This window comes from Benincasa hispida, chromosome 1 (assembly GCF_027475165.1).
Source record: "Benincasa hispida cultivar pf3 chromosome 1, pf3_genome.v1.1, whole genome shotgun sequence".
NCBI lineage: Eukaryota > Viridiplantae > Streptophyta > Magnoliopsida > Cucurbitales > Cucurbitaceae > Benincasa > Benincasa hispida.
Window position 1 is genome coordinate 1,640,150 of NC_143478.1, and position 144,179 is coordinate 1,784,328.

General features: G+C 35.6%; 3 protein-coding genes and 2 long non-coding RNA genes across 10 annotated transcripts; 4 read left to right on the top strand and 1 right to left on the bottom strand.

Moving 5' to 3' along the window:
* Positions 1-17,151: 17,151 nt before the first annotated feature.
* LOC150038162 (uncharacterized) lies at positions 17,152-39,199 on the bottom strand. The gene is made up of 3 exons (XR_016527954.1): positions 38,996-39,199; positions 37,981-38,017; positions 17,152-17,278 (listed from the first exon to the last, which is right to left on the bottom strand). It is a non-coding gene; the product is annotated as an uncharacterized LOC150038162 (long non-coding RNA).
* Positions 39,200-54,123: 14,924 nt separating this feature from the next.
* Positions 54,124-58,860, top strand: LOC120070232 (Homeodomain-like superfamily protein). Of its 2 annotated transcripts, none has more exons than XM_039022115.2 (6): positions 54,124-55,102; positions 57,167-57,243; positions 57,451-57,505; positions 57,799-57,877; positions 57,963-58,032; positions 58,140-58,860. In XM_039022115.2, the coding sequence occupies exons 1-6, from the start codon at positions 54,880-54,882 to the stop codon at positions 58,581-58,583; spliced, it is 948 nt and encodes a 315-aa protein (XP_038878043.1). In that variant the 5' UTR covers positions 54,124-54,879; the 3' UTR covers positions 58,584-58,860. The 2 variants fall into 2 exon arrangements, with proteins under 2 accessions (XP_038878043.1, XP_038878044.1); XM_039022116.2 differs by having other exon boundaries at positions 57,814-57,877.
* Positions 58,861-62,920: 4,060 nt separating this feature from the next.
* LOC120081409 (Calcium-binding EF-hand family protein) lies at positions 62,921-71,414 on the top strand. Of its 4 annotated transcripts, none has more exons than XM_039036277.2 (5): positions 62,921-63,158; positions 69,884-70,053; positions 70,138-70,334; positions 70,436-70,610; positions 71,068-71,414. In XM_039036277.2, exons 2-5 carry the CDS (start codon positions 69,930-69,932, stop codon positions 71,172-71,174), a joined length of 603 nt encoding a protein of 200 aa, XP_038892205.2. In that variant the 5' UTR covers positions 62,921-63,158; positions 69,884-69,929; the 3' UTR covers positions 71,175-71,414. The 4 variants fall into 4 exon arrangements, with proteins under 4 accessions (XP_038892205.2, XP_038892189.2, XP_038892198.2 ...); XM_039036261.2 differs by having other exon boundaries at positions 62,946-63,158; positions 69,793-70,053; XM_039036270.2 differs by having other exon boundaries at positions 62,946-63,158; positions 69,828-70,053.
* Positions 65,635-66,094, top strand: LOC150038163 (uncharacterized). The gene is made up of 2 exons (XR_016530508.1): positions 65,635-65,768; positions 65,931-66,094. It is a non-coding gene; the product is annotated as an uncharacterized LOC150038163 (long non-coding RNA).
* Positions 71,415-72,247: 833 nt separating the features above from the next.
* LOC120082482 (zein-binding protein (Protein of unknown function, DUF593)) lies at positions 72,248-76,365 on the top strand. 2 transcript variants are annotated; one of them, XM_039037672.2, is made up of 3 exons: positions 72,248-73,648; positions 74,178-75,742; positions 76,009-76,365. In XM_039037672.2, the coding sequence occupies exons 1-3, from the start codon at positions 73,045-73,047 to the stop codon at positions 76,066-76,068; spliced, it is 2,229 nt and encodes a 742-aa protein (XP_038893600.2). In that variant the 5' UTR covers positions 72,248-73,044; the 3' UTR covers positions 76,069-76,365. The 2 variants fall into 2 exon arrangements, with proteins under 2 accessions (XP_038893600.2, XP_038893608.2); XM_039037680.2 differs by having other exon boundaries at positions 74,271-75,742.
* Positions 76,366-144,179: the final 67,814 nt, after the last annotated feature.

The window sequence follows — 144,179 nt, forward strand, 5'->3', positions numbered from 1 at the left end:
TCTTCAACAATCAAGGAAGAGTAACTCTGAAATGGTTAAAATAATTTTCATTAGGCTCAAAATCACTCCAAAATATATATTTAATACAAAATCAATTTAATTTGCATATCATCAATTTTAATCTTATATTATAAACCTTTTCTTTTTCCAGTGACACTTTTATTAATTTTTTAAACAAAAAAAAAGATATTTAAAAACAGGTAGGAAAATGGGAAGAGAAGTAAAGTGCAGGACAAATGAAAAATTAGCATTTTGTAGTTTGACCAAAAAGCTAGTAATACTTATTTTCACTATTTTCTTGCAAACAATCAAATTTGTTGAAATGATTTGCATAAGAGATAGAGAGAAGTGAAAGCTAAATGGTTGTTGTCAAAGACTAAACGATCATTGAGAAGTGAAGGCTAAATGATCGTTGTCAAGGGACTAAACGATCGTTGTCAAATATCTAAACGATCGTTGACAAATATTTAAACGACAAGGCAAGCATCTACACGATAGAGGTGAGAGTGTAGACGATAAGGTAGGAGACCGCACGATTGGGTTGAGCATGTAGGTGATGGAGAGTACACGATAGGATGTAGATGATTGGGTTGAGAGTATACACGATGGAGAGTACACGATAGGATGTAGACGACAGAGACAATTAACTATACGATAGGTAGAGAGAATAAACGATAGAAGAAATATATTAAGACGATCGGCCTTCCACGATAGATATGGCTCGTCATGTAGCACTATTTATTAATATATAAAATACCACATGGCGTAACATCAATGGTCCAACATAACAACCATGAAAGAGAAAACACAAATTTAACAACCAAATAGTGGAAACTGAAAGCTGAAGAAAAAAGGCAGAAAACGAATGGAAAATTTGTTAAATTCTTCAGCAGATGTGACACTCTTTTATCATCCTCCCGCAAGCGAATGAGGAGCTGCTGCGATTATAAGCTTGGTCTTCAATCTGAGAAAGCGAGGACTTGGTAAGGCTTTTGTCATGATGATGGCCAGCTAATCCTTAGAGGGTAGGAATCTAACTGAAAGTTGTTTTGAAGCAACCTTTTCTCTGAGGAAGCGAAAATCAATCTCAAGATGTTTTGTCCGATTTTGAAGCACAGGATTGCAGCCATGTATGTGGCACTGAGGTTGTCACAGAGCAGCAGAGGGGTGCAGATGTGATTGACACCAATTTCAGTGAGAACTGATTGGATCCATAGTACCTCAGCGGCAGCATTGGACAGACCACGATATTCTGATTCGACACTGGATCCAGAGACGACCTTTTGCTTAGATGAGCTTTATGAAATAAGGTTGGAACCAAGAAAGACACAGAATTCACTTGTGCTTCATCTATCATCCGGGCAGCTGGCCCAATCGGTATCTGTGTAGCAAGTTAAGGCCAAAACATGGGACTTGGTTAGAAGAATATCATGATTGGCCGTGCCTTTGAGGGACTGAATGAGGCGTTTGGCTGCTTGAAGGTGTGAAGTTGTTGGGACATGCATGAACTGACAGAGCTTATTGATACTGAAGCTGATTTTGGTCTGGTCAGTATATAATATTGGATAGCACCAACTAGGCTTCTATATTCAGAGGAGTTATCTAATGATTGTCCATTAGTGAGGGACAGCGATGCGCCAACAATCATTGGAGAGTGAATTGGCTTGCAGTCAATGAGTTGTGCACGTTGAAGTAGACTATGAATGTACTTGGACTGAGACAAATGTAAGTGATCTGATGAGCGAGCCACCTGAATGCCAAGGAAAAAGGATAGATCACCGAGATCTTTGAGTGCAAACTGAGTGTTTAGACAAGTAATGAAGTGTTGAATGGTTGTAGGGCTATTGCCAGTTGCAATAATGTATGTGAGTTACGGAAAATAAACATAGATGTATCAGATTTTGCATTGGAGAAACCCCATTGTATCAGACAGGTACTGAGCTTTGAGAACCATGCGCGAAGACTTTGCTTGAGGCCATACAGTGCCTTGTGTAGAAATAACACATGATTAGGGTGTTGATCACTTATGAAACCAGGTGGTTGCTTGATGTATACTTCCTCAGATAGGTCGCCATTGAGGAAGGAATTGTGTACGTCAAGTTGCCGAATAATCTAGTTATGAGATAGAGCAATTGAAAGAACAAGCCGAATGGTAGTAGGCTTGACAACTAGACTGAGGTCTCAAAGTAATCGATGCCATAGTCTTGGTTGAAACCTTGAGCAACCAAACGAGCCTTGTAACGAGCAATCTCATCGGATGGAGTTTGTTTGAGTCTGAACACCCATTTGCTGCCAATTACCTTGTGATCATGGGGCAAAGGTGTGAGAGACCATGTATTATTTCTTATAAGGGTTTCATATTCCTCAAGCATTGCTTGCTTCCAGCTTGGATGAAGGAGGGCTTCCTTGTAGGATTGTGGTTCTATTTTATCCAAGTCAGTAACCTCGGACAGCCAAGCCTTTGGTTTAAAAATGCCCATCTTTGGCCGTGTAATCATGGGGTGATTATTGGTTGTGAGGGGTATGGATGGTGGTGGTTCTGAAATGATAGGGAAGTTAGGGTGTGGAGAAGCAGGGGGAGTTGGGAGTGTTGGGATTGATGCCCTAAGTCTCGTGTCCTATAGTTTGTAAACAGCATATATGAACATCTATGATTGTTAATATATGATATTTACTTCACATCTTGTTGTTTTGCTCGGTTATTTGTTTTATTTTCTTTACCACAAATCAATAAACATAAAATCCCTGGTTATCTGTATGTGACTCAAGCATGTATGTGGTGACATACAAGTGGATCATGTCTTGAGTGATAACCAAAATGGTATGTGGTATATGGATATAGGAGGGAAACCTTCTCCTAGTAATGCTACCGACACGACCCGCTTTATGGAATGGTCACAAGTGTTGTGACTTGTCACAGATGATATGATCCTGATCATTCGTGTTGGGGACATGCGAGCGGGGGCATCCTATACAAAGAGTTTATATAAAATCTGACCACAAAGTGTTAATGTCTCGTTATATAATACCATTCATGACAGAGACTTCACTTCACTAGGATGACCATAGGTAACATGACCTCAATTCTGAGTGAGTTGGGAACTCCTGCCATTGAGGGCGGTCCTTTGATTTGTATGGGTGCGAGTGGCCAAGTCGCCGATTCAAACCTACCATTTTGGGGATTCGTCTGATTTGGGAGTTGGGAACTCAACTACATAAAATGGAATTCACTCCTTCCCCGAAGCAGGGGTAAGTAGATAGATGGCTCTCTTAAGAGTTGACTCCAGAGCTTGAACAATGTGGCACTGCATACCTTCTCACATATAGTTTTGACTTATCTCATAGGGTGGAATCAATTCAAAACCATCTATTTTGATGGACTATATATATCTATAATATATATTAATACGAATGTAGAAAGAAATTTTTTTGGACCATTTTATCCTGATCTACTTTTATAATGCCTAAATTGACCTTAAAAAAAGTAAAACACATATAATTGCCCTTTCTTTCCAATACCTTTCCCCCTCTCTATCAGGAAAACACATAATAATTGCCTTACTTTTTAACCAAATGGTCAAAAGATTCATCGTATTTTTTTTAATTGTTATTAGTTTATTTTTTTTTCATATAATTTTATTTATAATTTTAATTAAAATATATTTTATATCTTTATATATTTTTATATGATATGTATCCTTATATTTGTTGTTTAAAAAATTAATAATTACAAAAATATAATATAAATGTCATAACTAAGGAAGATGAATATATAATGTTAGGTTAAGAAGTTGAATATAATTTTAATCAACTTTTAATATGTGAACAACTATAATGTTTAATACACACTCAATTTTTTAAAGGATTTTTCTAAGTAATTCTACAATTTGCTCTCTCCCAACCCATCTCTACAATTTTACCTCTCAATCTTCCATTCTTCTACCCATCTATATATTCTTCGACTCACATACTAATTTTTTATTTTCTCACTCTTAAATAAAGTCTTAAGATTAAATAAGCTTGGATATGAAAGTTACTTAATTATTTATAACTTATATTATGAAATGTTAACCATTTTAAAATTTCAAAAGTTTTTGTAATCATCTCAACTCATAAAACTATATAATAAAAAGCTTATCTCTTAATTGTTTTTTTAACAAAAAGAAAATATTTGTATTTATCCATATATCTCATTTGGTTCTCTTTTCTAAAAATATTTTTTAAATTTAGTATATCATTGCTTATTAAGTTGTTTACTTGTCTTCTACTTGGGTGTTTTTTTTTTTTTTTTTTTTTTTTTTATTCTTATTTCTTTCTTTTGTTTAAATAAATACAAGATCAGAAATGCTTGAGTTCTTTGCCAATCATATTAACATTAAGTTTATGATTGAAATACATACAAAAAACTTATACCTCGATCCTTATTGAATTATAGAAGTCAAATATTATTAAATAATATAAAATGAAAATATTATTGACTTGATAAAATAAAATGAAACGTCAGGTGCAATGCATGTGTTCAAATATAGTATATATACAAGATGGTAACCAAATACAAAATATATGTTTTTTTTATCAAACTTTCTTTTAATTTTGGTAGGTCTATTCGGAATTTACTTAGCTTTCTTCTGAAAGCATAGAAAATTTAAAACAAGTCATGGGTTATCGCCATGAACACATCGGCTTGGGTGATGAAGAATAACATCTTCTTTTGAAAATTTATAATTTCTCTAGTAACGATTTGATGTATGTCTTCGACGACAGCTATAGCTGCATAAATCCAACAAGCACCTAAAATATATATATTTCAATTAGACATATAGTAAATGTAAAATATTTAATTAAGAGTCTAGGTGTCTGACTCGAGTGACCCTTCTTTGGCATTCAATTCACACTTTGCTGCCAGATTTTCATAATCATTTCACCAACTTTGGACTAATGGTGAGAAAAGCCCAAAAAAAAACCTAGGAAGTTTAAGAAATTAAGAGATACTCCTTACACCCAAACCTTTTAAGCCTTAAAAGCCAATGAAATTAAACAAAACCATATTGATTTTGCCACAATAAAATATAAATTTCTCAATTACAACTTTTTTCCACTTCATATTCAACCCCAGGGATCTTAATTCCTAAAATATAAATCCACACCATAGTTAATCACATAAATACATTTAGAAATGTTATGATCTAATGTTTGAGGAAAAAATAATTAGGTTTAGTTTATAGAAAAATATTGGTTGTAGGAACATGTATTTTGGCTAGTAAATCATACATGGAACTTAAAATAAATTCATCAAAATATATTGAAATCATTCTAATATTGTACATAAATGTCTAAATTAAGAAATAAAAATTCATTCCCTGAATAAATATGGATAGTAAAGGTAAATTTAATTTTGAAAAAATTTAGTGTTGGCTGGCGTAGCCAACTATTACCTAATTTTAAATTGTCACTTGACAAAAGAAAATTTGATTTTTTTTAAAAGAAAATTAATGAGGTAGGAGGAATTATCCAAAGGGACCATAATACAGTAAGTAAAGTTTTTAATTAACTAATTTTGTGTTAGAGCACAAATAAAAATAATAAATAACTATAAATTTAATTATAATTTGAACACATTGTTGGGCTTATTTCATAAGGTGGAATCAATTTAAAAATCAATTTTGATGGACTATATATATATATATATATATATCTATAATATATATTAAAGTGCGAATGTAGAAAGAAATTTTTTTGGACCATTTTATCCTGGTCTACTTTTATAATACCTAAATTGACACATAGAAATTGCCCTTTCTTTCTAATACCTTTTCCGTTCTCTCTCCCTCCCTCTATCGCTAAAACACATAGAAATTACGTTACTTTTTAACTACAACAATAACAAATGTTCAAGAGATTCATTATATATTTTTTAATTGTCATTGGTTTATATTTTTCTTCATGTAATTTATTTTACAATATTAATTAAAATATACTTTGTATATTTTGGTATAATATGTATCCTTCTATTTATTGTTTAAAAAATTAATAATTGCAAAAATGTAATATAATTGTCATAACTAAAGAAAAATAATATATATAATGTTGGATTAAGAAGTTGAATATAATTTTAATTAACTTTTAATATATGAACAACTATAATGTTTAATACACACTCAATTTTTTAAAGGATTTTTTCTATTTAATTATTTATCTCTATTAATCAGATATTTTTTCGTCTTCATCATTCCAAGTAATTCCACAATTTTCTCTCTCTCAATCTATCTCTACAATTTTACCCTCTCACGTTTTTCTTTCCCACTCTTCCATTCTTTTACCCATCCATATATTCTTCATCTCACATATTAACTTTTTATTTTCTAACTCTCAAATGAAGTCTTAATATTAAATAAGCTTGAATATGAAAATTACTTAATTATTCCTAACTTATATTATGAAACGTTAACCATTTTAAAATTTCAAAAAGTTTTTTAACCATCTCAACTCATAAAATTATATGATAAAAAGTTTTTTTTTAACAAAAATAAAATATTTGTATTTGTCGATATATCTCATTTAGTTCTCTTTTCTAAAATTGTTTTAAAATTTAATATATCATTGCTTATTAAGTTTAATTTAATATATCATTGCTTATTAAGTTTTTTTACTTGTCTTCTACTTGGGTGTGTTCTTTTGTTTTTGTTTTTCTTTTTTCTTTGTGTAGATAAATGTAAGATCAGAAATTCTTGGGTACTTTGCCAACCATATTAACATTAAGTTTATGATTGAAATGCATATAAAAAATTTGCATCTTGATGCTTATTAAATTATAAAAGTCAAATATTATTTAATAATATAAAATAAAAATATTATTGACTTGATAAAATAAAATGAAACAATCACTTGCAATGCACGTGTTCAAATCTAGTAATATAAAAGATGTAACTAAATACAAAATATATATTTTTTTTATCAAAAGTGAAATATTTAGCTTTCTTTTAATTTTGGTAGTTCCGTTCGGAATTTACTTAGCTTTCTTCTGAAAGCATAGAAAATTTAAAACAAGTTATGAGTTACCTCCATGAACATATCGGCGTTGATGAAGAATATTATTTTTTTCATAAAATTTAATAATTTTTCTAGTAGTAGTTTGATGTATGCCTTCGACGGCAGCTACAGTTGCATAAATCCAGCAAGTACCTAAAATATATGTTTCAATTAGACGTGGTAAATGTAAAATATTTAATTAAGAGCCTAAACTTTAGAAAGAATAGATACTCTTCCATTGGTGTTGGAGTGACCCTTCTTTGGCCTTCAATTCACACTTGCAACAGATTTTCATAATTATTTCACCAACTTTGTTGCAGTTACCAAAAAACATTGGATGTTTAAGAAATTAAGAGATATTTCTGCAAACCAAGCCCTAAAAGCTAATAAAATTAAACAAAACCATATTTATTTTGCAACAATAAAATATAAATTTCTCAATTAAACTTTTTCAACCCTCCCAAAATATAAGTCCACACCATACATAACCACATAAATACATTTAGAAACGTTATGATCTAATGTTTTGAGGAAAAAAATGAGTGGATTTAGTTTATAGTAAAATATTGGTTTCAGGAACATATATTTTGGCTTAGGAAATCATACACGTAACCTAAAACAAATTCATAATATCATTCAAAATATATTGAAATCATTTTAATATTGTACATAAATGTCCAAATTAAGAAATAAAAACTCACACCCTAAACAAATCTTGATAATGAAGATAAATTTAATTTTGAAAAAACTTAGTGTTGGCTAGGCAGCCAACTATTACCCAATTTTAAATGATAATGTGACAAAGAAAATTGATTTTTTTAAAAAAGAATTAATGAGGTAGGAGGAATTATCCAAAGGAACCATAATACGGCTGGTAAGGTTTTTAATTAACTAATTTGTGTTAGAATCAACAACCAAAAAAAAATTATTAATTAAATTATAATTTGAATTTATCTTATCTCTTATAATTATAGAATACATTGTGGTAACTTTTAATAGCCCCACACAAGGGTTGTTTGGCTTATCTCATGAGGTGGAATCAATTCAAAACCATCTATTTTGATGGGCTATATATATCTATAATATATATTAAAGTACAAATGTAAAAAAGAAAAAAAAAAAAAAAAAACTTTTTTGGACCATTTTATCTGGGTATACTTTTATAATGCCTAAATTGACCTTAAAAAGTAAAACACATAGTAATTGCCCTTTCTTTCCAATAGCTTTCCATCTCTCCCTCTCTCTATTAGTAAAACACATAATAATTACTTTACTTTTTAATCATTTAACCACGACAATAATAAATGTTCAAGAGATTCATCGTATTTTTTAAAAATTATCATTGGTTTATATTCTTTTTCATATAACACTACAAGAATTTTCACTTTTTTTCTGTGTAAAAAAATGACTAAAAACGTTGGGATAGATTATGCCAATACATGTTTTTACATCGGCATAATCGTCGTCGTATCCATGTCGGGAGAAGTGCCTCCCGATGAAAATTATTTTGTCAGCATAAATACCATTTTTGGCAATATAATTGTTTCTGTCGGCATATGTGTTTTTCCAACAAAATACAATTTGCGTCCACAAAAACATTTTTTTAGACAACAAAATTTTTCAGTTCAATAGACAGATTTCTTATTTGCATTTGCATAAGTTGTTTATAATTTTATATATTTTTTGTAACAAACAAATTACCAGATTTTTATTTCCTAGATACCTAATTATGCACAAACAAAAATTAATCTTCAAACAAATCAATTGAAGACATATATAACAAAAGTAAGCTTATATATATAAAAAAAAAAGACTAATATTCAATACACAAGCTATAAAATTCTAAAAAAACAAAAAAACAAAAAAAAAAAACAAAAACAACTGTGTATGCAATTAAATTTGAACTTTTCTAGTTTCTTACAAATCTCCTACACAAAAAAAAGTTTAATCTTCCCTAAGCTAAAATACCGTAAATCTAAATAAATGAGATACTAAATCAAACTAAGTAATCATTTCAAAATCTTCTTGCAATCTCCAAAAATGTTCTTTAAGAATTTACACGAACGACCTGAAATAGGAAAAACAAATATTATGAAAGATTTCTTAAAATCAAAAAAAAAAAAAAAAACATAAAAAGATCTTAACAATTACACAAAGACTTAAACAAAATGTTTAAAATGGCTAAGAGGAGTGATCCCCTCTCAAGCTACAAATATGTCGTGAACGTTCATAATTAAAACATGGACACCACAAACAACCATTTTACTATAAAAAGTGATTAAAATGGTTATAATTAAGACATGAACCCTTCCCTGCGCCACAAGCATGTCATAAATCCACTTAAACAAATACATAAACACCCTTTAAACCTCCATAACATCGGATCCCTACAAATAAGCCAATAACAAAGTTCCTTTAAAGTGTACAATTAGGCTTCAAAATAATCTAAAACACAATTATAAAATATACATCCCCTTCCCAAGCCATGAACGTGTCCTAGTTCCACCTAAACGCTATTTAAACCTATAAAGTAGCAACAAATGCATAGAAAGCGTTGAAGTGAATCTCTCACCCCTAAATCCACCCAAATTTCTTTCAAGGCTAAGCTTATCATTCAATAGTCCTAAAAGCATATAACTCAACTCTCGGATCTCTACAAATAAGCCAAGAACAAAGTTCTTTTAAAGTGCACAATCAAGCTTCAAAATAATCTAAAACACAATTACAACAGATACATCCCCTTCTCCCCCAAGCTACGAACGTATCCTAATTCCTAAAAATATATAGCCCATCTCTCAAAAGTAATATACAACTTTTGAGACTAAATAATTAATTAAATAGTCCTAAAAATATATAGCCCATCTTTCAAAAGCTATAAGTACGCCAAAAGAAAGTTCCTAAAAAGTGTCGGAACCCCTCCTCACATTGTGAACCCCTCCCTCCTAAATCCACCTAAATTTCTTTCAAGTCTAAAATCGTTATTCAAAATGTCCTAGAAGCCTAAACTATGCAACAAACGTGTCGTAAACACTACAAACAACCATTTTACTATGCTATGAACATGTCGTAAATCCACTTATACAACTTTTGAGACTAAATAGGTAATTCAATAGTCTTAAAAATATATAGCCCATCTCCCGAAAGCTATAAATAAGCCAAAAGAAAGTTCCTAAAAGTGTCGAAACCCCTTCCCACATTGTGAACCCCCTCTTGTTGGGGTTGATGCCCTAAAGTCTTGTGTTCTGTAGTTTGTAAATAGTATTTACTAACGCTTGTGTTGTTAATATATGATATTTACTTCACATCTTGTCTTTTTGCTTGGTTACTTGTTTTATTTGCTTTACCACAAACCAATAAACATAAAATTTCTGGTTATCTGTATGTGACTCAAGCATGTATGTGGTGACATACAAGTGGATCATGTCTTGAGTGATAACCAAAATGGTCTGTAATATATGGATATAGGAGAGAAACCTTCTCCTGATAACGCTACGGATACGGCCTGCTTTGTAGAATGGTCACAAGTGTTGTGACTTGTCACAGATGATCTGATCTTGATCATTCGTGTTGGGGACATGCGAGCGGGGGCGTCCTATACAAAGAGTTTGTATAAGACCTGACTACGAAGTGTTAACGTCTCGTTATATAACACCGCTCATGACAGAGACTTTACTTCACTAGGATGACCATAGGTAACATGACCTCAATCCTGAGTGAGTTGGGAACTTCTGCCATTGAGAGCGGTCCTTTGATTTGTATGGGGTGCGAGTGGCCAGGTCGCCGATTCAAACCTACCATTTTGGAGATTCGTCTGATTTGGGAGCTGGGAACTCAGCTACACAAGATGGAATTTACTCATTCCCCGAAGCAAGGGTAAGTAGATAGATAGCTTCCTTAAGGGCTGATTCCGAGGCTTGAACGATGTGGCGCCACACACCTTCTCTTGGCCCGAGAGGTGTTCACACATAGTTGGACTATGTTGTATTGTTCATTAGAGGAATCAGTGATACTTAAGGAGTGAGATGTAACTACAGGAGCATAATGGTAATTTGGCCCAGCTGTACTTACGAGCATCTGTGAAGGGTCATCGTACTCATGATTGGTTATATCCGATGGACACAAAAATATATCTGTGGTAAGAAGAGTTCAGCTGTTGGTCTTTAGTGGAATGTCTGACAGTTAACGGATGGTGGATCTCATAGCTAAAGAGTTTAGTCAGCTATTAACGGACCGTTGAAGCTTCTAGCCACAGGTCCATTAGGTCCCCTAGGTAGCTTGGATAAAGTCGAGAACCAGTGTTTGGGTTAATTTGAAATATTCAGATTGACAAGAGGAAGTTCAATTATATATGATATAATTGGATTTGTTAATTATATATGATATAATTGGCTAAATGTATGAGATACATTATTTTGGAGGAAATTAGATATAAATATGATTTATATCAAGTAGAGGAGAAAATACTATAGTAAATATGTGATATCAAACTATAGAATATAAATATAATATGATTATATTAATTAATTAATTAATTATATGATAATTAATCCTAATATCACGTTTGGACGTGGATTAGTGGGCAACGTCGGTTATGGTAACCGATGGGTTAAAATGTAAAATGTTTTCATTTTTGAATCGTTCAATCGATAGTTCGTCATTCGCCCAAGAGATTTCAAAAGCGCGCTGGTGTTTTGTAAAACGATCGCTTGAGAGACTATACGATAACTCTTCTCTACCTAAACGATCGTCTACCTCGCGATAAATGATCGCACACTCTCGCTTACACGATCGGATAGCTTCTCTAAATGATCGTATAGTGTGCCGATTTAACTAAACGATCGTACACCTTTTTCTAAATGATCGTTCAGTAAATCCTACACGATCGTATAGCTTCTCTAGACGATAAGCACTTCTGCTATGCGATAGCATCATTTTCCCTCCCACTTGCTTATCGCCTACACGATTCGTGTTCCTCATTCCTCTACCAAATTCACCAAAGCCCACCCTTTGAGTTTTCACTCCGAGAATACCTGGGGCTCTTTAGTGGTGGTGTCGTCCCCGTTGCGGTCGTGAGTTCGCATTGTTCGTGTTGCTGCAATCGATGTTTTCGCTGGGCGTTGGTAGATCACTTAGAGGCTTTTCGCTACGTTGGAGTTCTGAAGTGTGAAGACTGTCTTCAACTGGTATGGAACTCTCTCCCTTGTTGAATGTATAAGTTATCTCTTTGTCTTAGCAGGTCATTAATTAAGTTTTGTTTGCATAACTGTTTGTGTTGAATGTAAATATTTGTATTTCAGTCACTGTGAGATCAGTGTGATCCGAACGCGCTCATGGAACTCATTGATATGACATCCTTCACCTCTCTCCTAAATCCACCTAAATTTCTTTCAAGACTAAAACCATCATTCAAAATGTCCTAGAAGCCTATACTATGCTACAAACTCATCGTAAACTCTATAAACAACCATTTTATTATGCTACAAACATGTTGTAAATCTACTTATACAATTTTTGAGACTAAATAAGTAATTCAATAGTCCTAAAAATATATAGTCCATCTCTCGAAAGCTATAAATAAGCTAAAAGAAAGTTCCTAAAAAGTCTCAGAACCCCATTGAACCCCGTCTCCCTCCTAGATAAGCTAAAAGAATTTTTCTCATGAAACCTACAAAGTAGCAAAAGAAAAAAAAAAATCTACAAAATTACAAACTTGCCTTAAACACACCTAAAACGTAAAGAATGTTGAAATAAAAGTATCTATATTGGCTACCATAGCTGTAGGATTGCCACATAACAATGTAACAAGTTCCTAAATCCACTAAAATACACATATTTAACATAAATTTACACATGTATAATATAATACAGCGTACATATACATCTTTGTCGGCTTCGCTTACCCACTCATCCTTCTCTGAGAAGTGACTTTCGTAAAACAATTTCACTAAGCCGACATCTTCACCATTTTTTGTTATCTATAGTTCAATAAAAAAAAATTACTAGTCAAACATAATGAGATAATGAATAAAACAACGAATTTGCATCATATTAATTCATTTTGCACTTGTAGAAAGGATTTTGACCGACAATAATGGTTGAAGTTTAGATATTTTCTACTATTCTTATTCGTCTCCTTTTTTTGCTACACAAATTTAATATTTATTATTACCGAAGTGAAACTTTAACTCTAAAAAAAACCTAAAAAGTTTCTAAAAGTCACTTTAACTCTCAAAACCAACTAAAAAAACTTCTATGGAATGTCTAACAAGCACTTTCACTCTTAAAATAATCTAAAAATGGCTAAGTTCCACTTTGATTCTCAAACACAAATTAAAAAGTTTCAAGTGTCACTTTCACTCTCCAACTAAAACTAAAAAGCTCCTAAAATTTGTCTAAGTGACACTTTGACTCTAAAAAAACTTCAAAAGTTCCTTTAAGTCACTTTGACTCTCAAAACTAACTTAAAAGCTCCTAAATAGTATCTAAGAGACACTTTCACTACCAAAGCTAAATTAATAAACTCTTAAAAAAATAGTCAAATGACACTTTGACTCTTAAAGCAACTTAAAAAGTTCCTAAAAAGTATGAATAACAAACATATTACCCAAAGAATCTAGATAACAATTAAAATTCATTTTGTAACTCTATGACCACAAGAATAGTTTTTGACATGCTTTTTATGTACGATATTTTTTTTACAAGCTTTTTGAACTCGCAAATGCTCGTGGAGTCCTTCTAGCCACAATCTATAAACAAATTAAGTTTCAAAACACACCATTTTACATTTAGTTAAATAAGTAATTGAGTTTTTCTCTCTAACTTTATACATTTACTTTCTATTTTTTCCATCGACATAAATCACATAATAATGGAATGTCAAAATTCTAATCATCATCCATGTAGTTCAAATCTTTTCACCCCATTTTTTTCAAATATTTGTAGAAAAACAACAATTACAAGATGAGTGTTTAAAATTGATGCTACAAATACAAGTAAGATAAAGAAAAAAGAGTATATTCAACTATAAGTTGTAACCTATAGTTAAAACTCACTAATGTAATGTAAAGAAGTGTGTTCTTTTTTTTTTTTTTTCATTTCTTTTCTAATGCATTCATTTTAATAATTTGAAAATAACATTTGAAAAAGAGGAGAAAAAAGTTGTTGGAAATGAGCTAATATACCATTTAGAAGTTTCAATTAGATTTTCATTTTAGTCAATGACACTCTAATACCCACCATTTTACTTGTTTTTTCAAGAAAAATCAATGTTAATCAACAAAAAAAAAAAAAAAAAATTGTATTAGCACAATAGGTAAACTTACAACGTGCAACTGTCGAACTTGGAGTAGTGTGCGGCGCCGGCGTCGGAGGATTGTGCGGCTGCCGGTGTCGGAAGAGCAGCCACCAGACTTCCAAGCTTGCAAAGAAAAAAGTGAATAGGGGGAGGTGGAAGAAAAAAAAAACCGTGGGGGGAGGGGAGGAGTGAGAAGAAAATGGTGAAAAAGTGGAGTGAGAAAGAAAATGGGGGAAAAGAAAGTGGGAATTAGGAAAAAAAAATGGGAAGGAAAAAACGGGGGAAAGGAAAATGGGGAAAAGGAAAAATATTTTTTTTTAAAACTTTGGCCGATGTGTTGTGCGTCGGCATAAATAAGTAAAAAAAACATAGGTCTTGTTTCATTTTGACCGACAAATTAAAATTACGTAAGGAGAAACCAGTCTATGTCGACGAAAATTGATGCGTTGGGAAAAAAACGTCAAAACAAGTAAAAATTCTTGTAGTGTAATTTATTTTATAATTATAATTAAAATATACTTTGTATCCTTATATATTTTTGTATGATATGTATCTTTATATTTGTTATTTAAAAAATCAATAATTGTGAAAATGTAATATAATTGCCATAACTAAAGAAGATGAATATATATAATGATGAATATATATAATGTTGGATTAAGAAGTTGAATATAATTTTAATCAACTTTTAATATATGAACAACTACAATGTTAAATACACACTTAATTTTTTAAAGGATTTTTTTCCTTTAATTATTTATTTCTATTAATAGGATATTTTTTCATCTTTATCCATTCTAAGTAATTCCACCATTTTCTCTTTCTCAACCTATCTCTACAATTTTACCCTCTCACCACATTTTTCTCTCCATTCTTCCACTCTTCCACCCATCCATATATTCCTCATCTCACATATTAACTTTTTATTTTATAACACTCAAATAAAGTCTTAATATTAAATAAGCTTAAATATGAAAGTTATTTAATTATTCATAACTTATATTATGAAAGGTTAACAATTTTAAATTTTCAAGAGTTTTTTAATCAACTCAAGTCACGAAACTATATAATAAAAAGCTCATCTCTTAATTGTTTTTAACAATATATATATATATATATATTTATATTTGTCAATATATCTCATTTGATTCTCTTTTCTAAAAATGTTTTTAAATTTAGTGTATCATTCCCTATTAAGTTTTTTACTTGGGTGTTTTTTTTATTATTCTTATTCCTTTCTTTTCTTTCTTTAGATAAATGCAAAATAGAAATGTTTGAGTACTTTGCGAACCATACTAACATTAAGTTTATGATTGAAATGCATACAAAAAAACTTGAATTTTGATGCTTATTGAATTATAGATGTCAAATATTATTTAATAATATAAAATGAAAATATTATTGACTTGATAAAATAGAATAAAACGTCATGTGCAATGCACATGTTCAAATCTAGTATATATAAAAGATGGCAACTAAATACAAAATATATTTTTTTTTAACAAAAGTGAAATATTTAGCTTTCTTTTAATTTCGGTAGGTCCGTGTGGTAGATGATGAAGAATAATATCTTCTTTAGAAAATTTAATAATTTTTCTAGTAGCGGTTTGATGTATGCCTTCGACTGCAGTTACAGTCGTATAAATCCAACAAACATCTAATATATATATATATATATATATATTTCAATTACACATGTGGTAAATGTAAAATATTTAATTAATAGACCAAACTTTAGAAAGAATAGATACTCTTCTATTGGTGTCTTACTCAATTGAGAGCTTCTTTGGCATTTAATTTACATTTGCAGGCAAATTTTCATAATTATTTCACCAACTTCGCTGCAGTTACAAAAAAAAAAAAAAAAAAACAAAGAAATTAGTAGTTTTACAACAAAAAAATTTATTTAAGTTGATAGTTAATGAAGAACATTTATGAAAACTAATCTATAAAAGAAACCACGGTAGAAAAAAGATTAAAAAAAATAGAATACTTACAAGATGAAAATTGACAACCTAATTTAGGTCAATTTATAGTATAGGATTTAGATTCAAATCTTTGAATCAAAATCATGTCTAAAATATATAAATGAATAATAAATTTAATGAAATTACTTCATATATCCTAAATAAAAGGGACAAAAGGTAGAAAGGTGAAAAATGAAAATTGACAATGTAATTTAGGCCAATCTATAGAGATGGTTTTTTTAGACATAGAGTAGATGGGGTTTAGATTCAAATCTTTGAATCAAAATCATATATAAAATATATAAAAGAATAACAAATATAATTTAATTACCTCACATATCCCTATAATCATTCAATAGAAAGGGTCGAAAGATAAATAAAAAGTGTTTCCTATTAAGCCACTTTTAAATAGAATAGATAGATAAATTGTCACGATAGTTTATTTGGGAAATTTATTATTTTCTTTCACGTGACAAGTATTGTTTAAGAAGTTAGTCATCTTCATCAAAGACAATCATATTTATATAAACTACAAAAATATAGAAAAGAGTTTTAAAATTATGTGGGAGTTGACTGAATTAAAATTAACGTTAAAATACAATAGTGAACCAAATTTGTAAACGAACCTAAATTAATTTATTTGATAGGTTATTAACCATACCTTTCTTTCCTAACTTCTCAATCTTATTTTTATTTTGGTTCACATCAATTCATTTGGCAAATTTGTAGTTTTTCCAACATGTGCAAGGTATTTTCCCTTTGAAAGAGGAGAAAAGGGAGTTTCAAAATGAGAAAGCTTCATTTACTTATACATATCTTCTACTTTGATAGTACTATTTGCCAACACAAAGAACATTTCCATGTGAAATAAATGGGCTTTTAAAAGCAATTTAAATATTTAAAATAACAATTTTCAATCATCATTATTATACAAATGTTACACCACTTCCTCTTCCCTTCACCTCCATGGAAGCAAAAGCCACTTTTTCTGCCATAGAACATGGAAGCAAACCTTAAAAATAAAATAATAAAAAGAAAAATCCAATAGGACTATAGTACACAAAATATATTATATATTTGCAAAATTAACTTTATTTAGTTTAAAGTTTTTTTTTTTAAAAAAAATATCATTTCATCATGTACTCACTTTTAATAAATCTTAAAATTAGTTAACACGGATAGTTTTTTGTTAATTTTATTTTTTACAAAATATATTGTCTCTATCAATCTTTTCTGTGTAAATTTTAAAAGTTGTACACATTGTCTCTTCTAAAATTAGTATTATTATTGTTTATCAAAATCGATAAAAGTTAACATCATGCTAACAATAAGTACACGTTTTAATATTCATTAAAAGTAAGTTTCAAATATTGATGAACTCGTAAACTAAGATGGAATGACATATCAAGTATAGAAACCAAATTGGTATAGCATTCAACATCCACATTATTAACCATACAAAGGAAATGATACATCTATCAAACAAATGAAATGATATATATCACTACAACAAAAATAGGTTTCCATGACTTTAAAAATTGTCATAAACACATTTCATGACTCTTTTTTCAGTCCTTGAATCCACCATCAAGGAAATTAAGTCAATGACACATCTAAAATTAGTCATTATTGGATGTTTCATGACTTTCCAATGTAGTCAATAATAAGCATTTGTTGATATTTATTACGTGTCATTGTAACATTTTTTATGACAATTTATCAATGTCAATAAATAATCCAAAAGTTGACTTTTTCTGTCAATTAAACCGTTATGTTGACATTAAAAAATTGTCACCAAAACTATTATAATGTCATATTTATAGTATCAATAATATGCTCTAATCGTGATACTTTTTGGACGTTGTTGAATTACATGCATTGACACGTATTTATAGTCATTGAATTTCAATTGATAAAAATGTTCTAATCAAATATAGACATCTTATGACATTTATGAATTGTTAAAAATATTTATAATTATGAATAATTATTTGTTTATACCTATTGTCAATTTACACCTGTGTTTCCTCTAATTTTGACCTAAAATATGTACAAACATAAATATGAACTTTCATATATAACAATAAAGTTGGTAGTGTTTATACAAAGAAATTAGTAACCAAACTTTATTTAAATTATTCACAAAGAAACAAACACTGCAACAAAAATAACTTTCCATCGCACAAGGTAAATCTAAAATCAGTGAAAATAGAGGAAAAAAAAGTGACATAAATAGAAAAACACGCATTTTTTGGTGGGAATAAGCGGAAATTTGTATATTCTTAATCATTTATGACATCGTCAATTTGTGACAGTTAATAACGGTTAATAATTATACAAAATAATTTTTTAAATAAACAAAAATGAAAAAGAAAGTAAAATGGGGAAGAAAAAAAAACCCTAAATTTATCTTTCCTCTCTCTTCCTTCACATTTTCAGTGTGAGAAACCCCCACCGCAGTCCCCATCATGAAGCTTCAGCCCCCTCTCTCAAAATCATTCACTATGCAAATTGGCAACCCAACAACTCTCTATCTTCATCAACTGTGACTGGGTAGCAACTCACAGGCGTTTCATCTTCTTTCGCTGACGTTTGTGATCCAAAACCCACGCGATTTCTGGTAATTTTATTCTTCTAACAACTTTGATATTCTAAAATCTATGATTTCTGTTGCATAATTAACGTCAAGCAGCACGTTTTGAGGCTTCACATTGCTATGGATGATCTTTATCTCGCACTCTTTGTGTAAGTATGCTCTCCCTTTTGTGATTTCTACCATTAGGGTTTTCACCATGATCGAAGAGGATTCTCGATAATGCCCCATTGGGCATTAGCCCATATACTAGAAGAAGTTGCTTCTCATTTTAGACGAAGTAACCTAACAATCTGACCAAAATTTTAGTCATTTTTTTCATAAACCACCGAAGGAGAAATAAGGGTAATTTGAGAAATGAGGAAGTCAGACAGTTAGGGGAGATGGGGACCACAACTAGTGAAGACTTTGATTAGGTTAGAAGAATGTTTTTGTTTAAAAGTAGGGGGAAACGGGAAGAGAAAAGGAATTTTTGTAATCAAAGTTTTGAGGGTAGGGGAGCTTAACTCTTGTGTGTGAGAGGAAGCTGGAGTCAGTGTCGTTTCCTAGAGAGATTTTGTAATCGCGTTGCTTATCGTTTAGTTCGTCGTGTAAACGGTCGTGTAGTGAATTGTTTAGCATATTGAATCATGTAGTTAATCGTATACTGGATTGCGGAGCCGATTGTGTAGTCCATCGTGTTCTCAATAGAATTTTTCTGAACGATTTGGTTTCTATCAAATTGGTATCATAGCATATACCTGGGCAGGAATGGCTCAAAAACGATTCGAGGAAAAATTGGAGTTGTTAGATCAAGAGATTTCTGGTCTTAGGGTAGAGATGCAGAAACTATCGACGATTGAGGAGAACTTAGCATTGTTGGCTAAGAATATCAATCGATGGGGAATGCAAGTGGAGAAGCACCAGAAAATGCCCATTTCGTATGTAGCTGAAATGGCGAAGGGGAAAGCGAAATCAACATAGAAGAAAGACGGATCGAGAAGTGAGATAACGGAAGAATAGAACAGCAATAATACGAGTGGGACGAATAACTCGGTTAAATCAGAAGTACAAGAAACGTTAAGCGATCAGAGCAAATTCAAAAAGGTTAAGATGCCAGTGTTTAGTGGAAGTGGTCCGAATTCTTGGCTTTTCAGAGCAGACCGATACTTCCAGATTCATAAGTTGACGAAGTTTGAGAAGATGACAGTTGCAGGATTAGCTTCGATGGTGCCACGTTGGACTAGTACTGGTCCAAAGAAGGGAGGGAACCATTCAAAGATTGGTAGGATTTAAGACAAAGAATGTTAGCTCGATTCCGGTCGTTAAGAGAGGGATCAATTTATGGAAGATTCTTTGCCATCAGACAGAAATCAACGGTAGAGGCGTATCGGAATCTGTTTGACAAGTTGGTGGTGTCGTTACCTCACCTTCCGAATGAGGTGTTGGAGGAGACATTTATAAATGGCCTTGCTCCATGGATTAAGGCTGAGGTAGAGTGCTAGGAACCAACAGGATTGGCTCAGATGATGTCGTTAGCCCAGTGGGTTGAAGATCGAAAGAATGTGGGGGTTGAAGCGGGTCGGGCAAGGGTATTCGGAGGTAAGATCCAAACCTTGAATACTACTAAACTTAATATCGATAATATGAATAAGGCAGGAAATAACGGAGATACGAAAGGAGGAAAATTAGGTGAAACGTTTCTGATGAGGACGATCACTCTATGAGGGTATCATCTAACAACAATCGGAGGGAAGTTATGTCCCGAAGACTGTCGGACGCCGAATTTCAAGTGAAGAGGGAGAAGAGGCTTTGCTTTCGATGTGATGAGAAGTATACCGTGGGGCATTGGTGCAAAGAGTGCGAACTCAGAGAATTGAGATTGTTGGTTGTGCATGCGTCCGGTGAGGAAATGGAATTAGACAAAGAAGATGGGTTGAGGGATGAGGTATTGGATGAACATGATGACAGTGAAGGATAAGTTTCGGAAATAGCAGAACTCTCTGTGAATTCTGTAGTAGGCTTGACCAACCCACATATAATGAAGGTTAATGAGGGATCAAAGGAGAGCCTGTAGTGATATTGATTGACTGTGGAGCAACAAACAATTTTATATCAGAAGGAATGGTTAAACGATTACTATTGGAAGTCACAGAAACGACAAAATATGGAGTAGTTTTGGGATCAGGCTCAACAATTAAGGGGAAGGGGATGTGTAAGAATGTAGAGATAGTGATCGGCGAATGGAAGGTGACTAATAGCTTCTTACCATTGGAGCTTGGCAGTGTGGATGTCGTTTTGGGCATGCAATGGCTCCCTTCCTGAGGGAAAACAAAAGTTGATTGGCGAAATTTGACGATGACTTTCGATCACGAGAACCATAGAGTAACCTTGCAAAGTGATCCGAGTTTGGCAAAGGCAAGGGTCAGTCTGAAAAGCATGGTGAAATCTTGGGCAGAAGAGGATCAAGGATTTTTAATGGAATGTTGAATGATGGAAAGAGGGGTGTCTATAGCCGAGTGGTATAGTATAGAGGAAGTATATATTATTTCAGAATCCATACCTATGCTGTTGACTAAGTTTGACGATGTGTTTGAATGGCCGGAGGAACTTCTTCCATGCCAAAGCATTGAACATCATATACATTTGAAGGAGGGAACAAATCCTATAAATGTCCGACCATACCGTTATACATATCAACAGAAAGCTGAGATGGAGAAGTTGGTAGAGGAGATGTTGGACTCAGGAATCATCAGGCCAAGTACTAGCCCGTATTTGAGTCCTGTTTTGTTGGTCAGGAAGAAGGATGGAGCCTAGAGGTTCTGTGTAGACTACCAGGCCCTCAATAATGCTACCATCCCAAACAAGTTTCCAATTCCGATAGTTTAAGAGTTGTTTGATGAATTGAATGGAGCTTAACTGTTTTCTCAGCTGGACCTAAAATCGGGCTACCACCAGATCAGGTTGAACCTGAGAGATGTGGAGAAGACTGCTTTTCAAACGCACGAGGGACATTACGAAATCTTGGTAATGCCTTTTGGATTGACCAACGCTCCATCCACGTTTCAGACTTTGATGAATGCTATATTCAAACTGTATTTACGACATTTTGTGTTAGTATTTTTCGATAACATCTTGGTGTATAGTAGAAGTTTAAAAGAATATTTGTAGCATTTGGAAGTTGTGTTATTAGTGTTGAGGGAGAATGAACTATATGCTAATCGTAAGAAATGCCAATTTGCTAAGGAACGGGTGGAGTATCTGGGTTACATAATTTCGGGGAAAATGAGTGGAGGTAGACCTAGAGAAAGTATGAACTATTGGAATGGCGAGCACCTAGAACAATCAATGAAGTGAAGGGATTCTTGGGATTGTCCGGGTATTATCGGCAATTTGTGCAAAGTTGTGGAAGTATGGCAGCCATGTTAACTTAAAATTTAAAGCGATGAGCTTTTCAGTGGACTGGTGAAGCTCAGTAGGCATTTGAGATGCTTAAAACAGCTATGATGACGTTACCAGTACTGGCATTACCAGACTTTAGTCTGCCTTTTAAGGTGGAAACAGATGCTTCAGGGTATGGCATTGGGGTTGTGTTGGTGCAACAGACGCGACCGATTGCTTTCTACAGTCATACCTTGCCGATGAGGGACCGAGCGAAACCGGTGTATGAAAGGGAGTTGTTGGTTGTAGTAATGGCTATGTAAAGGTAGAGGCCATATCTGTTGGAAAGATTATTTGTGATTAAAACATATTAGAAGGCTTTGAAAGTTTTGCTTGAATAGAGGACCATACAACTACAACATTAGAAGTGGGTTGCTAAATTGCTCGGAAATAATTTTGAAGTAATCTACTGTCCAGGTTTGGAGAATAGGCTACTAATGCGTTTTCCAGGGTAGAAACTAAGGCTCAACTGGCTCATTTGACAGTCCCTACACTGAAAGATATGACAAACATTCAGAGGGAGGTGGAGCAAGATGACCAGTTGCAGCGTATCAAAAATAGAGTTCTGCGAAAAGAGGAAGGAGTACAAGATTTTTATATACATCAGGGAGTGTTAAAGTTCAAAGGGAGTTAGTGATCTCAAGCACTTCTACTCTTATACTTACTATATTGCATACTTACCATGACTCTGTCTTTGGTGGGCACTCTGGATTTTTGAGAACATATAAAAGAGTATCTGGAGAATTATAGTGAGAGGGGATGAAAAGGGATGTTAAGAAATATGTGGAGTAATACATAGTTTGCCAAAAGAACAAGACCCTAGTGTCTCCTGCAGGGTTGCTGATGCTACTTACCATTCCTGATGTGATATGGGCTGATATATCAATGGATTTTATTGAGGGATTACCTAAAGCCAGGGGTCTTGATGTGATTTTGGTGGTAGTGGATAGGTTAATCAAATATTGCTCACATTTTGGCATTAAAGCATCCTTTGAATGTCGAGGTTGTGGCTGATATATTTTGTAGAGAAGTGGTGAAGTTACATGGTATTCCAAAGTCTATTGTTTTAGATCGAGACAAAGTGTTTGTGAGTAACTTTTGGCAGGAACTATTCAGACTTTCGAGTACCAAGCTTTATAGAAGTACAACCTATCATCCCAAATTGGATGGCCAAACAGAAATAGTGAATCGTAGTGTGGAAATGTACTTGCGATGTTCTTGTAGGGAATGACCAAAATAGTGGATCAACTAGTTGCATTGGGCTGAGTATTGGTATAATACCATATATAATGCTTCAACTGGTTTGACTCCTTTTCTAGTTGCATATGGACGTTTTCCTCCAACTTTGGTTTATTATGAGGATAACTGTACTTGAATGCTACTTTAGACCAACAATCACGAGATAGGGATGAAGAATTGCGTGTCCTCAAGAAGCACCTGCACGTGGCTCAAGATAAGATGAAAAAGTATGCAGACAAGAAGTGGAGGGATGTGGAGTTTTAGGTGGGGGATTGGGTCTGGTTGAAATTGTGTCCTTATCGCCAAATTTCAGTACGACAAAAGAAGTATATCAAGCTATCCCCTAAGTACTATGGGCCGTATCAGATTATTGACAGGATTATATTGGTCGCTTATAAATTGGAGTTCTCACCTATGGTGTCAATCCATCCTGTCTTTCATGTATCTCAGCTTAAAAAGTTATTGGGGCAACAAGGAGGGAGTCAATCAGTGGATCCTTTGGTGAATGAGAACCATAAGTGGTTGATTGAACCGGAGGAGGTATTTTGCTATCGTCCTCACTCTTCTCGACAAGGGCGTGAGATTTTGGTGAAATGGAAGGGATTGCCAAAGCACGAGGCAACTTGGGAAATGTTGGATGACTTCTAGAGGCAATTTCTAGATTTTTACCTTGAGGACAAGGTAAATGTGGAGGAGGGAGGTAATGATAGACCACCGGTTATATTTCAATATCAAAGAAGGAGAAATAAGGGTAATTTAGGAAATGAGGACGTCACGACAGTTAGGGGAGATGAGGACCACAACCAGTGAAGACTTCGATTCGGTTAGAAGAATGTTTCTATTTAAAATTAGGGGAAGCGAGAAGAGAAAGGGAATTTTTGTAATCAGAGTTTTGAGGGTAGGGAAGCTTAACTCTCGTGTGTGAGAGGAAGCTGGAGATAGTGTTTGTTTCTTAGAGAGATTTTGTAATCGTGTTTCTTCTCGTTTAGTTCGTCGTGTAAACAATCGTGTAGTGAAATTCTTAGCATATTGAATCGTGTAGTTAATCGTATACTAGATCGCGGAGCCAATCGTGTAGTTCATCGTGTTCTCAATAGAATTCTTCTAAACGATTTGGTTTCTATCATTTTTCAAGCATAGATTAACAATCACATTTATGATGAGACTAGATTGAAATGACTTAGACAGGGTTCTAACACTTGGAAACTCTTGATTGAAGATTCAGCTTAGTTCGGACTATGTTCTGACTCATTCTAGCGAAGATCCAATTTGTTTTGGGTAAGATTTATGTAATAGTCTCGTTTAGACTCTTTTGGACTAAAATGTTGTAAGCTTGTTTCTATTCCCTAAGTTTATTTTCTTTGTAGTTTGAATTCGTTTTTGGAATATTCTAGCAGGTTTTGAAGATGTCCAAGGCTATTTTGTAGGTAAGAATGATCAATAGAGTTCTCATTTTGCAAGGGTAATGAGAAATTTAAACACGAGTCAGGTTATATGTCTATATATTAAGGTTTTAAATTGATATTGAATATTGAGTGTGTTCAGGATGGAGGGAATTTAGAGTTGGATCGCATATGACACTTGAATGTTGTGTTTGTTTGTCATGTTGGTTAGTAAACTATTTGGTTGGCTTACATGTGTTAGCTTATATGTTACATTGTGAATGATAGAACATTGAGTTTATTCATTTGGTCATTGTGTTTAGCTTGATGAGGTACATCTACCTCTGAATTTTTGGTGTTTAGGATGCTTATGGAATTTTGTTTTCTTATCGCTTATTTGCATACCGTTTATACTTAAAAATTTCTCCTTTGTATTTTATTAAGGAACTTGCTATTTCTTTCTGTTGCCATAGGTATTAACACTTGCTAACAAACAATTAGATAGAGTATGTCATTTAGGGGCTGTTTGGGGTACTGAGTTGAGATAGGATGTTTGAAGTTCATATGTCTGTAGAGTTCATATATCTGTGGAGTACATATGTCTGTGTTTTAGATGCAGAGTTATTTGATCTGAGTTTACGTGTCTCTGTTTGGGTTGTAGAATTGAGTTCATATGTATGGGTATCTGATGCAGTTTTTTGAACTCTAAATAATCTACTTTTATGGTTGCTATTTTTGTTTGAAACTTTTTTACTCGATAATTCTACCTATCTTTGTTTGAATTAAATATGGATTGCAATTTTTTTCTTTTAATTTTTCAAGATTTTTTTCCTTTCTTTTTTGTGCAATGAACAACAATTAACCAATTTCTTGCAGAAATATGGTTAAATAAAATGAGAAACCAAAGAGAAATCAAAACTTTTGATTCCAAATTTTCTCCATAAATTTCATTATCATCTTCTTCTTTTTCTTCCTGTTATTGCTCTATATTTTTACTCTATCATGAATTTTCTTTTAATTAAATTTTCCCCATCATCTTAGCAACCAATGAAATGTCACCGCATTTCTTCAACAATTTTACTTTTAATTCCTCTAAATTTGGAGGATCATCATAGAAGAAAACTCCATTTTTTATTAATTCTTGCTAAAAAAATGTTCCATAAGTTTTATTATAATTTTTTTTTGTTATATGTTACATACTTTTAACTATAGACATACTTTTCTTCTAAATATTCTTAACGTTCATTTGATATTTGAACTCAATTAAATAAAAATATCTTTTACAAATTTTTACGTATAAATATTGTAAGTAATGTAGACAAAATACTATTATTTATAAAATGAACAATCCTACAACATACTTTAACAGTCACCAGTCTTATAATAATCGGAAGTGGTTGTCGAAGTTGATTATTGAAAATGATTTTGTTGGAGTTTTAAGTCAGAGGTGATTGTTGGTTGCATGAAGTTGTCGTTGAAGTTTGTCATCGGAGGTGGTTTTCGGAGCTCGAAGTTGATCACGTGAAGGTGGTCGTTGAAATTGTTCATCAAAGATGATTTTTGCCGGAGTTTGTAGTTAGAGATAGTTTTCGGAGTCCGAAGTTAGTCATATGAAGTTGGTATTAGAGTTGGTTGTCAGAGTTTGTCGTCCGAGGTGGTTTTCAAAGTCCCGAGTTGGTCGTCTGAGTTGCTCGCTCAAAGGTGATCATCGAAGGTGATTTTTTTGTCATAATTTGTCGTCGAAGGTGGTTATTAGAGCCTACGAAGATGGTTGTCGAAGTTGACTATTGGAGTTTGTTATCGAAGCCTGAAATTAATTGTCGAAGTTGGGTCATTAAAGGTGGTTTCTAGAGCCCAAAATTGGTTGTTAGAGTTGGTCGCGTGAAGGTTTTCGGAGCTCGGAGTTGGTCGCCAGAGCTGACATCGAAGGTGGTTGTCGAAGTTGGATTTCATCACCAGAGTTTTCATTGGAGGTGGTTATCCGAGCCCGGAGTTGGTTGTTAGAGTTTTCATCGGAGGAGGTTGTCGGAACTCGAAGTTAGTTCACAGAGTGTGATAGTGGTAGCTGGGTGGGCCATTGAAAACATTAGAGTTAGGGTGAGTTTGGTTGAGTTGGGGTAAGTTGGTAAAACCAACTCAACGCCACCAACATTTAAAGTTTGTGGGCCAAACGGTGAGTTGGTGAGACAAACTAATTAGAATTAAGGTATTCTGCACTTTTCGATTGAACCAATTACAAGATCCAAGGAACAAGGATTCAACAATCATTTATTCTTCATGTACAAGATTTGATAGGATCAATTCATCCTCTATTTTATGTGGAAAATGTGATCCAATAGATGACGAACCATTTAGTAGAAGGTCAATGTTTGCTCGGTTGAAGTGGAACATGGTGTAGACATTAAGTTTCCATGAATTCAAGCACTTTGAAGAATTTTTGTATTAAGTTCATAAACATTTTATTGTAATTTTAGTTTTAATTTTATTTTTATAACTAGTCAAAGATAGAAACTGTCGTTAATGATGTTACATTAAAGATGGTGGTTGGAAGATGGTGGACGGAAGATAGTGGCCGGAAGATGGAGAACTCTTTTAATGTTTTATTTTGACTTTTTCTACTTTACATTAAATAGGTTTAAAATCTCTATAAGGCTATATAAAGTCTTCTTCCCATCCATTTGTAATCAAAATTCGATGAATGAAATTTGAGATCTCATATTTGAGACTTTTCCCTTAGAATTTTGTAATTCTTGTGATAGAATGTATGTGAGCCATTCAATTTAATATTAATCAAGTTGATTGCGGAGTGACTCAATTTAGAACAAGATTTCCCAATCTTACTTCTAGATCTTCGATCAAGAGGTAATCTAATTCTAGTCTTTTCTCGGGGTTGAACTAAATCATATAGGGAGGTGTTAATTTCTTAGATTCAAAGGTTCTTGCTACATAATACCTTGGGTCTTTGGGCTGAAGGTTAGGGACCGTAGGTTGCATCTTTGTGGCTTACTCTAAAATTGATTCTATCTTTCTTAGTCGTTTTTGCATTTTTATTCACATTTCCATTTCTATCCATTTGGTTCTTTGTTGTCTTCATCCATAGTTCTTCATCCTTTTATCTTATTTCAATCTTCTGGATCAAATTTAGATCTTTGAAAAAAAAAATTTAAAAAGCAAAAAAAAAGTGAAAAAGGTGAAAAAAGTTGGAAAAGATCCAGAAATTTGTTTTTGCAATTGTTCATGCAAATTGTATGTTTAATCTTGAATATTTGAATCAATTTGGCATAATTGAGTTATAACATTAATTCTTTCAATTTTTTGTCATTTCCTAGGTCAATTGCATGTTCATTTGAGTGTCTTTATAACTTCCTATCATTAATTGTTGAAGACTATTCAAATCTGAAACTTTTAAAATTCCTTCTTATCTTTCATTCTTTTTCTCAATGCAAACGGCTAAATTTGATTTTATGGCCTTCAACAAAGTTTTAGATCAGCCTTGTATCTTAAAGTTTCGTCAAATTCATTGAGTAATTATCCCTTTTTATTTGCAATTCCATTGATGTTTTCAGTTTTATCTGAAAACTGCATTGTGCTTTCCTTTATATGTTTGTTCTTTTCACTGTTTTCTTATTCTTTTTATGGTTATTTCTATATTATTATTGAAAATAAATATTTACCTAGGGTCTTTTTTGTAATTTATCATGCACCTAGGGTTTCCTACTTCTCTATTTATTTGAGAAGTCTTCTTGTAATCCGTGTATATGAAAATAATAAAAAATCAGTTCTTATCGTGGTTTTTTCTCCCTGGTTAAACTTTTGCGTTCTTTTCTTCTCCCTTTTATATCATGGTATCAGAGCATGACGACGAAACCTTAGTCATCTTTAACGAAAATTAACCAATCTTCGTCAGCTCCGAACGTCGATATTGCGGCCACAATACAGACAGTCGTTGAGCGATACCTTCAGACCGCGCTGCTTCATCTTCTTTAGCTGACTACGACCGATAGAGCTGTCCCGCCGATCAGCTTCAGTTGCCCAACTGAAACCTACCTGACACTTTAGAACAACGTCGATCCCACCCGCATCGCTCACCAGATCGAAGGCCATCCAATCGCGGCTCTTCCGTCGATCGGTGTAGATCCGTCCGCACATTCCCGCCGTTTGCATCTGTTCGTCTTCGCCCAGCTATAGCCGCTAGCTCTTAGCCAGCAAACCGACTTCCCTTTGGCCACTGCCGTAACCGATTCCTTCAGTTAACTGCAAACTTCTCCAGCAGCTGTCCTCCTCAACTCGAACAGCTCGATTAGTGGCAGCTCTCTTCAGCCGAGCCATGATACCTCCTTCGATCAACAAGGTCCTCTAGCCGCGCCAAGCAGCAACAATGCAACTCATGGTTTTATCCCGATGGCTTCAAGTGGCTTTGAGCTTGGAGAGTCTTCGTCTCATTCTCTTGGACAGCAGCCGGTTCCAAGGAATCAAGGCAATATAGAACCTATCAGTGTTTGTCCAAATGAGGTCCAACGTCAGTTTGCCCACCTCCAGCAGTAGATTGCAGCTCTCGGAGCCATTCTTGGTACAAACTCACAATCTGTCCAACCAGATCTCTCCGCCAACGTACCGATGTAATCTAAGAATCTGGTAAATTCTTTCCCTGCTTTACCCATAACGAATTTTCTGTCTAGATCAATGGGAAACTCTACAGAGTTTACTGTTGGAGAGAAGCTGAATGGCCAGAACTATTTTTTCTGGTCTCAATCAATCAAGATGTCCTTGGAAGGGTGTCATCAATTCGGATACTCAACGAGGAGATACCAAAACCGAGGCCGGGATATCCCCAAGAACGTATTTGGAAAGGAGATGATTCTTTGTTATGATCGGTTCTAGTTAATAGCATGGAATCCCAAATTTACAAGTCATTACTCTATGCTGTAACCATTCGGGACATTTGGGATGCCGTACAGAAATTATATTCCAAAGGACAAAATGCTTCTCGGTTATACACATTACACAAATGGGTCCATGAAATGTGAAAAGGGATCAATGATGTGACATCATACTTTAATAAATTGTCTCTACTATGGCAGGAAATGGATTTGTGTCGAGATATGGTCTGGGATTGTCCTTGCGGGGGAGTCCAACACTTCAAAATTTAGGAAACTGGTCGAGTTTATGACTTTCTAGCTGGGTTGAATTCAAAGTTCGTTGTTGTTCGTAGTTGGATATTAGGCCAGCACCTCATACCCTCTCTCATGGAGGTTTGTTCGGAGGTACGTTTGGAAAAAGACAGATCGAGTGCCATGAATAACCCGATAATCTCATCAATAGATGTCGCTGCTTTTGCTACGAAATCTTCTGGGTCTGACAATGATAAAAAGAATAGACCCTCTCCTGTTTGTGAACACTGTAAGAAGCCATGACATTGAAGGAAATCGGATATGAGGATTTCCATGAGCAGCGAAATGATCGTTCCAAATTCCATTCGTATTTGAACATACACAATTACAATCAAGAAACGGAAACATACAGATCATGCACAATAAGAAATTACAGCATGCTTTACGAAGATCAAGGGAAGAATTATACATACATTTGAAGACTCATCTTCAAAATCCCTCGATCACGAATGCTTGTTCCGACTCCAAGCCAGCAACACACGAACGCTCGAAAATAGTACGATCAACAGCGAACTCGAACATAGTGATCTTCCACAACGAACGACCTCCAAAAACCTCGACTTAGTCGAGTTGAGTACGATACCACCACAATGGCTACCTTTGTATTCTCGGTGTGAGAATCCAGAAGTGTGAGCTCTTTGTGGACTTGGTTAGAGGAAGAGACCAGAGGGATAACAATCTTGAAAACGGTTGAGCAAGTGGAAGATGACAAAGATCTATCGTATAGACGATGCCCAATCATTTAACAAATGCTCTGCAATCGTTTAGCAAAAGCTCTACGGTCCTTTAGATAATGACCAGCTGAGTGAACTATCGTGTAGTGTCACTCCACGATTGTTTAGTCTCTCTTCAACTATCGTTTAGTGAATTCTATTCACTTAACAGCCATTGTGAGTCTTTCCGAGAATCGGAAAATCTCAATACAACAACTACTAAATTTAGGAAAATATTTTTCGTTTTAACTCACGGTTACCATGAAAACCACCAATAACCTCTCACTCAATTGGTTATCAGAGAAAAAGAGATAATTATCCAATAATTAATATTATTATAAATATATATGATAACCAATTTACCATACTATATTTATAGCCTATAGTTTTAATATTTCATCTCATGAAATATATAAACCATAGTTTTTTTTTTTATTTCAGGGTACTTAATGTAAATCTCATTCACATTAAACATTCACTTGATGTATCTCATACATCATACCAATCATATCATATATAATCGAATTACCTCTTGTCAATTTGAATATTTCAAGTCAACACCAAGAACTGATTCTCAACTTGAATCCATTGAGCTACCAAGGGGACCTTATGGACCTGTAGCTCGAAGCTTCAATGATACGTGAATAACTGACTAAACTTTTTAGTCACGGGATCCACCATCCGTTAACTGTCAGGTACTTCACTAAAGACTAATCAATAGTGCAATAACCCTTCACAGATTTCTCGTACGTACAACTGGCCAATAGTCGTTTTGTCCCTGTAGTTACATCTAACTCCTTAAGTACCACTGATCCCTCTAATGAATATAAGTCATGTTTCTACTATGATTGAGTCCTCTCTTCCAAAGAGAAGTTGTGGCCACTATGTTCAAGACTCGGAATCAGTTCTTAAGGAAGCAATCTATCTACTTACCCCTGCTTCAGGGAAGAAGTGAATTCCATCTTGTGTAATTGAGTTCCCAGCTCCTAAATCAGACAAAACCTAAAAAAGGTAGGCATGTTGAGTTGGCAATCTGGCCACTCTCACCTATACTAATCAAAGGACCACCCTCAAAGGCAAGAGTTCCCAAAACACTCAGGATTGAGGTCATGTCACCTATGGTCATTTAGGTGAGATGTAAGTCTCAAGTATCAACGACGTTATATAAAGAGACGAATCATCTCGTGGTCCAGTCTTATATAAACTCTTTATATAGGATACCCCACTCGCATGTCTCCACAGGAATGGTTAGGATCTACCCTCTGTAGTAGTTCACAATAGTTGCAAACCTCTATAAAGCGGGTCATATCCGTAGTATCACCAGGATTAGGTATCCCTCCTTAATCCTTATACTATAGACCTATTTAGGTTATCACTTAAGGCATGATCCACTTGTATATCTCATATACATGTTTAAGTTTTCATACAATAACTATGTAGCTTTGTTTATTGGATATGAGTAAATGGAAGATAAAATAACTCTTATTTTATTCATAACAATGTGTACAGTTTACAAACTACGAGACTCCGAGAGAATTAGGACACCAATCCCAACAGACATACGAAAGATCAGTGTTGGAAGTTGCATGGGAGACCTCCAAACAGCAAACGGTGGCAGTCCCATGACAAATCAAAATTCGGGCGTGCTCTTGTGGGTGACTTGACGAATGGAAAACCTCAGGTTCACCTCCAGCAAATGGTCAGAATAGCTCAGGTGTTGTTGGTGTCAGTGCCATTGTGTAGTCAGGTACGGTTCAGTCTTTTGGCTTTCTTAGTGTTAATGGTAAAAAAAATCATGGATTGTTGATTCAGAAGCTACAGACCATTTAACCGGCTCATCTGATCAATTTATTTCATACTGTCCGAGTACTGGTAATGAACGGATTAGAATTGCATATGGTTCGTTTGCTCCGGTTGCCGGAAAAGACCATCTTTACCTGTTTGAGGGTTTAATGTTGCGTGGTGTATTACATGTTCCAAATATTTCGTATAACTTATTGTCTGTTAGTAAAATTACAAGAGATATGAGTTGTCAAGCCATTTTCTCACCGGACTCTATTTTACTTCAGGATCTAAGCTCGAGGATGACGATTGACACTGCCCGGCACGATAGGGGGCTCTATTTCCTGAGTAATGATACTTCCTCTAGGGATTGTTATAGGACTAGTCTCGTTTCTTCGTGTTATTCTACTTCTGAGAGTGATTTTATGTTATGGCATTTTCACTTTGGGCATCCCGGTTTTCAATACATGAAATATTTATTTCCACATCTATTTCGCAATGTTAATGTTTCGTCCTTAAAATGTGATGTGTGTATTCAGGCCAAATAGAGTCGCGTCTATTTTTATTCTTAGCCTTACAAACCATCCAGACCCTTTACCCTTATTCACAGTGATGTTTGAGATCCCTCACCCATCAATACTACTAACGGTAAACACTGGTTCGTCACCTTTATAGATGACCACAATCGACTTACTTGGGTCTTCCTTCTTACAAATAAGTCTAAGGTGTCATCGGTCTTCCAACAGTTTTATACCACTTTGGAAACACAGTTTAACACAAAAATCGCAATTCTGCGAAGTGACAATGGTCATGAATTCTTTAACAACTCCTTCCAAGATTTCATCGCATCTAAGGGAATTGTCCACCAAAGTACTGGTGTCTACACTCCTCAGCAGAATGGAGTGGTCGAACGAAAGAATCGTTATTTGGTGGAAGTTGCTCGTTCTCTTAGAAAGTCAATGTTTAGGTATTGCACCTTTATCTGGGGGAATCTGGTTACTTGGAGGAGTAAAAAACAAGGGGTTGTAGCCACAAGCAGCACTGAAGCTGAATATAGGGGCATGAGACTAGGGATATGTGAAGAGATCTGGTTGAAGAAAGTTTTGACAGATCTCCATCAAGACAGTAAACTCTCAATGAAACATTTTTGTGACAATAAAGCAGCAATAAGTATTGCAAATAAACCTATTCAGCATGACAGGACAAAACATGTGGAAATTGATAGACATTTCATTAAGGAGAGACTGGACAATGAAAGCATATGCATTCCCTATATTCCTTCAAATTAGCAAGTCGCGGATGTCCTCACAAAAAGGTTGCTCAGAAACAGCTTTGATTATTGTGTTAGGGAGTTGGGTCTTATTGATATCCACTCCTCTACTGAAAATAAATATTTACCCTAGGGGTTTTTTTGTAATTTATCATGCACCTAAGGCTTTCTACTTGTCTATTTATTTGAGCAGTCTTCTTATAATCAGTGTATCAGAAAATAATAAAAAAATCAGTTCCTATCGTGGTTTGTTCTCCCTATTCTAGGGTTTTCCACGTTAAACTTTTGCGTTCTTTTCTTCTCCCCTTTTCATCAATTATCTTATCTTTCTTATATTGAATAGCTCTCTATTTCAAGAATTGTTTGTATATAAGCCTACTCAATATAATAATTTAGCCACCTTCCCAAATAGCCTACCTTTTTGTGTGCAAACACGAGTGTTCCTAAGTAAAAAATTAGTGAGTTGAGTGTGTGAGGTCCTTTTAAAATATTACTATCAGTTAAAGAGAGGGATATCATATGGAGATTAGTAAAACTCGGTATAGAGAAGCACAAGCTGATGTTATAACTCGATTGACCCAAGTAGTTGAATCTTTGATGGATCGGGTAGCTAGGATGGAAGGAGCTTTGAGGAATCCTCAACAAGGGGAAATGGGTTGTAATGAAGGAGTTGAAAATGAAGAAGACGATGATAATGAAACTCTTTTAGTTAGGAAAAACCTAAGGGGAATAAGAGTGTTGGCCAAGGTAGATGAAGAGGAAAATGAAGGGAAATGAACATTTTACAACTAAGAAGGGTAGAAAGGGAGTACCAAAATGAGAGAGGAGAGGAAAGAGGAATTGGAGGAGTGAAGCATACAATTCCTACCTTTCATGGGACAACGGATCCAGGGGAGTATATGCAATATGAGAGTAAAATCGAGCATGTTTTTTATTGCTACAATTTTTGCGAGGAAAGGAAAATGAAGCTTGATGTAGTTGAGTTTGTTGATTATGCAAGTGTATGGTGGACATCCTTGAAACTCGAATGGAGAAGGAATTACAAAGAGCCAATTGAAACTTGGGAGGAGTTAAAGGCCCTAATGAGAAAAAGGTACATTTCTAAGCACTACATTCAAGAACTCAAGCAAAAGCTTCATTCTTTGCAGCAAGGATCCAAATGTGTGGATGATTATTATAAGGAAATGCAATCCCTTATGAATAAAGCAAATATTGATGAAGATGGGGAGGATACAATGGCTAGATTTCTTAGAGGAATGAACCGAGAGTTGGCCAATCAAGTGGATAGGCAAACTTACTTTGACGTGAGATAATTGTTACCCTTTGCTGTTACAATTGAAGAGCAATTAGCTTGGGAGAAGTTGCACAACCATAGGTGTGCTTCTTCTAAATATACTTCTATTTCTACTAACACTTGGCAAAAGAATGCAAATATTGGGAAAGTTGATTTCAAGCCTAGGAGAAAATTTGAGTTTGACAAGAATGATTAGGCTGAGAGCACCAAGGGCAAGGAAAAATTGGAAGGGTCCAAGGAGGAATGATAAGGCAACCCTAACCCTCAACCCAAAGACTCAAGCTATTATATAGCAAGAACCTTTGAATCTAAGAAATTAATACTTCCCTATATGATTTAGTTCAACCTTTAGAAAAGGCTAGAACTAGATTACCTCTTGATCGAAGATTTAGAAGCAAGATTGGAAAATCTTGTTCTAGATTGAGTCACTTCACAATCAACTTGATTGAGGTTAGATTGAATGGCTCACATGCATTCTATCACAAGAATTGCAAAATTCTAAAGGAAAAGTATCAAATATGAGATCTCAAATATCATTAATAAAATCTGATTACAAATGGATGGGGAGAAGGCTTTATAGTAGTCTTGTAGATACTCTAAACCTATTTAATATAAAGTAGAAAAAGTCAAAATAAAACATTAAAAGAGTTCTCCATCTTCCCACCACTACCTTTCATCTACCATCTTCCAACCACCATCTTTAATGTAACATCATTAATGCAGCCTCTATCTTTGACTAGTCATAGAAATAAAATTAAAGCTAAAATTACAATAAAATGTTTGTGAACTTAATACAAAATTTTTTCAAAGTGTTTGAACTCATGGAAACTTAATATCTACTCCATGTTCCACTTAAACAAAGCAAACATTAACCTTCAATACTCCAAATAGTCCGTCGTCAATTGGATCAACATTTTCCACATAAAATAAAGGATGAATCGATCCTATCCAATCTTGTACATGAAGAATAAATAATTATCGAATCTTTGTTGCCTTGGATATTGTAATTGGTCCAACCGGAATGTGCAGAATACCTTGATTCTTATCATCTTCCTCCTCCTCAAAAGGATTCGTCCTCGAATCAGGAAATTCATCACCAATATAAAATACTCAAGTCAGCAACATTGAATGTAGAACTTACCAAAAATTCTCCTAGAAGATCAATCTTGTATGCATTGTTGTTAATTCTTTCAAGAACTTGAAAACGACCATCCCCCCTTGGATGTAACTTTGTCTTCCTTTGAGATGGAAATCGCTCCTTGCGAAAATGTACCCAAACCCAATCACCCGGTTGTCGGAGCTTGGAGTTGGTCATCAGAGTTGTCATCGAAGATGGTTGTTGAAGTCGGGTTTTGTCACCGAAGTTGTCATCAAAGGTGGTTGTCAGAGCCTGGAGTTGGTCGCTGGAGTTTTCGTCGGAGGTGGTTGTCAGAGCTTGAAGTTAGTTCCCAGAGTGTGACAGTGGTCAATGGATGGGCCATTGAAAATATTGGAAGAAAGAAAAGTTAGAGTGAATTGGTAAAATATGCCAACTCAACTCCCCCAACATTTAAAATTGGTAGGCCAAACAATGAGTTGGTAGATTTTACCAACTTAACTCAACTCATATTAGTGAGACAAACACCCCCTAGTGATTTCTTAACTCAACCCAAAACTTCATATTTTACAAGTTATTTATATAAGTATCTCATCTCTTTGACAGGTTAACGGAAACAAATGAAAGGAAATGATTAGAAAATTGATCCTTCTTGTTAACCATGCATTAAAGGCAAGTTGTTGATAATTAGTAGTTTTGTGTCATTTATACTGGAATATTGCTTGTTGTGTTTGGGAATAAGTTGTGAAAAATATGCACACTATGTTTGTTCCTTTTTCTGATGTGTCCATTGGCTCTAATAGATAATTTACATTATTGTGGTATTGCTTGTTTCTTTGAAGATAGAAAGGAGATATCTTTTTGTCATTTCATCAATAGATATGATGCAACAATTTTATGCAAGGACGGAAGTGTTGATGAAGTATGCACTATTTTATTGTTTTAGTTTCTTTGTAAAAAACTTTCCAAGTTTGGTTATTAATTCGTTAGTACTTGTCCTTTGAGGATATTCAATAGATTCCTTGTATTTTGTTTCTTTGTATAAACTTTATGAACTTTATTTTTATATATAAAAGTTCTTATTTATATTTGTACCAATTTTGTATTAAGATCAAATAGTTGATGATGGAAATTACGTGTGTCGATCGAAATTACGTGTGTAATGACAAGATTCATTGATTAAACAATCTATGAAGACGTGTATTTTATTGACAATACGAAAGTGTCATAAATATGAAATTATGTAACAATAAAAATGTGTCATGATATAATATTTGTCATTTGTCATGGTTTGAATGTTCTTGACAATAAAGTGACATGGTTAAGATATTCATGACAAGGAAAAAAATGTCACTATGCATTGTTTTTTAATACATTTTATAACTATTGTCAATACCTATAATGCTATAGCATTAAGTAACTTTGAATCAATTAATGGCAATGATAACATGTCATAATAAACTTAACAATGATAATTTATCATTGTCAGTTATTGTTCATTGTTGACAATTATTTATTATCATAAAAATTTTAATTATAACATTTTTCAAAAACTGTCATTGATGTTCATACCTTTACCGGCGATACAAAGACACAAAATAAGTGTCACAAATTTTAATTGTGACCATTTTTAAATGTCATGGAATCCCAATTTTGTAGTAGTATAAATACAATAAGTGTTGCAAAAACGTGTTACACTATCCAAAAAAAACATACATAAATACACTTACTTGATGGTTGTCTCACTCTAATCGATTTGTGCAAGACCTAGTTAAAAAAACATTCATATTAGAATTCAACCCAATACATCAATGTCAACGTAACAATAATAATAATATTCATATAGGCTATGTATACATTTTTAATGTTCACAATCTCTCTTAACATATACCCATTACCTTTACGCTTAAAACAATCAAAACTATACTTGAATCCTATAAATAAGGTTCAACTGAAACTTTGAACACATAAAAGACTCATAATATCACAATATAATCACATAAGTAAGCTTCAAATCACATTATAAGCTTCAAATCAAACTTTAATCATATAAATAACCTCCAAATTTAATTCACTCTTCAAAACTAAAAATCTAACACACTTTTAACATAGAAACTTGATATAAAAAAAAAAAACAAAAAGAATATTGTAACTTGTCTAAATTTTTAAAGATATAACAACTAAAATATCATAAACATAACCAATCAAATTATAACAAACAATAAAACTTAACAAGCTCACATGAAAATAATGCTAAACTTGATATGAAATCTAAAATAAATAACGATAGTAAACAAATAAATTTGAAGTATAATCACAAAATATAACATATCACATATTCAATAATTAGGGTATAAAAAACAATCAAATCACTTGAACCTCTAATGAAATTAGGAAGCGGTAAGAAGAAAATCGATTGGTTCTTAAAAACTAGCAAAAAGCTAATAGCATATGAACAAGAAAACTAATTTTAAGAAAGAAAATAATAGTAGAAACTAAAAAGAAGGAAAAGAGAAGGAACCAAAACACAAAGTTAACTGCTAAATACCAACAGACCATTTATGCCATATCAGTTGCAAATCAAAACGTTTCCAATGAGAAGATTCTTAAAAACATACAATGACAAATATTTGGGATTTGCAATAAAACATGCTAACAAGAATAACATTTTTGTACCGATGACCCAAACACATCAATAGAAGAATTCCGACCAATTTGATATGGCAAAAGGGTAACGATACTCACCGAATCTTACCAAAAAGAACTCTAAACCTTGCTGGCTACTATTCGAATGCATCCAAACTCGCAAAGTCTGAACCTTATACGCCATGAGTAATCTGATTTGAACGGAATCGGAGAGTGAGTAGAAGTTGAAAGCCAACCCCAAGGTCAAAAATGTCGATGAAGAGCTCATCGAAAAGAAAGGACACTATTGTGAAGCTAAATGAAGCGTTTTTTAAAAAGCTTAGTTCATTTGAACTTCACTTTAGTATGTATTCCAAATAGATCAAAGTAGGGAATAAATATTCATATAATTAAATTATACAAATTTAGTATTAAAATTAAAATTTATTAAGCGCTATTAATATTTTTCTAATTTGTAATTAAGGTTAAAAAATAACTTTTAGTCCATAAATTTTCATTGAAATAACGATTTAATCCCTAGACTTTTGTTTATAATGATTTAGTCCCTGTATTTTGAATTTTTTAACCATTTAATCTATGAACTTTATTAGGTAATAATTTAGTCATTGTACTTTAAAATTTGTAACGATTTAGTCTCTATTATAGAAATTAGTGTTGAGATAGGCAAATCGGTAAACTAATTAAAGACTCGGTATTTTTATAAAATACAAAGTCTACATCATAAAATATAAAAAATCCATCTAATTTCGCTTATTTTTTTTACATTAGGAACAAATTGTATAAATTTTAAAGTACACTACAAGAAATCGCACTTCTCCCGACGCCTCAAATCCCCGGGAAACGATGGAAAATGTGTCGGGAGATCCTCTCTCGAAAATAAACGGATCGTCGGGAGTTTGGTTGGGAAAAATTCGTCAGGAGAGGAACTTCTCGATGCATAGAAGAGTGCATCAGGAGTTGTTCCTAGAACTCCCGACGAATAGAAGAACACGTCGGCTAGTAATGCAAGAACTCCCGGACGCGCTCTTCTATGCGTCGGGAGTTTTAGAACTCCCAATGGCCTGTTTTATTCGTCAAGAGTTAGGGGAACTCCCGACGCGCTAAAATATGCATGGGGAGTTCCTTCATTGGTTGAATATTGACTTTTAAATTTTTTTAATTTGTAATTTGTAATTTTTTTAAAATTTGATCTGAATAACCTGTAAAGCATCATTAACCAACTCCAACAAATTCACATACTAAATAAAAACAAACAAAACGAAGTCCATACTATAACAAATAAATGAAAAGTTACAAGATCCTACAATAAAATAAAGTCGTTACTAAATAAAAGAAAATTGTTTTCAGAAATACATTGAAGAAATAAAATGAAAACAACATCAATAAATACAGAAAAGAAAACAACGTCTGGAACATAACATCTTGAACAATCGTTCAACCTCATCTCCGAACAACATCTTACAATAAAACAAATTCAAATGTCATAATCTTTTATAAAAAAAAACGATTATGACGGAACGAACACCCCCCCCCCCCATAATACGTTCAAACTTCACAAACATCCATAAACACACAAACACTCCTAGTTGAATGCCAAAACGAGCAAAACGAGTATAATCAAACTCTTCCCACCCCCACGACATTCCCGACGCTCATAAACATAAAAAAAAAAAACACACACACAAAAACCAATAAGTTCAACTCCAAAACAATTATAACCAAACTCTACCCACCCTCACAACATATTCAAACTTCATAAACAAGAATGAACACACATAAAACTCAAACTTTCTCCCAAAAACAATCTAAACCAAACTCGACCCACCCCCAAAACACATTCAAACTTCATAAACATCCATAAACACACAAACAATCCAAGTTCGACCCACCCTCCACACACAATAACGACAAAAAACACATCAAAATCCAATTGTTTGGCTACCATAACTGCAGGATAGCCAACAATTCTTTATCATAAAGCTACTAAGACATAACTACTTTGCTACCATAACTGCAGGATAGCAACATATTAGACAACTAAATAATGAAGTAATTATACCTAATTCGATGACCCTCCTCTCTGTGATCGTATCATGTCTTTAATCATTTTTTTCATTTCTTCCATTTGTCTTACATGATCCTCTCTCATTTGTTTTTTAACGTCTTTAAATTCCTTAATCCTCGACTGGGACTGTTTGAAATTAGCTCTCAATTCCCTCACCTCCCTCTCCATTCCTTGAGTAGATGACGAACTCGATGAGCTACTACCCCTTTTTTTTACTTAGGTCTAGGGCCTCAACCTAGGCCTTTTGAATATTCAAGTAGTCTACCCAAAACCGTCTCATAGATTTCATCCCCTATTAGTGGTTGAGAACCTATCTATAGTGGGGTTGGGTTACAATTCTAACATTTGATTCTGGACATATTAATTAAATGTGTAAGTGCGAGCGACTGAAGTTAGAAATGAAAAATAACACGAAAGTAAATACAAAAAAAGGTTACATGTGCATTTTAAGCTGCCTAGTTCACGAACTTGCCACCTTTAGAGTGTGTTTCTCTAAAGAGGTCAACACGTCCTATTTTTCGACATTCCTTTGCCTGCAACTCTGATTGAATTTGCAAGAACGACTTTGATCTGCCTACGTGGTCGAACGGTAATTTCTCTTTATTCTTCTTGTTTGTTTCCGACATTTCCTGCATTCAAACAAAAAAAAAAACAAATATTCTATAATAGTAAATAAAATGAAAACAACGTCAATAAATACAGAAAAGAAAACAACGTCTGGAACACAGCATCTTGAATAATTGTTCAACCTCATCTCCGAACAGCATCGTACAATAAAACAAAAATATTCAAATGTCATAATCTTTTATAGAAAAACGATTATGACCGAACGAACACACCCCCCACAATACGTTCAAACTTCATAAACATCCATAAACATACAAAAACTCCTAGTTGAATGGCAAAATGAGCAAAATGAATATCATCAAACTCTACCACTTCCCCCCTCCCCCACCACCACGACATTCCCGACGCTCATAAACATCAAAAAAACACATAAAAACCTATAAGTTCAACTCTAAAACGAGTATAACCACCCCCACAACATATTCAAACTTCATAAACAAGTACGAACACACATAAAACTCAAACTTTCTCCCCAAAAACAATCTAAACCAAACTCGATCTACCTCCCACAATACGTTCAAACTTCATAAACATCCATAAATACACAAACACTCCAAGTTCGACCCACCCCCCACACACAATAACGACAAAAAACACATCAAAATCCAATTGTTTGGCTACCATAACTACAGGATAGCCAATAATTCTTTATCATAAAGCTACTAAGACATAACTACTTTTCCATAATTGCAGGATAGCAACATATTAGAAAACTAAATAATGAAGTAATCATACCTAATTCGATGGCTCTCCTCTCCGTGATTGTATCATGCCTTTAATCATTATTTTCATTTCTTCTATTTGTCTTGCATGATCCTTTCTCATTTGTTTTTTAACGTCTTTAAATTCCTTAATCTTCGATTGGGACTATTCGAAATTGGTTCTCAATTCCCTCACATCCCTCTCCATTCCTTGAGTAGATGACGAACTCGGTGAGCTACTACCCCTTTTTTACTTAGGTTTAGGGCCCTAACCAAGGCCTTTTGAATATCCAGGTCGTCTACCCAAAACCGTCTCATAGATTTCATCCCCTGTTAGTGGTTGAAAACCTTCTAGAGTGGGGTTGGATTGTAATTTTAATATTTGATTCTGGACATATGAATTAAATGTGTAAGTGCGAGCGATTGAAGTTAGAAATGAAAAATAACACGAAAGTAAAACAAAAAAAAGTTACATGTGCATTTTCAGCTGTCTGGTTCACGAACTTGCCACCTTTAGAGTGTGTTTCCTTAAGTAGATCAACACGTCCTATTTATCGACTTTCCTTTGATTGCAACTCTGATTGAATTTGCAGGAACGGCTTTGATCTGCCTACGTGGTTGAACGCTAATTTCTCTTTATTCTTCCTGGTTTTTTCAACATTTCCTACATTCAAATAAAAAATAAAATAAAAAAACAAATATTCTATAATAGTAAATGATACATGCTAATAATTCTAACATGAAATGTTTCACTCTCAAAGCGGTCACACAAAAAATACCAATCTTCTGGTCTATTTTTAAGCCAGCTAGGCAAGTTGGCACGTGCTTGTTGAGGATTGCCACATTTCCTATAATGTCTGTTCAAATCTGCTCTAAATTCTTTGAAGGAGATTTGCATTTGATGTTCTATAAAATGGTTAAATCGTTGACTGGATAGATCAAGCACGAAATGAGGCTACAAAAGAATAAAAGGAGAATTAGCATATATGATGTTCATGACTCTTAGCCTACAATTGACTCTAAAAGAATAAACTTATAACTTACCAACAATTGACTCTTAGCCAATTCTATAAACTCTTTGGAACCTCAACAAAAGTACGACATTGTACTGGAAATGTAGATCTGACAGCGACACCAATCGCATTACTAAATCGTAATTACAATTGTTATTAGACGGGACTTAAACTTTTCAATTTTGAATTTTTGTAATGTACTAGTTGTAAAGGACTAAAGACTAAACTAAGTCCAAAATTAAGTAATAGATAAAAGGGGTCCCTTTTTTTGCCCCTAATGTTATTGATTTGGTTTGAAAACCAAAGTGTTTTTAGGGGCATAGAGTTGAATTTTCCTTCATTAAGTTAGTTGAATTAACAGAGGTGAACAATATGTGATGTATCGTTTTACTCATACATGTGTCGAACATCTCACAAACTAAATAATATACGTCAGTTACTCCTCTCGTTTTCAGTTTGAATACCCACCTCTTCATGTTTATCTTTTAAGAAGAATCCCTTTAAACTCTTCTAACAAATGAACACACTATTGCCATATCCTATAAGAGAGATCAGACAAGTCTTTCACAAGTTTGCCTTGAATAGTTGATTCAAGTTAGCCAGGCTGAACTGTTTTATACAATTATTAGAACTCAAGAAAATTTTAGACTTTAGAAAGAAAACTCAAATCATCAACTTCTAAAACCAGTTTCCTATCCATGCTCATCATTAGAGACCATGAGATAACTTTTAAGAAGAGTGATGATTAAATGTTCATAGAATTTTCAAAAGAAGTTTTAGTCATATACACAAACATCATGGTAAATTTGAAATATTTTTTAATTAGTTTTAGTCAAGCAAGTCACTAAATCTCTAACCTTAAGAATTAAAAGAAAAAAAATACTCAATCCACCAAACTGCAGAAATTGTAACATCCACAATCCACAATTCATAATAACATCCACAATCCACCAAATTGCATAAACTGTAACGTAATGAAATAGGCCAATCTCAATTAGGGCAACAAAGAAGGAAAAAAAACCTTATGCTAGAAACATTTGATTTAATTTAAAGAACAACAAGAGAGACAGATGCTAAATGACAATAAATCAAAGCAAAAGTAATTGGATTTCACAATGAGGGCATTGGTTCTTCGGGAATTCGAACTACAAATGCTAATATAAAAGTGATGGGAAATGAAACATTGGCTTGAATTCGTAAAATAAGAGAAAGAAAATGAAAGTAGGGGCGTTCAAAAAAACCGATAACCCAAAAAAATCGAACAATCCAACCCAACCCGTGCGGTTTTGGTTGGGATATCAACTCATTTGGGTTGGGTTGGGTTCAAATAAATGAAAATTTTATGGGTTGGGTTGGTTCATGGGTTCACCTAATATAACCCAAACCAACCCGAATTTATTATTAACTTTAAAATATATACTTTTTATTACTTATAACACAATTATATATATATATATATATATATATATATATATTGATTTTAATTTTATTTAATTTCAATATTTTTGAATAATTTATTTTTCAACCACTCTTAAAAGTAATTTCTTTACACTATAGAAAGAAAATTTTCACTATATAAATTGAAATTGGGTTGTTAATCTTATTCAATATATAAAAATAATTAAATTAGATGTTTACATATTTATGTTTTGCTTCCTTTTAGAACAAAATTTTAAATACATGACCCAATTAATCTGAACCAACCCAACACAAATATTTCATAGTTAGATTGGGTTGGGTTCATTTTTTAATAAGGGTTATTTGGGTTGAAAAAATTTACAACTCGAACAATTGGGTTGGGTGTAAAAAGTCTTTCAATCCAACCTAACCCAATCCATGAATATCTCTAAATGAAAGAGATGTGGACGAACCTGTTGAAAGCTTACGAAGGACACCGGAGCAGCGAAGGAAATGGGAGCGACGAACAGCTGATGATATTTGAACCGAACGGCGAACGATGAAGGAAATGGGAGCTTGCGAAGGCACGCAAACGACGAATGGCACGCGAACGACAGGCAAGCGACAACGACAGGCGAGTGGCGACGACAGGTGAGCGGCGAACGGATCGAGATAAGGGAACATTAGCTAGAGTTTTTTAGATTGGGGTTATTGGGGAAGAAGAAAGGTTGCCCGATCTGGGTGTTATACCAAATATGATCTCCTGACGATTATCGACGGCCGTCAGAAGATCCGTCGGGAGTTTTTAAGGAACTCCCAACGAATAAATTACCACGTCAAGAGTTACTATAACTCTCAACGGGTAATGTCCGATCATCGGGAGATAGGACTCTTACGGCGTCGGGAGTTCCTAAGGTACTCCAGATGGTCCCTTATGTCGTTAGGAAAGACCCTATCTCCCGATGACCGATCTCCCAACGACAGATTTAGGCATCGGGGGAGTTGTTTTTTTTTTTTTGTAGAGGTACAAGAACTAAATTGTTAGACTAAAATTCAATGACTAAATTGTTGCAAATATATAAGTGTAGGGACTAAATCATTACAAACCAAAGTTTAGGAACTGAAACTGTTACTTTCATGAAATAGAGACCAAAAATGTTTTTAACCTAAAATTAACTAACCTAACACCGTAATTAGTTTTTTTTATCCATTGCTCTTTATGATAATCCATTCAAGTGATATATTGATGACACTAAAAAAATAGTCATAAAAGTCTAAAAATCCAAAGTTCTTATTTTCTCCCGTCAATTTTTTCTTTTTTTCCAATTTAAATGACTCCAAAACACTTTCACTCTTTAATGACTCTTAATTTTAGTCACAAAATGGTGATAGGAAAAAACTATCGTTATAGTAAAAAGAAAAAAAAAAAAAAAAAAATCAAAATCAAAATCTTCAATTGTTTCCCACCAAAATCACGCCTTTTTTATTATCTTACTTTTATTTAGTGACTATAATTTACCGTTAGACATAAAAAAAAAAAAAAGTTGTCATGAATTTCAAAAAATCCGAGAAAGTCTATTTTTTTCTCGCAAAAAACGCCTGAATTTAGCATTTATGGTTGTTTGATCTCTCTCATCTTTAAATTTATTAGTGTACATGTGTCATAAACGTCTAGATTTTTTTCATTCAATTGCCTTCTTTTTAATTCCCTTTCTTCCTCTAAAATTATTTATAAGCAATGCTACGTTGTCACCAACATTGCTTAGGTGAAGTTTAAATTTACGAAACACTCATTTGCTTTTTTCTAAAACCATAATACTAATAGTTAATTTAAAAATCACAATGCTCCCCAACTAAATCTAAGTATATTTCGATTCATATAACTAAATTACACAAATTTAGGATTAACTTATCGAAGATCATAACTAGTTTTTTCCTAATTTAAAATGAAAATTTATTAAGCGCTATTAATATTTTTCTAATTTAAAATTAATTTATCGAACACCGTAACTAGTTTTCTCTAATTTAAAATTAAAGTTTACTAAATACTATTATTTTTTAGTTTAAAATTAATTTATCAAATACTATAACTAGTTTTTCCGTCAATTGTTTTCTAATAATAATTATTACAAGTCATAAATGTTAAAAAAAATCTCATTTTTCCCGCTGAAAGTGCTTTTTTCTTTTTTTTTTTTCTTTTTTTTTAATTTTCAATTTAATGACTTTAAGGAATAGTCACTTTTCAATGACTATTAATTTAAGTCATGAATTGGTGATATAAAAAAATTGTATATCATAGTTGAAAAATCTGAAATTTTTTCGTCTTTTCCTGCCAAAATCATACTTTTTTCATTTTTGTACATTTAATTATTGTTATTTACAGTCATAAATTTGTGACACAAAAAATCTGTCATAAATATGAAAAAATTCGAAAAACTTCATTTTTTTTCCCACAAAAATCGCACCTCTTTCTCTCTTCTATCCAGATTTGCTAACATTCATGTGTCATAAATGTCTATTTTATTGTAGTGTCTAATAAAGTAGATGACTCAACTGGCATAGTGTGCAGTTAAATTGACATAATGTTTATATTATCGACTTTGAGGTTTGAGGTTTGATTCCCCTACCCCGCATTTTGATTACAATACCTTTATATTAATACTATTGAGTCAAGCTCATTTCGGTGATATATTATAAGTGACATCATTCCATAAGCCAAGCGTTTCATCCACAAAATTCAATGATTTAATGTGACGTTGAAATTACATATAAAGGAAGAGAGAAATACAAGAGAGGGCCATAGTCCAAACCATCCCAAACCATGTCTTATTTGATTCCAACAGTTGAGAGACACAATGGTCTGATAAGATTCATTGAATTGTCCACTTTGGCTATTTTATTATTAGGGAAAAAAAAATACTTTTTACTCTAAGATTTTTGGATTTAATTTTTATTTGATTTTTATTTGGTCATTAGGTTTTAAAATATTGTACTTTTAGGCTTCGTTCGGTAACCATTTAGTTTTAAATTTTTATTTTTGAAAATTAAGTATATAGTCTCTACTTCTACATCCAAATTTCTTCCTTTGTTATCTACTTTTTATTAATGATTTAAAAAATCAAGTCAAAATTTAAAAATTAAAAAAAGTAGCTTTTAAAATTTAGTTTTTATTTTTAGAATTTAGCTAAGGATTCAACTATAGTACTTAAGAAAACGTAAATCATTGTAAGAAATAGGGAAAAATAATCTTAGTTTTCAAGAACTAAAACCAAAAAACGAAATGATTACCAAACGGGACCTTAGTTTTTTATGTTTTGAGTTTGATTTAAGTTTAGTTCCTATGTTCCAAAATGTTACTCTTTTAGTCCTTAAATTTTGAGTTTCATTTCAATTTGGTTTCTAAGTTTTAAATTTTTATATTTCTAACCTCAATTTTTTATCTAATACTTATCTTCACAATTTGACGTTAATATATATTAATTAATTTACTATGAAGTGAAATTTTTTTAATGAATTTTGAAATTGATGGAAACAGTACTAAACTTTTCTTAATTAATTGATAGACATTAACACTAAAAACTAAAAGTGACTATTTAGTGAAAAATCGACGGTAAAAGTGTAAATCTTGAAACCTAAAAGCCAAATTGAAATAAAATTCAAACCTCGGTGATAAAATTATAACCTTTATATACCTAAAGACTAAATTGAAATTAAACACAAAAATATAAGACTAAAAACGTAGCATTTTGATACTTAAAGACTTAATAGAAATTAAAATCAAAATTTAAGGATGAACAAGGTATTTTTCTTTTTTCTTTTTTTTTTTTTTTTTTTTTTTTGCCTAATGTCATTTAATTAATTTAAATATAATTAAACTTTGAAGGTGTATGTTTTATTTTGAAATATTAAAAGGTGGGGTTGTGAATTTGTGATATCATAATTGCCTTTGGAGTGGCCCTTCCAAAGGGTACCCTTTAGTGAGTTGACTTGATTTTGCTTTTGTTTTCTTGATTGAGGAGAAAGGGGGAAAAGAAGAAAGCATTCATAAAATCTGCATATAAATGAACAATGTCACATTCAATTGTGACACCAAAATTTGGTGGTTGCTTAAGTTAGGTGGAGGGGACCTTGGGGGGAAAAATTGCATAAAAATAAGAGTACCTTTGATACTTGTTTTCTTATGTGTTTGAAATGATATGAGAAGTGGGTCTCCCTATAAGAATCATTTAATCAATTTGTGTGTTTTCTTTTCCATTCTTTTGAGTGCTTCCAAAGTGTTTTTTCATGAGAAAAGGAAAAAGAAAAAACAAAACAAAACAAGGAAAGAAAAGAAAAGAAAAGAAAAGATGTAAAAGTGAAATCAAGGTCAATCCGACAAGGTAACGAGAGAAAATAATACATAAACTCGTATCAAACTTTTTTTATTAGAGTGAGTGTTATAGGTTTCTTTTATTTTAAAAACGGAAGAGAATCGTTGACGTTGTAATAAAAAAGTTTGCATTTTTATCCATGGAGAAGACCGTCAACAATTTGATCAAATTATTAGAGAATTTTGATTTAGATTAATCGATTTCATTATAAATTATGTTAGACATGCTATATATTATAGGCTACAATTAAATATATATTTCTTTTTCTTCTCTTATTTTTATAATGGTGACATGCTAGGTCAATTTAAGTTTTGCAATTTTCAAATTTTAAAAGCAACATATCATTTTAATATAAATTTTCGTCAACAAAACTATACTTAATTCAATCCCATACATCTCCGCTGTTTAAATACTTGCATTTCACATTTTTAAATATTATTCATTCAAATAATACATATAACCAATTATTTATAATAATAATAATATTTTTATAAAAAGAAACAATATTACTTACACATTAAAGTTGTGTTTGAGGGAAAAAAAACAACTTGGATGAAAATGCTTGTCAAACAACCTCATGAATTGCATTATATTATAGCAACAAACATAGAGTCAATTAATCAAAAACCCTAATGGATCAAGAAATGATTTTTTTTAAGAAAAAAAAGTTTTTTTTTTCTTTTTTCTTTTTTTTTTTTTTTGGTCTCCTATGAGGATGAGCTAAGGTATGGCAAGTTGTCAACCACGTGGTGGTTATAAATAAAATAATAAAACAGAGTAAACTTTGTTTGGACAGCCATAAATAAAAATAACCAAAAGCCAGATAAGCCACAAAATTCTCAACAGAGGAAAAATAAATAAAGGTCACAAGAATGTAAAGCCAGAGAATTTTACAATCCTGGTTAAGGGTGGCTTATCCACGTATCCAATCATGCCTCTAATATCACTCTTATTATCTCTCCCCACCGCTAATAACTAAGGTTTTAATTTTTTTTTTTTAATATTCGGAGTGTTTGGGACAGTTTATAATGGACTTCAACTAATCTCACTGCCAATCTGTCGGACTCTACAATATTTGGATTTCAAAGTAACTCGTAAAATATTAAATCTTAGGTAGGTGAACATCATGGATTGAACCCATGATCTCTTTAATCTTTTGACTTTTTTTTCTTTTCTTGATCTCACCATCATTAAGCCAACTCATGATAATTAATTAAGGTTTGAAATGTAAATGTTGATGCAATGATCTTGATTTAAGTTTAACAAAAATACGGATGAAAATCAATATCTCTAAAAAGACTATAAAAAAAATATATCAAACAAATTATTTGAATAGATAAAAATATTTTATATTTTTTAAAAACAAGTTGAAATGTTTATTATTTATGTATTGTATTCATATTAGTGACTTTTTATATTATTTATGTTTCATAGATTTTTTCAAACTATGTTGACCTGAACTATACAGACTAACATTTCAGCTCAGTGATGTAGCAATGGAAATATTACATCAGGGGAAATACTTCAAGCTTACTCGCTTACTCGCTTACTCGATACAAGAAGAAAACACTTAAATAGTCGGTACTTTAGAATTTGCATAGTCATAATGGATCCTCAATAGCATCTTACTGGATGCTCGATCGCTTGCTTCCTCAATGCTCTCTTGAACGCTTGCTCAAGCGGCCATTTAATTACCAAACCCAATTAAAAACCAAATTAACGTGTTGGTATTGTAATTAAAGTATAGAGTGGAAAAATCGAACTTATGACTTCGAAGTCGATAATACAAATACAATGTCAATTAAACTACATTCACGTTAGCATGAGAGTAAAAGTTACAAATCTTGAGTTTAGTGACTTTTACCGTTACCCTTGTTCTATTTCCATCGTCATCTTAATATCTTTTCATTTGTTATGCGAAATTTTGAAGAAGAATACAAAAGTCCAAACGGTTTAAACGCTCTTTTATGGGATTATTTAGTTCGTGGAAATTGGGCTCGCTTTTTCATCATTTTTTTAACGATGGTTTTCAAATCTCTCATAATTAAGCATTGAATTTTTAGTCCAATTATAAAAATAAAACTAATTTTAAGTTTCCGTTCAATATATTTTTTTAACTTTACGTTAGTTTACTCACCTTTTTTATTATGTCATTCTCTTATCGTACACACTTTAATTTTCAATCAAATTCTAAGAATAAAAATAAATTTTTAAATAGTATTTAAAAAGAATTAAAAATTTTAACTTGATTTTTGAAAATACAGTACAAAATTAGATAACAAAATATAAAATTTTAAGAGTGAAAGTAGTATTTACAAACTTAATTTTAAAAAATTTAAAACAAATAATTTGGTTAGCATAGAGGTCTGAAAATTTTATATATATATATATTTTGTTAGTTTTTCAAAGCTAGGCTTAGCTTTTGAAAACAAATAGATGATAACTTTTTTTTGACATAGCTAAAAAGAGTGAATTATAAGCTCAATTAAAATATATATATATATATGGTTATCAAAGGAGATATAAATTTTTAAAGATTGTGTTTAATGAATCCTTGAATCTTGAAATATGTTTGACAAATCTCTAACTTCCAATTTTGTACCTTATACATTCGTGAATTACAATTAAAAAAAAATTAAATAGGCATGGAGCTTCACATAATTGATAGTTCATGTCTATTAAATAAAATTAAAATACTAAATTCTTACAAATATGAAAATATGTGGACTAAATTAGTAGCAGTGCATACAAAACTTTGTTACCCACTAAATCATATAGATTAAATTGTTCTTTTCCTACGAGTTTAGAGTCAATATTTAAAAATATTAATAAAAATCAACCCTTGTTTGATAATTATTTAAAATTTGAAAATTAAATTTATAAACACTAGATATAACCCAAAAAAATATTTTTTGTATTTTAAAATGAATTCCAGTATTATAATATAATTCAGAAAGGAAAAAAAAAAAGCATAAATTTCAAAATTAGAAAACTACAAAACACATGGGGCTTAGTTATTTAAAATGGTATGGCCCTTGTACAATTATTTATTTATAATTATTATTTTGAAAAAGGCCCTTGTACAAAAATATTTGAGTAGTTTATAGAAGTCCAATTTTAACTCACATACCTTTTGACATTAAAATTGTCAGTCATAATACAAGAAGAAAAAAAAAAAAGTACCTAGGTTTCAGAAGTGCTTTACTTAGTCCTTATAATATAAATTTAAATTTTATGTGAAGCAATAAATGCCAAAGTATGAGTAAAAGTTGAAACTGATTGGCATAATGGTCTCTGTTCAAAACCACTGCTCCACCTTACTGCCTTTTGCTTTCAAGTTGAGGGGAGGTCTTGTCATGAAAGACAATCTAACCCAAACCCATCACTGCAATCACCAATACTTGGAAATTTGGAACACATTTTTGTCTCAAACCCCCCCTTCCCTTTCCTTTTCCCCCTTTGTTTTTCACTTATTTACATCACTATCATCTTTCCTCTCTCTTCTTCAACAAATACTAGTTTATTTTCCCTACACTATCTCCCATCTTATTAGGTCAAGTTAATCAACGTCATCCGAGCTCGACTAACATAAAATATGGACTATCGATTAAAAGATTATACATTTGAATCCTTCAATATTTTTCTATAATAACTTTTTTATTTACTGAGTTTTGTTCAGATTGATGTTTACTGTATGTTTTCTTAAAATATTGACATTGATGACAACATACCGATCTTAACTTTATGGAAATTTTGATAAAATATCAATGTTTATAGATATATATATGGAAACAACTTTAAGATAAAATTTAAAATAATAAGAATAAAGATAGGTAACATTTTATATTTTTTAATGAATTAAAATACTTAATTGAAAATAATATAATCTCATTTTTATACTTTTTTTTAATTAATATTTTATAGAGTGAAAATGTTGGTTGATCATTTATGTTGATGTCAAATCCAAAAGAGACACTATGAGGATCCCATCTTGAAAAAATTAGAGGATCTCACACTCTTTGTAAAATAAATGAGCATCTTCTTCCATTATACCAATTAATTTTGAAATTGAACCTTATGTTATCTACTCGAAGCTACAAATATATGAAAATGTCAATATTTTAATGAAAATTTAATGTTTGGACTGAGGGTGTATTTGGTTTAACTTTTCATTTGTTTAATTTTAGAAGAATTTGAAATGTTTGACAATCACGCAAAATAATATTTAAAACATTTTAAAAATATATTTTAAATGATTTATATAAAAAAAATTAATAAAAAATGAAAAACATTTTTTTCCTCTAAACTGGTACTAAGATATTATATATTTACCTATATTATTAAAATACAAAGATTACAAAGCTTACTTGTGTGAATGGAAAATGAAACTTTTTCGACATTTAAAGAAAACTACTCTGGAGTCTGGAGTGGGAAGTGATTTATTTTATATGTATTACCAAAAGAGTATGATATAATGTCCCTTAAAGCAATTTTTTCAGTCAAAAAAGAAAAAGAAAACAATTTTTATTTCTTATTTTATTATTTAAAGTCAATTTATGTTTGAAAGTGCTTTTAAAGAGGGAGATTTTAATTATATTATTTCAATATAAAACATTTTTTATCATTTTTAAAACGTTTCAATGTCAATAAAAATTTAGTTCAACTGATATTTATATGTAATGAGAACTAGGTTCGGTGATTCAAATTCACCCACAATTTGTACTTAGAAAAAAGCTGGTTTCGAATTTTTTGAAGCAATATTTTCTAGTAACTGAGTAAGAGCAATATTTTCTAGTAACTGAGAAAGAGAGAACTTGTGCTAAAAAGGAAGTTTTTTCAAATTACACAGATCAAAATGACATTTTTACCCTTTCAAAGTCATCCAAAACCTACCTTAAATAGATGCAATCATGAAAAGTGGGGGACAAAATTTATAATAAATTTATAATTTGACACTTCATTTATTTACATCATCTTCTCTCTTCTAATTAAAATTAATTTTCTTTTTTCTTTTTATTTTTTTTTAAAAAAACCCACCAGCTCGTTTAATGGAGGGGTCCAGTCTGGCCGCCCTGCTTTGGCTGGCCTCCCATCTTTTTGGACTAGCTCTGTCTTCTCTTATCCATAAAAATAAAACAAAATTAAAAATTTAAAAGTAAAAAAAAAAAAATAATAATCTCTTTCTTCATCTTCCTTCCATTTTGAACTTCAATTTCCACAAAAAAAAAAAAAAAAAAAAAACAATCAATTCTGAGTTCGTTGTTCCTCCATTAATGGCGGTTTAAAGCTCCAAAATTTCACGTGGGTCATTGCCCTCCAATAAAACAATTTTGAAATATTGTTCTAAAAGCTTTTTTAAAAAATCGAGTTCTTCAAATTCACTTTTTTTGCTTAGAAATTTGTTTATAAGATTTTAAGAATTTTCAAATGAGAAAAAAAAAGGTTTAAAAATCAATCACATGGCAAGTAGACTGCAGGTTGCCTTTCTGATTTAGCCTTTTACCCACGCTCATTACAGACTCATACTGACAAAGACAGAAGAAAGAGAAAAAAATAAAAAAGGAAAAAAAAATTGGGACAGAGACACTACGCAGAAACATCGCTGTCTAATTTCTCACTATTTTTTTTTAATTAATTTGATTTTTTTTTCTTTTTTCTGCGAATTATTTCTTGATTGCTTGACCCATTTTCGGGGCTCCGACCCAAAAGGGTAGTTTAAGTTAATTGAGTGAATTTTTTGTTTGTTCCTTTTGTTCTCACATTTTTTCGTTTTGTTATTTGATTTTTTTTCCCACTCGCCGGAGCAAAAATGCTCTCTGGGTTTTCACAGGAACCGGCCGGAATGTACTCCGCCATTCCGGCGCTGCCGATGGACGGCGGCGGTGGTAAGTTTCAGGGTTCTTTAGATGGAACGAATCTTCCTGGCGACGCTTGTTTGGTTCTCACGTCGGATCCGAAGCCGCGCCTCCGCTGGACGGCGGAGCTCCATGAACGATTCGTTGACGCCGTCACTCAGCTCGGCGGCCCCGACAGTGAGTTCTTAATTTTTTTTTTCTTCTAATTGCTTTCTCTTTAGTTCTCTTTCTGCAATTTGGGCTCTGTGTTTGTGCAATGTTGAATGTAGTGTGTTGGGATTTGTTTTTTTCTTGCAATGTGTGATTATCAAGAAGTTGTGTTGTTGGTCTGTTCAAGACTCTGTTCTTGTTTCTCTGCAATTATGGCAGGTTTGTTGAGATTTTTATGTTGAGGAATTTGGAAGCAATTTCTCTTCATTTTTCTTGGTTTATTGGAGTTTTTGAGATATTGATATTTGACTGTGATTAAAGGTTTTCTTTCAAGAAATTTAGTTGCTGAAGTTGGCCTAGAAGTTTGATTATGTACCTCTCTCTCTGCAATTACTTCTTGGAGGAAGAAGATACTCAAATTTGATGAGCTTTTTTTTAAAAAAAAAAAATAAAAAAAAAATAAAAAAAAATAAAAATCTTGGAATTAAAACTTCACCATTGAGTAGAGAAGAATAGTAAGGGGTATTTTAATGATTTTGTCACTTGATGCTAGCTTGAAAGTTGGAGGAGGTGCCAAAGTGAGCTTAACTCATGGTTATTGACATAATCTTCCTCCCGAGCGGTCAAAGGTTCGATACCCCATCCCCACAATTGAACTAAAAGATTTTAGTGAGATCCGCTTATCGATTAAATGCAGTAGAACCAGACCGTGTCATCGGATTAGTATGTAAGCAAGCATTGTCCTTTCTAGAGGGCGGAGTATCCTCAAGGGAGTTGTGGTCTACAACTAGATTCAATCTCCCTTTGCAAAATGTTTTAGAACTATCATTTGTCTTTCTTTCTTTGGTTTCCATGTGCTTTCTTTCATTTAAGTTAGGTTAGGTACTTCATTGCTCCCTAAAAGTGCTGAGCATCAAAAAGAAAAAAAAGAAATAAAGTGCGGCTGCTAGATTCCTTATCAAGAGTAGTCTACTTAGATGAAAAAAACAAGCCATTTTTCTCTATATCGTTTGAGACTCCTTTCTAACCTCTCACCTCAATGTTTTCCAACAAGTTGCAAATTTCCATTAACCTATTGATCCATGGAACTTTGATTTTGCATTCAAACATTCTCACCAGCTCGAATGATTGAGTTTGACGGTTTTATGTGATGATATTTTTGCCCTCAATGAAAGCTCAGTTTCCTACCCCCTCCAAAGAAAATCGTCCTCAAGCCCATGACAAACTGTGTAATCCTAACTTCTGATCTTCCCTATAAATTGCTCTCCTGTCTTCTAACTCAGCCATCTAGAATACCAAACCTTCACAGTGATATAACCATTCTTTAAGGCTAAGATGCAAGCTTTAGCAAAGAAATGCTTAGAGTTCGTCCTGTTTGTAAAATGATTGTGTTGCCAAATAGAAAGATTTTTGTCAGTATCTTGTTCGATTATTATGTTTCAATACATAGAGAGTAAAGTCATGAAGTAGATGGATCTTCAGGGTGTCTTCAATCTATGGTCTAAAGAGTTTTATGATTATTTCTCTCATCTTATTTGCCCATAATGGAGGGCATTTTTGTAATCTCCAGCTTTGACTTGGATCCTTTTTCCCTTTGTTTTGTGTATTTCATCATATTTATGAATTTTTGTTTCCTAAAATTAAAATCAAATAATATGCTAGAACGCAAGTTCACAATTCTCATTCGAATGCTAGGGAGGAATTATAAGGCTGTTCTTTAAACATTAGTGTCTTTATATGATCAATAACTTCAACCATTTTTAGCCTTAAAACTTGTCTATTTGACTACTAAATCAACTCAATATGTTTTTTCCTTGACCAACTTATGTTATTAGTGATTTTCAATTCTTCCTACTTTGGAGTCCATTTATCACACAAACTCGAGTTATCTATAAAGATAAGAGTTTCGTTTTTAGTTATGCACTACTTTCATTCTGCCTGGGACCGATGCTTTGGTTCGGATTTGGTGCATCTCAGTTAAGCTTGCCTACTTTACAATAGATGTTTAGAACAAATTCTCCTTACTATTTCACAATGATCAAAATGCACTGTTAACCTCAATCATGATTTTGGTTTCTTTACTTGTTTCAGAGGCAACTCCAAAAACAATTATGAGAACAATGGGAGTAAAAGGTCTCACCCTTTATCACTTAAAATCACACCTCCAGGTTTGTTCATATCACCATTATACTAACTGAACCCGACGCTCAGCTTGTTCTGTTCTATTTGTGTGTGTGGGTGGGTGGGGGGTGAATATCTGCCCTTGATAATAGGAATTCGAGGTTGTGTTCTTAACCTCCAAAACTTCTCATTGAGAAAGTTTTTCCATTGTAGATATTTACACCATATGTTTTCTTGATGCCTTGTGCTGGCAGAAATATCGGCTTGGGAAGCAATCGTTCAAGGAATCGACTGAGAACTCAAAGGATGGTACAAACTTCCTCTTCAAAACAGTTAGGACTTGGCAGTTTCCTTTCTTATTTTGCCTGCTTTACTGCATTTGTTGGAAAGATTGGAAAGAAATATCAAATAGTTCAAACTATGGGCCATGCTTACTCTTTTTTTTATTAAGAGAATCACATGTCTTTACTAGCCCGAAACTCGGGTTCTGGTTCTTTGTTGTATATCATCTGTGCGTGCTGTTTTGATTTTATGAATGCTTCTTGGAGGTAAGCCCTTGCATCCAAGAAAAAAATAAACAACTCACAAATATAGGCTTTCAGCTTCTTGCATTGCAGAAAGTCAAGAAACAAGTTCCTCTTCGTCGCCATCGTCGAGAATAATGACACAGGACCTGAATGAGTATGCATGACCTTTTCCTTTTACCTAATGGTTTTCCATGTGCTATCTATCTGTCTTCCACTGAGTACTTTTAGTTTTCAAACAGCGGTTTCCAAGTCACAGAGGCTTTACGAGTGCAAATGGAGGTTCAAAGAAGGCTGCACGAGCAGCTGGAGGTTAATCTCTCATTTGTTCTTCTTGAACAAACCCGAATCTGTTGCAAATAAATCTTGCGAAAACTCACTGTTTTCCATTTTCTACTCCATGTTTTTACTGTAAGCAGGTGCAGCGTCATCTTCAACTTCGCATTGAAGCACAAGGAAAATACTTGCAGTCGATACTCGAGCGGGCTTGTCAAGCATTAAGTGATCAGGCTGCAGCGTCTGCCGGACTCGAAGCTGCCAGAGAAGAGCTCTCTGAACTTGCAATCAAAGTCTCCAATGACTCTAAAGAGATGGCACCATTGGAGACTCAAAAAGTGCTTCCTTTTTCAGAACTTGCTGCTGCTCTAGAAAATCGAAAGGCTCCTACCGTTATGCCTCGGATAGGCGATTGCTCAATGGATAGCTGCCTGACATCAGCTGGAAGCCCGGTTTCGCCGATTGGAGTAGGATCAACTGCCACCGCAATGAAGAGACCGAGACCAGTATTTAGTCACGGAGATTCAATGGCTCTCGAGGGCAATGCCCGGCACGATGTCGAATGGATGATGAGTAATATTGGATGAAACATAGGACTTTCTCTTTCTAAAAGTCCAGCCTTTTCTTCTGATCTATTTGCTCACTTCTTTTTTCTTTTTCTTTTTTCTAGCTCATCCAAATGTGTTTACATCTTTAACGAAGTATTATACAATCTATTTTCTGGTTTGTATATTCTTTATAATCAGACCCCTCTGATCTGCATTAGAGATTGATCTTCTTTTGCTTTTGGAAATGTGAAAGTTTCCATATGAATGTTCCCTTTGTACAATCAAATCACAAAAGAAACAAAGTGCTATTGACCAACTTTTGAGATGATGCCAAAATCTTTCACTTATTAATTGATTGATTAAAAATCATCCTTCTTCCACTTGTTCGGGTCAAATATTGGATTAATACTAAAAAGGGGACAAAAAGGTGAAGTGCAAAAGTTACTTTTGCATGAAGGTCAAGGTCACAATTTACCTCAAGATTATTATTATTATTATTATTCACCAAAGCCCTGCTCCAGTTTTCTAATGAAAATATTAAAAAAATTTGAGATAGCTCTACTGAAAAATATATATCATAAAATGACTAGATGTGTTTGCTCATTGAGTTTTCAAAATATACCTTTTCAGCTATTAAAATTTTAAAAGCAAGTTCAAATTTGAGTTGTGTGTGGTTAAATTATGTTTGTTCACTTTAAAAATTCAATGACTAAAAATATAAATTTTGAAATCTTAAGACTGGAAGTACCTATTACTACAAATTTAGAGTTTTTTTTTTTTTTTGTTAAGTAAGAGGGAAAATAACGTTAAACTACAAGTTTAGTCCTTAACTTTTAGGTATATGTTTACTTGATCCTTGAATTTTTAAAAATATTTAATAGATCCTGAACTTTCAATTATGTAAGCCATTGTTATTCAATGTTTTAAAAAAACCACTGACGTATTGGACATGAAATTTAAAGCTTGGGCTTTCATTAGATGTAAAATTCAATTTCACATCTAATAGATAAAGTTTAAAATACCAAAGTTGACAAAAATGTGAATGAAAATATCGATAAAATGTCGATGTTATGGATATTTCTAGAAAATTATAAAAACAAATAGTTTAAAGAAATTGTTTAAATTAATATATAAATACTTTATGTTTTTTTAAATAAGTTAAAATTATTATTATTTTTATATTATATTCACATTAGTGATATTTTGTTGCTCATGTTTTTATGTTTCAAATATTTCTTTATTATTGAAAACGTCAATTTACCTTTTATATCAGATATCGAATTTATGAAAATATTATAAATATCGATAAAAATATCAACATATCGACAAAATTAAGAAGATTTAATACCATGATTGAAAACAATGCAGGATAGAGGTGAGGGAGGGTAGTTTATGTCCTCATCCTCAAAATTACAATAGAAAAGACCGGTCATCCCACCATTTGCTTTCCCACCCAAAATGGAGATTCCTGGTCCCATTTGAGGCGTCCCCACGAGGGCTCTAACATTATTTCCAATAAGTTTCTAAACTATTGGTCATCTTCATTGTTATGGGTAATTTTGGATTAAAGGGAAAAATTTGTCTTTAAAAGATAATTGGGCCAAATTAGTAATTCAATTATAAGGAGAAGCTAGAACAAGAAGAGGAGAATGGGTCGAGGCCCATATAGAGCTCCTCGGCCTTGGCTTGGGTCGAGGCCCACCACAACCAAACCTCACACGGTTCGAATTAGTCAACTCCCTCGATTCTAGAAACCCTAAAGCAAGTCCAAAGTAGATTTGGGAATAAAAAACCTAATAGGATAGGGAGACCAAACCGATTTGGGAATAAAAAACCTAATAGGATAGGGAGACCAAACCCTATAAAAAGGGGTACAAAGGGCCTTAGAGAGACAAAGTAAGTCCTCACCAATTATTGAATTACTAATGTTCTAAGTAGAGATGTCCACGAGGCAGGGTGGGATCGGGGATGCCATTCCCTATCCTTGTCCCCGTTTCCCATTTCATTCCCCATCCCCGTAAAATTTTCTATGGGGATCGGGGCGGAGATTCCCTGCGGGGAATTCACGGGGATCGGGTTCCCCACGAGAATTTTTCCCCGTTACCTTTTTTTTTTTTTTTTTTGTGTGTAAAAAGTCAATTAATTTAAATCACTAATGTGAGCAAATTATAATTAAATAATTAACTTTATCACTAAATTATTTATTATGGTTAGTTTTGAATGATAATTTGAACTCAAAGATAAATTCTCAAATTTTGGCCTAAAAAAGCTAATTAATTTTTTTTAGTAGAAAGAAATAAATATAAATCAAATTATTCACATATATAATCTAAATTTAAACATTCAATTTAAGCATACTCATTATCTTTCCCAATAAATAATCAAATTTGAAATTTAAATGTAATATTTATATAATAATAATAATAATAACATAGATAACTATACTAAATAAATATGTAAAAGCTAATCGGGGCGGGGACGGGAACGGGGGTGAGGACGGGGAATGTTCCCCCTCCCTGTCCCCATTTAGCTCACGAAAAAAAAAAATTCCCCCACTCCTTCCCCCATTCCCCGCAAAATCGGAGAATTCCCGCAGGGCCCGTCCCCGTGGGAAAATTGGACATTTCTAGTTCTAAGCTTTGAATTTTCTTCTAACTTGAGCATCGGAGCACGTGTAGCAACTGTCACACTTATGTAAAGATAATTCCTTTTGTTTTGTAGGGCTATTTTCTTCCCAATTAAACAAATTTACCGTTGTTGCCCCCTTTGAGACCAGAAACTAGGCCTTGATAAATTTTTAGCATCAACATCCACTATTACCTTTCCACCAAAAAGTATGATGCTATTACAAACTTATTAGAGAAATTTAACTTTTTTAGTTAAATATCGTCTCAAAAGGTCTCTAAATTTGATGTTTAATTTTGTATTAGTAGAGTCGTAAAGTTGAATGATGATTTAACGTCTAATATCTAATTTTTAAAGTTCATATACTAAATAGAGATACAACCTCGAAGTTAAAGGGATATATTGGGTTCCTAAATTTCCAAAAGTATCTAATAGGTCCATAGACACAAGTCCATAAAATTTAAATTTGTATATAGAAAGTCCATATTCAATTCTTTTTTTTTTTCTTTTGAAGAAAAATGATAGTTGATCTATTAGATATAAAATTGAATTTTATGTCTAATGGAATCTGAAATTTTAACTTTATATTTAGTAGATACGTGTTTTTTTTAAAGAAAAAATATATATGTCCAATAGGTTAATGGCTTATTGGATACAAAATTGAAAATTTTAGTTCACGTAACTATTTAATTTTTAAAAATTAAACTAGAGATTTATTAGACACAAAATTAAAATTTTAAAAATTTATTCATTATTTTTAAAGTTTAAAAACCTAATAGACATAAAATTAAAAATTTGGAGGGATTTTAAAAAATAGGAAAATAGGAAAAAATATTTATTAGCAAAATTTAATTATTTCCTCCTTCTCCATCTTCCAGTTTCTCATTCTTCTGACTTCTCCTTCTTGTTCTCCTCCTCCTTCTTCTTCTTTTTTATTTATAATTTAGTTGCTAATTCAAAAATGTTAACTAAAATTACAATGATATACAATGGAAGGCCAAATTATAGAAGTGATAATAGTTTTTGATAGTTGTTCTAATTTCAAAATAGTAATTAGAATGATAATCATAGACAATGGAAAACCAATGATAGACAATGATAGTTTTAGATACAGATAGACTACTATCAATTGTCTATCAATAGATAATCATTTTGTTGTTGCTAGTTGTTGGTAGTCTTTTTGCTTTTAGATAGTTTATGATAACACTAGATATTTATTGAAATTTTTGTTGTTTATAGAGAGTTGTGATAGACATTGTTATCAATGTTTATCACAAATAGATGTTGATAGAAGTTTATTGCATCTATCAGTTATAGAAACTGATATAAGTCTATCAGTGATAGAATCCGATAGAGATTTATCATGATAGAGACGGATAAAAGTTTAACAGTGTATATTAGTGATAAAAATTAATAAAAGTTTATCACTGATACCGATAGAAATCGATACAAGTCATCGTTGATAGAGAGGTTAATAGTTTATCACTATCTATCTATTTTTTTTTGTTATTTCTATAAATAGTTTGATAGTTTCTTTATCTATAAAAATTTTTCATTTTAAAACTCTATTAAATACTTATTAAAATTTATGTGTCTATTAAAAAAAATTAAAAATTTACATGTTTATTAGACACAAAATTGGAGTGATAGAATTTATTAGATAATTTCGAAAGGTGGAACTAGATAGACACAACTTTTCTTTTTAAGGTAAACTTGTAATTAAAAAGAGAGAGAGAAAAAAAAGAATATTTAGTCTCATGAATTTTCAAACTAGGAGAGAGGATGTGAGTTTAAAGATATTTAAAAGCATAAGCATAAGCATATTGGATTCTTGAGCAGAGCTACTCTGTTGTCAAACAAACCCATAATGGCATCTCCACTTTACACCAATTCCATTTTTCTTCTCTCTTTTTGCTTTTCTCTTTCCCATTTCCTCCGCTGAACTTTAGACAAGCTTTCTTCTCTGTGTTTCCATGGAAGTTTCACCCGGTGAGTACAATTTTCCTTTTCTTTTGTATCCATCTCTTCTCTTTCGCCTACCCTTTTTGTTCTTCTTTGCTACTCGATGCTCATTCAATTCATCGTAGACGACGAAACGAATATTTTACTTTATTCTTTCATTTTGCTGTACTTCCGCTTAAATTAATTTAATCTGTGAAATTTTCAATACGAGTTCCGTAGTTTGTTGTGCGTTTTGAAATTGAATTAATTTGCTCATCCTTTGCGTCTATTCTCTGTTAATCGTGCCGATTGACGGTGCAACCTAGGGATTCACTTTAATCTTCAATAGCCCTGTTGAATTATTGCTTTGAATTTGCGTTAAGTTAATCTTTGAATTTCGAAGCCTCGAACTGAAATTGTATACCAGGGTTGGATTGATTACTAGAAATTTGGAAAGATGGCGATTTACAAGCGATGTTTTTTCAACCAAAAGTTGTGTAGTCTAGAATTTGGAGGAAAATATTGTGTCTGAGGCTTTTGGGAAAGGATGGATTGCTGGAAATTGGGTTTTCTTGTCAGAATGTATTGATATAATCCTACTACTTTACTAGTTGGAAGAAACTTTGAAGCATATCCGAAGTACTTTTCAATGCTTCGAGTGGGTGGGAAGTAAATGATAGTCATAAAAAAGGACAATACTTTATAAATGCTTGCATATATAGCATTTCTTTTCCATTTTCATAGACAAGCAACAACAAATATTGCAACTTGTATTGTTCTTATTCCTTATGATGCTTGGTTCCTTGTTTATTAATTACCCTTAGAAATAAGGGGGTTTGTAGATAGTTTATAGTCGTAAGGGTATTTTAGTATTTAACTTTACCCATTTTAGTATTTAACTTTACCCTAGGTTTATTTCTCCTTTTATTTTAGGGTTTGCTTGAGCCTATAAATATGACTTTTGTTGTAACTTTTAGTGTGTGTTAAAAATAATAAAAGAGACTTTCTACCGTGGTTTTTTCTCCCTGTACTAGAGTTTTCCACGTATACTTTGTGTTCTCTATCTCTATATTTTAATATGGTATCGGATCATGGTGACGAAACCATAACTGTCGTTGGCGAAAACCAATTGGTGCAAGACAACTTCAGGTCTGGTTCCGCCACCACCGACGATGGACGACGCCGTCGCCGCCACCAAGACCGCCGCCACCGCAAGTGTCGTCCAAGCTGCGGTAGATCGATACCTCCAATCCTTGCATATTGGTTCGACAACCGCCGCTGCAATTCCTCCATGGAAGCCCTAGCACTGCCAACCCTAGTGTCACCTGCCCTAGTGCCACCTACCCAAGCATCGCCAATACCGTGGGTATTCCTATTGCCGACAGCCGAAGGACTCTCCTTGAAGCAGATGAATCATCCTCCTACCACGACGAACAGCATCCAGCCACAGCTGCCAGCTGTGCTGCCAACTTCTTTCCCCACCTGCCACCGGCAAGCTTCCCTCAACATGTGTCGCCTAGCCATGAAAATCCAGGTTCGGTGGGTCTGTCTCCGGTAGTGTTTCAACAACAGTTGGCTAACCTTCAGGCAAGTTTTCAACAACAGATTTCCGCCCTCGGGGCAGCCTTTGGCGCTTCCACAAACTTCCAATCGAGTCCAGTAAATTCTGATATCTCTTCCGGTCTACCGATGTATCTAGAGAATCTGGTAACCCCTTTCCCTACTTTGGCTACTGCAAACTATTTGTTTGGATCTATGTGAAATTCCACAGGGCTCATTGCTAGAGAAAAGTTGATTGGCCAGAATTATTTCTCTTGGTCTCAGTCCATTAAAATGGTCCTTGAGGGACGTCACAAGTTTAGGTATCTAACTGGTGAGATACCAAGACCTAAGCCAGGGGATCCTCAAGAGCGCATTTGGAAAGGAGAAGACTCCCTGCTTCGATCATTGTTGATTAATAGTATGGAACCTCAGATAGGAAAACCATTATTGTATGCTGCGACTGCTCGGGATATCTGGGATGTAGCTGAGAAATTATACTTTAAGAGGCCAAATGCGTCTCGTTTGTGCACTCTGTGTAAATAGGTTCACGCGTGCAAATAGGAAACGATGAATGTTACTTCCTACTTTAACAAGTTGTCCCTAATCTGGCTGGAGATGGATTTGTGTCGTGAAATTGTCTGGGATTGTCTTTGTAGAGGTGTCCAGTATTTGAAAATTGAGGAAATTGAGCGCGTTTATGATTTTTTTGCTGGTCTAAACTCCAAGTTTGACGTAGTGCGAGGCCGTATACTGGGAGAGACCTATACCCTCTCTTATGGAAGTGTGGTTTGAGGTTCGTCTAGAAGAAAACAGATCTAGTGCTATGAACAACACTACTGTATCTACTCCTGATTCTGCTGCTTTCAGTGCAAAATTATCTGGTTCTAATGGTGACAAGCCAAATGGAAAACAGACTCCTGTTTGTAAACATTGTAAGAAACCTTGGCATACAAAGGATTAGTGCTGGAAATTACATGGTCGACTAACGAATGGCAGACGTTGTCCTTTGAATGACAAACCCAGTCCTGGCCGGGCTCTTGTAAGTGAATCTGCGAGTGCTACCTCCAGTCACAATCTCAGGTGTATTGCCAGAGTGACCCTGGTGCTGTTGGGACCGTTGGAGCTCTTGCTTAATCAGGTACTTCTCAATCCTTAAGTCTCCTTGGTGTAAATGGTAAGAAACCATGGATACTTGATTCAGGGGCTACAGATCATTTGACTGGATCATCTGATAATTCTCTTTCATATCTTTCGAGTGCTGGTAATGAATAGATTTAGATTGCAGATGGGTCATTTGCTCCTATTGCGGGTAAAGGTCATATTTCTCCTTTTGATGGTTTAACTTTACAGAATATACTGCATGTACCCAAAATATCTTACAATTTACTATTTATTAGTAAGATAACTAAAAATATGAATTTTCAAGTTGCCTTCTCTCCGGATAATGTTTTCTTTCAAGACTTGAGCTCGGGGTAGACGATTGGCATTGCCCAACACAATAGGGGACTCTGTTTCCTTAATGATGATGCTTCCTTTAGGAATTGTTATAAAACTAGTTTGTTGTCTTCTTATTTTTTAACTTTAGAAAAAGATTGTATGTTGTGGCATTTTCGCCTTGGTCACCTAAAGTTCCAATATGTGAAATATTTATTTCCTCATTTATTCAATAAAGTTGATGTCTCTTCTCTATCTGGTGATGTGTGCATTCGTGCAAAATAGCATAGGATCACCTTTCCGTTTCAACCCTATAAACCTTCTCAGCCCTTCACCCTTATTCATAGTGATGTCTAGGGTCCCTCGAGTATTACCACATCGTTGGGGAAACGTTGGTTTGTGATCTTTATTGATGATCATACCCGTCTTACATGGGTTTTTCTCCTCACTGATAAATCTGAGATTTCATCGATATTTCAACAATTTTACACTACTGTTGAGACTTAGTTCAACACCAAAATTGCTATTCTTCGTATTGATAATGGCCGTGAGTTCCTTAGTAATATCCTTCGTGAGTTTCTGTTTTCTAAAGGCATTGTCCACCGAAGCTCATGTGCCTATATCCCTCAACAAAATGGGGTGGCTAAAAGGAAAAATCGTCACCTCTTCGAGGTTGCACGGTCTCTCATGTTGTCTACTTCACTTCCATCTCACTTATGGGGGGATGCAGTTTTGATTGCAGCGCATCTTATTAATCGAATGCCTTCTCGTGTCCTCCAACTCCAAACCACTCTTGAATGCCTCAAAGAGTCATATCCTACCACGCGGCTTATTCCTGATGTCCCTCTCCGAGTCTTTGGGTGCATTGCCTTTGTCCATAATCATGACCCTAACCAAACTAAGTTTACCTTTTGTGCTCAGAAATGTGTCTTTGTTGGGTATCCTCTTCACTAACGAAGTTATAAATGTTTCCACTAGTCTTCCCGAAAATACTTCATCTCCATGGATGTAACGCTCCTTGAGGATAAGTCTTTCTTCTCCGTTAATCCTTTTCAGGGGGAGAGTACTAGTGAAGAGACTAACTGGTTCGCATTTTCAGTCCCTACTGACCTTCCTGAACTCCTTCCTCAACCCATCCTGAGTGCCCATGACATTGTTTTACCCACTAAACAAGTTCCTTGGATATCTTATCACAAGTAGAATCTCAGAAAGGAAATGGCGTCTCTTACTGCTCCGCCAGCTCCAATCCATGAATCTGAAACAACACAAGCTCAAGGTACTACTGGCCCTTATTATACTAACTTGTGTGTTGAGGATGATATTGTTGATTTGGCTGAGAATGACAGGAATGATATGTTAGTTCCAAAGAATAATAGGGTTGCAAGCAGTGATGAGATTTCGACAGAAACACAAGAGGGTGAGATTCTTCATCAGGCTGGAAAATGTAATCAAAATCCCATTATAGATGAGGAATCATACAAACCAGAGGATTATGATATCTCTCTTGACATGCCCATTGCATTGAGAAAGGGCACCAGATTCTACACCAAGTACCCCATGTATAGCTGTATGTCTTACAGTAATCTGTCTTATGAGTTCAGGGCATTCACTGCCAGCCTTGATACAGTAACAATACCGAAAAACATATATATGGCTATGAAAATTCCTCAGTGGAAGACTACTCTCATGGAGGAAATGAGAGCTCTCGAAAAGAATAATAAATGGGACCTTGTTGCTCTTCCTAAAGGGCATAAAACAATTGGGTGCAAGTGGGTGTTCACTCTGAAGTATAAATCAGATGGAACTCTAGATAGGTACAAGGCCAGACTTGTAACAAAAGGGTTTACTCTAACTTATGGGATAGATTATTTTGAGACTTTCTCCCCTATAGCGAAGTTAAACACGGTTCGGGTCCTTCTATGTTACGGTTAATAAAGACTGGTCTCTCCATTAACTTGATGTGAAAAATGCATTTTTGAATGGTGAATTAGAAGAAGAGGTGTTATTGAGCCCCTAAGTTTTGAAGCTTAGTTTTACCATCAGGTTTATAAACTCAGGAAGTCTTTGTATGGTTTGAAATAGTCCCCGAGAGCGTGTTTGACAGGTTTACCATCTTTGTTAAGTCTCAAGGTTTCACTTAGGGACACTTTGATCACACGTTATTTTCAAAAAGATTAGTATATGGGAAAATTTTTGTTCTAATTGTGTATGTTGATGATATTGTTTTGTCAAGAGATGATGCACTAGGATCACACCATGCTGAAAAAGAATGGCTGATGAGTTTGAGATCGAAGATCGAGGGAATCTAAAGAATTTCCTTGGAATGGATGTGGCAAGATCAAGGGAAGGGATCTCTGTCTCACAACGAAAATACGCTCTTGACCTGTTAAAACAAACAGGTATGACGGGATGTAGACCTGCTGACATTCCTATTGAATTCAATGCGAAACTAGGAGATTCTGTTGACAAAGTTCCTGTTGATAAAGAGAGGTATCAACGTTTAGTGGGAAAGTTGATTTACTTATCTCACACTAGACCAAGTATTTCCTATGCTATCGGTGTTGTTAGTTAGTTTATGCAGGCGCTCTACGAAGAACATGTGAAAGCTGTGAATCGGATTCTAAGATATTTGAAAAGCTCACCAGGTAAAGGTCTGATGTTCAGAAAGACAAACAGGAAATGCATTGAGGTCTATACTCTGATTGGGCAGGATCAATTATTGACAGAAAGTCTACCTCTGGATATTGTACTTTTGTGTGGGGTAACCTAGTTACTTGGAGGAGTAAGAAGTAAAGTGTTGTTGTTAGAAGCAGTGTTGAAGCTGAATATAGTGCTATGAGTTTGGGAATCTGTGAAGAAATCTGATTGAAGAAAGTTTTGTGTGATCTACACCAAGACAGTGTTCTACCTATGAAGCTCTATTGTGATAATAAAGCGACTATAACCATAGCCAATAATCCTGTACAACATGATAGAATGAAACATGTGGAGATTGACAGACACTTAAGAGAAACTGGACGATGGCAGTATCTGTATTCCGTATATTCCATCTAGTCAACATGTTGTTGATGTTCTCACCAAAGGGTTACTCAGGCAAAATTTTGACTCATGTGTTAGCAAGTTGGGTCTGATTGACGTCTACGCCCCAACTTGAGGGGGAGTGTTGGAAATAAAAGGCTTTGTTGATAGTTTATAGCCCAAGGGTATTTTAGTATTTTACTTTACCCTAGGTTTATTTCCTTTTTTATTTTAGGGCTTGCTAAAGCCTATAAATATGACTTCTATTGTAACTTTCAGTGTGTGTTAAAAATAATAAAAGAGACTTTCTACCATGATTTTTTCTCCCTATACTAAGGTTTTCCACATAAACCTTGTGGTCTCTATCTCTATATTTTAATAATTACTAATCAACCAAAAAACTTGAAAATTTGTAGAGTGTCCAACAAGTGACCATCTATATTAATTGAGGAGAAAATGACATTATAAGAGTTCAAGCATAGAACTTTTTGCTCTGATATTATATTAAATCACTAATCAACTTTAAAACTTAAGCGGATAGATTATGTTAAATTTAATTATATCGATACTTTAACGATCCTTAAATGCATATTTCTATTCTCAAGTCTTTCGTTGGCTGCTTGACAACTTCTGGAATTGCTATTTTGCTCCTAGGATACACTGATATTGTTTTCATTTGACTTGTCAGGCACGCTTTGATTTTCTGTATCTTTTATTCTAAAGGAATATATCATTCTTGCCCTCATGTCCAAAGTTGGAAGCATATTTTTCTGCTGCAGTTCATCAAATAAATATAACAGATTGGATGCAAAGCTGGGAAGAAAAATGGTTGAAGTCAAAAGAAATTTAGCTGGACATGACAATTTCAAGTCATTAAATGGCATAATTTTGAGATTTCCTCAATTCAAGGAGGTATTACAAAACATCAGGGGTGTATTTGAACAGTATGGTGAGCTTTATTTCAGCTGTATCACTCTTTCTGAGATTCTCTTGTTCAAGGTTTTCTCACATTCCCTCACTATCTCTCCCACAGATGAAGATTCAAATGGAAGCATCGATCGTGAAGAACTCAAGAAATGCTTACAACAGCTACAAATGCATATGACCGAGGACGAAGTCGAGGATCTTTTCTACTCTTGTGACATTGATGGAAGTGCCGGAATACAATTCAACGAGTTTATCGTCCTCCTATGTCTCATTTATCTTCTCAAAGACGAGCATTCGCCCACTGTATGTACACACGAACTATTATCCTCCCCCCCCACCCCACACACACAGACACACCCACATTTCATTCTGTTAGCCATAACCATCCTGGAGTTTTGTTACAGAAATCAAAGCTGGGTTCACCTCAACTTGAAGCAACTTTTGACACAATCATCCAAGCTTTCATATTTCTAGATAAAAATGGCGATGGCAAGCTCAACAGGAAAGAAATGGTCAAGGCTTTGAATGAGGCTTCTCCATACGAGAGATCCCCTGCACGCATTACAAAGACTAGATTCAGTATTTCTCCCTTCATTAAAGATACTCCATATTCGTTTCTGTTTTTGTTTTTACAAATCATTCTTGAAAGTTAAAACTATCTGGTCAAACAATGTGTCTAATACATTACTCATTTGAGCTAGAAAAGTAGATTACTAGATTGACACATTAAATTTTTTTCTACTTAAACCGTTTTACTTTCAACTTTGATTCATTTTGGTCTCCTATTTTTAACTTTGATTCATTTTGGTCTCCGAACTTTTATAAATTAACAATTTTGGTCTCTTTACTTTCATTTTTAAGGGACTAAAATGGTGATTTCTTAAAAGTATAAAGATCAAAATTGACGTTTTGAAAGTATGTGGATCAAAATAGTCAAAGTTAAATGTATAGAAACAAAAATCAAAAGTACAGGGATTGTAGTAGTATTTAAACTTTGGTTTTATATTGATTTCCAACTTTTTCTTGATGAATGCAGAAGAAATGGACTGGAACAACAGTGGGAAGGTGAATTTCAGGGAGTTTCTATTTGGTTTCATTAACTGGGTTGGAATCGACACGGATGAAGACCTCTCTCTTAAATAAAGTCGAAACAGGAAAGAAGACTTCAAGGCAATCGTATAGAAATGAAGACAATGGCTTGAAAAATAAGGTCAGATGGATACGATATTCAAAACTGAACGACTTGCCTAGTGATTATAGTGACATACTAATCACTATTGTTTGTTTATTTCATTTGCTGAATTGTAATATTCGGACGATCTTGTGAATTAGATTACATAATGTTATTCTATTGTCATTATTGTATGATGTTAGACACGAAAACAACTCAATTCTTCGAGACGATGGTATGCGTGAGAGATCTAACCATCTGATTTTTACGACGTATGTCTCTCACCCATAGAACTTATTTTAGTTTAAGTTCTTTTGATCATATTTAAAATTATCTATAAACTAATTTATATTGTGAAGGAATAGTAATTTAAATGTGTTTGGGCAAAAGTGGTGTTAAGGTGGGAGGATCATTTGGGAAAGTAGAGGAGTAACCGATTCCGAATTAACGATTTGGAGAATACTAGGCCGTGTTCTCACCAACTTAACTAAAGCACCTTTTGAAGTAAGATTTGACGTTTATTATATACATACTTCAATCTAAATCAATGAGTGGCTTTGATGGATTTAAGTGAGTTTTTCGATTTTTTTTTTTTGCATCTCTATAGAAAAGTTGTATGTTGCACTACTGTAAAATGTCATAAAATAACTTAAAAAGTTTTAATTTTTAAAAATTGTCAAATAGATTCATAAACTTTTTATTTTAAAGTTACATGTCATACTCGAATCTCCTACTTCTAAACTGCTGTATTAAAAAAAATGGAAAATATTAGTTTAGACCATTAAATCTTCAATATATCAATTAAAATTTTTAACTTTTGTTAGTGTATTAATTTATATTATATTTTAAAATTCGTTAAAAAAATATGTATTATGAACTATTAAAATTGATGTATAGATGAATTTTTTTAAAAAAATAATTAATTTAAATTGATTTGCTTATAAAATTTTTTTGTTTAATTTTTTTAAATAAACTTCTAAAATTTTAATTTTAAATTTCGTAGAAGTATTGGTTATAAATTGATAATGTTCTTTAAAAGAAGAATATATCAATATAAAAGATCAAGAAGCAAAATTGTTTTTTGTTTTAATTTTGAAAAACAAGTTGAAAGAATTCTCAGTGCGCTCATAAGCGAGTCACGCGCTCAGACGCTCAGAGGGCGTGGACTACACGTCAAGATCAGTCAAAGCTAAGGGCCACGTGGCAATCCCATCGGCGCCAGATCTGGCGTGGAAAATATCCTAACATGGTCCGTGCAAATCGACTCGCTTCGCTAAGCTCGTCTTTATCCATTTTTCTTCCTTTTCCAAATTCAATCTTTCGATTTTTCTTCCCATTTTCCTCAGCGTTATGATCCTCTTCATCACACGACGTTATTAAATCAAACTTTTATGGAAATTTATTAGGGTTTTTATATTCGAGAAATCGAAAGTGGAAACGGCCACCATTGAATCACTTTAATTGTTCTTGTTCTTGGAAGCATATTGTTCTTAAGTTGCTAGAGTTGAAAGCTAATGGAAGTTCGATTGAAATGTTGGTTTCTGTTCGATTTTTACACTTCTGCTGTTTAAGTTTTTGTGGGTACAGTTGATGCTCACTGTAGCGGAAAAGTGAAGTTTGCGGTTGTATTTAGTATAGATTCGTAGATTCAAAAAGGCACTCGTTCGATTGTCTGAACTTCTCACCGGCGAAAACGGGGGTTTGTTTTATATTCTGTCGTTTTCTTTGTTGCTTGAAGCATTCATTGTATCGATCTTATTTCGGTTCGTCGTTGACAAGGTGTTTATATTAGCGACTAGAAAAGTAGTGGCTGCATTGGATATTGAAGTTATTTTGTAGGAAATGGCATGTGAAGCTATACGACTGTGGACATTTAATGGATTAGTGGCTGCATTTCTTGACCTTGGTATAGCTTTTTTATTATTATGTGCCTCGACTCTTGTTTTCTTTACATCCAAATTCCTTGCACTGTTTGGATTATGTTTGCCTTGCCCTTGTGATGGGCTATTTGGAAACCTTAGTAGTGATCACTGCTTCCAAAAGTTACTAGTGGATCGTTCGTCCAGAAAAATATCTTCAGTCCTAGATTCGACTAGGAAAAAGTTCCCATTAGATTCCGTGTGGGATGAGCCAAAATGTTGTTTTAAGTCAGTGTTGGTGCACGAGAGGAATGTCAAGGAGGCTCATGTTGAATTGGAAGGTGAAGCATCAGGTTGTTCCTCTTTTAAAAGCAGGTCACCACAAGGTATGGTTTATGGAGACTTTCCCAGTGTCAACAAATTGCGACGTGGAGGTGGTCTGGATGTCAGGAAGGTCATATCAGCATCTCTGAACAACATTTCACAGTCGGATGTGGAACTGGAAGACCTTTCTCATTCTCCTTCAAGCTTCAGTGGATTTGGGGATAACAATACTGAGGATGGCTTCTTTTCTGTTGATTCTGGAGGTGATAAAATTTAATATATACCATTTGTCATTCTTTCCCTGTCAGATCAACTTAAAATGCCATGATCATTTATGTTGCCTTTCCGTGCCAGTTACGAGCTTATTAGGACGACAAATGGCTGACAACTATGTCTCTGGAACTTCGTTTTTATTGTAGTATAGTATTTATCCTAGGACTCTTAACTGTTGGGGGATTGATTGGAAAATTGGGTTTTTAGAAGTTATAGAATTGTACTTAATGGAAACCAGATTATATTTTGAATATGAATTTTGGGGGTTGAGATCATACATTTTGATATTTCAGATGATTTACTTTTTGACAAGTCTGATACATCTAATTTTCAAGTGAATGTCTTGAATAGTGCAGTAAAAGTTTTCTTCATTTGGTCATGCTCATCACTCTATTCCTTATTTTACTGTACCATTATTTTCTAACGGAAGTTTTGAGTTTCCTTGTGAGAGAAATTTTGCATTTTCTTCTTAATTTTCATGGTGATAACTGCAATCTGGGTGTTCTACTTAAATTGTAGATGAAAGGGAGGCTTCATTAGACAACAGCGACCAATATAAAGTATTTCCCAATCTTGAACTAGATGATTCTTATGATGAGAAAATATGTGCAGAGATGTATGAAGCATCTGTTGAAGAGGCTGGGAACAGGTGCAGAGGGGAGTTATGTTTGGATGGTAATGAGAGTGATACAATCAAACTATTGGAGCAAGCACTTGAAGAAGAGCAGACAGCGCGTGCTACCCTGTACCTGGAGCTCGAGAAAGAGAGAAGTGCTGCTGCCACCGCTGCTGATGAGGCCATGGCTATGATATTGCGTCTACAGGAAGAGAAGGCATCAATAGAAATGGATGCTAGGCAATACCAGAGGATGATAGAGGAGAAGACTGCTTATGATGCTGAGGAAATGAGTATTCTTAAAGAAATTCTAGTGAGGAGAGAGCGGGAAATGCATTTCTTAGAGAAGGAAGTTGAAGCTTTTCGGAAAAGTTTCTTTGATGACGATGGAGCGGGTGTTGATATGCTTGACTCGGAATTTACACCTGCAAGGACCCCTTGTTCCCCTTATCCAACTGAAGATCCATCACATATGCTTCAATGCATTAATAGATCCCCTAGAGACGAGAAAGGTGCCAATTACAAAATACATTCTTTGCAATATGGGATACCATCAGTGGAGTCGCGGAACTTAACTTTCGAGTTTGGGGAGGAGTCGCCATTGATTCCAGTGGATGAAGTTGCTGGTGCTGCAAAAGCTAGGGGCATGTTGTTGCACCAAGTTGCTGATAACTTCAAGAGCAGTGAAGAGATTGACTATGAGTTGCAAGGAAAGGGCATGATAGAGGATGAGAAGTTATACATTGTACCAGGAGAAGTAAATGAACTGGATCCATATCTGCAAAGCAACGAGTCAAATGGTTTAGGTAAGGTTGAGAAATGCACGGAAGTTATTGCAGATGAACAAGAAAAAGTTGACGAAGTTTCATATGACAAATTGGCATTGACTAAAACAATTCTTCCTTGTCTTGAGTACAATTTGGAAAAGAATGGTGACCATCAAAAGATGCGGACAAGAGATATTGACTCTGTGAACACTACAGATCCCCATCCTCATGATATTCATGTCGTTGAAGATGAAGCTAGAATTTTAAATGAAGCAATTGCTAATGCAAGTGAAGAACCATCGGTTAATGGTACCTCGAGTATTCCAGTTAAATGTGACAGTCCATCCTTCATCTTGTTGCAGAGTGAACTAGAAATCATGAGAACCAGCTCAGATGCCACTAGTAGATTCCCACCAATGGCTCGTTCTCGAAGCAATTCCTTGCGTTCTGAATTGCGTAGAAATTCAATGTCTGCTGTTGATTATGAAAGGTCAAAAATTGGCAATGAAGTTGAGTGGCTCAGAGGAAGGCTAAAAATTGTTCAAGAGGGAAGAGAAAAACTCAAGTTCTCTGTGGAGCACAAAGAGAAGGAGAACAATCAGTTGCAACTTTTAGAAAACATAACAAATCACCTTCGTGAAATCCAACTGATAGATCCTGGAAAGATAGCTCTGCAGGCTCCATTGCCTCCATCCTCAAAGGTACATCAACCAATCTTCAGTTAATTAATTATATACCATATGCATAAGATCTATACCCACTAATATATTGTTAAACAAATTTAACAGCTCAGTGACATTGTAGAATGAAAATCTTTTTTCTCCATTCATCTTATTGCAAGGAAAACATAAATGCTCTGCATTTCTGAAATTCTGCCTGCCTTTTTAATCATCGTGGAGCCATTCTTGACATCAAATACACATTTTCCTTATCGACATTGTTGATGATCTGGTGGCTCTGTTTTCAGGATGTGTCAAAGAAACGTTGCTGGCGAAGCTCATCCTTGAGCGTTCACAGAAGCAGCTAGCTAGTTTGAAACCCCCACCTAGAAGAAACAATAAGAATAAAACGAAACACCATAGCATATCACACGATACAGCATCCTCCGGGTTAGAAATTCTAGTCCTTTTTCCCCACTGCCATACAAGACTATAAGTCATCTGTAAATTAGGAATAACTTGACATGTTATGTCTTATAGTTTGACAGATAATACCTTCTGTACATTCTTTAAAAAAGGTTTGATGCGGCTGATAGAATGTAGTTGCCATATTTATAACTGTTAAATGCATGAGAATGAGATGGTAAGATGCTTTTGGTTATTCATCTAAGATTTTGTAGAAGTAGCAGCCATATTTGGTCAATTCAAATAACTTTTTCGATGCCCAGGCATCAAAATTGAACTGAACCATGCTAAAATAGAGTTGGGAGGTTCATATTTTATGAGCTTCATTGGGTTTTCCTTCAATATAATATTGTGATATCTGATTTTTTCCCCCCAAAGTAGGACACGGAAAGGTAGAGTTCCTCGAGAATTTCTTCATATAGGTCTGTTTCACTTTCAATGTTTTTCCTTTTATGTTGCTGTGGCAATAGGTAATTGCTTTGTTGTTTTTCTTTTTTTCCTTTTCTTTTTTCTTTTGGTTTTTTTTTTTTTTTGCTCTTACATTTAAAAAGATTATTCATGTTTGAATTATATAAAATTTTGAAATTTAATGATCTTTTGAGGACTAAATGTGCATTTTCTTTTTCCAAGTGCTTTTAATTTATGATATTGAATGTGAAGAATATTGACATTGAGGCTAAACGTAACAATCAATCGTAATATGATGTCAAAGCAGTAAATATGGCCTAAATTCAACTCAAACTAGTCTTTGAAACTGAAATTCTGGTTTTAATTGATAAATCTAGACTAACTTAAATGTTACGTCCATTAATTTAATAAAATAAAAGAACTATATAATAACAAAAATTGAAATTACTAGTCAATATTGTTCTTTTGTTTGAGGGAGTTCACTTTGGAGATTATAACAGATTATAATGTCCAAACTTGTGTTTTTTTAACAACAATTTTCAACTTTGATTTATGTATCCGTTTTAGAGCATGTGTGATAAAAGCACGTCACTTCATTTAACATTGATATATCTTATCAGAAAAACGTATGCTAAGGGTATATCATTGATATGTTCTTACAAATTTGTCGAGAAAAGAGAGAATTGAAATGGATTCAATCTCAATCAAACTCGTACTAGCGGTTATTTAGACTAGGGTGCACGGGTTGGGTTGTGGTGTATTTTTGGACCAACTCGAATTTAGTTGGCAATCCAAATTATCCAAATATATCCAATAATTAAAATCTCATAAAACTAAATTCTTATCTATCAAATATTTATAATATCTATTATAAACATGGTACAAAAGCAAATATTTTTAAATTTTGGTTCGGTTGGGTCAACCCAACTTATTTTAAGATTAACGAGAGAAATAACAAAATAAGTTGAAATTAGAGCAAAAAAAACTTTCTGAATTATTAATTTAATTCTATCAAATCTTACTTATAATTTGAATTTTAACTACGTAGATTTCATTAGTATTAAAATGAAAAAAATAAAACATACATAATATATAAAAATTATTTAACTCAATTATTACAATCATGTTTACCAATCTATTGGTAGACATGAAATACGAACACTTTTTTTTCTTTTTTTGAAAAAAGAGGAGTTAACTTTTAACTTGCAATTGATCATTTTTAAAAACAATTACTTAAAAATTAATGTTATTCAAGTATTATATGCAAATACTTTGAATATCCATTCACAAAACTAATGGGTATTCAAAGTATTTGCATATAATTTGCAATGGATCATTTTTAAACAATATTACTTAAAAATTAATGTTATTCAAAGGCAATCGATAAGAAATACAATGTAGGACTATTGCAAACTCTCGAAAATATAACAAATACAATGTAGGAATATTGCAAACTCTAAAAAAAATATAAGAAATACAATATTGTTATATTGCAAATGCTTTCGCAAATACTCTATATACATAAGTTGGATTTACCTTTGTAAAAAAAAAAAAAAACTATATTTTAATATAATATATTACAACTTAATGTATATTCAGAAAGCCAAATAAAAGCATAAGAGTTAAAATAAAATATTTAAAAGTATAAGTAAAAGTACAAAATAACCAAAATAAGGAAAAGAAATCATGGACTTGTGAAATTGCCTAAGGTTTATGTCGAAACAAAATCACAAGATTAAAGGGCAACAAGATTGAAAAAATCTCAAACTTTTAGTCAACACTCTAGAAGAGAAATTAAGAAAAAACCTATGAAAAATTGTCAAGAAAAAAACTATGAAAAATTGAAGGAAAACGATAAATAATGGGGTATGAGTTTAGAAAGAAACATTGAGGTGTCGGAATCTAAAGGTAAATGTAGTCATCGATATTATCGTTAGTGGGTCTCGATTTCACGATATTACCGTTAGAAAGGCGGTGTGTTATGTGTGCTGGGGAAGAAGAGGGAAAAGAAGGAGGAGAGCAAGAGAAAAAAGAAAATTGAGAATGAAGGGATTTTGAAAACTAGAATATCATATTTAGATACATAAAGATTTTTTTAAAAGAAAAATAGGCAATGTAACTAACTTTGGGTGAAATATTCTTTTTTTTGAGGGGAATACAATGATGAATCTACCCGTGGTGTGATTTGTTAAAAATCTTATTAATTCTAAATTCTGTCAAATATCCAAACAAAACCTAAAATTTTGCCATATTATCCAATTTCTCTTTTTTTTATTCAACCCTAGACCCGACCCAACCCAATTCAAGAAAAATAGAAAAAATTCAACCAAATCTAAGAATAAAACTAATCTAACACAATCCTTATAGTTTGGGTAAGATAGTCCATATAATTCGAATTATCGGATCATTTGAAGATTCCAGGCTATTAGACATCTATATTATTGCAAAAAGAAGGCAATTCTCTAACTTATATATATATATATATATATATATATAAACTTTTCTACGCTATTTTTTTATGTTGTAAATTGTATTTGGCTTGTTCTCTTATTTGTGCTGTTCCGAAGCTTCATATTTTTCATTGTTGTACTATATGTATGTGTTATTATTTCTAGCACCAATACGAAGATAAATGATTTACTTTACAACATGTAAGTTCTATTTTTGCATTTAACTTTTTTTTTAAAAAAAGAATCAAACATATTATCTCACAATTTCTTATAATAGTTTGCATCTTTTTTAAGTAATAAAGTTGAACTCTTAGTCAAATACTATATATATATATAAAAAAAAATAATTTTAAAACTTATATTTTTTAGTTTTCAAAACTAATTTTAAATTTGAAAGGACTAACGAGAAGGATGGCAAAATAGAAAGTTTCATTTTTAAAAATGCAAAAGAGAAATTGAAATTAGATAAATAACAAAATGATTTTTTTAATTATTATTTGAGATTTATCAATCAACAAAAATATCCCCACATGGAGTAATTTAAAAAAGAGGACAAAATACAGTTATGGTATCTGAGGTTTGAAGTTAATGTCTATTTGGTCTTAGAAGTTTAAAAATGAACACTTTAATCCCGAAGATTTGAGAAATGTTTCTAAATGGTTCCTAAAGCATCTTGGACCGTTAATTGAGTAAAAAAATGATGTGATCGTTAAATGATGAGTTAGATAATTGATTTGACAAAATTATCAATTTGATATGATTTGTTTAATGTTTAATCTCTTTCTCCTTTTCTTCATCTCCCTCATCTACGTGCTTTTGAAATTTAAGAATTTAATGAAAATACACTTAGAAAATATTTTAAGTGAAAATCTACTAGACATATATATATATATATTTAAAAAACCAAATCATTAACCCTTAGCAGGAATCTTCCAGAGGATTAACTCTACCTTGCAAAATAACCTAAACCATCAATAAAATGGTTACTTTAATGAATATTTTAGAAAATTTGCAATAAAGAAAATGGAAATATACTGTAATTGTAATGAATACCCTTTGTAAATTATAATCAAGTTAAAATAAAATCTTCAAATTTAATTAATGCATGTGGCTTATTATTTATTATTTGTGGGTAGTCGTTCTCGTGATTCTGATCAAGCTCTCCTTCATTTCTCCTCTCTTTTTCCAAATGTATTACTGCAAAATTAATTAAATCCATTCCGTCTTTCCCTATTTGTGCATTTTTAACTTCGACATTCATATGTCTTCTCCTTGCTGTTGCTTTATTTTCTTGATCGAGCTTACCCGTTATCTAACTTTTTCTAACTTATCCATTGAATTGGACGGTACATCTCAAATATTATGTAATCTTATCTTTACCAAATATTATAATGTAGTTTCTCAAATATTTAACTCAGTTTATGTTTTCATAGTTATATGAATTTCTATACTTTCAAATGATTTTATTTATTATACAAATGGATCTCAAGTGATTGTTTTAATTTTTAAAATTTTGGACAAGATCAAATTTTGCTAAAAAAAAAAGGAATATATAGAAAATATATAAAACCTTCGTACTAATCTCGTGCATATTAACACTGAAATTTTATATATGTGAGATTTATTAGTGAACTCTTGGGCAAATTAACGGGGTTTTTTTTAAATGTAGTTTTAAAAAATATTTAGAAAAATATAGTTGTTTTCAAAATATTTAAGGAAATATAGTTGTTGTAAGTAGGATCCACATCCAAGTTGTGATAAAATGTCTCGTCATATCGGGCATGACATCCGACTGTTGCACCTGGTAGCTACTGTTCGTGGATTGATTTCTGGTTGTGTATTTATATTTTTTTTATTCGCTCAAAATATCATGAATGAGTTTTGGCACAGTGGTCATGGGTTCCATGCTATGAAGCACAGATAAAGATACGGTTACATGATATGGACACGATCGGATAAGGCGATTCGTTAATTTCTAAAAAACTAAGATACAGATACGTCTAAAGATGATACGTTGAAGATACATTTTCTTTTTCTTTAAAAAAAATCTAAGATATAGATAAATTTAGCATACAAGTTTAATAGCAATAGCATAAAATAGAATACAAACACTGAAATACAATACAAACAAAGTACATCTAAGGTGTTGAAGTACAATAGTTAATAAAATGCAATAGAAAAGTGACTCATATTGCAAAGAAGAAGAAGAAGATTAGAGGGAGAAGTATGAAGATAAACGAAGAACTTCTTCATTGAATTACTGAAGATATCCAAATGATTTATATTTTGGTAGACTTTGTGAGGACTCAAATGAGAAGATGGAGATTAGATTATTCTAGTCTAGGGTTTGGTCTGTTATTTATTTGTTTTTCTTTTAGTTTTGGACTCGAGAAGTGAACTTTTTAAATAGGTTGCTTAGTTTTAGATTGGGGTGAGTTGCTAGGTTTTTTCTTTAAAAAAAGTATGTATAGAAATAGATACATCAAATCGTGTATCAGATACGTATATAGGAAGTATCTAGAACTATCGGTATCTGATATGTGTCTGATACGGATTCTTTGCCTCACATGAAGTATTTGTGCTTCATAGGTTCCATGGAAGTGTTTAGTGAACTTCAATTGAATGTTTGAATCCGTTTCACGTTCTTTTTTATTTCACTTAAAATCACTTTTAAAATATTAATTATATTTTTAATTTTTCAATAGTATAAATACAAATAAAAATATATAAATTTTTTTTATTTTTAATAAATTATTTAAGAAAAAATAATAGTTTTAATTTAATAAATAATAGATAGTAGATTGATTTTTTTTTTTAAAAAAAACATACACATATTAGACGTAAAGTTAAAATTTATATATATTATAACAACTAATTTAACCGGCCTATTATACACATGGTAAAGTTTAAGACCATATATAAAAACAAATTTAAAAGTATATGGGCTAAACTTTTAACCTTATATAAAATTGTACTCCTAACATGAAATCATTTCACGTGAGTATCCAAACAAGAGATTTTAATTTTTTTGATTTCAAATCAATTAAGTTCCAATTGCAAACATGAATCTAATTGTAATTGTAAATGGAAATCTTTTATGACGGTTTAAATCTCGCTTCGCAGACCGTTGCCAATGCGCAGCCACTGGTGGTCTGCTAGACAAAACATTTGATGAGGCTAAGAACGTCCTGGATCGCATCTCTAAAAATCACGAGGACTGGAGAGAGAGCGATCAGAGGCTGAGAATAAAGGATATTGACGCAAACAATGGTGCTATCGCATCACTTTAGAGTCAGATGACCGCAATGATGAATCTAATTTAGGGAATTGCAATCAACAGCCCAACATCGCATAGTGGGCAAGTAAACGCAATTAATCAGACCGTCGCAAGGTGTGCGACTTGCGGTGAAGGTCACGCAATGAACGAATGCCCGCAGAACCCACAGTCTATTTATTTTGTGAAAAATAATTCATTCTCTAACATCTACAACCCCGGGTGGAGAAACCACTCTACTTTGTGTGGAAGAATCAGCAGCAAAATTTCCAATCCGTGGCGTAAAAAGAAGGGCCACTCAGATTCTTCCCGTAAAATAACGATCAGACGAGCAGTCAAGCTAGTAGTTCACAACCGCCGCAATCTTCCTCCTTGGAAAGTCTGTTGAAGCAGTATATCGAGAAGAACGAAACTGTGCTTCAAAACCAGGCGATGTCCATCTGGAACTTGGAATTACAGATGAGCCATATTGCGAGTGAGCTAAAGAACAGACCGCAAGGGGCCCTGCTGAGTTGAACAGAACTCCTACGCAACCCAGGGGGATCAGGTAAAGAGCAATTTCAAGTCGTGACATTATGGAGTGGAAAAACTGTGGTAGGGGAGAAGAGGGACCCTAGTCGGACTGCTCCTATTGCGTTAGAACCTGAATTGCGGTGACTCAAGAAGAAGAAGGAGAAAAAGAAGCGATAGAACCAGAAGTTGCATCCACCTCAGAGCCAAAAGAAAAGGGGACCGTGAGAGTACAGTTGCCACCTTGTACAGTACCAATGCTTGATGACTATGTTAAATTAATTGCATATTAATATTCCGTTTAGTGAAGCGATTGAGGAGATGCCTGCATATACGAAGTTTCTAAAGGACATGGTAACCAATAAGAGAGGCACTGGTAAGTTTGCCACGGTGGCTTTGATGCAGAGCTCAAAATCAATAATCCCACCAAAGATGGGCGATCCTGGGAGCTTTACTTTACCTTGCTCCATTGGAGACTTGTACATCGGGCAAGCGTTGTGTGACCTTGGAGCCAGCATCAACTTGATGCCTCTGTCGATCTTTAAGCGGCTGAATGTGGGGCAACTTGCACCCACGACCGTGACTTTCCAACTAGCAAATAGATCTTCGGTGCATCCAGAGGGGAAGGTGAAGGACGTATTGGTTACCATCGAAAAATTTATATTACCAGCCGACTTCATCATCTTAGATTACGAAGCTGACAAAGATGTGCCCATCATCTTGGGGCAACCATTTTTATCAACAGGTCATGCCCAGATTGATGTGCATAAAGGAGAGACCACCTTGAGTGTGAATGGACAGAAGCTCAAGTTCAATATCATCCATGCCATGAAGTTTCCTGACAAAGAAGACCTAAATGAATCGGATGACGACCAAAATTTGAATGAAGAAGAAAATCCTGACGATGAAAATGAAGATGAGGATACGATCACATCCATTGTTGCATGCCACGCAATCATAGAAAAAACAAACAAGGAAGATGAGATGATCGCAACCCAAGAAGAAGAGCCAACAGAAAATGAAGAAAGAAAAACAACGCAACCGTCCGTGAAAGAACCACCAATAATAGAGCTGAAGACCCTGCCGAATCACCTAAAGTATGCATTTTTGGGGTAGAACAAAAAGCTGCCAGTAATTATTTCCTTTGAACTGAATGAAGGCCAGGAGAATGCGTTGCTGAGAATTTTGAGAAAATATGTGCAAGCGATTGGATGGACACTCGTAGACATTCGACGAATTAGCCCCGCATACTGTATGCATCACATTCATCTCAAAGAAAACCACAAGGGATCGATCGAACATTAGCACAGACGCAACCCTGCGATGAAAGAGGTCGTTAAAAAGGAGATAATCAAGTGGTTAGATGTGGGCATCATTTATCCGATAGCAGACAGCACGTGGGTCAGCCTCGTGCAGTGCGTGTCGAAAAAAGGTGGGATGACGGTAGTCTCCAATGAAAATAATGAGCTGATACCGCAAAGGACCATCACCGGATGACGTATTTGCATGGACTACCGCAACTTGAATGTGGCAACGAAGAAAGATCATTTCCCTCTTATCGTTCATTGACCAAATGTTAGATCGTCTAGCCGGAAATGACTTTTACTGTTTTTTGAATGGGTATGTCGGTTATAATCAGATTATGATTGCTCCCGAAGATTAGGAAAGACCACCTTCACCTGCTCGTACGGAACTTTTGATTTTTGCCGCATGCCGTTTGGCCTCTGTAATGCACCGAGCACATTCCAAAGGTGCATGATGACCATATTTTCAGAATATCTTGAGGACTCTGTTGAAATATTCATGGATGACTTCTCTGTCTATGGGCACACATACAAAGCCCGTCTTGCCAACCTGGAGAAGGTATTGAAAAGATGCGAGGAGATGAATCTCGTACTTAACTAGGAGAAATGTCATTTTATGGTGAAGGAGGGCATTGTGCTGGGGCATAAGGTATCCAGGGACGGGTTGGAGGTGGATAAAAAAAATATTGAAACAATTGAAAAACTCCCACCTCCAACAAGTGTAAAGGCTATAAGAAGTTTCTTGGGGCATGCCGGATTTTATACACGTTTTATCAAGGACTTTTCGAAAATAGCACGACCACTGAGTACGTTGATGGAGGCTGACAGAAAATTTGACTTTAACGACAATTGCCTCAACACATTCAGGATTTTGAAGAATGCATTGACGATCGCGCCCGTGTTGATCGCACCAGATTAAACACTTCCCTTTGAAGTAATGTGCGACGCAAGTGGGTATGCGATGGGAGCAGCTTTGGCATAGAAGAGAAAAACAATATTATATCCCATCGCATATGCGAGTAAGACTTTGAATTCTGCTCAGACTAACTACACCACCACAGAAGAAAAGATACTTGCGGTAATTTTTGTGTTGGAAAAATTTATAGCATATTTGTTGGAACAAAAGTACTCATCCACACTGACCACTCGGCGATAAGTATTTAATGGCAAAGAAGGATGCGAAGCCGAGGTTGATCAGATGAGTTCTCCTCCTCCAAGAATTTGACATAGAAATAATTGATCGCAAGGGGTTGGAGAACCAAGTTGCGGATCACTTATCTAGATTGGAAAATCTTGAGGTTGACCGCAATGAGTCAGAGTTGAGTGCGGTGTTCCCAGATGAGTAGTTGTTTCATATTGAAGAATTGCCATGGTATGCCGACATAGTCAACTATCTGGTTTACGAGCAATTCTCTGAAGAGTATACCGATCACCAAAGGAGGAGGCTCATGCACGAATGCAGATCATATTTTTGGGATGAGCCAAATCTGTATAAAAAGGGGGCAGACCAGATTCTGCGATTATGTGTACCGAATGCTGCTCAACAACACATTATTGCAATGTCATGATTCACCATATGGTGGACACTTTAGAGGACAGCGCACCGCAGCTAAAGTATTCCAAAGTGGATTCTATTGGCCAACACTGTTTAAGGATCCAGCTGACTACGTGATGAAGTGTGACTGGTGCCAACGCATAGGTAACATTTCATGGAAACATGCGATGTCTATGAACACCATTTTGGAACTATAGTTGTTCGACGTCTGGGGTATCGATTTCATGGGACCATTCCCACCGTCGAATGGTAAAAATTATATTTTGTTAGCCATCGACTACGTGTCCAAGTGGGTAGAAGTAGTGGAATGCACCGCAAGTGATGCGGCGATAATCTCTAAATTCCTGAAGAAAAACATTTTCACTCGTTTTGGCACTCCACGTGCCATAATAAGTGATGAAGGGACCCACTTTGTCAATCATTTTGTCAAAGAATTGCTGCGAAAATATAACATCCTCCATAAGGCTATCGCATACCATCCGCAGACAAATGGTCAAGCCGAAGTGTCCAACCGAGAGATTAAGCTAATACTGGAGAAGGTGGTAAAGCCTTCGCAAAAGGATTGGGCAACAAAGCTAGACGATGCATTGTGGGCATACCATATTGCCTATAAGACACCCATAGGCATGTCCCCGTATGCGTTGGTATTTGGTAAAGCATGTCATTTGCCATTGGAGCTGGAACACAAAGCGTTATGGGCGGTGAAGAAGCTAAACTTTGACTTGAATACAACAGGAGAAGTAAGAAAACTTCAATTGGTCGAGCTGGAGGAATGGAGGATTAACGCATATGAGAACGCAAATATCTACAAGGAGCGTGCAAAGCGCTGGCACGACAAACACATATGCGGCAAAAACCTCCAAGTCGGGCAGAGGGTCTTACTATTTAACTCACAATTGTAGCTCTTCCCTAGGAAATTAAAGTCACGTTGGTCCTAACCATTCATAGTTAGAGAGGTATTCCCGCATGGCGCGGTCAAATTATCTAATGATGACGGAACCAACATATTCAAAGTTAATGGGCAACGAGTAAAATTGTATCCGGAAAAGGCTGGCATCGCCAAGTCGACTCCGTGGAACTGAGAAACTCTGAATAAGGAAGAAGTGGGTGGTCCTTATACTATCAGACGATTGAAATTCATTAAGGACGCAAGTTTGGTGAAGTACCCGTTGGAATCATGCAACTTTCAACTTTTCTCTACTCCTTAGTATTTTCATTTCACTATATTTTTAGTTCTTTATCTAAAAAAAAATTGTTTAACTTTGTTTTTTTAATATTTGACCCTCTCGATGTTTTTCTTGCAATGATCAAGGCGAACGATTGCGGAGGTGCTACACGAAGACACAACTACTTTATTTCGTCATCGCAATACAAAGAAGAAGATCGTCGCAAAGCAGGATGCGTCAATAAACAATGTGGGCAATAGGGCAAATTTGGGGGTTGTATTCTTCCTTAACTTTATTCCAAATTCTGCACTATCGCATCGCATTTTAATTTTGAAAGTTTTATCACTGTATCCTCTTTGATTACTACAATCATTTAACATTGATAAATTTAGTAAGTCACCGCATGTTGTCCCTTTGCCAATTATGATTTTAATGATGAAACACATGCTTCTATTTTTTTCATATATACTAGAGTCAACTTAATTTTAGGACAGTCACCTCATGAAATATTTCTAAAAGTTAGTGGTCTGCTAGCTTTCTTTTAAACTGACTTTTTACGTAGCTTCCTAAGAACATCGCAAGACTTCTTTCAATCTTTTGGCAATGAGGACATTGCCGCATTTTAAATTTGGGGGTGAGGTATTTATTTTCGACCTTGCTATTTTTAGCTCTACAAAAAAAAAGGGGGGGGGGGATTTTGAGAATAACAACTCCACTGTCATTGCAATGGGAAACTCATGTTGATAAGAGTTAAGTTGTGAAGGGAACTTACCCGTAGTTGGATGTCCGCATGACACACGTGGGGGCAAGCCAAAACGAAAGTAAGTCTCCAAGATCAACGCATAAATAAATGACCGCAATTCCGCTGCCAAGTAGGTATGAGTTTAGTCTGAGAAAGAGCGCCTTGCTCGTAGTTGGATGTCCGCATGACACACGTTGGGGCAAGCCAAAATGAAGGCGAGGCACTTGGATCAGTGCAAGGTCAGAGAAAAATAACAATGTCAAAAGTATGCAAGGATAAAAATCATTTAACACCCCAGTGAAAAAGTTTTTTTGAAATAAATCATGCGATGTCCTAGAATCTAGTAAAGTTCTTTTTGAAGGTTAAACTTGCAGTCCCTAGGTTTTAAAAATATTTTAAGAAGAGATTTGAATAAGAATTAAGGAAATTTTGGTGTATAGGATTTGAATGAAGTATCATTGAGAAATCTAGGAAAAGAGATTGCGGTCGACTTTCTAAAGGAAATCTTTAGCTCATGCTTGAGGACAAGCATTGTTTAACTTTGGGGGTGTGATAACGGGTAGAAATGCACGCTATTATAGTGCTAAGTTGTTAAACAATGAAGGTTTGCGTTGATAAAATTTATAAGATTGCGTCCAAAAAACATTAAGTTCATGACATTGCGGTCGCATGTATTCATCGCATAAAAATAGTTAACTTTGGTATTTTTATGCAGAATTTGCTTTGAAACAAGGTGGAAAGTGCGATCACAAGAAATCAAAGGGCGAACGCAGTGTCACCGCAAGGCTTTGCGATGATTTGTGCTCGCAAGCATCTGATCAAGAAGGATTGCCGCATAGAGCCGCTACAACTTGGTGGGCGAATCTGGGTCAAAATTATAATTAATCATGATGGACAAAAAGCTGATGACGGTCGAGTCCGAATTAAGTTAACAAGTCGCTAACAGTCTACTGTAGCAAGTACACTCAGCTCTTTGGTGACAAATATTCGGCATATCACTCAGAGAATTAAAGTCATCCCATCAGTGCAATCATAAAAGAGAAGCCACCTTTCACCCCGAAGCTCTATAAATACCGAAGGCAACCTTCAGCAAAGAAGTTCGTACAGTTAGAGAATTTCCCTTAGATAGAATAGCCTTGTTCATAGTTTTCCTTTTTATTTAGAAGGTAGAGAAGAGAAGGGAAGAGACGCCGGAAGATCGCTCAGGGAAACTTGAGAGAGAACCCAGAGGTGTGGAAAAGCAGAGAGCAGGCTGACTCTCACGAGAGCGAGACTATCTTTTGAACAGAGTAGAAAAGACAGTGTAAAAGCCTTGGGAAGCAAGAGATTGCTACCAGGCTCTTTATTCTCATCTTGCATTGTTATTTTGTATTTCAACTCTATATCTATACAATGGAACTTCTTTATCTACATCTGTTCACTCTCTTAAAAGCACGCATGAGTAGCTAAATTTATCGAATGGGTTGATGATGACTAGGGATTTAACATGAAATGATGCGTGCATGATGATGTGGTACAAGCTCATATTGCCATAAACTTGTAATGCAAAAGGTAATCTTATGCTGTGTTGTTACTCATGCACACTTTATGCGATACTACTTCTAGATGTATGTGTTATTAATGAAATGCTTGTAGTATGCTCTGCGTTGTCACAAGTTTCCTTGCGTTGAAACCAAGTATAATTTCACCGCAAATTTCTCGGAGTGATCCGAGGTCAAACACAGGGATTGCATAGTTAATGCGTTACGTTCATGATATATGCGACCAGGGATTTTTCAATTAATAAAAGATTGGGTTATACAGGTATTTAAAAGTGTGGTACAATAAAATATGCGGTAAAGTAAAGTTGCAGTAATAAAATAAAATGCGATAAAAGTATACCTAAACTATGATGATACAAGATATAGGTTACATGATACATGATACCGAGTTTGAGACTGACTGTGAAGATTATACAAAGAATCGTGTTATGTGGTGGCAAGGCTTTATATACGAAGTACAAAGAGAAAAGATAATTAGTACAAACATCGCAAGTTCATTAATTGCGTTAAAGATATAACTATGATTCCGCTTTCCCTTGGCGTACATCTCTCGATGATCGTCCATGTTCCACATCTCTGTGGTGAAACAGGGATGAACGTAATGAACACAAGGTTGCTTCCATCTCTGGAAGTATTTCTCACTTTAGTTAACGCATTCTTCTAACCTTCTCTCGATAGATCAGAATGGCATCTTCACTTATGCTCTCACAGGTGAAGATGCCGTCTAGCATGCTCTAGCTAAACATATTTATTTCTTTAACAAAAATTAATTTACTTGTTTAATTCATTCTAATTACCAAGGGATTAAGAAAGCGTTTAATGGAGGAACGGAAGTAGACAAAAATATGGAGATGAAAATGATCATGACATTTAATTATAGAATCAAGCGTCTGATACATGGTGTGAATGATATAGACTAAGAAGATAAGATACAATTGATGATAGAGATAGAAACAAATACAGAAGAGTGCCAACGTCTTGACACAGATCTGGATAGAGAAATTGCTTGCCGGCGTATGGAGTGAATGGAAGAATAAACGTTCCTCTCACACTTGCTCAACTGGTAGAGTTGATCTAGGTACAGAGCTTAACGGCGGGGATTTGGAATGATTCGCCCTGAGACTCACCTCTCGGCCTTGCCTCTTTTTTTCCTGGATCTTCTCCGATCAGCACTCAGATCAGCCTCTCTCTCAATATACAAATATCAAAATAGCCTCGTATCAAGTATATTTTTCAGTGAATTCTCTGAGGGTATTTATAGATGAATGCTCTAACTCTCTACCGTGTAGTCCCACTTTATTGTTATGGAAATTCCAAAAATGGTGGAATAAATATTCCTTCTGTTATGCAATCAATCCGTCGAAAATGCACAACGGTTAGTTGTACACGTGTCAAAATCCTCCGTGATCGCATTGCTCATTTGCATCTTTCGATCATGTGCTCGCATGCAGTGTTGTTTTTTATTACCGCATGCGGTTGAAGTTGCGTTGATTGCAAAGCTCTTGATCAATTGTCGCATGTGCCGTCATTGCGTTGATCGTTATTCATTCCTGAATGATTGGCGCAACGCGACGTAAATGCATTGTTCTTTTTATCTTGAGCCATGAACGCATGCGGTGACTTGATTTCCTACAAAATAGACTTGAAATATTCTTTTCTACCATTGCAATGGTGTCAGTGGGTGTATTGACAAAAATTTATAATTCTTGCAATTCTTAGCTAATTTCTCTACAATTGACGCAACTTTCCTTTCTTTTGGCCGCAATATCTAAATAAAGCAGTATAAATAACTTATATTTCTACAAGTTATCACATCCCCAAATTTAGATATATGCTTGTCCTCAAGCATATCTTCTACTAAGGCAATAATGCTTAATTCCTATCCTAAATTTTGCGTCGATTGGTTACTCCAAATGCTCCACTTAGGCACATTACTTAACATCGCAATTTCCTTCTATCCTTGCTAATTCATATCAAAGCCCTACTTTATTCTTCTATACTACAAATTTCTGCTAAAAATGCTTTTCTAGTTTTAAAAAGAATGTTTACCTCTTCTTGTCAAAACAACTTGATGTGTCTAGATGCGGTGGTCAAACTTTGCGTCATTTATTAGAGACTATTGATCATGGTTACACCCTTCGTTTTGGCCTGTTCCCACGAGTGTCATGCGAACGTCCAACTACGGTTGTGTGCCAATCTCAATTTTAACTCATGAATTTTAGAGGAGTTATCTCTTATTTCTTTTATTTATTTTTCTTTCTCATTCTTTTTCCTCTTTTCATATTGCGTTGTTCTTGGAAACCACCTTCGTTTTGGCTTGCTCCCACGGGTATCATGCGAACATCCAACTACGAGCAAGCTCCTTTCACAACTTAACTCTTATCAGGTTAGGAATGTTTTTAAGGTTTCCCTTACACTGACATTGGAGTTTATATGAAATATATATATATATATATATTGGTAATAATGAGCGCATTTTTCTTAATGACCGCATACTCTTGATCTCATCTGCTCAGACCTTCCCCACTCCCAAATTTAGAGATGCGCAAGGTCCCCATTGCGTTGTTTGGACAGAATAGACAAACACTTAGACGAAATTTCAAAAAGAAGGTTTGAGCAAAATTTTGAAGGATAAAAGGTAAAGTATTGCTAAGCTATGAATTAACTAAGTGTTAGTTAGAAAATACAAAGTGTGGGAAATGTTTCTAAGTGTATGCATATTATACATCATGACAGCACAATGAATAACGCAAAAAGAAAGGTTAAGAATATCGCAAAGTTGACAAAGGATAATAAAGAAGAGGCACAGGCATATGGATAGAATTGTTACTTAGTTGTATTGAAAATTAACTAAGTATACAAATAATTACAAATAACGCAATACAAAATTATTGCCTGTACAAAGAATCAAAGAATTTAGATACGTATAGAAAAATAATGAATTAAATAAAATTAACAGAATGGCCGCAAAAATAAATGAATGTAAGGATTATTGAGCAGGAGGTTCCGGAGGAGGGTTCGGATATGGTACTTGAGGAGCTTCTGCAAAAATCAAGTGCTGCCTGAGATGCAGAAGAACCATGGGTCCATGAAGATATGCTGTCAGAAAATTAAAGTACTCATGGTTCTGCTCCGCTAGCTATCTTTGATGCAGGTGGATCGTAAGAATGTTGCGCTGAATATTGATAAACACCTGCCTTGTCATGTTAGCACTGTGTTGTAAATCGTCGACTCGTTCAATTACCACATCAATTCTCAGGCCGAAGAAGGCTTGTTGCAGAGAAAAGAGTTCTTGCTGTTGAGAGAAGAGTTGTTGTTGTTGGGCAAGAAGGGACCGCATATTTGCTAACTCAACAGCTAAGGAAGCAATGGTCGGCTATGCCTGCGATGCCTCGCCAACGACGTTTTTGGGTTGGGCCAAAGTACCTTCACCCAAATCATGTAGGTCATCAACATGCGGCGTTGGAAAGGGAAGTTGCGGTGATGATGAGGCTGTTGGATATGCGATTGGAGAATCTGGGGGAAAGAGAAGATTGGTAAAGTGCTCAGGAATGGAAGAAGAAGGTTGTGCGGGAGGGTTTGGAGGGAAAATTATTAAGGGTAAAGGGTCCAAGGGTTCTGGATCTTGTGTTGTTTCTTCTTGGATTTTCCCCTTTCCCTTGTCATCTCTACGTTGTTTCTTTGGCTTGGGCTCTTACGGTGCATTCAAATCTATGTTGGGCCTCTTCAAAGGGAGCTTAGGGTAGTGTGGGGAATCTTTGAGGAGCAACCTCAAAATATTGACGTTTATTAGGCCGTGAACTTCTGCCATTGACTCTTCATCAATGCCCACACCTAGTGATAGGCATAAACTTGAAACCATCCATGGGAAGAAGTACTGCCCTCTTATGTGCCCCACAAAACCTCGAATTTGTCTTGCGATCAACCGGCCTACATCGATTAGAATGTCGCGTGCAATGCAATATGCGGCCATAACTCGATCCCTCGAAATTTTATTGCATGGGAAGTTGGAATCAACCGCCCTTTGACCAAATAAACCCAAAGCCGTGCCTCAGGAAGTAGAGTCTTAGATGCCAGGGTCTTAATGCCTTTTAAAGAAACCGACCACTTAGTGCCCGGTTGCGTTAATACTCGCAGCACATCTTCCATCTGCTTTTCAGTGGGATTATCAATGGTTTTGTTGCCCAGTGCATCTGGGTTATCCTTCATTTGGTATAGATCATTGATGTCCCTTGCGCTAAAAGACACCGTTTGCCCTTTTATTGTCACCACATCCTTGGTGCCATGCAGCTGTCTATGATAAAAGTCGCGCACTACCTCTTGAATAACAATGGCTGGGCACTAGCAAAATGTGTCCCATTCATGTTCTATGATTACGCTCGTAATCAGGTCTGGTAGTAGCGTTGGTGCAGGGAAAAAGCCCATCTCCATCAGTAAGTCATCGTTCTCCTTCTTTCTTGATGGACGCACCTTTGCCAACGCGGGCTTGCTATTTTCTATGACTGCTTTGCCCTTTCCTTTGGCCAACGTAAGGCGAGATTGCTACCTTTATTTCTTTTCTGTGCCTTGCGGTGTTCCTTCTTTTCCCGTTTCGCAAGTTCTTTTCCTTTCTTCTTTCTTAAGCGCTACATGTTTGCTTGGCACTTCTTCTCCTACTTTTCCTTCTATTTTTCCTCTTCTTCTGCCTCTTCCCTCTCTTCTGTTTCAAACTCTCTCTCAAACTGCTCGAAGGCCAGCAATATGCATTATTCCTCTTCGAGCCGCCTTATTTCTTCGATCCTCGAGATTTCATTATTGCGGCGTGCCTTCTCATCTTGTAATCTTCTTCTTCTATCACCTTCTGCGATGATGAGTTGTGCCCATGCCATTTTTTCCTTCTTCTCTTCCTCATCTTTTCTCCTCCTCTCCTATTCTTCTAATGGTTGACCCTTGCAGTGCATTCTCCTTGCGACGTCGCGTCAAAGGGGTAACATCTCATTCTTCTTCTTCTTCAGTCGAAACCGTTTGCATTTTTTCAGGTTGCGTTATTTCTCGAAGTTGCGTTGATTCCCCCTTGTCCTCTTTTACGGAGGTGGATTCTCTGTCCTTCTCTGGGCTTGTAGCCCTCTTCTTTCTTTCTTCTTCCTTCTTCAGTTGCCTTTCCTCACGTCTGCATTCTTTTCTCTCACTCTTTTCTTGCTTCTTCTTCTCTTTAGCCTCCTCATCTTCTTCATCCTCCTTCTCTTTGATTTTTTTTTCTGCTTTACAATGATGGGATGGCTCACCTTCTCCAACCTTCTTTCTTTTGTTCTTCTTTTTCTACTTTTTCTCCACTTCCACCTCTGATTGCTTCTCATGGGAAGTTTGGTCTGCCATAGATTCTTGAGTGAAAGAGAACTGGAAAATTGTTAGGGTTCTGGGAAAAAGAAAGCTCGGTGTGCAAAAGCTAGGGTTTCTTTTTGAAAAATGAAGCAAGTAACAGACTAAGACGAAGAAACTCGCTTTTATAGGTTGGGCCTTGATGGGCCCAACGCGGATTCCGCGGTGGCAGGCCTCGAGCTACTCAAAAAGCCTGTCGTTCGCACTCCTCACATTTATGAAGTTGCAGAGTCGTACGTCCTTTCAGCTGCAAATTCATCATGTCCTTGGAAGCTGAAGCGATTAGAATTCTCAATTTGCAAAAAGAATTTTCTTTGGAGTTTTATTCGAATGGGCGCAAGATAAAGAATTAACGCAATGAATTCATCAACGCAAATGAATTTTTGCAGAGGACGGGCAACAACACATATATTCCTGTAACACACCCCTTAACTAAACGCATTTCTGGCGGATCGAGCGCACGGTATTTCTACCAGCATAACACTACCTCAACATAGTGCATCTTCGCTAAGGACGGGCAAAGAACACATACGAGTGCAAACACCCCTCAACGCAATGCATTTGAGTTGGATGAACGCAAAGTGTATCTTGTTGTACAAGATGCACCCATAACGCAATGCATACCGGATGTTGATTGTTTTATTATTAAATTTTTTTTTCCATCAACGCAAGCCATAAAGACCTTGCGGCAATCATTTTCTTCTTATTCAATAATCATTCACCAAGTTAAAGAATAACGCATCAAATACAGAAAAGTTAAAGGAATTAAAGAAAGCACAGAAATAAATGCAAGAGAGTTAATTGAAGAATAAAGTCATAAAGTCATAAAAGTAGATTTAAAGAAGCAATAAATGACAAGGTTCAAAAACAATAAAGACAGGAATTTAGAAAGCGTTTAAACATAGTTTTGAGATATGGACCGAAAGATAGTGTTCTCTAATTAGTGCAATCCACATCTCTGCAGGCGGTCCAGCTTACTTGCCCATTGTCTTCAGGGACATTGCTCCTTTCCATGTCTCATCTCGCAATGTATACGGGAAGAAAGCTGATCTACTTCTTTCGGGAATCACACCAGTTATGGGGAATACGTTTCACCTTGTATTCTCCGCAACCATAGGTCTTGAAGTTTCGGTGCTTAATCTGGTCCTGATGTGCTTCTGCGCGAAAAATACACCTGATCTCTGGGTCAGCTTAGAATTTCTGGATTACTCCAGTACTCATAAGCCGTCAGATTGTTCTTCGCGATGAACAACCAGTACAAAGAGATCTGTCCTGCACATACTAAAAACGTACTCAGCACTAATCGTTACCAATCCCCGGCAATGACGTCATAAACTTGATGACTTAGGATTTAACATGAAATGATGCGTGCATGATGATGTACTACAAGCTCATATTGCCATAAACTTGTAACGCAAAAGGTAATCTTATATTATGTTGTTGCTCATGCACACTTTATGCGATACTACTTCTAGATGTATGCGTTATTAATAGAATGCTTGTAGTATGCTCTGCATTGTCACAAGTTTCCTTGCGTTGAAACCAAGTATAATTTCACCGCAAGTTTCTCGGAGTGATCCGAGGTCGAACACAGGGATTGCTTAGTTAATGCGTTACGTTCGTTAGATATGCAACCATGGGCTTTTCAATTAATAAAAGATTGGGTTATACAGGTATTTAAAAGTGCGGTACAGTAAAATATGCGGTAAAGTAAAATATGCGGTAAAGTAAAGTTGCGGTAATAAAATAAAATGCGATAAAAGTATACCTAAGCTATGATGATACAAGATATAGCTTACATGATACATGATATATGATACCGAGTTTGAGACTGACTGTGAAGATTATAAAAAGAATCGTGTTATGTAGTGGCAAGGCTTTATATACGAAGCAAAAAGAGAAAAGAAAATTAGTACAAACATCGCAAGTTCATTAATTGCATTAAAGATATATCTACGGTTTCGCTTTCCCTTGGCGTACACCTCTCGGTGATTGGTCGTGTTCACACATCTCTGTGATGAAACAGGGATGAACGTAATGAACGCAAGGTTGCTTCCATCTCTGGAAGTACTTCTCACTTTAGGTAATGCATTCTTCTAACCTTCTCTCAACAGATCAGAATGGCATTTTCACTTCTACTCTCGCAGGTGAAGATGTCGTCTAGCATGCTCTGCTAAAAATATTTATTCCTTTAACAAAAATTAATTTACTTGTTTAATTCATTCTAATTACCAAGGGATTAAGAAAACATCATGGAGAAAGCATTTAATGGAGGAACGGAAGTAGACAGAAATATGAAGATGAAAATGATCATGACATTTAATTATAGAATCAAGCGTCTGATACATGATGTGAATGATTTAGACTAAGAAGATGAGATACAATTAATGATAGAGATAGAAACAAATATAGAAGAGTGCCAACGTCTTGACACAAATCTGGATGGAGAAATCGCTTGCCGGCATATGGAGTGAATGGAAGGATGAGCGTCCCTCTCAGGCTTGCTCAACCGGTAGAGTTGATCTAGGTACAGAGCTTCACGGTGGGGATTTAGAATGATTCCCTGAGACTCACCACTCAGCCTTGCCTCTTTTCTTCCCAAATTTTCTCCGATCAGCACTCAGATCAGCCTCTCTCTCAATATACAAACATCAAAATAGCCTCGTATCAAGTTTATCTTTTAGTGAATTCTCTGAAGGTATTTATAGATGAATGCTCTGACTCTCTACCGTGTGGTCCCCACTTTATTGTTATAGAAATTCTGAAAATGGTGGAATAAATATTCCTTCTCTTATGCAATCAATCCGTTGAAAATGCACAACGGTTATTTGTACTCGTGTCAAAATCCTCCGCGATTGTGTTGCTCATTTGCATCTTTCGATCGTGTGTTCGCATGCGGTGTCGCTTTTTTATTACCGCATGTGGTTGAAGTTGTATTGATCGCAAGCTCTTGATCGATTGTCGCATGCACCAACATTGCGTTGATCGTCTATTCATTCCTGAATGATTGGCGCAATGCAACGTAGATGCGTTGTTCTTTTTATCTTGAGCCATGAACGCATGCGGTGACTTGATTTCCTGCAAAACAGACTTGAAATATTCTTTTCTACCATCGCAATGGTGTCAGTGTGTATATTGACAACAATTTATAATTCCTGCATTTCTTAGCTAATTTCTCTACAATTGATGCAACTTCCCTTTCTTTTGGCCGTAATATCTAAATAAAGCTATATAAATAACTTGTATTTCTATAAGTTATCAATTGAGAAGAACTAAGCTAACATGACTTAGGATCTTCATCGCATGCGATTATCTTATTTTATGCTATGCCCAACATCCCTTTAGAGCTACTCTAGAGAGAGTCTAAAGAAAGAACCTAAGACTTTAGAGAGCTAGGTTAGAATCTAGACTCGAGAAAGCAAGATTAGATATGCATAAGCAAGAGATAGGGACTTAGAGATAAGCTTTGTTTGCCAACTTGCATCGCATGCACCCGAGAGATAGGTTATGATATTATGTGGTCGCCTTATTTGTGTGTGTGTCATTTTGTCATCGCATAGATAAGAATAGAGGCTTATGTGTAGGTTCTATAGACTCATCGCATATATCGCATGCGTTCTAGTATTAAAACCGTAGCATGTGCATGTAGAGATGATTGGCTATTCTATGTGTGTTGCATGATCGCATAACAAGAACACATCCTAGAAAGTATAAGCTGAAACCCTTCTCAACCCGTTCCTCGCATATTCATCGCATCTTCCGTATTATCTACTCTTTTTGTAACTCCGCCGCATATATTTATTTTACACCACAAAAAACAACCCAAAACAACTATTTGAATTATTGGTTACCGCAAAGTCTTCTCGAAAATGATCACTGCATACCATTTTCCCTAGTCTCTGAGTTTGACCCTGGACTTACCAGGAAACTCAATGGGGTTTATACTTGGATTCCGCTGAGAAAACTTGTTGCTCAACACATTTCCATCACTGCATTTCATTCCATAATTTCACTTTATAAAATAAAGTATCAGTTCTCCTACTCCAAGAATTTAATATGGAGATAATCGATCGCAAGGGAACAGAGAATCAGTTCGCTAATCATTTATCGAGGTTAGAGAACTCGGAAGTGGATCGCATCCAGTCAGAGGTCAATGCATCATTCCCAAACGAGCAGTTTCTTAAAATTGAAGAACTACCCTGGTATGCAGATATTGTCAACTTCTTGGTCTGCAAGCAATTTTCAGAAAATTACACATCCCATCAAAAGAAGCGGCTCATTCATGAATGCAAATTCTACTACTGGGATGAGCCAAATCTTTACAAAAGGGGACCAGACCAGATATTAAGACTCTGTGTTCCAGAGATTGCTTTTCAGCGTATACTTTTTCAATGTCATGAATCACCCTATGAAGGGCATTTCGGGGGATAGCGCACAGCGAAAAAAGTTATGCAAAGCGGGTATTACTGGCCAACTCTGTTTAAGGACACACGAAAATATTCTATGAAATGTGATAAGTGCCAACGCACTGGAAACATTTTAGAGAAAAATGTGATGCCAATGAACATCATATTGGAAGTGGAACTATTCAACGTCTGGGGTATAGATCTCATGGGACCATTTGCATCGTCAAATGGTCATAAATACATTCTGTTGGCCGTCGACTATGTTTCCAAATGGATTAAAACGGTTTCATGCGTTGCAAACGATGCGGCAACAATTTCCAAGTTCTTACAGAGAAACATCTTCACTCGTTTTGGCACTCCACGTGCCATAATAAGTGACGAAATGAGCCACTTTGTCAATCGTATCATTAACAAACTGCTGATCAAATACAATGTCCACATAAGATCACCACCGTATATCACCCCCAGACAAACGGACAAGCCTAGGTTTTTAACAGAGAAATCAAGTCGATTTTAGAAAAGGTGGTGAATTCATCGTGGAAGGATTGGGCCATGAAGCTTGACGATGCGTTGTGGGTATATAGGACTGCCTATAAAACACCCATAGGCATGTCACCATATGCGTTAGTGTTTAGGAAGGTTTGTCATCTGCCACTGGAATTAGAGTATAAGGCGTTGTGGGTAGTTAAGAAGCTTAACTTTGATCTAAAGGCTGCGGGGGAAGAGAAAAAACTGCAGCTGCTAGAGTTGGACGAATGGAGATCACAGGCTTATGAAAATAACCAAAATTTACAAAGAACGCACGAAGCGATGACATGACAAGTGTCTTTGTGAAAAAACTCCAAGCAGGTCAGAAGGTCTTACTGTTCAATTCTAGGCTATGACTCTTTCCAAAAAAAATTGAAATCGTGTTGGTCCGGGCCTTTCATAATTAAAGAAGTATTCCCACATGGAGCGGTAGAATTAACAAACGAAGATGGGACCAACGCATTTAAGGTAAATGGACAAAGAGTGAAGATGTATCATGGAGGAGATTTTCAACGCGAGAAAACCTCCGTGGAATTGGGGAAGTCGAAGTGAAGAAGAAACATTTAGTCCCTGCGTTGATAAGCGAAACACATTCATCAGGGACGATATATATCCTTTTTTAGTATCCTTCTTTTTGTTTTTCTTTCATGAATCTATCTTAATTTTTGCATGGTTACTACTCTCTATGATTGCCAACTCTTTCTTTCATACTTTTTATCCTCTTGATATTTATCACACTGATTGTAGTAAATGATTGGGATGGAGCAATACGATAACCTCAAAAGACGCGACCGGTTCGATCAGCCCGTCACAATCAAAGAATCAACTCACCATAGGAAAGGATGTGATCAAAGTGATGCGGGCAGAAAAATTAAATTTGGGGGTTATATCCTTCCTTGCCTCATCTTATTCTAATTTTTGCACTTCTCGAATTTCATTGAATATTGCTAAATTCTGCTATCGCATCCTCTTTAGTTTGACTCAATCCTGAATTTTTGATTGCTTTATTTGGTCGTCGCATTCAAACCTTGCCCATTATGACTTCAATGATGAAACTTATGCTTTTTTTCTTACCGCATGTACTAGAGTCGAATTAATTTCAAGATAATCAATTCATGAAACATTTATAAAATTTAGCAGTCTACCAGCTTTCCTTCAAACCTATTTTTACGAAATTTCCTAAGGATATCGCATGAATTATTTCGTCTCTCAGCAATGGGGGTGCTAGTAATGTTATTTTCAACCTTGTTACTTTTAGAAATTAAAAAAAAAATTTATAACGTTGAGATTGGATCCTGTTCATAGTTGGATGTCCGCATGACACACGTGGGTGCAAGCCAAAACGAAGGTGAGAATCGTGATCAACGCAGAAACCAAGTAATTGGAACTCCGCTGCCAAATAAAGAGATGGGCATGAGTTTTGACTGAGAAAGAGCACCTTGCTCATAGTTGGATGTCCGCATGACACCTGTGGGGGCAAGCTAAAATGAAGGTTGGGCACTCGGATCAGCACAAGATCACAAAACGAATATCTGAATCGCGCAAGGGTCAAAATCACTTGAACACCCCGGTTTGAGAAAGTTTGAAATAAATCATGCAATGTCCTGGAAACGAGTAAAATATTTTTTTTTAAGGTTAAGCTTGCGGTCCCTAAAGATTAGAAATATTTTATGAAGAGATCGGGTTAGAAATTAAGAAGGCATTGGTTCATGAAATTTGAATAAGGCACCTTGAGTAGTCTAGGTAGGGTAAAGGCGGTTGAATTTTTAAAGAAAATCTTTAGTTTATGCTTGAGAACAAGCATTGTTTTAAATTTAGGGGTGTGATAACTGGTTGAAATACAAGTTATTACAGCTCAAATTAGTAAAACAATGAGAGAAAATGATGGTAAAATAGGCAATATCATTCAGAAAGGGCCAAACTAAAAGGAATTGCGATCGCGAGTGCTAATCACATAAAAGCAGTTAATTTGCCTATTATGTGCAGGTACAATGTGATGGTGCATAGAAAATTTCCATCCAAGAGCACAATGCGATAGCGCACTTGAAGTTGCGATTGCAAGTCATGCGATCGTGAAAGGTTTCTTAAAAAGTGATCGTATAAAGACCTCGCATCAAGGCGACAGCATAATAAATTATGATGGGACATAAAGCTGATAACGGTCGATTTTGAATTCAATTGACAAGCCGTTAAAAACCATACTGTTGCAAGTACATTGAACTTTCGGTGACTTTTAAACGGCGCAACAGAGTAGGAAAATTAATTCCGCCCATCATTGCAATCATTAGTAAGAAAAGTTGTTTCACCTTGAAATCTATAAATACCGAATGCCACCAGAGAGAGAGCAGATTGATACATTCACGTACATACATATACCAAAACATAGAGGACAGAGAGAGCAAGGAGACGAGGTGAAGCCGAGAGGAATCGCTATCAGACAAATCAAGAAACTGCCAGAAAACAATACAAAAGAGAGAAGGCCAACCCTTGCGAGAGCAAGAATCCACAACTAGAACAGAGTTGAAGTGATAAAGAGCAGTATAAAAGGCCACGGGAAGCAAGACATTGCTTATCTGGCTTGTTATTTTGTACTCAACACTTCATTTCGATTTATGTTCAATCTCTCCACACCATGCATGAGTAACTAACTTTTTGAATGGGTTGAAAAGTACTTAGCTAGCATGACCTAAGCTATTCATTTTATGCAATCATCTTGTCTTATGTATGCGTCATTCATCATTTGGGCGTACTTGAGAGAATAGTCTAAAGATAGAATCTAGGCTTGAGAGAGTCGGGTTAGATCGCATAAGTAAGAGTAGAAACTTAGAAATAAGTTCTATCTGTTGTTTATCATACACATCACATGTGTCCTAGAAATAGGAAATGTGGCATTTTGCATTGAGAAATGTATTACTGATATTTGTGTATAGCATGATCGCATAACTTGTACACAATCTTGGGAAATGTTAGCTAAATCCCTTATCAACCTCTTCATCACATATTTTTTGTAACTTTACGCTTTCTTCACTCCGCGTTCAACTCCGTCGCATAGGAAAATCTAAATCAAAACACCATCTACTTCTTTTTTTTACCACCGCAATAGAATCAAAGAGTCTGTCGCATATCTATTTAGTAGTCCCTATGTTCGACCCTGGACTTACCAGGAACCTAAGAAGGCTTATACTTGGGCTTTGTTAGGAGAACTTGTACGATCATCGCATCTGCACATTATCGCATATACACATCATCGCATCATAAATCAGCGCATCAACTAGCATTGGAAGATGTTGACAAGGTCAAATGGATTAAATTCATGAATCAAGAAATGGAGTCTATGTACTTCAACTCTGTGTGGGAGCTTATAGATCAACCTGATGGGGTAAAACCTATAGGTTATAAATGGATCTACAAGAGGAAAAGAGGTGTAGATGGAAAGGTACAGACCTTTAAAGCTAGACTTGTGGCAAAGGGTTATACCCAGGTTGAGGGAGTGGACTATGAAGAAACTTTCTTACTTGTTGTCATGTTAAAGTCTATCAAGTTTCTCTTGTCCATAGCCACATATTATGACTATGAGATATGGAAAATGGACGTCGAGACTGCCTTTTTGAATGGTAATCTTGAAGAGACCATCTACATGAATCAATCAGAAGGATTCATTGAACAATATCAAGAGAAAAAGTTTTGTAAGCTTAATCGGTCCATTTATGGATTGAAACATGCATCTTGATCTTGGAATATAAGATTTGATGCAGCGATCAAATCTTATGGCTTTGATTAGAATGTTGATGAGCCTTGTGTTTACAAGAAAATCATCAACAGCTCAGTAGCTTTCCTCGTGCTATATGTGGTTGACGTCCTACTCATTTGGAATGACGTAGGTTTTCTGACTGATGTAAAGAAATGGCTAGCCGCCAAATTTCAAATGAAAGATTTAGGAGAGGCATAGTTTGTTCTAGGGATCCAGATTATAAGGGATCGTAAGAATAAAAGGTTGGCCTTGTCTCAGGCATCGTATATGTTGGGTTTTATGTCCTAAAACTCGTGGTTTGTAAAATAATTAAAACTCATTCTAAAAATTCAATAAGTTATTATTGAATATATGAATTACTTATTGCGTTTTAAAAGTAAATCCAATAAACTAAAAGATCCATGACTATTACATGAATACTTGAACTTTATCTAGAGACATAAAAGTGAATCAGGTTCGAGTAAATAGTCCAAATGATCTATAGTATACAAATAAGTTTGGGTACCTTATTCTGTTAGCACTATCGGATGCGGCTCACTCTGTAGTTGTTATAAAGAGTTGTAAAGTGCTACAGACGAAGTGATCCTAATTTGTACATGTCATGACATTAGTGTTGGGGATGATGCCTTAAACTCTCGTGTCCTATAGTTTGTAAACATAGTTTTGTACGAACGCTTGTGATGTATAATATATGATATTTTCTTCACTACTTGTCTTTGAACATTGGATGTTTTATTTGCTTTACCACAAACCAATAAACTAGAATTTCTAGTTGTCATCATGTAACTTAAGCATGTATGTGGTGACATACAAGTGGATCATGTCTTAAGTGATAACCAAAATGGTCTGTGGTATATGGATATAGGAGGGAAACCTTATCCTGGTAACCTACGGATGCGGCCCGCTTTGTAGAATAGTTACAAGTGTTATGATTTGCTATAGATGGTTTGATCCTGATCATTTATGTGAGGGTGGTCATTTGATTTGCATGGGTGGGAGTGGCTAGGTCGTCGACCCAAACCTACCACTTTAGGGATTCGTCTGATTTGGGAGCTGAGAACTTAGCTATACAAGATGGAATACATTCCTTCCCCGAAGCAGGGGTAAGTAGATAGATTGCTCCCTTAAAGGTAGATCCCGGGACTTGAACGATATGGTGCCACACACCTTCTCATGGCTCGAGAGGTGTCCACACTTAGTAGGACTATGTTGTATTGTTCATTAGAGGGACTAGTGGTACTTAAGAAGTTAGATGTAACTACAAGGGCAAAATGGTAAATTGGCTCAGCTGTACTTACGAGCATCTGTGAAGGGTTATCGTACTATTGATTGGTTATATCCGATGAACACAAAAATATATTTGTAGTAAGGAGAGTTCAGTTGTCGGTCTTTAGTGAAATGCCTGGTAGTTAATGGATGGTGGATCTCATAGCTAAAGAGTTTAGTCAGCTATTCACGCACTGTTAAGGCTTCGAGCCATAGTTCCATAAGGTCCCCTTGGTAGCTCAATGGATTCAAGTTGAGAATCAGTTTTTGGGTCAGTTTGTAATGTTCAAATTGACAAGAGGGAGTTCAATTATATATGATATGATTGAACTGGTTAATTGTATATGATATGATTGACTTTATGTATGAGATACATTAATTGGAGCAAAATGGATATAAATATGATTTATATCTAGTGGAGGAGAAAACACTATTGTTTATACATGATATTAAACTATATGTTAATGAATATAATATGATTATATTTATTATTTTAATATGACAATTACGGGATAATTGTGCATGCCATTTTCTCCGTAACCGTGTGTTAGTGGGAAGTTCCAATAAGTTTTCATAACTGAAGAATAAAATGAAAATCGTTTGCAAGAGATCACGTAATTTGCTCACGGAGTGTATGCTACCTATCGCTTAGTAAACTGAGAGACTATACGATAGCTCGAATTTACTACACGATCGCATACACACGTGCGCATCCTTCTAAATGATCGCCTACGTTTTACTAAACGATCGTCTAACACCAAGCTTTTACTAAACGATTGTATAGACGATCGTTGCCTATTTACTACATGATCGTGTACACTCTTATAAACGATCAAGCATTTTGTCTATATGATAGACTAAGCCTTCTCCTACTTTCCTAATCATTGTATACGATCTTCAATCCTCTTTCCCTCTACCAAATCCCAACAGAGCCCACTCTTTGGATTTTCACACCGAGAATACCGAGGGTTCTAAGTGGTGGTGTTGTCCCCATCTTTGTTCTATTCGTGTGGAGACTGCTCGTGAGTAGACGATCGGGTGTTGGTGAATGATTGGCTTGATGTTCCAGCGAGAGCGATAGGAGCCTGTTCGCTTGGAGAGAACGAGCTTTGCTGTGAAGAAAGAGTCTTCAACTGGTATGTATTCATTCTCTTGTTCTTTATTGTTCTAAGCATGCTGGTAATTTTGTAGTATGATGCATATCTGTCTATTTGAATGTAAATGTGGCAATTCTGTCATAATGTCTTTAGAAAGATCTGGTTCCAGTCAGAGGTACTCTTGTATAAGAGTTCCTTCAATTAGTATCAGAGCCAGGTTTCTAATTTTCCAAATTCGTTGATGCAAAGATTTGCATTTATATTCTCGGTGGGTGAAACATGTCTACTCTCTGTTTAATCGTTAAATCGTTTGTGGATGTATGGATTAATGGAGTTTCTGGGATGAAGCCTCTAGTTTGTTTAAATTCTTTTACATTTGAAGTTAATTGTAAAGGCCCCTACGTTTTTGGGCATATTAACTGCTATCGAGTCTGTAATTTCAAAAAGTTTGAGTCTGTGAGTCGTTCGTGAAGAAGCTTTGTAGCAAGGGTTGCTGTTCTTCAAGGATGAAGACGACTAAGCGTTGGTCGGGTCATGTAAACGATGGGGTAGATGATCGCTGAGTATCGGATACTCAAGAGTTGTTTTTTGTGTACGCATTAGACGATCGTGTACCTCTGCAAGCTTCATCGCTTAGTTACTGACTACACGATCGCAGAGTAAATCGTTTACCTTTCGCATGTTAAGTGATCATCTAAACGATCGGGCTTCGCAGCTTCGTTGTCGTCTAAATGATCGTTTAGCATCCACGTGTTTTAGTCTTGTGCACTACACGATCATTTACTTGGTCACGTTTACTAAACGATGGGAGCTTTGCTCGATGGTTCAAGCCCCGGTTTGCCTGTGAACCGATTTGCTAGGTGGAAAAATGTAATAGATAGATTTTTCTTTCCGCTTTTGAGGTTGTTCATCCTGGTCCATTAATTTTTCTTATTATACATAGGATGTATGTTTTATTTATATGTCATATGGTATGCCATAAAGAAAAATCCCATCTTAGGTTATGCATTGGTCATGCATCATCTCTTTATTATAAATGTTATGATTTAAAGAAGCATGATTTAAATTACGTAAGGGCATGCTTATGCATCATATAATATAAGAGTTATATTAATGCATGCATAAAACATTGACATGCATCATCTTTGTATTATAAGTGCTATAGTATAAGGGTATATGGAGCATGTGTGCTTGGTTTGTTACTCGTATATAAATGTTATGTATAGTAATGACCAGACATTGCATAAATCATGACACATAGGTTAAATTTATAAGAGTTATAAATACCTCGTTGTGTTGCAATGTATGGTTTTAGTTATTTCTTTTATAATGGTTATAAAGAAATTAGAACTAAAATCAATAAGAAAGATATACATGCTAACTTAGGTTTAAATCATGGTTGTAAAAATATTTTAAAACTTGGTGGAGATAGACCTAAGATCATGGTTCTAATATGATTAGCAATCTTAGGCTTTAATCTTTTAATCGGTTTAATAGGATTAAATTGACTAATAAATGGTTAAAGTGTAGCAAATCTATCTATAAGGGACCTTTTGTCTAAGACGGATTCTGTCTAGGCTGGGGTATTTAAGGTGACAGAAACGGAATACCCCTACCTGGGAACCTACTTAGAAATGTGAATTAAATAGATTTGATGCATGCATGCAAGGTTAAGGAAAGTCCATTAAAGAGTTTAATGTGACTATTTGAACTTGTTTTATTTCAAAGACAAAAGTTGTTTTTGAGCGGATTAAAGAAAAAAGACTTAGACTAAAATCAATAGTCAGATTGTCTAGGTTAATAAACCTCTAGGTAGAACATTCAGTGGGAGGTACTTGGGGCATCTGATGGTTCATTTAAACCTCTTGCATTTATCCCTTTATTATCCACACCGTGAGATCTATCCTCGGCCTCGTGGCACCCTGAGAGTGTCCCCTTAAAGGATGATGTTTGGGTAGGTCAATATCAAGGTGGATGGAGAGAATGTTCATCGTAAATGGGAGCAGAACGTGCGACAGCATATCCCACAGTCTCTCTAGTTAGGTTGGAAAAAGTTTCTGTGCATCACCTCGTGGCACCCTGGGAATGTCCCCCGAGAGGATGGCAGTTTTGGGCGTTTCTTTATTTGATCTCCTGTATAGGATAAGGTTACTTAGTCTCTTGTCCTAATCTGTTTCTTCCCTACAATGGGCGGATTAGGGCGGGACTTTGGGACCAAAAATGAGGGGTTACACTTATGCGAAATTGTTAAGAGTTAACAGTTCTGGACCAAATAAATGGTTATTGTTAGGTTCAGTTCCAAGAGTTAGTTTTTCCTAATGGTTGAGAGTGTCTTATCCCCGTGAAGGGGCATCTGATCACCCCACCGGTGACGTTTGTCCTGCCTCGTTGGGGCATCCTTGCAAAATAGAAGTCTTATCACTTAGGGTACTTGAAAACTGTTTTGCTAAAATTAATTGGTTAAAATGTGGTTTAAGCAAAGACTTATAAGAGTTTGTTCGTTTTTCAGCAATGGTTTTAAAAATGGTTACAGCCAGGATTGCTTTACTTAGCGTAAAAAAACTAACTGGCAACAACTATTCTAGTTGGAAACATATGTTCACGACTATACTCATCATCGAGGATCTTATGTTTGCCCTTACGGAGGTCTGTCCTCCTATTCCAGCTCCAAACGCCGCTCGAAATATTCAGGAGGCATACGAGTGATGGAGCCTATATCTTGGCCAGTCTTAGTGACATGTTGGCCAAGAAGCATGAGCCCATGGTCTTAGCGCGTGAGATCATGGAGTCCCTGCGACGGATGTTCAGACAACCGTTTGGACAGCTCAAGCACGAGGCTCTGAAATCATCTTCAGCTCCAAAATGGAGGAAGGCACCTCTATTCATGAACATGTGTTTAACATGATGGTCCACTTTAACGTGGCGAAGATGAATGGGTTTAGAATCGATGAGGGCAGTCAGGTTAATATAATCATGCATTCATTTCCAAAAAGCTTCTTCCACTTTGTTAGCAATGCGATTTTTAACAAAGTGGAATATACCCTTACAACTCTCCTCAATGAGTTGCAGACATACCAATCTTTACTGAAAAGTAAGGAAAAGAAAGGAGTTGAGGCAAATGTTGCCTTGTCTTCAAAGACGTTCCATCAAGGTTCGATCTCAGGGACGAAATCTGCACCTTCTACTTCTAACACTGCAAAGTGGAAGAAGAAGAAGGGTGGTAAGGGGAAAGAGAAGGCGCCTGCTAACAACCACCTGTCACCCAGAGAAATAGGCGTCCGACGCCAGTTGACAAAGAAAAATGTTTCCACTGCAACCAAGACAGACACTGGAAGAGGAATTGTCCTCGCTATCTGAAGGAAAGGAAGGTAGCCAAGGCTAAGGCCAAGGCGAACAAAGGTAAATGTGATTTACTTATGTTAGAAACTTGTTTAGTCGAGAATGATTATTCTGCCTGGATAATTGATTCGAGCGCCACTAATCATGTTTCTTATTCTTTTCAGGGGATTAGATCCTGGCAGCAGCCGGAGGCTGGTGAGATGACGATGCGAGTAGGCACCGGGCACGTTGTCTCAGCTGTGGCAGTGGAAGGAATCCAGTTGTCTTTACAGAATAGATTTCTTATTTTAAAAGATGTATTTGTAGTTCCTAAGTTAAAAAGGAACTTAATTTCTGTAAAGTGCTTGCAACAATGTAAATATACTCTTTCATTTAATGTGTATAAAGTGTTTATTCATAAAGATTGAGTTGAGATTTGTACAGAAAAACTGGAAAATAACTTGTATGTGCTAAGACTGTTAGCCTTAAGTTCCCTTCATAACATAGAGATGTTTAAAACTGTCGTAACTCAATCTAAACATTAACGTGTTTCTCCAAAAGAAAATGCCCAACTTTGGCATCTTCGATTAGGGCACATCAATCTCAAAAGGATTGATAGGTTGATGAAGAATGGCCTTTTAAACGAGTTAGAAGAAAATTCTTTACCAGTGTGTGAATCTTGCCTTGAGGGTAAGATGACTAAAAAACCTTTTACTGGAAAAGGTTATCGAGCCAAAGAGCCTCTAAAGTTAGTACATTCTGACCTTTATGGTCCTATGAATGTGTGAGCTAGGGGAGGCTATGAGTATTTTATCAATTTTATTGATGATTACTCTAGATATGGGTATGTTTATCTAATGCAACAGAAATCTGAATCCTTTGAAAAGTTCAAAGAGTTCAAGGCTGAAGTTGAAAATGCATTAGATAGACGGATTAAAACACTTCGATCGGATCGAGCTAGAGAGTTTTTGGATTCGAGGTTCCAGGACTATTTGATAGAACATGGAATCATTTTCCAACTCTCAAAGCCGAGTACATCTCATCATAATGGTGTAGCGAAAAGGAGAAACAGAACCTTGTTGGACATGGTTCGTTCGAGATGAGTTACGCTTCCTTAGCAGACTCATTTTGGGATTTTTCAGTGGAGACTGCAGTATACATATTCAATTGTGTTCCTTCCAAGAGTGTTGCGAGAACACCTCTAAAGTTGTGGAACGGGCATAAAGCTAGTTTACGTCATTTTTGCATATGGGGTTGCCCAGCACATGTGCTTGAGGCTAATCCAAAGAAGTTGGAACCACGGTCGAGGTTATGCCACTTTGAAGGCTACCCTAAAGGTAAACGAAGGGGTTACTTTTATAATCCTTCAGAAAATAGGGTTTTTGTTTCCATGAATGCTACTTTCCTAGAGGAGGATCATATTAGGGAGCATAGTCCACGTAGTAAAGTCGTGTTACGTGAGCTTTCCAATGAAACTACTAAAACTTCAGCAAGAGTTGTTGAAGGGTCTGCTTCATCAGCAAGAGTTGTTGATGATAGTTCATCTGGTAGGTTTGTTCCACCTCAAGAGTTGAGGGAACCTTGATGCAGTGGTAGGGTTGCGAACCCAATCGTTCGCTATCTAGATTTCACGAAAATCCTGGCTATGGTAGCCGATGGCAACGTTGAGGATTCATTGTCTTATCAGAAGCAATGGAGGATGTTGACCAGGATGAATGGGTCAAAGTCATGGATCTCAAGATGGAGTCAATGTACTTCAACTCAATATGGGACCTTGTCGATCAGCCTGATGGGGTCAGACCTATAAGTTGTAAATGGATCTACAAGAAGAAATAGGGTATGGATAGGAAGATGCAAACCTTCAAGGCTCGACTTGTGGCAAAAGGTTATACCCAGGTGAAGGGAATCGACTATGAGGAGACTTTCTCACCTATTGCCATGTTGAAGTTGATCTGCATCCTCCTGTCCATTGCCGCTTATTATGATTATGAGATCTAGTAAATGGACGTCAAGACGACCTTTTTAAATGGCAATCTTGAGGAGACCATTTACATGGTGCAGCCCGAGGGATTCATGGCCCAAGGTCAAGAGCAAAAGGTTTACAAACTGAATCGATTCATTTATGGGATGAAACAGGCGTCTCGATCTTAGAATTTTTGGTTTGATACTGCGATCAAATCGTACGGCTTTAACCAAAATGTTGATGAGTCTTGTGTCTACAAAAATATCGTCAACGGTTCAATAGTTTTCTTAGTGTTGTATGTAGACGATATCCTACTCATTGGGAATGATGTAGGTCTACTGACTATAGTTAAAAACTGGCTAGCGACCCAATTCCAAATGAAAGATTTGAGAGAGGCTCAGTTTGTTATAGGTATACAGATCTTTCATAATCATAAGAACAAAGTATTAGCGCTGTCTCAGGCATTGTACATTGACAAGATGTTGCTCAAGTACTCGATGCAGGACTCCAAAAGGGGTCTACTATCGTTTAGGCATGGAGTTACTTTGTCTAAGGACATGTGTCCTAAGACGCCTCAAGAGGTTGAGGAGATGAGATGGGTCTCATATGCATCTGTCGTTGGCAGTCTGATGTATGTGATGCTCTATACTAGACCAGACATCTGTTATGTTGTGGGAATAGTCAGTAGGCATCAGTCTAGCCCAGGCCAGAGTCACTGGACCGCAGTTAAGAACATCCTCAAGTATCTTCGGAGAACGAGGGACTACATGCTCGTGTATGGATCTAGGGATTTGATCCTTACTGGATAAGCGGATTCTGACTTTCAGACTGATAAGGACTCTCAGAAGTCCACTTCAAGGTTAGTTTTTACTCTTAACGGAGGAGCAGTGGTATGGCGAAGCACTAAGCAGGGCTGCATCGCTGACTCCACGATGGAGGCCAAGTATGTAGCGGCTTGTGAAGCGACTAAGAAGGCTGTTTGGCTCACAAAGTTCCTGATAGAGCTGGAAGTTGTTCCAAACATGTCTAGGCCCATCACCCTCTATTGTGAAATAGTGGTGCTATAGCGAACTCCAAGGAGCCCAGGAGTCACAGGCGTGGCAAACACATAAAGCGGAAGTATCATCTGATCCGCGAGATAATGCATCGAGGGGGCGTGATTGTCACGAAGATCACTTTGGAGTACAACGTTGCTGACCCGTTTATGAAGATTTTATGTACTGGGCCCTAGTGCCCTAGTTTATTGTTTTGTACTAGTTTTTGTACACCCCATTCGCTTTAGGACAAGTAAGAGATTGTTGGGGATGATTCCTTAAACTCTCGTGTCCTATAGTTTGTAAACACAGTTTTGTATGAACGCTTGTGATGTATAATATATGATATTTTCTTCACTACTTGTCTTTGAGCGTTGGATGTTTTATTTGCTTTACCACAAACCAATAAACTAAAATCCCTAGTTGTCATTATAATATATGATGTTTTATTTGCTATTCACACACTATTAAAGCTTCGAGCCATAGTTCCATAAGGTTCCCTTGGTAGCTCAATGGATTCAAGTTGAGAATCAGTTTTTGGGTCAGTTTGAAATGTTCAAATTGACAAGAGGGAGTTCAATTATATATTATATGATTGAACTGGTTAATTATATATGATATGATTGATTTTATGTATGAGATACATTAATTGGAGGAAAATGCATATAAATATGATTTATATCTAGTGGAGAAGAAAGCACTATGATTTATATATGATATTAAACTATAGATAATGAATATATATGATTATATTTATTATTTTAACTTGACAATTATGGGATAATTGTGCACGCTATTTTCTCCGTAACCGTGTATTAGTGGGAAGTTCAAATAAGTTTTTGTAATTAAAGAATAAAATAAAAACTGTTTTCATTCTACAAGAGATCACGTAATTTACTCACAGAATGTATGTTGCCTATCGCTTAGTAAACTGAGAGACTATATGATAACTCGAATTTACTACACAATCGCATACACGAGCGCGCATCTTTCTAAACAATCGCCTACGTTTTACTAAACAATCTTCTAGCGCCGAGCTTTTATTAAACGATCATATAGACGATTGTTGCCTATAACGTGTAATTTTTTTAGTATGATGCAAGTCCATGCCTTAGACTTGATGACATAGATTTCATGCGATGATATGTGATACTACTTCTAGATATGCGTTATTAACGAATGTTCTTGTAGTATGTTGTGCGTTGTCACAAGTTTCCTTGCGTTGAAACCAAGTATAATTTCACCACAAGTTTCTCGGTGTGATCCGAGGTCGAACACAGGGACTGTTTTAGGTTATTGCGTTGTGCTTATGATATATGAGACCAGGGGTTTTTCAATTTATAAAAGAGTTTTGTGTATAAGTAATTAAACATGCGATAAAGTAAAGTAAGTGGTAAAAATGAGATAATAACATAAATTGCGTTAAAGTAAATTGAGATAGAGTAAATCTAAGCTAAGATGATACAAGATATAGGTTTCATGATACAAGATACTGAGGTCAAGGCTGGCTGTGAATATTATACAAAGATCATGTAATGTGGTGACAAGACTTATGTGTGAAGTAGAAACAGAGAAGATAATTAATGCGAACATCACAAGTCCCTTAATTATGTTAAAGATATAAGTATTGTTCCGCTTTTCCCTTGGCTTACACTTCTTGGTGATCGACCACGTTTCCACATCTCTGTGGTGAAACAGGGATGAACGTAATGAACACAAGGTTGCTTCTATCTCTGGAAGTACTACTCGCTTTTGTTAATGCATTCTTCTAACCTTCTCTCGATAGATCAGAATGACATCTCCACTTCTGCTCTCACAGGTGAAGATGCCGTTTAGCATGCCTTAGCTAAACGCATTTATCTCTTTAGCACAGATTAAGTTACTCGTTTAATCCATATTAATTACCAAGGTATTAAGAGAACTTCATGGAGGAAACGATTAATGGATGAACGAAAATAGACAGAAAAGTGGAAGTGAAAGTGATCGAGACATTCAATAAAACTATTTAGCATCTGATACATGATTTGTGAATGAAGAGATTAAGAAGATGAAATACACTTGATGAAATAGAGTTAGAAACAAATATAAATAAACGTCAACGTCTTAGCACCGATCTGGATGGAGATTTGCTTGTCAGCATGGATGGATCGTGCGGAAGGATGAGCTTCCCTCTCAAGCTTGCTCAATTGGTAGTAAGGATCTAAGCATAGAGCTTCACGGCGAGGATCTGGCAAAATTGCACTGAGACTCACCGCTTGGCCTTATCTCTTCTCTTCCCGGATTGATCAGTATTCAACTCAGCCTTTCTCTCAATAATTTAGCATTAATTAGCCCTTATATCAATTATCCCCGTATCAAGTATACCCGCATCCAATATACCTTCTCTGAATTCTATAGGGGTATTTATAGGTGAAAAGCTTTGACTCTTGGCTTGATGACCCCACTTCTTGTTATGGAAATTCCAAAGATGGAGGAATAAATATTTCTTCTGTTATGCAATCAGACCATCAAATCTGCACAACGGTTAGTTGTACACGTGTCACAATCCTCCGCGTTTGCGTTGCTCAGCTGCATCTTTCGATCGATTGCTCGCATGCGATGTTGTTTTTATTACCGCATGTGGTTGAAATTCAGGTCAGGATCGACTGCCGCATTGCGTCGTCATTGCGTTAATCGTCTCTTCATTGTTGATTGACGGGCGCAATGTGACAGAGATGCGTTGTTCAGTTTCTCGTTGAGCCTTGATCGCAAGCGATGACTTGTTTCCTGCAAAACATAGTAGAAATATCCTCTTTTCCCATCTTGACGATGTTAGTGGGTGTAATTGCGATAATTCATATTTCTAAGCTAATTTTCATACAATCGACATATATTCCTTCTCTTTTGGCCGCAATATCTAGATAAGGCAACATAAATAACTTGTATTTCTATAAGTTATCACAACCTATTTACTACACGATTGTGTACACTCTTCTAAACAATCGAGCATTTTGTCTATACGATAGACTAAGCCTTCTCCCACTTGTTTGATCATTGTATACAATCTTCATTCCTCCTGCCTTTGGATTTTTACACCGAGAATACCGAGGGTTCCAAGTGATGGTGTCATCCCCATCTTTGTTATGTTCGTGTTGAGACCGCTCGTGAGTAAACGATCGAGTATTGGTGAACGATTGGCTTGACATTCCAGCGAGAGCGAGAGGAGTCTGTTCGCTTGGAGAGAAAGAGCTTTGCTGTGAAGAAAGAGTCTTCAACTGGCATGTATTCGTTCTCTTGTTCTTTATTGTTCTAAGCATGCTGGTACTTTTGTAGTATGATGCATATCTGTCTGTTTGAATATAAATGTGGTAATTCTGTCACAATGTCTTTTGAAAGATCCTCTTCCGCTTAGAAGTACTCTTGTATAAGAGTTCCTTCAATGAGAAGTGGGGCATCCTATGCAATGAGTTTGCACAAGATTGGACCATGAAATAAGTCACTTTTACTTTATAACACTGTTTACTGTTTAAAACTGACTATTTCAAAGCAATGACCTAGGTATCTTGACCTTAATCCTGAGCTAATTATAAGATTCTATTTATTCGGGATTATCCTTAGATTTGCATAGGTAAAGGTTGGCTCAACAACGACGACTCAATAAACCTCCATTTCAAGGGTAAGACCAAGTAGATAGCTGGAAACATAGGGTGCAAAATGGAATTTACTCCTACCCATTTTCAAGGATAGTAGAGAGGTTGTTTCCTTAGGTGTTGACTCCGGGTCTTGAACAAGGAGCCCCATCCTCTCATTGGCCTGAGAGGGACTCGTTTTGATGATCGGATCACAAACCAATTATTCATTAGAGGATCAGTGGGACTTATAGAACAAGAGGTAATCTAAAACAGCCATTTGATCCGGTCATTATTATGAACAATCTGTGAAGGGTTAACTTACTAATCATGGTTAAATTGAGCAGACATAATATATCTACAGTGAGGGGAGTGCAACTCTAAGCTTTAGTCGAGTGACCCAGTAATTAACAACTAGGGGTTAATTCGATGTAAAGAGTTTAGCCAATTAATCTCGAATCGTTGAAGCCCATGATCTGTAGGTCCACGAGGTCCCCCTACTAGCTCACAAATATATTAGTCTTGGAGTAGCGTGATAAGTTAATTTGAAATGTTTGAATTAAAATTAAGGGAATTAGTAATTATATGTGATATAATTACGCGTTTAATTTTGGAATTAAAACGAAATTGAAGAATCAATTAGTATTTAAATATTAAATTCATGAATAGGGATTCGTGAAGGTGGAATTAGTGTTAAATTATTTTAATATTTGATATTGAATTAATTAGAATTAATTGTCTAACTAATAATTTATTATTAATTTTATTAGAAAATTAATTATTGAATTAATTTTGTAAAATTAATAAAGATTTCATTTTTGAAAATTGATTTTAGAAATCAATTACAAAATCAAAATTGAAAAGATGGAAAATGGAAAATCTCAAAAGTGGGTTTTTTCCACTTTCAAACCATCTAGCTCGCACATATTCCACCATAATCTTAAGTCAATCTTCCAAGCATAAGGTGCAATTCATGCAGCAGTTCTTTTTGCATGAAAGTCATAAGATTGAAGTGGAAATCGGGCATGCATTTGAGTAGATTTTAGCAGAAAATCTCTTTAAGTTGAAGAAAAATCTTCTAAAAAACCAGACCCTCTTCTCCATTTTCCCTTAATCCAAGCTTATTTTGAGTCCTACAATTCAATCTAAGGAACCAAGAGGATAGTAGGAAAGGTTTTGAGGTGGTTCACAAGCTAATTTAGAGAAGATTTGCAGCTGAATTCAAGTATTATGTGTTTCTTTAAAGGTATGTCATGAAACCCTATTATTTATGAGCATGCTTAATTTAAAGCTAAAATTAATGAATTAGAATACTTAATGATCCTTTTACTTCCACTGCATGTTTTCTAACTCTAACAATTGGTATCAAAGCATCATTTAAGCATTCAATTTGGTTTAATTTTGGCTTAGTGTGTGTTTTTTCATGAGATATATGAAAATGGTGCACTAATATAGTTTTCTAAGATTTGGCATTAACATTTTCTTTGATTCTTTTGTTAAATTTGTAATTGGCTCTTGGTTGATGAGCTTATAAGTGTGCTCAAGAATCTATAATTTATTTGGAGTCATTAGAGTTGAAATTAAGTTGTAATTGCAAGAAAGAAGTGAAGAAGGTTGAGCTGCAAAAATCTGTTGTTGAGCTTCTGTCCAGGCAACGTTACAACGCTGCCCTTGAGCATTGCAATGCTGCTCATATTGCTAAGCGAGAGCGACACCAAAACCAACGAGATTCAATCGAATAGCGAGTTTCAACTGAGCAGCGAGTTTGAACCAACCGAGTAGGGAGCAGTGAGTTTTGAACCGGTTTGACGTGCGAGGACGAGCGAGAGCAGCCGATTCGACCGGTTTTCTTCAGGTCCTATCCAGTTTGCCTCAAATGGTTTTTGGCTAGTCCGATTCAGGCAATTCTAGTCTGGTTCAGGCAATTCAGGTTCGGTTCATGTAGTTCAGGTCCGGTTTGGGGTGGTTCGAGCGATCTAGAAGTGTTTTGGAGCCAATTCTTGTTGGTTTTTGTAATAATTAGGCCTTTGTTTGCTTAAAAATGCCAAAACTTAAACCATATTAGTATGTGTTTAATTATTTATACATGTGGTGTATGTTATAATTAAATAAATCTTGTATGTCCATAATGTTGGGTTTTATGTCCTAAAACTCGTGGTATATAAACAATGGAACTTATTCTGATAATTCAATAAAGGTGTTATTGAATAGATATATTGCTTAATAGAAATCCAATAAACTTGAAAGTCCCTTGACTATTGGATGAGTACTTAAACTTGATGTGGAGACATAAAGGTGGATCGAGTAAATAATCAAAATGATCTATAGTATATGAATAAGGTTGGGTACCTTATTCTAGTAATGTTATTGGATACGGCCTGCTCTGTAGTTGTTACAAGGAGTTGTAAAGTGCTACAAATGAAGTGATCCTAATTCGTTCATCTTGGACATAAGGAATGAGGGTGTCCTTGTGCAAAAGGGTTTGTACAATATCGGACCACGAAATGAGTAACTCTTACTTTATAACGTTGTTTACTGTTTAAGACTGACTATTTCAAAGCAATGACCTAGGTAATTTGACCTTAATCCTGAGCTAAGTATGAACTCCTATTTATTCGGGATTACCCTTAGATTTTCATAGGTGAAGGTTGACTCAACAACGCTGGCTCAACAAATCTCCCATTTCAGGGGTAAGACTGGATAGATAGCTGGGGACAGAGGGTGCAAGATGAAACTCACTCTTACCCACTTTTAGGGATAGTAGAGAGGTTGTTCCCTTAAGTGTTGATTCTACATCTTGAACAAGGGATCCCACCCTCTCATTAGCTTGAGAGAGACTCGGTTTTGTTGATTGGATCACAAAATAATTGTTCATTAAGGGATCAGTGGGGACTTAAAAAACAAAGGGTAATATTGGAGGTAAGATAGAGAATCAATCCAGCCGTTATTACGAACAACTTGTGAATGGTTGACTTACTAATCATGGTTATATCGAGTGGATATAATATATCTACAGTGAAGGGAGTTCAACTATGAGCTTTAGTGAAGTAATCCATTAGTTAACGAATGGGGGTTAGATCGATCTAATGAGTTTAGCCGATTAAATCTCGGATCGTTGGAGCCCATGATCTATAGGTCCACGAGGTCCTCCTACTAGCTCGAAAATGGATTAGCTCTAGAGTAGCGTGATAAGTTAATTTAAAATGTTCAAATTAGGATCAAACTGAATTGGAGAAAATATATTTAAATATGATTTAAATATAAAAAGATGAAATTGTGTAAAATTAATTTAATACTGGATATTAAATTAATTAGAATTATTTAAATTGTTTAAATAATTATTTATTAATTTCATTAGAAAATTAATTTATGAAATTAATTTGTAAAATTAATAAATTTTGATTTTAGAAATAAAATATGATTTTAAAATCAATTTTGGATTTTGAAAATAGAAATTACACAAAATGAAAAATTAGATTTTTCATCTTCATCTTCAACTTGCTCACAATGAAACCCACCATCTTCAACCTTCAATAACTCCCAGCATGAGCTGCATCCCATGCAGCAAATCTCTTTGCATGATAGTCTGCAATATATTGAAGAGATTGGAGTGAAGTTGAAGTAAGACAACCGAAAGAATTTTAGTTGAAAATTCATGAAGAAGAAGGTGTTCTTCATTTGGGTTGTTGCAGTGAGCTTTCTCCAAATTTCCTTTGATTCCAGCTTATTTTGAGTCCCACAACTCAATCTAGAGCACTAAGAGAATAATTAGGAAGATTTTGTAGTGGTTTACACAAAGATTTGGAGGATTTAGTAGCTAGAAATCAAGATTTCAACGATTCTTCAAAGGTATGTTCTTGAAAACCATTAAACTCTATTTAAGCATGTTTTCTTTTCTGCTAAAATTAATCAATTAGAGTGTTGATGGTTCCCGATCGCTTCCGCTGCGTGCTGGTACCTTTCCAACACATAAAGTATGTCATGTAGATTTAAAATCCTACCATAAGAAGCAATGTTATAATATACAGTATGCATGTTTATGGTTTCTTTTATTTAATATAAGTGTTATATTAAATATTGAATGCTTTTGATGTATGTTGTGGATGTTTAGCATGTCTAAAATTTTGTAAGTGTTGGGAATGTCCTAGAACTTGCAGTTCGTGTTAAACATTCTATTTATCAATAATAATGACTTGTTGATTTTGCATCTTATTATGGAAATCCAATAAATGTATCCTTGGCTATGGTTTGAATACTGTAACTTTATGTAGTGCCATAAACAGGATCAAGTTGACATTATATAGCCTAAATGGTCTAATAAGTATATGGATGAAATTGGGTATCTCATCCTGGTAACACTATTGGATGTGACCCACTCTGTAGTTGGTACAAGAAGTTGTAAAGTGCTACAAATGATGTGATCCACAAATCGTTCATGTTGAGACATGTGAGTGGGGGCATCCTATGCAATGAGTTTACATATAGACTAGACCACGAAAATAGTCACTTTTCTTTATAATGACCGTTTACTAATAAAATTGACTATTTCATTTATCAAATAACCTAGGTTAACTCAATCTTAATCCTGAGCTAGCTATGAACTCCTGTTTGTTCAGGATCATCCTTTGATATGCAAATGGTGAGAGTAGTTCAACAGCACTACTCAATAAGCTTACCATTTTTGGGATAAGACCAGATGAATAACTGGGGACATAGCCTTGTGTTGGAAGGAAAATTATTAGGGACGGATGGGGTTGTATATGCAATCATGCGTTAGACATCGCTTATGCATTTGCACCCATGCGTCTGAGGTCATGCGTCGAAATGAAGATGTTTAATCTAGTATGCAATGACCACACGTTCCTATAACAAGTTTTCTTACGCTCGTGCCAAGTTTAACGCGAACGCAAGTTTCTCGGGTAATCCGAGGTCGAACACAAGGACTTTAATGGACTTACAGATTATTCCTACTCCTAACTAAACAGATTGAGCAATAGAAGACTTGTAATGAGAATAGGTAGAGACACGACAACCATTAACGCATAGTAATGTTTATTATCTTAAATTGCCCGAGTAATCCCAGCTCATTGCACTAACGCGTCGCACACCTCTCGGTGGTCAGCCGCATGACTATATCTCTATAGTGCATGGTTGCGTCGAGCATAAGATTGTGCCTATCTCTAGGAACAATGCAAACTTTGCTTTGGTACATTCCATCTCTTACTTTCTCAGGCAGTTAGACGCGACTATTTAACTTATAGACAAACAATGCAACATCCCATAGACAAGCGTTGCTACGACCTTTCACCAAGCAATGAGGATTAACTCACTATACTCGCACAACGCACACCTCTCGGTAGGCTGCTACATGCGTCCTATCTCTAGGCTACATGATTAAGCATGCGATCGCCTTTGATAAATAAACGCTGAAGATAAACAATGATAGAGATAAAGATGATGAAAAAGAAGATAATGAAGGAATCAAGATTTGCATTGATCACAAAATGTCTTAATATCTTAAGCTAAAATGTAATACAATACAGATATTAGAAGAGAAATGAAGGACTCTGCGTCAAGACTGCAGGTAGTGCCATGGATTAATGGTGGAGATGTCTCTCTCGACCTCTATCTCCGGCGAAAGCTCCGATCGCCACTCGGTCTGGTTTGTGGAGGTGAAGAATTCTCACTGAAAATCTTGTTCAAGCTCTCATCTGTGATCGCAAACCTCTACCTTAAGGCAGAAGTTTGGATGTTTTGAAATGAAGGTCCAAAAGGCTATTTATAGAGTTTAAACGCCGACAACTATCATGATTGCGTTATGGCTCACTGCTGCTTTTGTCGCGGTATGGGCAATGTCACATCGTCTTATCTTGTTGATACTCCTAAGGTATGCGTCCGAGCTTGATTCAGCTGAAGCATCAACGCGTTCTACCCATCTTGCGATCGTCCTTCTATTATGGTTGTCACTCCATGGCCGCAATTCCCAATTGATCACCGCAACTTTCATGTGATGGGCACATTCGGTCATCGCAATTTCCATGTGATGGACGCATGCGATCCAATTTTTAGTGCATGCGTTTGTCTTTACGATCGCCTGGCTTTAGCGCATGCGTTTATCTTTGCGATCACCTGGCTTCAGTGCATGCGTTTGTCTATGATTGCTTATTTCAAACGCATGTGTTTGATTCTTGCGATAGTTACAAAAATAGACACTTTGGCATGGAGTAACGCGTAATATTGGGGTCAAAGAGGATTTAGGTGCTAATCGACGCAAAACTCAATTTTTGCAAATGCTGAGTATTATCACCACATTTTCTACTTATTAACCCTCATGATTCTAAGTAAAAGGCTTATAATAACTGGCATTTCTACCAGTTATCATCTTGTAAGATGGAATTCACTCCTACCCTATTTAGGGTAGCAGATAGGTTCCTCTCTTAAGTATTGATTCCAAGTCTTGAACAATCGGGGCCCCACCTTCTCATGATAGAGAAAGGATTTGATTCATAGAGATTATGAATCATAATTGTTCATCAGAGGGTCAGTAGGAACTTAAGAAACAAGATGTATTCACAGGGGTAAAATGATAATTTTGACCAAGCTATGATTACGAATAACCTGTGAAGGATCGACTTACTGATTATGGTTATTAAGTGGACATAATACATCTATAGTGAGGGAAGTTCAATTATGGGCTATAGCGGAGTGTCACATTAGTTAACGAATAGGGGTTAGATCGGACTAATGAGTTTAGTCGATTAATCTCGAATGTTGGAGCCCATGATCTGTAGGTCCGCCATGTCTCCCTACTAGCTCGTAAATGGTTAAGCTTTAGAGTAGCTTGAGAAATTAATTAGAATCATTCAAATTAAATGGAATGTGAGAATATATATTTAAATATGATTTGAATATATAAAGATGATTATTGTGCAAAAATTAATTTAATATTTGATATTAATTAATTAATATTTTAAATTAATTTATGAAATTAATTTTAGAAAATTATTTTTTCAGTAATTAAAATCAAAATTGAATTTTGAAATCAAATTTTGGTTTTAAAAGAAAATTGGAAAAATCGTATTGCATGCTACAAAATGGAAAATGTTAATTTTCCAATATTATCTTCTTCATGCTCACACAAAGTCCATTTCCTTCTCTTCATTAATACTGCAAGCATGAGCTGCAAGCCATGCGTTTCTCTTCTTTGCATGTTCATCTGCAATAAATAAAGAAGTTTGGAGTGATTTGAAGGAATGCTAACACATAAATTTTGAGAGAAAAATTCAGTTAGAAGAAAGTGTTCTTCAAAGTGAGTTGTTGTGAGTCTCTGCCTGTTCTTCATCGTTTCAAGTTGTTCTTGAGTCCTACAACTCGATCTAAAGCTCCAAGAGGGTAGTGGGGAAGATCTTGAGGTGGTTCACGGTGATCTTTGGCGAAGACTGTTGTTGTACAATCAAGTTCTTGGATAGTTCTTCAAATGTATGATCTTAAAACCCTCTTTTTAGAAGAGCATGCTTTAGTTTCTGCCAAAATTAGTGAATTTGAATGCTTATGGATCCTTGATACTTCCGCTGCATGTTATCTAACTCTAACAGTAAGTTGTTATAAAATTGGGTTAGATATTTAAAATTCATAACAATGAATAGTTGCATGCTTACGTAGGTTAATCACTTGTTTTAATAGTTAAAATAGGTCGACATCTTGTAAAACTAAGGTTACAAATTCAACCGGTCTATAATCCTGTCTAAGGCTGGGGGTATTTAAGTTGACGGTCTACGGAACACCTCTTACCTAGGGATTATGGTCGAATAATTGAGCATTGTTAACTATTTTTATGAGCAATATGTGAGCGGTGTGAGGTTTTAAAACTGGTTTATCACCAAGACATCATAGGTTAAAACCAAATATAAGCATTATACTTGGATAAAAACCTAGACTTGGGTTGTTTAATTCGTTGGAACAAGCCTAAAGAAATGCATACCTCGTTTAACGTTAGAACACTTCAGTGGAAGTCTAATAACATATATGATATGTGATGCTCAATTTTATGAAGTGGAAATATGGATGATATGCGTTGATGAAATTGCATTGTATACTCAAGTTTCCCCAGCAGAATCCAAGTGTAAACTTCTCTGAGTTTCCTGGTAAATCCAGAGTCAAACAAGGGACTTGTGAAAACAGATTGCGTTGGTAATTTTTATGAAAACCTTGCGGTAACCAAGTAAATAAATTGTTGGTTTGTTGTTGATTGCGTTAATGAGAAAATAAACAAATGCGGCGGATTTGAGAAAAGGCAGTTGAGTGATAGATGCAATAAGTATGCGATGAACGGGTTGAGAAGATCTTTAGCTAGCGTTACTTGGGAATGCGTCAGACTATGCGATCATGTTATCACCATACACCGCAAGTCCTTTTCCAATGCAAATGTGATGCTCCTAAGTCTATGACGCATGTGTTGAATGCAAAAGTGTCCATAGAGCTTATTCCTAAGTCTCTACTCTTGTCCTATGCGATGATGCAAAATGCATGAAAGCAAGGTGACCGCGTACAATCATATTCTATCTCTAGGATGCATGTGATAGGTTAATAACAAATAGTGCTCATTCCTAAGCTCTTATCTCTCGATTATGCGTTCTAATCTGGTTCTTCCGAGCCTAGATTCTAACCTGGCCTTCCCAAGTCTAGATCCTGTCCTTAGACTACCATCCTGAGTATCTCTAATGAACGAATGAAGCATACATAATACAAGATAATCGCAAAGAATGAAGATTCCCTAGTTGTGCTAGCTAAATGCTTCTCAACCATTCAACTGATTTAGTTACTCATGCGTAAATAACAGAGAGCAAACAAATATAGAGAAGGAAATTCCATTTTTATAAATGAGTTTAAGTACAAAATAACAATGGAAGTTAGAGGTAGAGAGCCTGGTAGCAATTCCTTGTTGACCGAGGCTTTTACACTGAAATCTCTATTCGGTTCTAAAGATGTTCCTGCTCTCACAGGCATCGGCCCTCTCTCTGCCCTTGAAGCTTCTGGCCCTCTCCCAAGCTTACCGAAACGATCTGCCGACACAACCTCCTTCCTCGCTTCCACCTTAAAATGAAAGAAAGCTAAGAACAAAGATGTATGAACTAAAGAATGGTGAACTGATCAACTTGTCAACCTCTTTTCTGAAGAATGCCCCTGGTATTTATAAAGCATCCATGGTGAAAGGCGGCTTCTCTCTCATGGTTGTATAGACGGAACGGCTTTAATTCCTAACTGATGCATCGAATAATTCTCACCGAAAAGCTGATTGTACTTTGTGATCGTTATCGGCTGTCAACTTAATTCGGATTCGACTGTCATCAGTTTTTTGTCCCATCGCGCTTAATTAGCCTTTCAACCAGATGCGCTCACCATGTTGCGCTGACCAAGTTGCGATGATCCTTCTCGGGCGAATGTTTGCGAACACAATCATCGCAAAGCCCTGCGGTGAAGTTGCACTCGACCAATGATTTCCTATGATCGCAATTCTTGCATTGCGTCAACGCATACTCTACACAGAAATACAAAAATACAAAAATCAACTATTCTAATGCGTTGAACGCATGCGACTGCAATATTATGAAATTGATGCTTAATGGGCGCAAATTAACATATTTTATCAATGCAATCCAACATTATTTAAGAACTTAGCACTATAACGTGCATTTCTGCCCGTTATCGATATGCTATTAGAACACTTCAATAAAATTAAATAACATGTATGATATGTTAGAATGCTTCAGTGGGAGATTAATAAACATATATGATATGATTATTTTTAGCTCCCATGCCCCTAAGAGTTCACGATCGAAATTCATGTTTCACTTCGTGTCACCCTGGAAGTGACCTCCATTCGGAAAGTGTTTACATGAATCGAGATTTTTGGTGAAAAGGGGAAATTATTCACCATAAAATCAAATGTGATGATTTGATTTTAATTTTCACGTCCCAAGATGTTCACACCATGAGGTTCATGTAGCACTTTGTGTCACCCTAGGAGTGACCTCCATTCGGAAAGAGTTTGCGTCAATCAATATCAAGGTGAATGAAGGGAAGTTGTTCAATGAAAAATCAAATATACGATATATTGGTTTGAATTCACACATCCCTAGAAAATTCCCACCGTGAGATCCATGCAGCACTTCGTATCACCATAGGAGTGACCTTCATTTGGAAAGTATTTGTCATGAAGTCAAGATCAAAGTGATGGGGGAAGTAGTTCATAGTAAGTAGGTGAAGGATATGTGTCAACGTATCATGCGGTCTCTTCTGTTGGTTTGGACCGTAAGATTCCTAGGTTGTGTCTGCTTGTCGTATTTAAGTCAGCCTCACTAGTCGTTTAACGACAGCTATCCCCTCGAAGGGTTTTAACATAGTATTCAGAACAACTCAAACTCCAGAAATGGATAAGATTTCTAAAGTCATTTTCAACTTTGACTTTCCAATTTAGGAGCATCTTTGTGGTCGACTTCTGAGGTCTAAAAATAGAGGGTTGCACTTACAGAATTACTAAAAAGTTAGTAATTTTCGACCAAAAACAGTAGCTAAATGACTATCGAAATATGAGTTATTCTAAGGATAATATTTAGTCAAGAATGTCTTGATGTATTATCGTTGCAAAAATAATCTTGGGTACATTATTTTTCTAAAACTTGATTGGGTTTAGAAAAAAATTCACTGATAAATTTTGTTCATTTTTCAAAATGACAAGTTCATTAGTACAATGGTTTGCATCTGATGAGCTTATTGGGGATAATTATGTCACCTGGAAAACAAACTTGAATACTATACTAGTGATAGATGATCTATGATTCGTTTTAACAAAGGAGTGTCCTCCTATTCTTGGCTCAAATGTAAATCGAATTGTTCGGGATGCATACGATAGATGGATCAGGGAAAATGACAAAGCCCATGCCTATATCCTTGCCAGCATATCTGATGTCTTGGTGAAGAAACATGAGAGTATGGGTACTGCCAAAGAGGTTATGGAATCTCTCTGTAGGATGTTTGGACAACCGTCCTTCTCCCTGAGGCATGATGCTATCAAATACGTTTACAACTGTCGTATAAAAGAAGGGGCCTTTGTTAGAGAACATGTCTTGAACATGATGGTCCATTTCAATGTAGCAGAAGTAAATGGGGTTGTCATTGACGAGAAAAGTCAAGTTGGTTTTATTCTAGAATCTCTTCCGAAAAGTTTTCTGCAGTTCTGCACGAACGCCCTTATGAATAAAATAGAATATAACTTGACTACTCTTCTAAATGAGCTACAAGCTTACCAGACTATGATGAGAGCAAAAGGTCTGGAACGAGAAGTAAATGTTACTACAGCTGAGAAGAGAGAAACGTCCTTTAAAAAGCCTGATATTGCTTCTTCTTCACAGACTAAGAGTATTCCAGTTAAGAAGAACAAGGGGAAAGGGAAGAAGAAACTCACTGGTGGAAGAGGCAAGGCTAATATTGCAGATAAAGGAAAATATTTCCACTGCAACGAAGAAAGGTACTGGAAGAGAAACTGTCCTTAGTACCTTGCAAAGAATAGAGTAGAGAAAGCAAAACAGACAAACTAGTTCTTGAAGATTGCTTGTTGTCCTCAAGTTGACCAGTGGGAGATGTTGTCATTGTTGTCAGAAGATGATCTTATCTACTTTTGTTATTGTAATAAAAGTTATTTTGCCTTGTTATAAAGAACAAATTGTATAAACTTTTTTTTTTTTGTAAATGAAATGTTCATTAATAAAAGTTATGTTTGTTCTATTGCAAAGCAACTCCTGTTAGAACAAACCTAGTTAAAAGCCTTTTGCAAATATTTAGATATTTAAAACGGCTGGAAGTCAAAAAAAGTAGTTATTTAACCTAAGTGATAAGTTTAGAATACTTGAAAAGTTCAAAGTGTACAAAACTTGTTAGGTAAAATAAGACCGAAATACTTCGGTTGGATCAAAGTATAGAAAGTTTGAGATTTCTAGGACTATTTGATAGACCATGAAAACTAGTAAAAACTTTCTACACCTCGTAGCCTTAATTGTTTTTCCAACATCATTCCAATTTTAATGTATTTCTAATCCATATGAGATATAGAGAACTCATAAAATTTGTTTATGATATGTAAAAATTGTTTATATAGTTCAGAAATCTGAAAAGATTGATATAACTGTTAATGTCGAACCCTTAAGTGTTGGAATATTGTTCAAGATCACCATGTATTATTTGTTTCCATAAAAGTTTGCATATATCAATAAAGAGTTATTGATTAAAACTAACACTGTAAACAAAAGTTGTTTTGGACAGGTTAAATGCATCTTACTCAAAGAGTTGAGAGTACCTCGATGTAGTGGGAGGAATGTATGACTTTTTAGCCATTATTGAGAAAATAGTGTTGTGAAAATAAGATACATTCCCCATATAGTTTAATAAGAAGTCTAATGTTTACAACAATTCTCTCGGCTAGGACTATCAGATATATAACCTAGGGCAAGTGGGAGAAAAAACCGGATATGTGATACCAAATGGTAAACCATGGGTATGTGATGCCCTTGTTTATTGTATTTCTCTATAAAAACTCAAAAATTCAGTATTATATATTCAGATATATATGGTACCACTGAAGTTTTAGTCCAAGTGGGAGTTTGTTAGGTTTTATGTCCTAAAACTCGTGGTTTGTAAAATAATTAAAACTCATTCTAAAAATTCAATAAGTTGTTATTGAATATATGAATTGCTTATTTCGCTTTAGAAATAAAACCAATAAATTAAAAGATCTAGGACTATTACATGAATACTTGAACTTTACGTCGAGACATAAAAGTGGACCAGGTTCGAGTAAATAGTCTAAATGATCTATAGTATATGAATAAGGTTAGGTACCTTATTCTAGTAACACTATCGGATGTGGCCCACTCTGTAGTTGTTACAAGAAGTTGTAAAGTGCTACAGACGAAGTGATCCTAATTCGTATATGTAATGACATGAGGAGTGGAGGTGTCCTGTGCAATAAGTTTGCACGAGATTGAACCATGAAATAAGTCACTCTTACTTTATAACGTTGTTTACTTTTTAAGACTGACTATTTCAAAGCGATGACCTAGGTAACTTGACCTTTATCTTGAGTTAGCTATGAACTCCTATTTATTCGAGATTATCCTTAGATTTGCATAAGTGAGGGTTGACTCAATAGCATCAGCTCAATAAACCTCCATTGTAGGGGTAAGACCGGGTAGATAGCTGGGGACATAGGGTGCAAGATGGAATCCACTCCTACCCGCTTTCAGGGATGTAGAGAGGTTGTTCCCTTAAATGCTGACTATGGGTCTTGAACAAGGGACCCCACTCTCTCATTGGCCCGAGAGGGACTTGGTTTGATGATCGGATCACAAACCAATTGTTCATTAGAGGATCAGTGGGATTTAAGGAAAAAAAAAGGTAATCTTGGGGGTAAAATAGTCATTTGACCCAGTCGTTATTACGAACAACCTATGAAGGGTTAACTTACTAATCATGGTTATATTGAGTGGACATAATATATTTACAGTGAAGGGAGTGTAACTCTAGGCTTTAGTGTAGTGACCTAGTAGTTAACGAATGGGGGTTAATTCGGTGTAAAGAGTTTAGCCAATTAATCTCGGATCGTTGGAGCCCATGATTTGTAAATCCACGAAGTCCCCTATTAGCTCACAAATGGATTAACCTTGGAGTAGCGTGACAAGTTAATTTGAAATGTTCGAATTAGAATTAAGAGAATTAGTAATTATATGTGATATAATTACGCGTTTAATTTTGGAATTAAACGAAATTAGAGAATCAATTAATATTTAAATATGATTTAAATATTAAATTCATGAATAAGGATTCGTGATGGTGAAATTAGTGTTAAATTAATTTAATATTTGATATTGAATTAATTAGAATTAATTAAATTGTTTAATCAATTATTTATTATTAATTAATTGAATTAATTTTTTAAAATTAATAAAGATTTCATATTTGAAAATTGATTTTAGAAATCAATTACAAAATCAAAATTGAGAAAGATGGAAAACGGAAAATCTCAAAAGTGGATTTCTCTCGCATAGCCGCCCCATTAACTCGGTTGACCCGGAAGGGGGTAGCATTTGTTTGGAATGAGGCTTGTGAAAGCAGTTTCCAGGACCTCAAGCAGAGGCTGGTTTCAGCCCCAGTTCTCATAGTACCGGACGGATCAGGTGGTTTCGTCATTTTCAGTTATGTATCCAAGAAGGGGTTGGGATGCTTATTGATGCAGCAGGGTAGAGTAGTTGCTTACGCTTCACGTCATCTGAAGAAGCACGAACAGAATTATCCCACGCATGACTTGGAATTAGCAGCGGTGGTTTTTGCTCTCAAGATCTGGAGACATTACTTGTTGTATGGGGAAAAGATACAGATCTTCACCGACCACAAGAGTTTGAAGAACTTTTTCACTCAAAAGGAGCTAAACATGAGGCAAAGAAGGTGGTTGGAACTTATAAAGGATTATGACTATGAAATTTTGTACCACCCGGGGAAAGCAAACGTAGTGGCAGATGCTTTAAGCAGAAAGGTGGCCCATTCCGCAGCTCTCATTACCGGACAGACTCACCTATGTAGGGAACTGGAGAAGGCAGAGATTGCAGTAGTCGTGGGGAAGGTCGCGGCACAGTTAGCACAGTTGTTGGTGCAACCAAGCCTAAGGTAGAAGATTATTGATGCGCAGCGAGACGATCCTTATTTGAAGGAGAGAGTTCATAGACTGGAGTCAGGCCAGGATAGCGAATTCTCTGTGTCAGCAGAAGGTGGCCTCCCTTATTAGGGGCGTCTGTGCGTGCCGACGGTTAATGACATTAAGGAAGAGCTGTTGTCAAAGGCTCATAATTCCCTATTCTCGGTCCACACGGCAGCACCAAGATGTACCAGGATCTGAAACGTTACTACTGGTGGAATGATATGAAAAGAGAGGTTGCGGAGTTCGTCAGTAAGTGTTTGGTGTGCCAGCAGGTGAAAGCCCCGAGGCAGAGGCCAGCAGGCTTGTTACAACCATTAAATGTACCATAATAGAAGTGGGAACATGTGTCTATGGACTTCATCCTGGGGTTGCCTCGAACAGTTAAAGGTTTCACTGTGATATGGGTCGTTGTAGACAGACTTACAAAGCTAGCACATTTCATACCTGGAAAGTCCACCTTTTCAGTGAATAAGTGGGCACAGATATACATGAAGGAAGTGGTAAGATTGCATGGAGTACCCGTGTCCATTTTGCCGGACAGAGACCCTCGTTTCATGTCTAACTTCTGGAAGAGTCTCCAGGCGGCATTGGGGACCCGGTTAAACTTCAGTACAGCGTTCCACCCTCAGACTGATGGGCAGACAAAGAGATTGAATCAGATACTGGAAGACATGTTGCGTGCCTGTGCCATAGAGTTTCCGGAAGCTGGGATGCTCACTTGCACTTAATGGAGTTTGCGTACAATAACAGCTACCAGTCCACTATTGGGATGTCACCCTTCGAGGCCCTATATAGGAAGAGTTGCAGGTCCTCTGTGTGTTGGGATGAGATAGAAGAGAGGAGATTGTTAGGACCTGAATTCGTGCATACCACAAATGAGGCCATACAGAAGATCAGGGCTCGTATGCAGACAGCCCAGAGCAGACAGAAGAGCTATGCCGATGTAAGACATAAGGTGGCACTCATGAAGGGTATTCTGAGGTTTGGCAGGAAAGGAAAGTTGAGTCCGAGATTCATTGGACCTTTCGAGGTCCTAGAACGAGTTGGCCCCGTAGCTTACCATTTGGCCTTGCCCCCAGCATTGTCTTCAGTTCATAATGTCTTCCATGTTTCGATGCTAAGGAATTATGTGCAGACCCATCCCATGTAGTTGACTACGAGCCCTTGCAGTTGAATGATAACTTAAGCTACGAAGAGAAGCCCATAGAGATTCTTACCAGAGAAGTAAAGACATTGCACCGTTGGGAAATTGTTTTTGTGAAAGTTTTGTGGCAGAACCACCAGTTCAGGGAAGTCATCTGGGAGCGAGAGGATGAGATGAAGGCCCAGTACCCGGAGCTTTTTCAGGAATGAACTTTCGGGGACGAAAGTTCTTTGAGGAGGGAAGAATGTAACACCCTGTATTTTTTTTAGTATTAATGTAATTTTAATATTTTATTATTGGAGGGCATTTTTTGGAATTTTGGATTTCCAGTGTAAGTGCAGTAATTTTTTTTTTTTTTAACCTTGGAAGTTGTTCAATTTGGAAATTTATGACAGGAATAAATTTCTTTTCAGGAAGTAAAGGTAGTAAATGAAATATAGTAGAATAAGGAAAAGAATAAAATAAAGGGGTTTATTGTATTTCCTTATAAATTATTATTATTATTATTATTATTATTATATTTATAAAAAAAAAAAAACAACCTTTCTCTTCTTCTTCCTTGAGCCACTCAAAAGCCCTAGCCGCCCCTTTGTTTTTGTTTCTCCAGCCGCCATCGACGCAGCTTCGTTCGCTGCCTCCAGCCACCAGCATTCCACCGACGTCGGTTCGAGCCATCTCTGCCACCGCCAACCTAACCCGATTCCGCTGTATCGTTGCAGAGCTCAGCCCCGCCCTCCGGATCCGCACGTCCGTCACCGTCTCACGTTCGCTTTAGCTGCAGACTCGCGCGACCAGAAACCCAGCCTCATTCGCCGCTTCAGCCGCCGTCTCACGTTCGCTCCAGCTGCGGACTTGCGCGACCAGAAACGCAGCTTCGTTTGTCGCTCATTCAGCCCGCTGTCCGAGCCCAGCCGCCTTCCTTCACTGTCGTTCGTCGGATTTCGGCGAATGTTGGTAAGTTTTGGGTGAGGTCAGTTGAGTTTTGAAGGGTTTGGGTTGCCCATTAAAAATTGTGGATTTTCCTTTTTGTTGATACCGATTATATTTGGGATTTAGATCCAAGACTGGGGTACTTCAGAATGCGCAACGTGTTACCCAGCGGATTCAAGTTTGTTCGACAAGTAGTTTGGTAAACGTTATGATCCTTGTTGTTGGTTGTTAGGTACCCATTGATTATTGGACTAAAGGATGGTTTAATTTTAAGTATTCTTGAAGGTTCCAAGTCATCAACCATTGAGTTTTAAAATCTGCTAAGAGGAGATTTTGAAGTCGAAATCTTGCGAGTGTTTGTGGAACAAGTTTCGTTTTGGGTAAGTTAATTGGTGATCATTGGATGCATTTTGTATGTTTGGATCCTGGTTCCAAGACTGAAATTTAGTATTATGTATGTATTAGGGGACTTAATTCAAGGTTTATTTTGTTGAAGAGCATTAGCTTAGATTAATATCTAAACTTGACTTCGAGGTAAGTAATCTTATCACTGGAACTGCCCACGGGCCAGGCTCTAGTTGTATGCTAGCATGATAAGTGTATGTTATGGTAAATGTTAGCATGTTGATTGACAGTATGACTTGAATCAAAGTATGTTCTAGCACAAATTCTGATTTATTTACATACACACCTGAGTGCTTGATCGTTAGTATGTGATAGTATGTGTTTTCATATGTTGATGTCTAATCTGCTGGCGTTGAGGCATACTTGTATGTTGTGGCTTTATGATATAAGTTATACATGGATGATGTATAATATGTTGTTAAGAATTATGGGTATGTGATACAGCCATGGTATTAAGGATTTTTATGTATGCTTTAGAACCGTACCATGTTGAATTTTAGTACGTTAGGACTGTGTGAATATTCTTATTGATTAGTTAAATGCCCACCAATTTTGTGTTTCCTTCGGGATTCACCAGTTTGTATTTTCTTTGGGATTCATCAGTTTTGTGTTTCCTTCGGGATTCACCAGTTTTGTGGGCATACTTAACTACAATAGGATAGGACTCAGTCTCTTATATGTTACATGTATTTATGTGCCATATGTGGGTATCTAAAGAACATAGATGCCTAGCCTGACCCCAGTGATAGGGTTACTTACTGAGTATTTCATACTCATTCTTTCTTATGTTGATGTTTCAGGTAAGGGTAGAGATGCACCGGCGATGGCGCAGCGGAATTCATGATCAAGCCATTGGGATTAGTTTTTTCGCTTCCGCATCATGAGATTTAGAGTTCTTTTCATGTTTCCCTTAATGTTTAGTTTTGATGGTTGAAACTTATTATTAAGAATTATTTTTCATATGCACTTATTAACCTTTATGATATGGGTACCCTATTATTGTTTTTAACAATTGCATTTATTAAATGTCTTTTGAACTTCTCTTGTTTTTAATTAGCATTTATTTCAAATAACTGAGCGTCGTTTTAAATTATTTGCATGCATTTATTTTAGTAACGGCCTTACCTAGGTCCTAGGGGGTCGGGTCGTTACAATTGGTATCAGAGCTTATGTTTTGGGTTCTGTAGACTGACATACTATGTAAGTCTAGATAGTCCCTGTGGCCAGTAACGAATTTCTCGTCATCACCAGGTACGTTCTACTAACGAAAGTTTCCATGTGTATGTGAGGACAGTGATGTAGTGTCTTAAACGCATGATGTCTGAGAGAGGCCCAGAAATAGTTAGCTAACGTACGAATTTATGACAGGACATGGCACCTAAACGTAGAACAAGGAAAGCAGTTAGAGAAGAAATACCAGTAGAAAGAGAACGGAGTAATCAAACTGCTCCGGCGACGCCAATTCCGCCTACAACTCAAGTGGATGAAAAGGCAATGGAAGCCTTAATTAGTGAAGCTGTGGCAACCACTCTGATGGGGAAGCTGCAGGAGTTGATCCGTAGCACGATGGCAGGACAGCCTGCCCAGACTCAGGCTCAGGAGGAACCGGTGCCACTCAAGCCGTTACAACAAACCCGTCCGCAGGACAAGGACACACAGAGCCTTTCTCTCGAGGCCAAACATTTAAAGGATTTCCGGAAGTATGACCCTCGCCTCTTTGATGGATCGTTAGAAGACCCCACCAAGGCAAAGTTGTGGTTGTCATCCATTGAAATAATTTTCCGTTTTATGAGGTGCCCGGAAGAGCACAAACTGCAATGCGCAGTCTTCATGCCGATTGGTAACGCGGCAATTTGGTGGCGTTCGGCAGAAAAGATGATCAATATTGAAGGTGACCTTGCAACCTGGGAATAGTTCAAGGAACGTTTTTATGAGAAGTACTTTTCGGCCAACACCCGATATAGCAAGCAGGCAGAATTCTTGAACCTGAAGTAGGGCGTTATGTCAGTGGAGGAGTACGAGCAAGAATTCGATAAGCTGTCTCAGTTTGCTCCTGAGCTAGTGGCCACCGAGGCAGCGAGGACCGAGAGATTTATCCAAGGCCTGAGGAGCGGGTTGCGAGGGATGGTGCATGCCTTGGATCTCTAGACTTATGCCGCGGCACTACGAGCCGCTGTGAGGATTGATGCCGACTCCCAGGGGGGAAAGGAATACAAGAGGTCACTCGGGATTGGGACCTCCACAGGGAAGAAAAGAAAGGTTGAGCACAGGACTCTTGAACATCAGCAGAGGGGTCAGAACACAGTGCATGCTTCACGTTAGTGGGGACAACAGAGTACCCAGGCTGGGAATGGCAGGGAGGATAGACCACTATGCACCACTTGCGGTAAGCAACACTAGGGACGTTGTTTAGCCGGCTCTGGGAATTGTTTCCGTTGTGGCCAGAAGGGACATATGGAAGATAAATACCCAAGGAAGAATGCGCCTGCGCACAGAAGCCAGCCCGTAGGATCGTTCCAGGGAGGCCCGAACTGCCAGCAACAGCAGGGAAAGTTATTTTCTACCACTCGGCGTGAGGCCGAGAAGTCAGGCACCGTGGTGACAGGTACACTTCCCATTTTGGGACACCATGCTTTTGTTTTATTTGACTCTGGTTCTTCACACTCATTTATATCTGCTATGTTTTGTGAGACACGCCATGTTAGACTCAGAACCGTTGCCATTTGCATTGTCTATTTCCACTCCCTCGGGAGAGATCATGTTAGCTACAGAAAAGATAAAGGCATGTCAAGTAGAGGTATCCAACCGCGCATTAGATGTAACCCTGATAATTTTAGATATGCACGATTTTGATGTTATATTAGGCATGGATTAGTTAGCTGCTAACCATGCCAACATAGATTGCTCTCATAAGGAGGTTATCTTTAAGCCTCCTATAGGAGCCTGTTTTAAGTTTAAAGGGGTTGGCACCGTAGTCCTACCCAAGGTGATATCCGCATTGAAGGCCAGTAGGCTATTCGACTAAGGAGCCTGGGGCTTTATGATTGCATAGTCTGACACATTCCTAAGTAACGCCAGCTAAAGACCTTCTCAACCCGTTCATCCGCATATTCAGTGCATCTATCACACAATCAGACTTTTCTCAAAGTTGTCGCATTTGTTTATTTTTCATTACCGCAATCAACAAACAAACCAACAATCAATTGAATTACCGGATACCGCAAAGTTTTCTAAAAATTACCATCGCAACCTATTTTCACAAGTCCCTGAGTTCGACCCTAGACTTACCAGGAACTCAGTGGGATTTATACTTGGATTCCACTGAGAAAACTTGAGTGCTCAATGCATTTTTCACCATCGCATTTCATCCACTATTCCACATCATAAAACAACGCACCAAGTTTTTTATGCCGTTACCGAGAACTTCGGCAAAATAGTGTGCTAACGGTGATTTTTTTTATTTCTTTGCAGACTCTCAATCTCTGGTGAATTACGACTCGAAGATTGAGAGAACATTTCGACGTAGATTAAGAGACAACCGCCAACAACAAGAGAGAACACCAAGAATGACGGGACAACCGGAAGCAAAGGCCGCTAACGCGAATAATATAATGGCCAACCCCATCCTTCTGGCGAATGACTGTAATAGACCCATCCGGGACTATGCATTGCCTAACCTCTATTATTTCTCTCCAGGAATCATGAGGCCGGCGTTAGATGGATCGAGGTTTGAAATGAAGTCGGTAATGTTACAGATGATCCAGGCTGCTTGGCAGTTTGGAGGAAGGTGTGGCGAAGACCCACACGCCCACCTCCAGAGCTTCATAGAAATCTGCAACACTTTTGTGTTCCCAAATATCTCCACTGAGGAAGTTCGACTCACCCTGTTCCCATTTTCCTTATGCGATCAAGTAAGAAAATGGGCATATTCTTTCGAACCGGGGGAGATAACTTCGTGGGCACATGTGGTGGAAAATTTTATGAAGAAGTATTTCCCACCAATCGAGAATGCTAGGAGAAGGAAATTAATAACAAATTTTGAACAAGAAGATGACGAATCGCTCAGCGATGCCTGGGCGAGGTTCAAGTGGCTGATAAGAGACTGTCCACATAATGGATTACCAGACTGCCTACAGATGGAGATCTTTTACCAAGGATTGAATCCCTCTTTGCAGACCGTTGCCAATGCGGTAGCTGCTGGTGGTCTGCTAGATAAAATATATGAGGAGGTAAAGAGTATACTTGATCACATTTCCAAAAATCATGAGGATTGGTGGGAAAGCAATCAAAGATTAAGAATTAAAGATAATGACGCAAACAACGGGGCCATCGCATCCCTGCAAAATCAAATGACGATGATGAGTTTGATACAAGACATCGCAATTAATAATACGGGAGCGAAGAAAGGGCAGGTCAGCACAATTGATACAAGACATCGCAATTAATAATACGGGAGCGAAGAAAGGGCAGGTCAGCACAATTACTCAAAAAACCATGAGTTGTTTCATTTGCAGAGATACATCACTCGATGGAAGAATGCCCAACAAGACCCACAGTCGGTATGCTTCATGAGAAATAATCCATATTCCGATACATATAACCCCGGGTGGCGAAATCACCCAAATTTTGCACGGAAAAATCAACAACAAAGCTTTCAACCTGTGGCACAAAAAGGAAGGCCACCTGGATTTTTCACGCAAACAACCGGTCCAGTGCATAGCCAAGCTAGCAGCTCACAAACACCGCAATTTGCGTCCTTTGAAAGCTTGTTGAAGCAGTACATTGAGAAAAACAAATCAGTGCTTTAGAATCAAGCAACATCCATTCGAAATCTAGAGATTCAAATGGGACAAATTGCAGACGAGCTAAAAAATAGACCGCAAGGAGCGTTGCCGAGCTCAATTGAGCTCCCTCGCAATGTTAGAGGTACTAACAAAGAACAATTCTTAGCAGTCTCCTTGCCAAGTGACAACATGACTGCGGAAGTAGGGGAGGAGCCCATTGCGACCAACTTGAATGCGGTGACAACCGAAGACCTGTTGACCTATAGTTCGAAAAGCCCGAGAAAATGGACCTTGAAGTTGCATCCACCCTCAAGCCTCTAGATCTTGAGATAGAAGAAGTCCAACCACCAGCGACTCCGCAAAGATTGAAAGAGAAACAAAATGATGAAGACAAGATCACAATAGTGACTGCAGCGCAAAATGCTATGATCCCACCAAAAATGTGCGACCCAGGAATCTTCACGATACCATGCTCCATTGGAGGGGTCTACAGTGGCCAAGCACTATGTGACCTTGGGGTAAGTATAAACATAATGCCGCTATCAATCTTCAAACAATTGAATGTCGGCACACTCACGCCCACAAAGGAAACTCTCCTACTCACGAACAGATCTCGGATACACCCTGAAGGAGAGTTGAAAAATGCCGCAATCTCAATCGATAAATTAATCATGTCGGCAGACTTCCTCATTTTGGATTATAAAGTAGACGAAGATGCACCCATCATATTGGGACGACCATTCCTTTCGACCAGTTGCGCTCAAATTGATGTGCGCAAGGGGGAGATTGTAATGAACATTCATGGGGAAAAACTCTGGAATAAGGCAGTAAAGATCCTAGAGGACAAAGAAAAGAGGGAAAACCCACCGTGGACGTGAACAACCCAGCTTGGAATAAGCGGTCCCTGAGTTATTATATGACTCAACCTCATCAGGGACACAACTCTTTTGAATATCCTTTTTCCTGCATTAATACTTCATGAACGTTCATCATACTCGTTATTATATATTATCGCAATTACTTTGTTGTTATCTGGACTCTTTATATTCTTAAAAAAAAAAAGACTGCGGTAAAAGAATGTTGTTTTGTTTAAATTATTTGACCCTCTCACTGTTTTTAGTGCAATGATCGAGGCACAGGATTGTGAAGGTGTTTCACGAAGAAGCAACTCATCTTACTCCGTCACCGCAATCCAAAGAAGATAAATCGCCGCAAAGAATGATGCATCAATACATAATGCGAACGACAGCGCAAATTTTGGGGTTATATTCTTCCTTCACTTTATTTCAAATTTTGCACTATCGCATCGCATTTTAGTATTAAAAGTTTTATCACCGCATCCTCTTTGATTACCGCAATCATTTGACATGGATAAATTTAGTAAGTTACTGCATGTTGTCTCTTTGCCAATTATGATTTCAATGACGAAAAACATGCTTCTATTTCTTTTGTATATACTAGAATCAACTTAACTTTAAGATAGTTATCTCATGAAATATTTCTAGAAGTTAGGGGTTTGCTAGCTTTCTTTCAAACTCTCTTTACAAAGCTTTCTAAGAACATCGCATGACTTATTTCAATCTTTTGGCAATGAGGACATTGTCGTATTTTAAATTTAGGGTTTATTTTCAACCTTGCTATTTTGAAAAAAAAAAAGAAGAAGAAGAAAAGAGAAAAATAACAACTCCAATGTCAACACAATGGGAAACTCATGTTGATAAGAGTTAAGTTGTGAAGGGCACTTACCCATAGTTGGATGTCTGCATGACACACATAAGGGCAAGCCAAAACGAAAGTAAGTCACCAGGATCAACGCATAAATAAATGACTGCAACTCCACTGCCAAGTAGGTATGAGTTTACTCTGAGAAAGAGCGCATTGCTCGTAGTTGGATGTCGCATGACACACGTGAGGGCAAGCCAAAATGAAAGTAAGTCACCATGATCAACGCATAAATAAATGACCGCAACTCCGCTGCCAAGTAAGTATGAGTTTAGTCTGAGAAAGAGTGCATTACTCGTAGTTGGATGTTTGCATGACACATATAGGGGCAAGCCAAAACGAAGGCAAGGCACTTGGATCAGCACAAGGTCAGAAAAAAAATAATAACATCAAGAAATATGCAAGGATAAAATCATTTAACACCCCGTTGGAAAAAAAAAATTAATAAATCATGCGATGTTCCAGAATTTAGTAAAGTCCTTTTGAAGGTTAGGTCTTAGAAATATTTTAAGAGGAGACTTGAATAAGACTTAAGGAAACTTTGGTATATAGGATGTGAACGAAGTATCCTTGAGAAATCTAGGAAAAGAATATTGCGGTCGACTTGCTAAAGGAAATCTTTAGCTTATGCTTGAGGCAAGCATTGTTTAAAATTGAGAGTGTGATAGCAGGCAAAAATACACGTTATCATAGTGCTAAGTTCTTAAACAATGTTGGCTTGCGTTGATAAAATATGTTAAATTGCGCCCAAAAAGCATCAAATTCATAATATTGCGGTCGTATGCGTTCATCGCATAGAAATAGTTGGTTTTTGTGTTTTTATGCAGAATATGCGTTGACGCAAGGCAGAAATTGCAATCATAGGAAATCATTGGTCGAGCGCAGTATTACCGCAAGACTTTGCGATGATTGTGTTCGCAAATATTTGCTCAAGAAGGATTGCTGCAACTTAGTGGGTGCAACTTGGTGGGCACATCTGGGGGAAAGGCATAATTAATCGCGATAGGACAGAAAGCTGATGACGGTCGAATCTGAATTAATCTGACAGCCGCTAACGATAACAAGTACGTTCAGCTTTTCGGTGACAAATATTCAGCACATTAGTCAGGGAATTAAAGCCATCCCATCTGTGCAATCATAAGAGAGAAGCCGCCTTCACCCGGAAGCTCTATAAATACCGGAGGCATCCTTCAATAAAGGGGTTCACCAGTTCACCATCTCACGAGTTCACAAGTTCTATTCATAGTTTAGCCTTGTTCTTAGATTTTCTTTTACTTTAAGGCAGACGCGAGAGAAGAAGGTTGTGCTGACAGATCGTTCTGGTAAGCTTGGGAGAGCATCGGAAGCTTCAAGAACAGAGAGGGCCGACTCCTACGGAAGCAGGAATATCTTTTGAACCGAATAGATATTGACAGTATAAAAGCCTCGGTCAGCAAAGAATTGCTACCAAGCTCTCTACCTTATGTTCCATTGTTATTTTGTACTCAACTCATTTATAAAAATGGAATTTACTTCTCTATATCTGTTCACTCTCTGTTATTTACGCATGAGTAGCTAAATTTGTTGAATAGGTTGAGAAGCATTTAGCTTACACAACTGGGAATCTTCATTCTATGTGATTATCTTGTGTTATGTATGCTACATTCGTCCATTAGAGATACTCGGGAGGGTAGTCTAAGGACAGGATCTAAGCTTGCGAAAGTCAGGTTAGAATCTAGTCTTGGGAGAGTCAGATTAGAACGCATAATCAAGAGATATGAGCTTAGGAATAAGCACTGTTTTCTATTAACGCATCGCATGCATCCTAGAGATAGGATATGATTGTGTGTGGTTACCTTGCCTTTATGCATCCTACATCATCACATAGGATAAGAGTAAAGACTTAGGAATAAGCTCTATGGACACTTTTGCATTCAACACATGCGCTCTAGACTTAGGAGCATCGCATTTGCATTGGAAAATGACTTGTTGTGCATCGTTGTAGCATGATCGCATAGTCCTGACGCATTCCCAAGTAATGCTAGCTAAAGACCCCCATTCATCTGCATACTCAGTGCATCTATCACACAATCAGACTTTTCTCAAATCCGTCGCATTTGTTTATTTTTCATTACCGCAATCAACAAACAAACCAACAATCAATTGAGTTACCGGTTACCGCAAAGTTTTCTAAAAATTATCGTCGCAACCTGTTTTCACAAGTCCCTGAGTTCGACCCTGGACTTACCAAGAACTCAATGGAGTTTACACTTAGATTCCACTGAGAAAACTTGAGTGCTCAATGCATTTTTCACCATCACATTTCATCCACTATTCCACATCATAAAACAACGCACCAGATGACATGACCTAAATCCTGAGTGAGTTGTGAACTTCTGCTCATGAAGGCGGTTCTTTGATTTGTATCGGTGAGAATGGCCAGATTGTCAACTAAAAAAGTCTACCACTTTGGGGATTCGTCTGACTGGGGAGCTAGGAACACAGCTACATGAGACGGAATTCACTCCTTCCAATATGCAGGAGCAAGTAGATAAATTGCTCCCTTAAGGGTTGATTTCAAGACTTGAACATAGTGGTTACACCCTCTCCTGGCTTGAGAGGGACTTGGTCATAGTTGGACTTTGACTTATTGTTCATTAGAGGGATCAGTGGTACTTAAGGAGTTAGATGTAACTATAGGGGCAAAAAAGTAATTTTGGCTCAACTGTACTTACGAGCAATTTATGAAGGATCATCGCATTATTGATTGGTTATATTCAATGGACACAGAAAAATCTATCTGTAGTGTGAAGAGTGCAACTATCGATCTTTAGTGGAGTGACCGGCAGCTAACGAATGTTGGGTAATTTAATTAGAGAGTTTAATTAATTATCCGAGTACCGTTTGAGCTTCAATCTACAAGTCCATAAGGTCCCCTCTGTAGCTCAACAAGGATTTAATTGAGAATTAATTTTGGACTAATTTGAATGTTCAAATAATAGAGGGAATTGATTATATATGATATAATTAATTAAATTAATTATATATGAGATATAATTAATATAATGTATTTGATACATTATAATATAAGGTAATATGAGAGAAATTTGAATATGATTCAAATAGTAATTATATGAATGAGATTCAAGTAATTAATTTAATATAAATATGATTTATATTAAATACCAAAAATAAGTTGAGAGGAATTAAATATTTGAATGTGATTCAAATATTAATTATATGAATGAGATTCATATAAGTTAATTTAGTATAAATGTGAGTTATATTAAATGTCATCTATTATTGAGAGAAAATAAATCTATAGGTTATATTGTATTTGATGCAATATAAAACTATAGGCTATATGTTATATTTGATATAACATATAGTGTGTGTGTGTGTGTATATATATATATATATATATATATATATATATAATAAAGTAGTTGTTATATATATATATATATAATCATCAATTTAATTTAAATTAATTAAAGGGAATGAGTTACAACTCCCTTCTTCCATTCTCTCAATTAATTTACGTGGGTTGTGAAAGATTGGGGTGGTTGGAGATTCATCTTCTTCCTCAATTATCTCTGATAAGAGTTCTCCTTGGAAAAATTTACAAAGAAGAAAAGTTCTTCTTTTCCCTTTCCTCCTCTTCATCTCCCTTCTCTCTTCCAAGGATTCAAGGAAACTCCACAACTCTTGCTTGAATCTTTTGTCCCAAGAGAATACAGAGGGTTCCAAGTGGTGGTGTCTCTTTTAAAGAAAGAGATCCACGTGGAGAAGGAGATTTGTTTGTGTTTTGTACGAGGGATTCTTGAAGAAAGTATTCTTCAAAGGTAAGGGTTCTGAAACCCTAAGTATTCCTTTATTTAAAGCATGTTATAATTCATGTAAATGCATATCTAGTTCTTATTTACTTTAAAACTTACATTCAATGAAAAATGGAATTTGGGTCGATCTTGCTTCCGCTCAAGGATCTCCTCAATTAGAAGTTCCTTCAGTTACATCTAACTTCTTAAGTACCATTGATCCCTCTAATAAACAGTAAGTCATAGTCCAACTATGACCAAACTTCTTTCGAGCTAGGAGAGGGTGTGGCGCTACATTGTTCAAGCCCCAGAATCAGCTCTTAAGGGGGCAATTTATCTACTTACCCCGACCTTGGAGAAGGAGTGAATTTTGTCTTGTGTAGTTGTGTTTCCAGCTTCCCAATCAGGCGAACCCCCAAAATGGTAGACTTATTGCGTCAACGATCTAGCTACTCTCACTCGTACAAATCAAAGGACCGCCTTCATAGCCAGAAGTTTACAACTCACTTAGGATTCAGGTCATGTCACCTATGGTCATCCTGGTGAAATGTAAGTCTCTATTATGAATCGTGTTATATAATGAGACTAGTCATTTCATGGTTCGATCTTATACAAACTCTTGTATAGAATACCCTCGCTCATATGTCTCCACACGAATGATCAGGATCAGATCATTTGTAGTACTTTACAACAATTGTAACATCTACAAAACTGGTCATACTCGTAGTGTCATTAGGATAAGGTGTCCAGTCTTATCCATCTACTACAGACCATTTAGGTTATCACTTAAACGTGATCCACCTGTATGTCTCTACATACATGTTTAAGTTAAAGATGATAACCTTGGATGTTATTTTATTGGTTTGTGGGTTTAATACTACTAAATGTCAAATAAAATATCTCATATTTTATTAAAATAAATAAAATTTTTATACAATACAATTACAAACTACATGACCCTACGATATTTAGGACATTAACCCCAACAGTAGCACGCTGGGAGCATCCCCCTTAGGAAGGCATTTGCATGGGAAAGGTACGTATCAAACTCCAGAAATGGATAAGATCGCTATAATCAATTGTTCCATTATGTTCTTCCTTGAGGCAAAATGGTTAGGGCAGGGTTGTAGAGTTGAAAATGAAGGTTACACTTACGATAAAGCAGTAAGGCAGTTAATGATTTATTGATCAAATGAATTGTAATTAA

What these genes read in the sequence shown, in the direction of transcription:
- LOC120082482 (XM_039037672.2), top strand. Translation starts at nt 73,045, where the DNA reads ATGGCATGTGAAGCTATACGACTGTGGACATTTAATGGATTAGTGGCT. An exon ending in CTTTTCTGTTGATTCTGGAG is followed by an intron (nt 73,649 to 74,177) that starts GTGATAAAATTT and finishes CTTAAATTGTAG; the next exon opens with ATGAAAGGGAGGCTTCATTA. An exon ending in CATTGCCTCCATCCTCAAAG is followed by an intron (nt 75,743 to 76,008) that starts GTACATCAACCA and finishes CTCTGTTTTCAG; the next exon opens with GATGTGTCAAAGAAACGTTG.
- LOC120070232 (XM_039022115.2), top strand. Translation starts at nt 54,880, where the DNA reads ATGCTCTCTGGGTTTTCACAGGAACCGGCCGGAATGTACTCCGCCATT. An exon ending in TCAGCTCGGCGGCCCCGACA is followed by an intron (nt 55,103 to 57,166) that starts GTGAGTTCTTAA and finishes TACTTGTTTCAG; the next exon opens with AGGCAACTCCAAAAACAATT. An exon ending in ACTTAAAATCACACCTCCAG is followed by an intron (nt 57,244 to 57,450) that starts GTTTGTTCATAT and finishes TTGTGCTGGCAG; the next exon opens with AAATATCGGCTTGGGAAGCA.
- LOC120081409 (XM_039036253.2), top strand. An exon ending in AAGACGAGCATTCGCCCACT is followed by an intron (nt 70,335 to 70,435) that starts GTATGTACACAC and finishes GTTTTGTTACAG; the next exon opens with AAATCAAAGCTGGGTTCACC. An exon ending in CATTACAAAGACTAGATTCA is followed by an intron (nt 70,611 to 71,067) that starts GTATTTCTCCCT and finishes TGATGAATGCAG; the next exon opens with AAGAAATGGACTGGAACAAC.